Source organism: Arachis stenosperma, chromosome 10 (assembly GCF_014773155.1).
Source record: "Arachis stenosperma cultivar V10309 chromosome 10, arast.V10309.gnm1.PFL2, whole genome shotgun sequence".
In the NCBI taxonomy this organism is placed as follows: Eukaryota; Viridiplantae; Streptophyta; class Magnoliopsida; order Fabales; family Fabaceae; genus Arachis; species Arachis stenosperma.
The window spans coordinates 20,918,645-21,062,823 of record NC_080386.1 but is presented as its reverse complement, the minus strand read 5'-3'; the positions used below and the strand labels follow the sequence as shown (position 1 = coordinate 21,062,823).

The window sequence follows — 144,179 nt, the reverse complement described above, 5'->3', positions numbered from 1 at the left end:
AAATAGGGCCAAAATCGCCCCCAGCGGAATCTGCAGATTCTGCAGATCGCGCACGTCACGCGATCGCCTCGTCCATGCGGACGCGTCGTTCGCGTTTTTCCATGCCACGCGTTCGCGTCGTCCACGCCTCCGCGTCACTTGCGCTTTTCCGTTCCACGCGGTCGCGTGAGCCATGCGGCCGCGTCACTATGATTTCTCCTCTTTCACGTGAACGCGTGAGCCATTCGCCCGCGTCACTTCTCGCTGGTTATCTCCTCACTTTCTTGTGTTCCTTCCATTTTTGCTAGCTTCCTTTCCAATCTCCAACTCATCCATGCCCTATAAAGCCTGAAACACTTAACACAGAGATCACGGCATCGAATGGGATAAAGAAGAACTAGAATGCATAATAAAAAAGTCTCTAGGAAGCAGTTTTCACCCATGTAATAATTTCAGGAAGAAAATATAGATGCATGCTAAATTAATGAATAAATGGGTAAGGATCATGATAAAATCACATAATTAAACACAATATAAACCATAAAATAGTGGTTTATCAGTCACTGAAGATAGTAAGCTTTTGAGTTCCCACCTCCCTAGCCAGCATCAAACCAGCTAATAGTGCCTCATATTCTGATTGATTATTTGAGGCAGGAAATTCAAACTTTAATGAGAGTTTGATTTGGATTCCCTGATCACTTTCTATAATTACACCTGCGCCACTTCCGGCTTTGTTCAAAGAGCCATCCACGTAGAGATTCCACTCTATGGGGGTACCCAGGATGTTAGTGTACTCTGCAATGAAATCCGCCAGGTACTGTGATTTTATACCTGTACGAGCTTCGTATTTGAGGTCCTATTCCATTAACTCGACTGTCTATTGTAGGATTCTTTCAGCTAAATCTGTTTTCTGTAGGATACTTTTTATAGGCTGGTTGGTCCGTACTCTGATTGTGTGAGCTTGGAAATATGGGCGAAGTCGTCGAGAAGTGAGTACGAGGGCGTAGGTGAACGTCTCTATCTTTTGATAGTTTAGTTCTGCCCCTTGTAGTGCCTTATTGATGAAGTAAATGGGTTGTTGCCCACTTCCTTCCTCTCTGACTAGTGCTGAGGCTACTGCTCGACTTCCTATGGCGAGGTATAGTATGAGTTCTTCACCTTCTCTTGGTCGAGTAAGGATAGGTGGTTACCCTAGAAATTTCTTGAAATCTTGGAAGACTTGTTCACATTCTGGGATCCATTCAAACCTTTTTCCCTTCCTTAATGTTGCATAGAAGGGGAGAGTTAAGGCTGATCCAGCTAGAAATTTGGATAGGGCTGCTACTCCTCTGTTGAGCTGTTGTACCTCTTTGATGCAGGTCGGGCTTTTCATGTTGAGTATGGCTTGACATTTATCTGGGTTTGCTTTAATTCTTCTGTAGGTGAGCATGAAGTCCAAGAATTTTCCAGTTTCAACCGTAAAGGTGCATTTTGCGGGGTTAAGTCGCATCCCATGCTTTCTTATGGTGTCGAACACTTTGATGAGGTTGAATAACAATGATTCCTTGCTCTGTGTTTTTACCAGCATGTCATCTACATAAACCTCCATTAGCTTTCCAATGTGATCAGCGAAAACTTTGTTCATCAATCTTTGGTATGTGGCTCCTACGTTCTTGAGTCCGAAAGGCATGACTATGTAACAGTAGTTCGCTTTTGGTGTTATGAACAATGTCTTTTCTTGGTTGGGCGGATACATTTGGATTTGATTGTATCCTGAATAAGCGTCCATGAAAGAAAGGTACTTGTACCCCGAAGAGGCATCCACTAGAGTGTCTATATTTGGGAGTGGGTAGGGATCTTTTGGGCAGGCTTTATTGAGGTCGATGTAATCAGTACACATCCGCCATTTTCCAGTTGACTTTTTTTTACCAAAATGACGTTGGCTAGCCATAATGGGTACTGAACCTCCCTTATGAACCCTGCCTCCAGCAAGGCTTGTACCTGCTCTTCCACAGCTTGGGACCTTTCAGGGCCAAGCTTCCTACACTTTTGTTGCACTAGTCGAGATCCAGGATATACTATCAGTTTATGGCACATTAGCTTGGGATCTATACCGGGCATGTCTGCGGCCTTCCATGCAAAGAGGTCGGAATTATCCTTTAGGAACTGTATCAACAACTCCTTTAGGTCTCCTTTTAAGGTTGCCCCTATATTTGTTACTTTGTCTTGAGCATCCCCTATCTGAACTTCCTCAGTCTCACCTTCGGGTTGAGGACGAAGTTCCTCGCGAGCTCGGATTCCCCCGAGTTCGATAGTATTGGTTTTCTTTCCTCTGGGGTTGCCTTTAAGGTTTAGACTTTCGTTGTAACAACGTTGTGCTAGTTTTTGGTCTCCCTTTATGGTGGCGATCCCTTCTGGTATTGGGAATTTCATGCACAGGTGTGGAGTGAAGACTACTGCGGCGAGCTGGTTCAATGTTGTCCAACCTATTAGGCCATTGTACGTTGAGCTCACGTCGATTACAATGTAGTCTATACTTAATGTCCTAGACCGAGTTCCCTTTCCAAAGATTGTATGTAGTGGGATGTACCCTAGTGGCTGAATTGGGGCATCCCTAAGCCCGAATAGGCTATTTGGATATACTCTGAGTTCTTTTTCTTGTACTCTGAGCTTGTCGAAGGCGGATTTGAACAGTATATCTGTAGAGCTTCCTTGATCGACCAATGTTCGGTGAAGGTTGGCGTTGGCTAATATGATAGTAACCACCACAGGGTCATCATGTCCGGGGATGATGCCTGCGGTGTCCTCTTGGGTAAAGATGATAGTAGGGAGGTCTGATGATCTCTCCCCTTTTCCGACATAATACACTTCTTTGAGGTGTCTTTTGCGGGACGATTTAGAGATCCCTCCGCCTGCGAATCCAGCGTTAATCATATAAACATGTCTTTCAGGGGTACTAGGGGGACGTTCAGCTCGTTCACCCTCTTCATCCCTTATTCTCTTTTTTGGTTCGTCCTTATACTGGCAAGGAATTGATATAATCTTCCTTCAATGGCTAGCTGTTCTATGACGTTCTTCAGGTCGTAACATTCGTTGGTAGAGTGCCCGTAAATTCGATGGTATTCACAATACTCTGTTTGACTTCCTCTCCTTTTGTGTTTAATTGGATGAGGTGGCGAGATCTTCTCTGTGTTGCATATCTCTCGATAGACATCCACAAGAGACACCCGGAGAGGGGTGTAGTTATGGTACCTTCTAGGTTTCTCAATAGGTTGGTCCTCTTTTTTTTGGAGTCCTTATCCTTATCCCGAGATGGGTAGGAGAATCCGGATTTTGAGGCTTCCCCTAACCGGAAGTTCTCCTCCATATTGATGTATTTTTCTGCCCACTCTTGTACCTCATTTAGAGATGTGGGATGTTTTTTGGATATAGATGGCTAAAGGGTCCTTCCTGCAGGCCATTGATTAGTCCCATAATGGCTACTTCTGTAGAGAGATTCTGTATGTCGAGGCATGCTTCATTGAATCTTTCCATATAATTACGAAGGCTCTCCCGATCTCCTTGTTTGATCCCTAGCAGGCTTGGAGCATGCTTGGTTTTATCTTTTTGAATGGAGAACCTAGGTAGAAATTTCTTGGTGAGGTCATCGAAGCCTACAATTGACCTTGGTGGCAAGCTGTTGAACCACTTTATTGCTGTCTTGGTCAAGGTAGTCGGGAAAGCTTTGAAACAGGTTGCATCAGAGGCATCTGTGAGGTACATCCGGCTCTTGAAGTTGCTGAGATGATGGCTTGGATCGGACGTGCCATCATAGGGAGTCATGTAAGGAGCTTTAAAGTCTTTTGAGACTTTAGCTTTCATGATTTCCTTTGTAAATGGGTCTTGATCTTTGTGTGGGCTATCTTTGCGATTAGATCGGGTGGTCCTAGTTTTGAGGTCGGCTTCAAGCTTTAGGAGCTTGTCCTCCAGCTCTCAATGCCGTCTTGTCTCTCTCCGGAGATCTCTCGTGGCCTCTCGTTAACGTTTGGCCTCTTGTTTGAGCTGTTTGAGGCGATCCTGCTATTCACGGATGACATTTAATATTTTTGTGTTTTGGGGTTAATTGTCTCCCTTGGATTGAGGTGTATCCTTTGGTGTGGTATCCGTGTTCTTATGCGGCGTTCTGTCCTCCAATCCAGAGTCGTGATCGTCATCAAGGTTGTCTGCCATGATGATGGGATGACTTCTAGGTTCCCCGGCAACGGCGCCAATGTTTCGAGGGTTACCTGAAACTAAAGGTCGATCTCGGATGAGATCTTCTGATGGGGTCGGAGCTGTTGTGTCTGACTTGCTGGATCTAGTGGTGCTGCTGATCCTGGATCACCGGAGGGTGGTGGTATCTGCAAGAGATTCCGATGCTTAAGTTAGCACATGCTTTAGATAGGTTTTTATGTAGAATCAAAGTATGAGTTATACCTAGGGGCTCCAGTGTATTTATGGTAGTGTGGAGTGACCCTTCTTGAGATAAGTTAGTTATTTTATCTTATCTTGGGCGAGGTCACCTATCTTTTAGGCCAACCGCCTTTAGAGTGGGCCACGTGCTTCTGTTTAGGCCTGCATGGGCCTCTATAGCAATTCGGCCGAGCTCTTTAGGAAGAGGTCGGTGATGACCAACCTAGCAAGAAGTTGGTCGCTTTGTCTCCGTCCAACCTGGACCGTATAGCTCGGTCCAGGGTATGAACAGTATCGATATTTACTCATATCAGCAGATATCGAACTTGATAATAATATTATTAACAAAACTCTATTTTTAAATTAAAAATATCAATTTCTCAAGTTAAAATATACTTATAATTTTCATTACTTATAAATTACTAGAATTATAGTTTTAATTAAGTAAAATATTTCATCATAACAAAAATATATATAAGAATATGAATTTGATTGAATTCAAATAGTTATAAAATTAATTTAACTACTTATAATAAAATAATTTCTAAAAAATAAGGAACTCCAATTTATAAAATAATTATAACTTATTTATATTTAGATTTTCAAAAATATGGGTCGTTACATTCTAACCACCTTATAAAAAATTTTGCCCTTGAAAATTGATACAATAAAATAAGTTCGAATTCTAGAAAAAAGAAACTAGATTCATGAGAAAAATACAAGCAACGATAAGAATGAACACTTGAAAAAATTCAAGTGAACATATATGATCACAATCAGGCAAAGATATGCTTGAACGATAAGGTATGGTTGAAAGAAGTAATAAAATCACATTTTAAAGAGGAAATCCGAAACAAAGAATTCCAATAAAAACAATGAAAGAAGAGATGACACCAAGTAACATAGCACGAATAAAGAGATACGTCGAAACAAATCTTTAAAACATAACTTCTAACGTTCTCAAATCCCGTGATTCGCATAACCTATTATTTCTATTTTGTTTATGATAATCCATTAGTGTTTTCGTATACACAAATCATCAGTTTTAAGTTGGCCATACCTACTACCATGAGAGATGCAACGATCAACTAACAACATTAATCAATAGACATTCATGCATATGAAACTCACACTCTTGTCATTAGGATAAGTCCTAATGCATGACAGACACTCAGAGTATGCAGTGAAGCATACTCAGTCGATTCCCAAGGCTCTAATAGGAACGAACTACTCTGATACCATAATGTAACACCCTCACTATCAGAATGTCATGCTTTTGGCTGCGCCACTCTGATAGTAAGAAGTATTATGACTACTTTATATACTTAAAAATAAAATAGGAGCCTTTGACTCAACGTATTGCTGATTTTTTTGAAAATCGAAAAACAACTTTATCTTGAAAACAAACAAAAAACATATATTTATATACAAGATTTATTATATAAGTAGCTAATAAATATAATATACAACATTTTAATAATAAGGGCAAGGAATAAATCTATAACACGGGTAAACAAACAGAAACGACATATCTAAGTACTTAACTAAAACTCCGGAAGTTTCTTCGACCGTCTTGAAAACATAAAGCTGTAGGGGGATGAGAACATCGTCCTCACTGGTTCTCAGTAGATGATTTTGAAGAATTGTTATAAGAAGATACTTTAATAAGAAAACTGTTTTCAAACTCAGTGATTATCGTTGCCTTGTGAATATTTTGAAAATCGACGGTTTAACCACCCAAAAATCAAAATCTTTTTTTTTTTAAAGAAATCAGTTAATTATCCAAGAATGCAAAACTCACTTTTCTTATAAAAGAATCTTAAAAGTTTTCTAATAGTATAAATGACCAACCTATTCCAAACATAGGTTTATTAACTCTATGCTAAACTAGCTTGATATTTCGTACTTTACTAAATCTTTAATCAGGAACCAATCACGGCCTCCGGCCTAAGTAATTCAATCAACAATATCATTAATTCAGCATCAAAATACAATCTCAAAAGTACCAGACCAGAATAAACACAGGCAAAACAGACAAGAAAAATACAGGTATAGATAGCAATTACGGCAAGTAGCTCAGATAGCAGTTAATAATAGTTAAGTAATTAGGCAAACCAAAATAAATTCAAACCTAAACAAAGTATGAAAATGCATATGATTCATGTCTACCCCATGGCTAATGAGCTCATGTATCGGTTATATAGCCAAATCTGACATGTACGGTATCTAATCTGGACACTTTCTCTCTGTTGCACATTAATATCATTAGAGGGAATACGTGCCCTGTCACAATTAGAGGGATTATGTGCCCGTGCCCTATCACCATTAGAGGGATTATGTACCCTATCACCATTGGAGGGAATAGGTGTCCTGTCACTCTTACAACGAGAGAGAAAACATAGACATACTCATCATCAATCAACACAATCATGCCTCGTTTATCATATTCAATTTCATAATCAAACTCAGTTTTTCTCACTGTTTAACTCACTACCTTTGACCTCTCATTAGTTTTTCTTACAAACCTCACCATGTTTGCCTTTTACAATGAGACTCAGACAGATCAAAACTGAGAAAAAGAAAATACTTAATGAACTACATGAGGAGAAGAACTCTAACAGCTTGGGTAGCTATGAGAGTGAACTCTGTGCTTTTCACTTACTCTCCTTGCTTTCAACTTTTGGCTGTTCACTCTTAATATAGAAGAGTGAAGCTTCCAAGGTTGAAACACGTTCAACCCTGCTAACACTGTCTTCTTCTCCAACATCAGAGTAGCAGCGGCTTCATCAGAGAGAAGAGAGAGAACCGAGTCTGTTGCATGCATGCTCATCTTTTCTCTCTCATCTTTTTTCTTCAAGATTCTTCAATCTTGACCATTGAGTTTAACTGTGGCCCCAAGTTTTGATTTTGAGTGTTGATGAGCTTCTAAACCATGTTGACTTCACATTCTCCATGGTTGCTTCTTCTGTGCTTGAGACCTTGTGACTTTATTCTTCGTTCCTCTTCGTAGCACAAATGAGGAAATAAACTTTGTTGTGCTTTAACCGAGAGAGATTAGCTACTTAGTTGTAGCCCCTTTTCTTTGCTTGATTTGGCAATAATCTTATTGCCTTTCTTCAAAACCTTCCTTTTGTGCTTTCCATTTTTCTGCTTTCTTCTTCTTTGAATGAGTGATGTGACCAAAGCAAGAGAGAGAGGAAATAGAAGAGAGAAACTTTTGGTGGAAGTTTCAAGGGAATTAATTGAAATGAATTTCAAGTTCCAGTTACCAAGAGTGAGAGTAACCGAGAAGGCTTTGAAGGACTTGGGCCTTTTTGGTTTTCTTCCTTTTTCTAAGTTCAGCCACTAGATTTGAAACAAATTGATATAAGGCTAAACTTGTTTAGTGATCAAGATGGGCTTCTTAAATTGGTCCAATATGAAACTTAATTTTCTTTTCTGCACACTAAACCAAATACATCAAACAAACAATTTATAATATTTTAATAAATATTTAATTAATATATTAATAATATTTGATCATCATATTAGCTTTTCAAACTCAACAATCTCCTCCTTGATGAAAAACATTATTAAATGAATTTGAAAGATTAGGAGAGAAAACTTCCCTTTGATGATTCACGGATTACTCCAACTTTCTTTTGATCACCGTGCTCCCCCTTAATGTGTGCTTTGATTAACCTGATTAAAACACAGAAATAATACCTATATACAAGCAATGATGTGTTCTTTGATCAGGTAATAAGTGACCTCTTTGAAAATTTTCAAGGATTTAGGATCCTTCAAACAGAGCAAGTTTAAGCCAATCAAGATTAATAACAGGTTCCCAAATGTTTGTCAAAAACTGATCACAATATCAAATTAAAATCTAAAACAAATCATGCAAAATTTACAAGCTAATCATACAGGAGATAAATTATTGGCCAACCATGCAAAAAAATTATCAAAACAATTAGGGCTGAAACCGAGCTCATGAAACCGAGCACAAGCACATGAAACAAAGCACATGAAGCTGTTTCAATTCATTTTATGCTTTCTCCCCCTTTTGGCATCAAGGAGGGTGGTGCACAAAATTGTGATCACACTTTTCACAACTCTGCACAACTAATCAGCAAGTGCACTGGGTCATCCAAGTAATACCTTACGTGAGTAAGGGTCGATCCCACAAAGAATGTCGGCTTGAAGCAAGCTATGGTCATCTTGTAAATCTCAGTCAGGCAGATTTAAATGGTTATGAGATTTTGATAATTAACAGATAAATAAAACATAAAATAAATAGAGATACTTATGTAATTCATTGGTGAGAATTTCAGATAAGCGTTTGGAGATGCTTTGTTGCTTCTGAACCTCTGCTTCCCTATTGCTTCCATCCAATCATGCGCGCTCCCTTCCATGGCAAGCTATATGTTGGTGAATGACCGTTATCAATGGCTACCATCCGTCCTCTCAGTAAAAATGGTCTTACAGTTCTCACCGCAGGGCTAATCATCTGTCAGTTCTCACTTGTGTCGGAATAAGATCCATTGATCCTTTTGTGCACTGTCATTGCGCCCAACAGTCGCGAGTTTGAAGCTCGTCACAGTCATCCCCTCCCAGATCCTACTCGAAATACCAGAAACAAGGTTTAGACTTTCTGGATCTCAGGAATACTGTCAATTGTTTTTAGCCTATACCACGAAGGTTTTGATCTCACTAATTTGAATGCTCTATTGTCAGGAGATGCTAGTCAAACGCATGGATCAGATACCCAAGAGAATATACTCCAGCTGGCATCCAATGACTACGTTGAACATCATGTAGACCGCTTGTGGTTGTCAGACACGCTGATCTCGGCTAAGCGAGTACTGAAGATAGTGGGTGATTGTCACGGGTCACCCTTTCAGTCTGACTTAACTAAATTAAGTACAAGAGTATATCTTGGAGAAGAAGTAGGCATGAATTGAAGGAAAAATAATAGTTCTTGCATTAATTCATGAGAAACAGCAGAGCTCCTCACCTTTAATCTATGAGGTGTAGAAACTCCACCGTTGAAAATACATAAGAGAAAAAGGTCTAGGCATGGCCGAATGGCCAGCCTCCCAAATGGCATAATAGTTCAAAAATAGCGGGAGAAGACTTGATCAAAGGATCGAAAAGTCGTCCAAAGATATTAATAAAATAGTAAAAAGTGCTATTTATACTAAACTAGTAAACTAGGTTTATAGAAAATGAGTAACTAAGTGCAGAAATCCACTTCCGGGGCCCACTTGGTGTGTGCTTGAGCTGAGCATTGAAGCTTTCACGTGCATAGGCTCTTCTTGGAGTTAAACGCCAGCTTGGATGCCAATTTGGGCGTTTAACTCCAGTTCTGGTGCCAGTTCCAGCGTTTTACGCCAGAAAAGAGTCTCTGGTGGGCGTTTGGACGCCAGTTTGGGCCATCAAATCTCAGACAAAGTATTAACTATTATATATTGGTGGAAATCCCAAGATGTCTACTTTCCAACACAATTGAGAGCGTGCCAATTTGGCTTCTGTAGCTCCAGAAAATTCACTTCGAGTGCAGGGAGGTCAGAATCCAACAACATCTGCAGTCCTTTCTCAGCCTCTGAATCAGATTTTTGCTCAAGTCCCTCAATTTCAGCCAGAAAATACCTGAAATCCCAGAAAAACACACAAACTCATAGTAAAGTCCAGAAATGTGAATTTTGCATAAAAACTAATAAAAATATACTAAAAAGTAAATAAAACTTACTAAAAATTACCTAAAAATAATGCCAAAAAGTGTATAAATTATCCGCTCATCACAACACCAAACTTAAATTGTTGCTTGTCCCCAAGCAACCAAAAACAAAATAGGATAAAAAGAAGAGAATATACAATAAATTCCAAAACATCAATGAAGCTTAGTTCCAATTAGATGAGCGGGACTAGTAGCTTTTTGCTTCTGAACACTTTTGGCATCTCACTTTATCCCTTGAAATTCAGAATGATTGGCATCTATAGGAACTCAGAATTAAGATAGTGTTATTGATTCTCCTAGTTCAGTATGTTGATTCTTAAACACAGCTACTTATGAGTCTTGGTTGTGACTCTAAGCATCTTGTTTTCCAGTATTACCACCGGATACATAAATGCCACAGACACATAACATGGTGAACCTTTTCAGATTGTGACTCAGCTTTGCTAGAGTCCCCAATTAGAGGTGTCCAGAGTTCTTAAGCACACTCTTTTTCTTTGGATCACGACTTTAACCACTCAGTCACAAGCTTTTCACTTGGACCTTCATGACACAAGCACATGGTTAGGGACAACTTGATTTAGCCGCTTAGGCCAGAATTTTATTCCTTTGGGCCCTCCTATCACTGATGCTCAAACTCTTGGATCCTCTTTACCCTTGCCTTTTAGTTTAAAGGGTTACTGGCTTTTTGCTCTTGCCTTTTGGGTTTAAGAGCTATTGGCTTTTTCTGCTTGCTTTTTCTTTTTCTTTTTTTTTTCTTTATTTTTCGCCTCTCTCTTTTTTTTCGCAAGCTTTGTGTTTTTCACTGCTTTTTCTTGCTTCAAGAATCAATTTTATGATTTTTCAGATTATCAATAACATTTCTCTTTTTTCATTATTCTTTCAAGCATTCATTTAGAAAACAAAAAGTATTGCCACCACATCAAAATAATTAAACTAATTTCAAGATAGAATTCAAAATTCATGTACTTCTTGTTCTTTTGCAATTAGAAACATTTTTCATTTAAGAAAGGTGAAAGATTTATGGGACATTCATAGCTTCAAGGCATAGACACTAAACACTAATGATTATATAAGACACAAACATTGACAAAACATTAAGCATAGGAAACCAAAAAACAGAAAAATGAGAACAAGAAAATTAAAGAACGGGTCCACCTTAGTGATGGCGGCTAGTTCTTCCTCTTGAAGATCCTATGGAGTGCTTGAGCTCCTCAATATCTCTTCCTTGCCTTTGTTGCTCTTCCCTCATGGCTCTTTGGTCCTCTCTAATTTCATGGAGGATAATGGAATGCTCTTGGTGCTCCATGTTAGAACTCAAATCCCCTAAAGAGGTGTTGAGTTGTTCCCAATAGTTGTGTGAAGAAAAATGCATCCCTTGAGGCATCTCAGGGATTTCTTGATGAAGGACTTCCTCATGCTCTTGTTGAGGTCCATGAGTGGGCTCTCTTGTTTGCTCCATCCTCTTTTTAGTGATGGCCTTTTCCTCTTCAATAAGGATGTCTTCCTCTATGACAATTCCTGCTAAACTGCATAGGTGACAGATGAGATGAGGGAAGGCTAACATTGCCAAAGTGGAGGGCTTGTCAGTCATTTTATATAGTTCTAGAGGTATGATCTCATGAACTTCTACTTCCTCTCCAATCATGATGCTATGGATCATGATAGCCCGATCCACAGTTACCTCGGATTGGTTGCTAGTAGGAATGATAGAGCGTTGGATGAACTCTAACCATCCTCTAGCCATGGGTTTGAGGTCAAGCCTTCTCAGTTGAACCGGCTTGCCTTTGGAGTCTCTCTTCCATTGGGCTCCTTCCACATAGATGTCTATGAGGACTTGGTCCAACCTTTGATCAAAGTTGACCCTTCTTGTGAAAGGATGAAGATCTCCTTGCATCATTGGCAAGTTGAATGCCAACCTCACATTTTTCGGACTAAAATCTAAGTATTTTCCCCGAACCATTGTGAGCCAATTTTTTGGGTTCGGGTTCATACTTTGATCATAGTTCTTAGTGATCCATGCATTAGCATAGAACTCTTGAACCATCAAGATTCTCACTTTTTGGATAGGGTTGGTGAGAGCTTTCCAACCTCTTCTCTGAATCTCTTGTCAAATCTCCGGATGTTCGCCCTTTTTGAGCTTGAAGGGGACCTCGGAGATCACCTTCTTCTTGGCTACAACTTCATAGAAGTGGTCTTGATGGACCTTTGAGATGAACCTCTCCATCTCCCATGACTCGGAGGTGAAAGCTATTGTCTTCCCTTTCCTCTTTCTAGAGGTTTCTCCGGCCTTAGGTGCCATTAATGGTTATTAAAAACAAAAAGCAAAGATTTTTCCAATACCAAACTTAAAAAGTTTGCTCGTCCTCGAGCAAAAGAAGAAAGAAAGGAGTAGGAGAACAAGAAATGGAGGAGATGGAGGTGTGTGGTAAATTCGGCCAAGGGTGGTTAAGGTGTGTGTGATATGTGAAGTTGAAGGGTAAGGGAGAGAGGGTATCCGTGTGGAAGGGGTTGGGTTTGAGGGGAAATTGGTTTGAATTTGAGTGGGTGGGGGTAGGTGGGTTGTATAATGGGAAATAGTAGATGGATGTGAGTGGTGAAGAGGTTATGGGGAAGAGGGTAGGATTTGATAGGTGAATAGTGTTTGGGGAAGGGTGTTATGGAAAGGTGTGAAGGGGAGTGAGAATGAGTTGGGGTAGGTAGGGATCCTATGGGGTCCACAGATCCTGAGGTGTCAAGAATTTCTCATCCTTGCACCTTTCTGGCGTTTAAACGCTCTCTGTGTGGTATTTCTGGCATTAAACACGAGGCTGATACCCATTTTTGGCATTAAACGCCATTCTGGCTGCCAGTTTTGGCGTTTAACACCTAGAATGCTGCCAGACTGGGCATTGAACGCCCATTCTGCTACTCTTACTGGCGTTAAACGCCAGTCTGTGTGCCATTTCTGTCGTTTAACACCCAGAATGGTGACAGGCTGGGTGTTAAACGCCCACTTTGCTAGCCTTACTGGCGTTTAAACGCCAGTAAGCTCGCCCTCCAGGGTGTGCTATTTTTTTTGCTGTTTTTGATTCCTGCTTTAATTCTGCAGCTATTTTTGTGACTCCACATGAATATCAACCTAAAGAAGGCATATAATAACAACAAAAAATAAAATGAAAGAGTAATTAATATAGATAAATAAAATTGGGTTGCCTCCCAATAAGCGCTTCTTTAATGTCAATAGCTTGACAGGAAGCTTTTACAGAGCTTCACAGGTGCTCAGAGCATGGTTGTGCCCTCCCAACACCAAACTTAGAAATTGAGTTTGGGGGCTCTGTCTGACTCTGTATTGAGAGAAGCTTTTCATGCTTCTTCTCCATGTTTACAGAAGAAGATCTTTGAGTCTTAAACACAAGGTAGTCCTCATTCAGTTGAAGGACTAACTCTCTTCTGTCCACATCAATCACAGCCCTTGCTGTGGCTAGGAAAGGTCTTCCAAGGATGATGGATTCATCCTCATCCTTCCCAATGTCTAGGATTATAAAGTCAGAAGGGATGTAAAGACCTTCAACTTTCACTAAGACATCCTCTAAAAGTCCATAAGCCTTTTTCATTGATTTGTCTGCCATCTCTAGGGAGATTCTTGCACCTTGTACCTCAAAGATCCCTAGTTTCTCCATTACAGAGAGCGACATGAGGTTGATACCTGACCCCAGGTCACACAGAGCTTTTTCAAAGGTCATGGTGCCTATGGTGCAAGGTATTAAGAACTTTCCGGGATCCAGTTTCTTTTGAGGCAAGGTCTGCTGAATCCATGTATTCAGTTCATTGATGAGCAATGGAGGTTCATCCTCCCAAGTCTCATTACCAAATAACTTGGCATTCATCTTCATGATTGCTCCCAGATACTGAGCAACTTGCTCTTCAACAATGTCTTCACCCTCTTCGGAGGAAGAATATTCATCAGAGCTTATGAATGGCAACAGTAAGTTTAGTGGAATCTCTATTGTCTCTATATGAGCCTCAGATTCTTTTGGTTCCTTAATAGGTAACTCCTTAATGGTCAGTGGACGTCCCTTGAGGTCTTCCTTACTGGGAATCACTGCCTTTTCACTCTCTCCAGGTTCGGCCACTTTGGATGTGGTTATGGCCTTGCACTCTCTTTTGGGATTCTCTTCTGTATTGCTTGGGAGAGTACTAGGAGGAGTTTCAGTAACTCTTTTACTCAGCTGACCCACTTGTCCCTCCAAATTTCTAATGGAGGATATTGTTTCAGTCATAAAACTGAGAGTGGCCTTAGATAGATCAGAGACTATGTTTGCTAAACCAAAGAGGCTCTGCTTAGAATTCTCTGTCTGCTGCTGAGAAGATGATGGAAAAGGTTTGCTATTGCCAAACCTATTTCTCCCACCATTATTATTGTTGAAGCCTTGTTGAGGCTTCTGTTGATCCTTCCATGAGAAATTTGGATAATTCCTCCATGAAGGATTATAGGTGTTTTCATAGGATTCCTCATGTAATTCACCTCTTCCATTGCAGGATTTTCAGGGTCATAAGCTTCTCCTTCAAAGGAGGCTTCTTTAGCACTGCCAGATGCAGCTTGTAATCCAGTCAGATTCTGAGAAATCATATTGACTTGCTGAGTCAATATTTTGTTCTGAGTTAATATGGCATTCAGAGTATCAATCTCAAGAACTCCTTTCTTCTGAGTCATCCCATTATTTACAGGATTTCTTTCAGAAGTGTACATGAACTGGTTATTTGCAACCATCTCAATGAGTTCCTGGGCTTCTCCAGGGGTTTTCAGATGAAGAGATCCACCAGCAAAATAGTCCAATGACATCTTGGACAATTCAGACAGACCATCATAGAATATACATATGATGCTCCATTCTGAAAGCATGTCCGAAGAACACCTTTTGGTTAATTACTTGTATCTTTCCCAATCTTCATAGAGGGATTCACCTTCCTTCTGTTTGAAGGTTTGGACTTCCACTCTAAGCTTGCTCATCTTTTAAGGTGGAAAGAATTTGGTCAAGAAAGCATGACTAACTTGTCCCAAGAGTTTAGGCTTTCTCTAGGTTGTGAGTCCAACCATGTCCTAGCTCTGTCTCTTACAGCAAAGGAAAAAAGAATAAGTCTGTAGACCTCGGGATCAATCCCATTGGTCTTGACAGTATCACAGATTTGTAAGAATTCAACTAAGAACTGATGAGGATCTTCCGATGGAAGTCCATGAAACTTGCAATTTTGCTGCATTAGAGAAACTAATTGATGCTTCTTCCATAGAAATTGGAAGTTGGTGCAGTATAGTCACCAAGCATCTTCTTTGCATCTCTTGCATTGTTGTTGGGTTCGGCTGCCATGTCTACTTCTTTTTCGAAATTCTCTGAAAGGTCCTCTCCAGAGTGTTGTGCTTTAGCTTCTCTTAGCTTCTTCTTCAGAGTCCTTTCAGGTTCAGGATCAGCTTCAAAAAGAATATTTTTATCCCTATTTCTGCTCATATGAAAAAGAAGAGAACAAAAGGGAGTAGTGGAATCCTCTATGTCACAATTATAGAGATTTTTTGATGTGTTAGAGGAAAAGGAGTAGAAGAATGAGAAGAGTGAAGAGGTGAGTTTGAAATTTTAGATGAGTGGAGGAGGAATGTTAGCGATTAAATAAAATAGAAAGAGAGGAGAGAGAGAGTTTTCGAAAATTTAATAAAGGAATAAAACAAAATTAGAATTTAAAATAATTAGTTAATTAAAAAGATTTTTGAAAAAATGGTTAGTGATTTTCGAAAATTGGAAGTGAAAAAGTGGTTAGGTGGTTTTGAAAAAGATAAGAAATAGTAATTAGTTGAAAAAGATTTGAAAATAATTTTGAAAAGATAAGGAGTTAGAAAAAAATTTTGAAATCAAAATTTTAAAACAAGATATGATTGAAAAAGATTTGATTGAAAAAGATATAATTTGAAAAGATATGATTGAAAAAGAAATTAAAAAGATTTGATTTTAAAAAGATATGATTGAAAAGATATGATTGAAAAAGATTTAATTTTTAAAATTGATGACTTGACTAACAAGAAACAAAAAGATATGATTCTAAAATTCAAAGATTGATCCCTTCTTAACAAGAAAGTAACAAACTTGAAATTTTTGAATCAAAACATTAATTGTTAGCAAGGATTTTGGAAAATATGGAAAGATAAGATTTTAAAATTATGATTTAAAACATGAAAATTTGAAAAAAAATTGAATTTGAAAGGAAATTACCACCCCTGTGTCATCCTGGCGTTAAACGCCCAGGATACTATCCATTCTGGCGTTTAACGCCCAGAATGCTACCTCTTTGGGCGTTTAACACCCAGCCAGATACCCTGACTGGCGTTTAATGCCAGAATTCCTTCCTTACTGGGCGTTTTTCTAAACGCCCAGCTTTTCTCTGTGATTCCTCTGCTGTATGTTCTGAACCTTCATTTCTCTGTATTATTTACTTGAAAAGTGACATTTTTTATTTTGGAATTTTTAATGAAGAGAGAGAAAAATAACAAAATGAAATAAAACATAAAAATGCAAGATCAAAATAAGTAATGCATGCAAGGATACTTTGAATGTCAAGATGAACACCAAGAACACTTTGTAGATCATAATGAACATCAAGAACATATTTTTGAAAATTTTTAAGAAAAGAAATATATGTAAGACACCAAACTTAGAAATATTTAATGTTTAGACACTATGATTTTGAAAATGCTTTTGAAAAATAAGAAAAGACACAAAATAGGAGAATTTAAAGATCAGAACAAGAAAAATCATCAAGAACAACTCGAAGATCACAGAAGAACACAATGCATATACTTTTGAAAATTCAAGAAGAATTAGAAATATGCAACTGACACCAAACTTAGGATTTGACACTAGACTGAAACAAGAAACACAATATACATATATATATATATATATATATATATATATATATATATAAATTTTTTTGTATTTTTTTCGAAAATAAAAATAAAAGAGAGCTTAAACATAAAATAAAATTACCTAATCTAAGCAACAAGATGAACCGTCAGTTGTCCAAAATCGAACGATTCCCAGCAACGGCGCCAAAAACTTGGTGCACGATATTGTGATCACACTTTTCACAACTCCGCACAACTAACCAGCAAGTGCACTGGGTCGTCCAAGTAATACCTTACGTGAGTAAGGGTCGATCCCACGGAGATTGTCGGCTTGAAGCAAACTATGGTCATCTTGTAAATCTCAGTCAAGCGGATTCAAATGGTTATGAGATTTTGATAATTAACATATAAATAAAACATAAAATAAAATAGAGATACTTATGTCAGAATAAGATCCATTGATCCTTTTGCGCACTGTCACTGTGCCCAACAGTCGCGAGTTCGAAGCTCGTCACAGTCATCCCCTCCCAGATCCTACTCGGAATACCACAGACAAGATTTAGACTTTCCGGATCTCAGGAATGCTGCCAATATTTCTAGCCTATACCATGAAGGTTCTGATCTCATTGATTTGAATGCTCTGTTGTCAGGAGATGCTAGTCAAACGCATGGATTAGAGACCCAAGAAAATATACTTCAGCTGGCATCCAATGATTACGCTGAACATCATGTAGACCGCTTGTGGTTGTTAGGCACACGGATCTTGGCTAAGCGAGTACTGAAGATAGTGGGTGATTGTCACGGGTCACCCCTTCAGTCTGACTTAACTGAATTAAGTACAAGAGTATATCTTGGAGAAGAAATAGGCGTGAATTAAAGGAAAAACAATAGTACTTACATTAATTCATGAGGAACAGCAGAGCTCCTCACCTTAATCTATGAGGTGTAGAAACTCCACCGTTGAAAATACATAAGAGAAAAAGGTCTAGGCATGGCCGAATGGCCAGCCTCTCAAATAGCATAATAGTTTGAAAACAGGGGGAGACGACCTGATCAAAGGATCGAAATGTCGTCCAAAGATATGAATACAATAGTAAAAAGTGCTATTTATACTAAACTAGGTTTACAGAAAATGAGTAACTAAGTGTAAAAATCCACTTTCGGGGCCCACTTGGTGTGTTCTTGGGCTAAGAATTGAAGCTTTTACGTGAATAGGCTCTTCTTGGAGTTAAACACCAGCTTGGATGCCAGTTTGGGCGTTTACCTCCAGTTCTGGTGCCAGTTCCGGTGTTTTACGCCAGAAAAAGGTCTCTGGTGGGTGTTTGGACGCCAGTTTGGGCCATCAAATATCGGACAAAGTATGAACTATTATACATTGATGGAAAGCCCAAGATGTCTACTTTCCAACTCAATTGAGAGCGCGCCAATTGGGCTTCTGTAGCTCTAGAAAATCCACTTCGAGTGCAAGGAGATCAGAATCTAACAGCATCTGCAGTCCTTTCTCAGTCTCTGAATCAGATTGTTGCTCAGGTCCCTCAATTTCAGCCAGAAAATACCTGAAATCACAGAAAAACACACAAACTCAGTAAAGTCCAGAAATGTAAATTTTGCATAAAAACTAATAAAAATATACTAAAAAATAACTAAAACTTACTAAAAACTACCTAAAAATAATGCCAAAAAGCGTATAAATTATTCGCTCATCAGAGGGACACCTGCAAGCATAAAATATCAAGTAATGTAGCCAAAATGTTAAGTCATGCAAACCAAAGAAATTGTACCAAATAAAGTTAAGGTTATTACACTCATCCAATAGAAAATAAAATTCAAGATAATAGTATCAAAGTTCAAGAAAACAGAGTCAGAGTTCCATATCCAAAGCTAATAGAGAAGAGATCAGTCGGAAGTAGCAAGAAGCAAACTAGGCATTAGATTCCTCTTCTTCAGATTCTTGGGATTCATCCTCCTTTTCGGATGGTGTCATATCCTCATCAAATGAGTCCAGATGCTTGAGAAGCACAGCCACCCTGTCATGAGATTTTATCCATGATTTTTCATTTTCTATTGCAAGTTTTCGAGCTTCCTTACTTGATTTAACCATTTGCTTGGTCATTAAAGCAAATTTCAACAGGATATCTTTAACCATTCCAGAGAATAAGTACTTGTAGGAATCAGATGTACCAGCAACCGAAGAAGAAGGGAGGCTTTCATCCTCACTTTCAAACATGGCTGAAGCCTTAGTACCTTTGACATTTTTACCTTTTGTTTGCTGTGATACACCACCACCTTTGATAGTATACACTTTGTTTTCAACCGGCTCATTGCTCAAATCAATATTAAAGTATTCAAACAAGTAAGTTAAAAACATGCCATAGGGTAAAGAACTCTTTTTGTCACTTTTCACACAATCCCACATGTAGCGTATCATAAGATATGCAAAAGAGATGGAGATGGAGTTTAAAACAGCATAAAGCACAAGAGTGTCACAAACAGTTATCCTTTGATATAAACCACTTTGAAGCATGATAATATGAGTAATGATGCGATGTAACAGAGCCCTAACAGGTCCTATGGCCTTATGAATAGGAGTTGTGCCATCCAGAGAAGAAAAGTTTTCACAGACCCCAGTCAAGGCCTCTTGATGAGAGATGCAAACATTGTTATCCCATTTACCAGACATATACACCTTTACCCCTGTGTCCACATAACCCAGGGCAGCGCCAATGGTTTCGGCATTCAAGACAAACTGAGTGTTTTTAACAAAAGAGTGAAGTTCTCCATCATGAAAAAGTGAATTCGCATAAAACTTGTGCACTAAATTCAGGTAGACAGGTTTTCTGATTTTGAAAATGGGAGTCCATTTCAGATCATGAAAATTATTTTTAAAATCAATCCCTTTTTCAGATAAAACATTGAGGTCAACCACAAAGGAAGAAAAAAGAGTTTGGTTTGCAAGAATTTGATTATGAAACTCATAATCAGCACAAGATGTAAATCGGTGAGGATCATAGTGAGAGTGAGTTTTACCATACTTTTGTTTGAAGTCAAGAGAGTCAAGATTGAGGGGCTCTCTAGTGTTTTGAAGGACAGTTCGTTTTGTATCTCTCAAAGGACGGTTGCTTGGAGCAGAGTGACCAGTGGGGTGAGGAGTAGAACAGCGAGGAGGTGATGATGGATGGTCTTTCTCTTCACGCATAGGCCTCTTCCCCTTTTCTCCTTTACCACGAGAGAATTCAGACTCCTTTTGTGCAGAAGATGCTTTTGGATGAATAACCTTCCTTGCTATGGATTCGGATGAGTGAGATGAATGAGAAGAAGATGAATGGGAGTGAATGTGTATATGTGTGTGTGACTGGGGGTTGTTTGGAGTGAGAAGGATTTTTGGTTGGTATGAAGGCTCCTGTGCTTCTTCGGGTTGCAATCTTCTTTAATGCTGAGTGAAAACCGTCTCTTTTAAAGCAAAAATATTTAATGAACCAATTTTCAAGAATTTTAAAATTTAAAAACATGAAATATGAAAAGCCAAGTCATGAGTAATGGTAAAAGGATTAAGACTGACATGACTTGAAATAGAATGAAATGATAACACAATTTTTAAGAAATTGATGATTTAAAATAATGAACCCATATCATATGAACAAAGCTTGTCTTATATAGGCCCAAAGGTGGTGATAGAATGCTGAACTTTTGGGCATAGATTTCCATTTTTCAATCAAGAAATTTTCTGGGCTTAGCACAAGCTTTTCTTTTGAAGAGTTTATCACTTGTCCAGTTTTGTCTCCCTGCTACATACGAGACAAAACAACACAGAGACTAGAAAATCATTATTAAACAACAGAATTAATATCAAACATTCCCAGTACAGTTCTTAGCTTGCAAAATATTTCTTCACACAGTGACTTAGCGAAAATGTCACCCAATTGTTCTTCAAATTTTATAAATTAAATATCAATAGTTCTCTTTTGCACATGTTTTCTAATGAAATGATGTCTCACTTCAATGTGCTTAGTTCTTGAGTACAACACAGGATTATTTGAAATGTTTATTGCACTCATAGTATCACACAGTAAGGGAATACTATTAATTTTCAATTTGTAATCCTCAAGTTGAGTTTTAAGCCAAATTAGTTGTAAATAACAAGCAAATGCAGAGATGTATTTAGCTTTGGCTATGGATAAAGCAACAATGGTTTGCTTTTTGCTTGACCAAACATTCAGAGAATTTCCAAGAAAGTAACACATTCCCAAAGTGCTTCTTCTATCCACTCTATCACCCGCATAATCTGCATCACAATAACCCACTACACCAAATTCATTAGTTCTAGGATACCATAAGCCAAAATCAGATGTGCCTTTTATGTATCTAATAATTCTTTTAACGGCTGAAAGATGTGATTCCTTAGGGAGAGATTGAAATCTTGAGCACACACCCACATTTTGAACTATGTCCGGCCTAGAGGATGTAAGATACATAAGTAATTCTATCATTCCTCTATACCTAGTTTTATCAACATTTTTGCCATTCTCATCCTTGTCAAGTTTAGTATTTAGATGCATGGGAGTACCAATTGGTTTGGAGTTTTCTAAACCAAATTTCTTTATTAATTCCTTGGCATATTTTCCTTCGTGAATAAAAATGCCACTAGGAGTTTGCTTGATTTAAAGTCTAAGAAAGAATGTTAGTTCTCCCATTCAACTCATTTCAAACTCACTAGTCATTAGGTTTCCAAACTCTTTACACAAGGATTCATTTGCTGATCCAAACACAATATCATCCACATAAACTTGAACAAGCAAGAGATCATTATTAGATTCCTTAATGAATAAAATAGTATCGATAGTACCCCTTTGAAAATCATTTTGTAATAAGAAGGTGCTAAGCCTTTCATACCAAGCTCTATGAGCTTGCCTAAGGCCATAAAGAGCCTTGGATAGTTTAAAAATATGATTAGAAATTTTTTTTCCAAACTGGGGAATTGAGCAATAAATACTTCTCTATCAATAAATCCATTCAAAAAGGCACATTTGACATCCATTTAAAATATTTTAAAACTTTTGTGGGCAGCGTAGGCAAGTAGCAACCGAATTGCTTCTATTTTTGCTACCGGTGCAATAGATTCATCAAAATCAATACTCGCTTCTTGATCGTAACCTTGGGCCACTAATCTAGCCCTTAACAAACAACACTACCATCCTCACCTAATTTATTTCTAAAAATCCATTTTGTACCCGTTACCTTCTTATCATTTGGGTAAGGTACAAGAGACCAAACCTCATTCTTTTCAAATTGACTCAATTCTTCTTCCATGGCTTTTACCCATGAGGAATCTTCAAGAGTTTGCTTCACATTTTGAGGTTCTAGATGGGATAAGAAAGCAACATTGTTAGTTTTGGCTTTCTTTCTTGAGGATCTTGTGGTGACTCCATGAGATGGATCTCCAATGATAAACTTGTGAGGGTAGTTCTTCAAGAACTTCCATTCCGATCCCTTGGCTTTTGAGAAGAGGTTATAGCTTGGCTTTGACTTGGTTCTGCTTCATTCATTGTTTTGACTTCTCTGGCATCATTAGGAGACAAAACAAAAATGTCTCATTCATTCTGAGGAGCAAGTATAGAACTGACAGTTTTCATAGAGGGACCTGAATTGATATTTTCTTGATTCACTTGAGGACTTCCCTCAGCTTCATTTCTTGCATCATCATCTAAGACAACACTTGGTATAAAGTTAGTATCGCAAAAAGACACATGTATGGATTCCTCAATAGTTCTATGTTCTTTGAGATAGATTCTATAAGCTTTACTTGTAGTTGAGTATCCTACAAACATATCTTCATAAGACTTTGGATCAAAATTTTCAAGGTTATCTTTGTTATTTAATACAAAATATTTGCATCCAAATATGTGAAAGTATTTGAGATTTGGAGGGGTTCCTTTTCATAGTTCATAGGGGGTTTTCTTCAAATGCTTTCTAATTATGGTTCTATTTAAAATATGGCAAGCTGTATTTACAGCCTTTGCCCATAAGAATTCAGGAACCTCATTTTCAAAAAGCATTGCCCTAGTTATTTATTGGAGACTTCGATTTTTTCTTTCAACAACCCCATTTTGTTGGGATGTCCTAGGACATGAAAAGTTATGAAAAATTCCAAATTCATCATAAAAATTTTCAAAATCTTGATTCTCAAATTCTTTACCATGATCGCTTCTTATATGGGTAATGATGAGCGGATAATTTATACGCTTTTTGGCATTGTTTTTAGGTAGTTTTTAGTAAGTTCAAGCTACTTTAAGGGACGTTTCCATTAGTTTTTATGTTAAATTCACATTTCTGGACTTTACTATGAGTTTGTGTGTTTTTTTGTGATTTCAGGTAATTTCTGGCTAAAATTGAGGGACTTAAGCAAAACTCTGAAAAAGGCTAACAAAAGGACTGCTGATGCTGTTGGAATCTGACCTCCCTTCACTCAAAATGGATTTTCTGGAGTTATAGAACTCCATATGGCGCGCTCTTAACGTCGTTGAAAAGTAGACATCCAGATCTTTCCAGCAATATATAATAGTCCATACCTTATTCGGAAATTGACGACGTAACTTGGCGTTGAACGCCAAGTACACGCTGCTGTCTGGAGTTAAACGCCAGAAACACGTCATGATCCGGAGTTGAACGCCCAAAACACGTTATAACTTGGAGTTCAACTCCAAGAAAAGCCTCAGCTCGTGGATAGATCAAGCTCAGCCCAAGTATACACTAAGTGGGCCCCGGAAGTGGATTTATGCATCAATTGCTTACTCATGTAAACCCTAGTAGCTAGTCTAGCATAAATAGGATAAGTTACTATTGTATTAGACGTCTTATCTTTTGACAGTTTAATCTTGTGACTGTTTAGTCTTTGATCATTCGGTCTTTTGATCATTCAGGGGGCTGGCCATTCGGCCATGCCTGAACTTTTCACTTATGTATTTTCAATGGTGGAGTTTCTGCACACCATAGATTAAGGGTGTGGAGCTCTGCTGTACCTCAAGTTTCAATACAATCACTATTACTTTCTATTCAATTCTCTCTTATTCTTATTCCAAGATATACGTTGCACAACACTTTGATGAATGTGATGATCCGTGACACTCATCATCATTCTCACTTATGAACGCGCGTGACTGACAACCACTTCCGTTCTACCTTAGGCCGGGAGCATATCTCTTAGATTCCCCAACAGAATCTTCGTGGTATAAGCTAGATAGATGGAGGAATTCATGGGGATCCGGAAAGTCTAACCTTGTCTGTGGTATTCCGAGTAGGATTCCGGGAATCCGGAAAGTCTAACCTTGTCTGTGGTATTCCGAGTAGGATTCCGGTATTGAATGACTGTGACGAGCTTCAAACTCCTGAAGGCTGGGCGTGATGACAAATGCAAAAGAATCAATGGATTCTACTCCAACCTGATTGAGAATCGACAGATGATTAGCCGTGCCGTGACAGAGCATTTGGACCATTTTCACTGAGAGGATGGGATGTAGCTATCAACAAGGGTGATGCCTCCAGACGATTAGCCGTGCAATGACAGCGCATAGGACCATTTTCCCGAGAGGATTAAAAGTAGCCATTGATGATGGTGATGCCCTACATACAGCTTGCCATGGAAAGGAGTAAGAAGGATTGGATGAAAGCAATAAGAAAGTAGAGATTCGAAAGGATTCTAGCATCTCCACACGCCTATCTGAAATTCCCACGTTTGATTTACATAAGTATTTCTATCCCTTTTTATTTTCTATTTATTATTAATTTTCGAAACCCATAACCATTTAATCAGCCTAACTGAGATTTACAAGGTGATCATAGCTTGCTTCATACCAACAATCTCTGTGGGATCGACCCTTACTCACGTAAGGTATTACTTGGATGACCCAGTACACTTGCTGGTTAAGTTGAACGGAGTTGTGTCCACACATAGCCAAGAGCCATAATAATGATTCCATACAATAACAAAGAGTACTACATTGATGTGATCACAATTTCGTCCACCAAGTTTTTGGCGCCATTGCCGGGGATTGTTCGAGTATGGACAACTGACGGTTCATCTTGTTGCTCAGATTAGGTAATTTTCTTTTTAAAAATCTTTTTCAAAAATTTTCTTTTCTTTTTCGTTTTTCCTAACTTTATTTTCGAAAAAATTAATAAAAATCCAAAAAAATTAATAAAATCATAAAAATCAAAAATATTTTGTGTTTCTTGTTTGAGTCTTGAGTCAATTTTTGAGTTTGGTGTCAATTGCATGTTTTAAAAAAATTTTCTTGCATTTTTCGAAAATTCATGCATTCATGGTGTTCTTCATGATCTTCAAGTTGTTCTTGATAAGTCTTCTTGTTTGATCTTGATGTTTTCTTGTTTTGTGTTGTTTGTTGTTTTTCATGTGCATTTTTCGTTTGTTAGAGTCCATGCATTAAAGATTTCTAAGTTTGGTGTCTTGCATGTTTTCTTTGCATCAAAAATTTTTCAAAAATATGTTATTGATGTTCATCATGATCTTCAAAGTATTCTTGGTGTTCATCTTAACATTCATAGTGTTCTTGCATGCATTATGTGTTTGATCCAAAATTTTCATATTTTGGGTCATTTTTATGTTTTTCTCTCTCATCTTTAAAATTTCAAAAATCAAAAAAATATCTTTTCCTTATTTCCCTCCAAATTTTCGAAATTTTGGGTTGACTTGGTCAAAAATTTTTAAAAATTAGTTGTTTCTTACAAGTCAAGTCAAAATTTCAATTTTAAAAATCTTATCTTTTTAAAATCTTTTTCAAAAATCATATCTTTTTCATTTTTTTTCTAATTCTCAAAAATTTCAAAATTATTTTTCAAATTATTTTCAAAATCTTTTTCTTATCTTTATATCAAATTTTCGAAAATTAGCTAACAATTAATGTGATTGATTCAAAAATTTGAAGTTTGTTACTTGCTTGTTAAGAAAGGTTCAATCTTTAAGTTCTAGAATCTTATCTTTTAGTTTCTTGTTAGTAATTAATTTTATTTTAAAATTAAATCTTTTTCAAAATATCTTTTTCTTATCTTTTTATCTTATCCTTTTCAAAATTTTATCTTTTTCAAAATTTGATTTCAAAATATCTTATCTAACCTCTTATCTTCTTATCTTTTTAAAATTTGATTTCAAATCTTTTTCAATCAACTAACTAACTTTTTGTTTGTTTTCTATCTTTTTCAAAACCACCTAACTACTTTTCCCTCTCTAATTTTCGAAAATATCTCACCTCTTTTTTTTCAAAAATTCTTATTGTTTCATGTTTTAACTTTAATTACACCTTATCTCTAATTTTCGAAAATCACTAACCCTTTTTTAAAATTATTTTCGAATTCTCTTTCTCTTCTCTTCTTCTATTTAATTATTTAATTACTAACACTTCTCTTCACCTCTCTCCATCTAAATATCCGAATCCCCTCTTCTACATTCTTCTCCCCTTTCTTTTTCTACTAACATAAAAGAATCTCTATACTGTGACATAGAAGATTCCTCTTCTTTTCTTGTTTTCTTCTCTTTCATATGAGCAGGAACAGGAAAAAAGGCACTCTTGTTGAAATCGATCCTGAACCTAAAAGGACTCTGAAAAGGAAACTAAGAGAAACTAAATTACAACAATCCAGAAACAACCTTTCAGAAATTTTCGAACAAGAGAAGGAGATGGCAGCCGAAAATAATAATGCAAGGAGAATGCTTGGTGACTTCACAAAGCCAACGTCCAAATTTGATGGAAGAAGCATCTCCGTTCCTGCCATTGGAGCCAATAATTTTGAGCTGAAACCTCAGCTAGTTGCATTAATGCAACAAAACTGCAAGTTTTATGGACTTCCATCTAAAGATCCTTATCAGTTTTTAACTGAGTTCTTGCAGATCTGTGAGACTGTAAAGACGAATGGAGTTGATCCTGAAGTCTACAGACTCATGCTTTTTCCTTTTGCTGTAAGAGACAGAGCTAGAATATGGTTGGATTCATAACCTAAGGATAGCTTGGACTCCTGGGATAAGCTGGTCACAGCCTTCTTGGATAAACTATTTCCTCCTCAAAAGCTGAGCAAGCTGAGAGTGGATGTTCAAACCTTCAAACAAAAAGATGGTGAATCCCTCTATGAAGCTTGGGAAAGATACAAGCAGCTGACCAAAAGATGTCCATCTGACATGTTTTCAGAATGGACCATATTAGATATATTCTATTATGGTCTCTCTGAATTTTCGAAAATGTCATTGGACCATTCTGCAGATGGATCTATTCACCTAAAGAAAATGCCTGAAGAGGCTCAAGAACTCATTGATATGGTTGCAAACAACCAATTCATGTACACTTCTGAGAGGAATTCCGTGAATAATGGGATACCTCAGAAGAAAGGAGTTCTTGAAATTGATGCTCTGAATGCCATATTGGCTCAGAACAAAGTGTTGACTCAATAGGTCAACATGATCTCTCAAAATCTGAATGGATGGCAACATGCATCCAACAGTACTAAAGAGGCAGCTTCTGAAGAAGCTTATGATCCTGAGAACCCTGCCATGGCAGAGGTTAATTACATGGGTGAACCTTATAGAAACACCTATAACTCATCATGGAGAAATCATCCAAATTTCTCATGGAAGGATCAACAAAAGCCTCAACAAGGCTTTAACAATGGTGGACGCAATAGGCTGAGCAATAGCAAGCCTTTTCCATCATCTTCTCAGCAACAGACAGAGAATTCTGAACAAAACACTTCTAATTTAGCCAATCTAGTCTCTGATCTGTCAAAGGCCACTTTCAGTTTCATGAGTGAAACAAGATCCTCCATCAGAAATCTGGAGGCACAAGTAGGCCAGCTGAGTAAGAAAGTCATTGAAACCCCTCTCAGTATTCTCCCAAGCAATACAGAAGAGAATCCAAAAGGAGAGTGCAAGGCCATTGATGTGATCAATATGGACGAATGCACAAGGGAGGAGGAGGACGAAAATCCTAGTGAGGAAGACCTCCTGGGACGTCCCTCAAGCAAGAAGGAGTTTCCTATTAAGGATCCAAAGGAATCTGAGGCTCATATAGAGACCATAGAGATTCCATTAGATCTCCTTCTGCCATTCATGAGCTCTGAAAACTATTCTTCCTCTGAAGAGGATGAGGATGTGACTGGAGAGCAAGTTGCTCAATATTTAGGAGCTATCATGAAGCTGAATGCCAAGTTGTTTGGTAATGAGACTTGGGAAAGTAAACCTCCCTTGCTCATTAGTGAACTGGATACCTGGATTCAGCAAATTTTACCTCAAAAGAAACAAGATCCTGGCAAGTTTTTGATACCTTGTACCATAGGCACCATGACCTTTGCAAAAGCTCTGTGTGATCTGGGGTCAGGGATAAATCTTATGCCACTCTCTGTAATGGAGAAGCTGGGGATCATTGAGGTACAACCTGCCTTGTTCTCATTACAATTGGCAGACAAGTCATTGAGACAAGCTTATGGAATAGTGGAGGACGTGTTAGTAAAGGTTGAAGGCCTTTACATCCCTGTTGATTTTATAATCTTAGACACTAGGAAGGAAGAGGATGAATGCATCATCCTTGGAAGACCTTTCCTAGCCACAGCAGGAGCTGTGATAGATGTCAACAGAGGTGAATTAGTCCTTCAATTGAATGGGGACTACCTTGTGTTTAAGGCACATGGCCATCCCTCTGTGACAAAAGAGAGTAAGCATGAAGAGCTTCTCTCAGTTCAGAGTCAAGAAGAGCCCCCACAGTCAAACTCTAAGTTTGGTGTTGGGAGGCCACAACCAAACTCTAAGTTTGGTGTTAAGACCCCATATCCAAACTCTAAGTTTGGTGTTGGGACTATACAACATTGACCTGATCACCTTGTGGCTCCATGAGAGCCACTGTCAAGCTATTGACATTAAAGAAGCGCTTGTTGGGAGGCAACCCAATTTTATTTATCTAATTTTTATTTTATTTTATTTTATTGTTATTTTGTGTTTTATTAGGTACATGATCATGTGGAGTCACAAAAAAAAATATAAAAATTAAAAACAGAATCAAAAACAGCAGAAGAAAAATCACACCCTGGAGGAAGCACAGGCTGGCGTTCAACGCCAGTAAGGAGCATCTAGCTGGCGTTCAATGCCAGAACAGAGCATGAATCTGGCGCTGAACGCCAGAAACAAGCAACATTCTGGCGCTAAACGCCAGGAATCTGCCTAGAAGAAAAGCTGGCAGTGAACGCCAGTAACAAGCATGAAACTGGCGTTCAACGCCAGAAACATGCTTTACATGGGCGTTGAACGCCCAGAACGTGCATCACTCGGCGTTTAAACGCCAGAATGGTGTGCAAAGGCATTTTACATGCCTATTTGGTGCAGGGATGGAATTCCTTGACACCTCAGGATTTGTGGACCCCACAGGATCACCTCAGGATCTGTGGACCCCACAGGATCCCCACCTAACATATTCCCACCTTACCTCCTAATCCTAGTTTTACTCTTTCCCATATTACACTTCCCAAAAACCCTTCACCAATCACCTCAATCTCTCTTCCCAATCACTTATTCACCACTCACATCCATCCACTATTCCCCATAAACCCCACCTACCTTCAAAATTCAAAAACATTTTCCCACCCAATCCCACCCTAAATGGCCGAACCTACCCTCTCCCCTCTCCCTATATATACCCTTCCATTCTACTTCATTTTCACACAACACTACCCCCTCTACTATACCTTGGCCGAATCCATCTCCCCTCACTCTCCTCCATTTTCTTCTTCTTCTTCTTCTTCTCTTCTTTCTCCTCTTGCTCGAGGGCGAGCAATATTTTAAGTTTGGTGTGATAAAAGCATAAGCTTTTTGTTTTTCCATTACCATCAATGGCACCTAAGGCCAGAGAATCCTCTAGAAAAGGAAAAGGGAAGACAAAAGCTTCCACCTCCGAGTCATGGGAGATGGAAAGATTCATCTCCAAGAGCCATCAAGACCACTTCTATGATGTTGTGGCAAAGAAGAAGGTGATCCCTGAGGTCCCTTTCAAGCTCAAGAAAAATGAGTATCCGAAGATCCGACATGAAATCCGAAGAAGAGGTTGGGAAGTCCTAACCAACCCCATGCAACAAGTCGGAATCTTAATGATTCAAGAGTTCTATGCCAATGCATGGATCACTAGGAACCATGATCAAAGTATGAACCCGAGTCCAAAGAATTACCTCACAATGGTTCGGGGGAAATACTTAGATTTTAGTTCGGAGAATGTGAGGTTGGCATTCCACTTGCCCATGATGCAAGGAGATGAACGCCCCTACACTAGAAGGGTCAACTTTAATCAAAGGTTGGACCAAGTCCTTATGGACATATGTGTGGAAGGAGCTCAATGGAAGAGAGACTCCAAAGGCAAGCCAGTCCAACTAAGAAGACTGGACCTCAAGCCTGTAGCTAGAGGATGGTTGGAGTTCATTCAACGCTCCATCATTCCCACTAGCAACCGATCTGAAGTTACTGTGGATCAGGCCATCATGATTCATAGCATCATGATTAGAGAGGAAGTAGAAGTTCATGAGGTCATCTCCAATGAAATCTACAAAATAGCCGAAAAGCCCTCCACTATGGCAAGGCTAGCTTTTCCTCACCTTATTTGCCATCTATGTTACTCAGCTGGAGTTATCAAAGAAGGAGACATCTCCATTGAAGAGGATGGAGCAAGCAAGAGAGACCCTTCACGGTTCTCAAAAGATGCATGAGGAAGCTCATCATCAAGAAATCCCTGAGATGCCTCAAGGGATGCACTTTCCTCCCAATAACTATTGGGAACAACTCAACACTTCCTTAGAAGATTTGAGCCACAATGTGGAACAATTAAAGGTGGAACATCATGAGCACTCCATCATTCTCCAAGAAATAAGAGAAGATCAAAGAGCAATAAGGGAGGAGCAACAAAGGCAAGGAAGGGACATAGAAGAGCTTAAGAACATTGTTAGTCCTTCAAGAAGAAGACGCCACTAAGGTGGATTCATTCCTTGTTCTTATTTCTTTCTGCTTTTTGGTTTTTTTTTTATGTTGAGTTTATCTATGTTTTGTGTCTCTACTTCATGATCATTAGTATGTAGTAACTATGTCTTAAAGCTATGAATAAAATCCATTAATCCTTCACCTCTCTTAAATGAAATACGTTTTAATTCAAAAGAACAAGAAGTACATAAATTTCGAATTTATCCTTGAATTTAGTTTAATTATATTGATGTGGTGACAATACTTTTTGTTTTCTGAATGAATGCTTGAACAGTGCATAATTTTGATCTTGTTGTTTATGAATGTTAAAACTGTTGGCTCTTGAAAGAATGATGAACAAAGAAAAATGTTATTGATGATCTGAAAAATCATGAAATTGATTCTTGAAGCAAGAAAAAGCAGTGAAAAATCAAAAGCTTGCGAAAAAAAAAAGAGAAAGAGAAATTGGCGAAAAAAATAGAAAGAAAAAGAAAAAGCCAATAGCCCTTAAAACCAAAAGGCAAGGGTAAAAAAGATCCAAGGCTTTGAGCATCAATGGATAGGAGGGCCCAAGGAAATAAAATCCAAGCCTAAGCGGCTAAATCAAGCTGTCCCTAACCATGTGCTTGTATCATGAAGGTCCAAGTGAAAAGCTTGAGACTGAGTGGTTAAAGTCGTAATCCAAAGCAAAAAGAGTGTGCTTAAGAGCTCTGGACACCTCTAACTGGGGACTCTAGCAAAGCTGAGTCACAATCTGAAAAGGTTCACCCAGTCATGTGTCTATGGCATTTATGTATCCGGTGGTAATACTGGAAAACAAAATGCTTAGAGCCACGGCCAAGACTCATAAGTAGCTGTGTTCAAGAATCAACATGCTTAACTAGGAAAATCAATAACACTATCCAAAATTCTAAGTTCCTAGAGAAGCCAATCATTCTAAACTTCAAAGGAAAAAGTGAGATGCCAAAACTGTTCAGAAGCAAAAAGCTACAAGTCCCGCTCATCTAAGTAGAATTAATATTCATTGATATTTTGAAATTCACAGTATATTCTCTTCTTTTTATCCTAATTGATTTTCAGTTGCTTGGGGACAAGAAACAATTTAAGTTTGGTGTTGTGATGAGCGGATAATTTATACACTTTTTGGCATTGTTTTTAGGTAGTTTTTAGTAAGTTCAAGCTACTTTTAGGAACGTTTTCATTAGTTTTTATGTTAAATTCACATTTCTGGACTTTACTATGAGTTTGTGTGTTTTTCTGTGATTTCAGGTAATTTTTGGCTGAAATTGAGGGACTTGAGCAAAACTCTAAAAAAGGCTGACAAAAGGACTGCTGATGCTGTTGGAATCTGACCTCCCTGCACTCAAAATGGATTTTCTGGAGCTACAGAACTCCATATGGCGTGCTCTCAACATCGTTGGAAAGTAGACATCCAGAGCTTTCTAGCAATATATAATAGTTCATACCTTATTCGGAAATTGACGACGTAACTTGGCGTTGAACGCCAAGTACACGCTGCTGTCTGGAGTTAAACGCCAGAAACACGTCATGATCCGGAGTTGAACGCCCAAAACACGTTATAACTTGGAGTTCAACTCCAAGAAAAGCCTCAGCTCGTGGATAGATCAAGCTCAGCCCAAGTATACACTAAGTGGGCCCCGGAAGTGGATTTATGCATCAATTGCTTACTCATGTAAACCCTAGTAGCTAGTCTAGCATAAATAGGATAAGTTACTATTGTATTAGACATCTTATCTTTTGACAGTTTAATCTTGTGACTGTTTAGTCTTTGATCATTCGGTCTTTTGATCATTCAGGGGGCTGGCCATTCGGCCATGCCTGAACCTTTCACTTATGTATTTTCAACGGTGGAGTTTCTGCACACCATAGATTAAGGGTGTGGAGCTCTGCTGTACCTCAAGTTTCAATACAATCACTATTACTTTCTATTCAATTCTCTCTTATTCTTATTCCAAGATATACGTTGCACAACACTTTGATGAATGTGATGATCCGTGACACTCATCATCATTCTCACTTATGAACGTGCATGACTGACAACCACTTCCGTTCTACCTTAGGCCGGGCGCATATCTCTTAGATTCTCTAACAGAATCTTCGTGGTATAAGCTAGATAGATAGCGGCATTCATGGGGATCCGGAAAGTCTAACCTTGTCTGTGGTATTCCGAGTAGGATCCCAGGAATCCGGAAAGTCTAACCTTGTCTGTGGTATTCCGAGTAGGATTCCGGTATTGAATGACTGTGACAAGCTTCAAACTCCAGAAGGCTGGGCGTGATGACAAACGCAAAAGAATCAATGGATTCTACTCCAACCTGATTGAGAATCGACAGATGATTAGCCGTGCCGTGACAGAGCATTTGGACCATTTTCACTGAGAGGATGGGATGTAGCTATCAATAAGGGTGATGCCTCCAGACGATTAGCCGTGCAGTGACAGCGCATAGGACCATTTTTCCGAGAGGATTAAAAGTAGCCATTGATGATGGTGATGCCCTACATACAGCTTGCCATGGAAAGGAGTAAGAAGGATTGGATGAAAGCAATAAGAAAGTAGAGATTCGAAAGGATTCTAGCATCTCCACACGCCTATCTGAAATTCCCACATTTTATTTACATAAGTATTTCTATCCCTTTTTATTTTCTATTTATTATTAATTTTCGAAACCCATAACCATTTAATCTGCCTAACTGAGATTTACAAGGTGACCATAACTTGCTTCATACCAACAATCTCTGTGGGATCGACCCTTACTCACGTAAGGTATTACTTGGATGACCCAGTACACTTGCTGGTTAAGTTGAACGGAGTTGTGTCCACACATAGCCAAGAGTCATAATAATGATTCCATACAATAACAAAGAGTACTACATTGATGTGATCACAATTTCGTCCACCAGGTAATTTTCAAATCTTTTTCATTTTGAATTCTTTTACAAAGAGATGAAAAAGCATTGAAAGCATCATTTTTGTGAACTAAGAAGAGTACACATCCAAATCTAGAGTAGTCATCAACTACAACCAAGCCATAATGTTTACCTCCAAAACTTTGAGTTCTAGTGGGACCAAAAAGATCAATGTGTAACATTTCTAATAGCCTTTTAGTAGAGATTTCATCTTTGGGCTTGAAAAAAGATTTTATTTGTTTGTCCAATTGACAAGCATCACAAGTGAAACCCTTATCAAATTTTATTTTAGGAATTTCTCTAACCAAATTTTTTTTAAGTTTTGAAATTTGGTACATGCTAGCATTCCCAATTTCTTATGCCAAAGCCATTTTTTAGATTTTATGGAAGTAAAACAGGTTACATTCTGATCTTTTAAATCCTCTAACGTTATTCCATACATATTGTTGCACATTTTTGCTTCAAACAAAATTACACCTGATTTTTCACAAATGACTAAGCAATCCACTCTTCTAAAAACAACCAAATATCCAAGATCACATAATTGGCTAATGCTTAGCAAGTTGTGTTTCAAACCATCAACAAGAAAAACATCATTTATGAAGGATGAGAAATTCTTATCCACTTTACCTATGACCACTATCTTTCTTTTGCCATTGTCACCGAAGGTTACAAACCCTCCATCATACTTGTCTAGCTTGATGAAGAATGTAGACCTTCCAGTCATATGCCTAGAGCATCTGCTGTCCAAATACCACATGTTGTCCTTTCTTTTGGATGCTAGGCAAACCTACAAAAATTCTGAAGTGACCTTAGGCATCCGAATCTTTCTGGATCCTTTAATGTCAAACTATCTTTTTTGTCCAAGACCATTGTAGTTTCCAATTATTTTGTACACTTTATCTCTAATCATTCTTTCACTCATGAAACATTGAATAGAAAAATGCCCATTCCGATTGCATAGCCGACAAAATCTTTTTGGTTGCTATTTTTTAGATTTGTTGGATTTTAAAATTTTATGTCATTTGAAGTGGAAGCCATATTTGAAAAAGGAGATTTTTCAATGAATATTTCAGATTTCTTGTGAAAACACAAACCAACTTTATCATAGAGAGATTTTTGACTAGTCAAAAGTTGATTCAAGTTTTCAGAACTTTGAGCAAAGTTAGCTAGGTCCTCTTTTAGGATTTTTACCTTTTTGTGCAACCTTTCATTTTCTTCAAAATAATTTAAGTATGCAATCACAAAATGTTGTTTCTCATAGCCCTTAAGTTCAGCTTTTAGCCTCTTATTTTCTTCAATAAGATCAACAGCGGTTTTAGTTTCCTTTAATTTATCTTTGAGAAAACCATTTTCTGCCTTTAGAATGATATTTTGAGACTCTAGTTCATAATTTTCATTCAAGAAGCATCTAAGTTTTTCAGTGAGATGATCGATCATAAGATGAAGATCTTCAGTGGTAGGTTCAATGAAACGTACCTCATCAGTTTGATCGGCCATGAGACAGGTTTGGAATTTGCTGTCTGATTCTTCCTCATCTTCAAAATCATTTTCCAGATCTTCCCAAGAGGCCATCATCCCTTTCTTCTTTTCCTTCTTGGTCTTGTCTTCTTTTCTTAACTTCGGACAGTCAAACTTGTAATGTCCAGCTTCTTTGCAGTTGTGGCATATGATCTTGCTTAAGTCTCTCTTTAATTTTCTTGAGCTGCTTCCTTGCTTCGTTCTTTTTGCTTCATCATTTTCCTGAAATTCTTAGTAAATAAAACAAACTCATCGTTAGATACATTATCACTGGATTCATCATTTAGGGACTTAGTGAATGATTTGAGAGCAATTTCTTTCTTCTTTGAATCATTTTTCAAATAAGTTATTTTAAAAGCAAGTAAATTTCCTCTCAGATCATCATATGTCATTTGATCAATACACTACTCTCAGCTATAACTATAGCTTTTGTTTCACACTCTTTAGTGAGACTTCTTAGAACTTTCCTCACTAGCACAGGTTCATGGTGAGTGATTCCAAAGCATCCAGGCCATTAATTATGACATTGAATCGTTTAAAGACTTCATCAATCATCTCCCCTTCCTTCATGGAGAACATTTTATATTCTTTGCTCATCAGGTCTATTATGGTCCGCTTGACTAGTGTAGTGCCTTCATGAGTCACTTGAAGCTTGTCCCAGATTTTCTTTGCTGTTTTGCATCTAGATACCCTTTGGAACTCCTCGAAGCTAATAGCACAGTTAAGCAAGTTGACAGCTTTGGCATTGAGCTCTATTTTCTTTTTATCTTCCTCATTCCATTCGGCCTCAGTCTTAGGAGTGACCACGCCATCTGCTCTTGTTTTGGTTGGGACTTGGGAGCCATTCAAAATGATCTTTCAGATGTTGTAATCTATTGATTGAACAAAGATCTTCATTCTCTCTTTCCAGTAGCTGTAATTATTTCCATTGAAGAACGGAGGTTTGTTGCTGGATTGCCCTTTTGTCAGAGTGTAGGCCACCATATTAGAACCACTGTTGTTTGCTATCAGGACCTTTTCTCCAAGCTACAAAGCTTAATCTCTTTGAGACCAAGCTTTGATACCAATTGATGGTTATTAGTGGCTAAGAGAAGGGGGGTTGAATCTTAGCTTCTTTTTCTACTATATAGTAATTTTACTTTATCAAAAAAACTTAGGAGATATTTTTATTTTTGTCTCGTATCAAGTTAAGAGACATTTTCATTTTGTCTCCTAAGTAACAGAAATAGAATTGAAGTAGGGAAGAAGAAATAACACCAGATGTATCCTGGTTCAGCTACTTGGTGTAATGTAGCCTACATCCAGTCTCCATCACAATGATGATGGAATTTCACTATCTCTTTTTTAAGATTACAAACACCAATGCTTCCCTAAGATCTATCTAATCCTATCTGGGACAAATCTAAATTCTAAACCCAATCCAAATTTGACTAGACCTCAATCTAGCTTTCAATAGCAAAGTGCTAATCCAACTTGCAAGGAAATTTCTACAGGATCATGATACAAAACAGAAAGATGTACAAAGCAAACCTGAGACATCTTATGGCTTTTTTTCACTGTTTAACTCACTATCTTTTACCTCTCATTGGCTTTTTCTTACAAACCTCACCATGTTTGCTTTTTACAACGAGACTCAAACAGATCAAAACTAAGAAAAAGAAAATACTTAATGAACTACATGAAGGAGAAGAACTCTAACAGTTTGGGTAGCTATGAGAGTGAATTCTGTGCTTTTCACTTACTCCTCTAACATCAGAGTAGTAGCGGCTTCATCAGAGAGAGGAGAGAGAACCGAGTCTGTTGCATGCATGCTCACCATTTCTTTCTCATCTTTTTTCTTCAAGCTTCTTTAATCTTGACCATTAAGCTTGACTTTGGCCCCAAGTTTTGATTCTAAGCGTTGATAAGCTTCTGAACCATGTTGACTTCACATTATATTCTCCATGGTTACTTCTTCTGTGCTTAAGACCTTGTGACTTTCTTCTTCGTTCCTCGTCGTAGCAAAAATGAGGAAATAAACTTTTGTTGTACTTTGACCGAGAGAGACTAGCTACTTAGTTGTAGCCCCTTTTCTTTGCTTTGATTTGGCAAAAATCTTGTTGTCTTTCTTCAAAACCTTCCTTCTGTTCTTTCCATTTTTTTGCTTTCTTCTTCTTTGAATGAGTGACGTGACCGAAGCGAGAGAGAGAGAGAGGAAAGGGAAGAGTGAAGCTTTTGGTGGAAGTTTCAAGGGAATTAATTGAAATGAATTTCAAGTTCTAGTTACCAAGAGTGGGAGTAATCGAGGGGGCTTTGAAAGACTTGAGCCTTTTTGGTTTTCTTTCTTTTTCAAAGTTCAGCCACTAGATTTGAAACAAATTGGTATAAGGCTAAACTTGTTTAGTGATCAAGATGGGCTTGTTAAATTGGGCCAATATGAAACTTAATTTTCTTTCCTACACACTAAATCAAATACATCAAACAAACAATTTGTAATATTTTAATAATGTTTGATCATCATATTAGCTTTCTAAACTCAACAGCATAAATTATTGGTAGCTCCGATGAACCCAGAGCAGACTATCTGGTGAGAAAGGGTGAGGTTTGCTCTGACAGAACCAGAGCAAATTATCTGGTGAGAAGGAGGAACGTGTGGGGTAGGGACGCTTATCGGAAAAGTTGTTTCTCTTCTAGGCGCATACCTTTGAGTTGCATTACTGAATGAGTTGAGAAACCATATCCGAGCGTAACCTCGGGTAATGTCGGATGCGGATAGACAACCGACGTATGAGCTCATGGTCTGCACTAGGAATAGGCATGCATCATATTGTTTACACATTTGCATTTAATTGTGTTTGCTTATTTTATTTTATTGTAATTGTGTTGTTTGTCTCATTGCGACCTATTTATGTATTGATTTGAGTTTCTTACTTGTGCTGTTGGTCGTGAATGTATTGAGGTAATTGAGAATTGATTTATGTGTTTAAGGAATGGTTAGTATGGTTGAGAAATTTTTAGGAACGTAATTTAAAGGGATTTAAAATTGTGTAAGACTTAAGAAATTTTTAGGTTTGATAAAGAAATTTATTTTGGGGAATACGAGTTAACTATTTGCATTTAATCTAGAGAGGCTAAAGCATTTGCAAGACCAGATAGAGGTGGACAACAAGCAGATGCTCACTGGAGGCAACGGCGCTTCTGGTACCAGGGCGATGCTATTGGTGGGGCACTGACATCAGCACCTAGTCCGCCACCTCAATAAGGGAAAGACGACGACGACGACGATTATCGGGATTCGTAGGGTTTAGAGAATTTAATTTATTTTATGTCTATTTCATTATATTTTACTTCTTTGACTTTTTATTATATTCAAACCCTTGATATTTAATAAAATCATTAGTTGATTTCTAGTAATTTTGAATTTGTGCCCTAATTTTGTAAACAAAAATTTTAATCGAACTACTAATTGTGCACTAATTGTACAAAAAAAAAGCATTCCGGTGGAATAATTCGACAGTAATTGAGTGCCACAACATAATATAGCGTTAAAGTTACCGTAAAAAAATTTCGACGGTAACCAACCGCTTATTTTCGTCGTATTAATTGCAAAATCCGATGCAAAATCTGCCGGTAATTAGTGTCAAACGAAATAATCCGCCAATAAAATTTTTTTGGCACCATTTATACCATCAAATTCAATCCAATAATAAACTAATTACCGACAGATTTATTTGATAAAGCTGTCAATGAATCTAACAATACTTAACATTTTTTTATAATAATAATTAATATATGTATTATTCATAAATAAATTAAAAAATTAAATAATTTCCCACCAAGAATATCTAAATTTCATCCTGGACACCTTGTACTCTAAGACTTGAGCCAATCTTGTTGCTCTCTATCCTCCTTTACACATTTTTTTTTCGAAAAATTAACTTTCACATCTCTTCTATTTATAAGATGTAAAATTTCTTCCTTGTAAGATTAAAATAACATATACTTATTAGTGCATTTGACAAAAATCCATCAATATAATTATACTTATATATAGCTGTTAGTGATAATTATTTTATTGATTAAGATTATAATAATAATATAAAATATATATTTGTTATTGTAATACGTAATTACAAAAATATTTAATTATTTATATTTTATGATTAATGATAAAATATCAAAATCAAAATAAATAAAAATATTACATTAATAATCATGAAATATATAAAAATTAAATAAAGCATTTTTAAAACAAGTTAAAATATTAAAAATAAATAAAATTTATTACATTAATACATGAAATATATGAAAGTTTTAAATTAAATATTTTATAACAAGTTAAATTATTATTATATAAACTCAAAAGCACTTCTAATCGTGATTAATTAATTATTCAGAAGAATATTTAATGTTTTTCACAGTCAGTGATCATAAAGAAAAGCTTTCAAACATTCTTGTGTGTTTTGACTGTTATGTTAACTTATTTCTAACCATTTTGTCCATACATACAACAGGGACTGCCTGCTACACACGCCAACTTAATTTTCAGCTGTACCAAACTACCCAAGAGCTTATTATTAGGTCATATAAACTTTGCACCGTAACTAATTATTAAGTAGTTAATTGAGTAAACAACCATCGTACCTTTTTGGCTTTTTCCTATAAAAATTCAAAAGGCTTTTATATATATGTTACGGAGTTAAGAACATATTCACATATGATCATATTGAGTTTATGGAATACGTACGTACTTGGTGAATTGATTTGGCAGCTTATAATATTATAATAGCAGAATATATTAACATCATTAGTAGTAGTCATTAGTCAACAATGTGCAAAGATACACAATGCAAGAATATACGTCAACATGCTACATAGACATGACTACTTAGGAGTTCTTCTGGTTAATTTGTAATTAATTAAATGGGTAAAGTATTGTTTTTATTCTGAATATTTTGGCTAAATTTTAAAATTATTTTTAATATTTTAAATATTTTATTTAAATTATTAATATTTTAAAATTATTATAATATTATTTTATTATTAACTCTGTTAACAATTCTATAACTAACAAAGATTCACACATAGATATTATAATTTACTGTGATAAACTGATCTTATATTACTATTAGTAAAAAGAATAAAAGATTAAATAAATAAAGAAAATAACACTAACAATACAAAATTCTAATAATTATATTTCGTTCTCTCGTATGCAAGTGTAACCCTAATTATTAGATCCGGCAACACCACTTCATATATATTCCTTAGCTTGTTATCGATCTGAGTATAACTTTCTCACCCATAGATATTGCTATTTGCTATACATACACGTGCTTGGAAAATCTTGCACGTTATCCGAATTGAATGCACCTATTCTTTTTTCTTTTAAATAAAACATTTACTCATCTAAACTTAGAGCATGTTTTACGCATTGATTTAATTTGTTTGTCTGACAAATTCTCGTAATGGCAGAGAAGAACATTCGAATGAACGTTCTTTAGGATATGTTTTGAACTTTTGTCATTTTTCTCGGCTCTTTTTAGTTGAATGCACTTATTCTATATATCCTTTTTTGAATAAATTATTAAAACTTGATTATTTCTAAGAAAAATATTAGATGGCAAAATACTTTTTGTATTTAAATTATTCCTAACCAATTTTCTATTTTTCTTCTACTAAAAAATGGTAGTTCCTTAATATTCTCCTGTAATTTTCATTATTATATGAGGAGTGCTAGGGACAGTAGAAATTGTGATATATAACTATCAATTAGTTATCATAAGTGTGTTTAACGGTGAAAGATTATATCCAATAGTACATGATTACTTATTTTACTTTTGATGACTAATTAATGGCTATATATCACAATTTCTGCTGCCCCTAAACTTTCTCTTATTATATATGTGCATTTTTCTTATCAACACTCCAAAATAATTGCCCTTACAAACAAAATGAAAGACTTGATTAATATTGATAAACGTTTCTTTGTTGAGATCTATTGGTTTTATAAACACGCTATATATCAATTAAGAATTTGGTAGTGACGTGCGTAAAAATTGGTCTTGTATATATCTATATTTTATGATATGATATATGATTCGGATAATATAAGCAAGTTTAGTTTGATTGGTTAAATACACTTACCAGTTACCACTACAAGGATGTAGAATTGTTGGTTTTGACTGTCAGTTGGAATCAACTACAATAATCTATTGTACAGCAAATTCTAATTTTCGTAAGTATAGAAGTCTCTTCATGTAAAGAATTAGTTAATGTGTAACTGGTTTGTTGACAATATTAGTATCTCCAACAGTATCAGTATAAAGGAAATATATACGGTGAACCAAATAATAATTATAATATAGAAATGCTATTTAAAAATTTTTATTTTTTTATAAATAAGTGATATATATTTTTTGATTATTTATTCCTTTTATTATCTATTTTTTTAAGTGTTTGGAGTCATTAATATTTTTTTTAAAATGAATTTCAGTTTTTTTCAAATCAAATTCATAATTTTTTTTAATCACATTATTACTCATTAAAATATAATTTTTCTGCAAAAATTATGAAGATTAAATTAAAAAAAATTAATAACTTTTACTATACAACTCATATTTTACATATAGACTATTAGAAAATAAAATACAAAAAAATAAAATATAAACAAAAATTAAAAAATAAATTTTTAAAAATAATTAGTAACTCGTCATATTAAAATCAATAAATAAGCAAACATATGAATATTAAAAAAAATTAAAATAATTAAAATCATAACTTATTAGTGCACATATGAGATAATTTGAAGAATATAATAAGACACATAGTTCAAAATTTGGTAATATTAATTATAAAAATTTATTAATTATATATATTATATGTATGAAATTATGAATATTATGAGTATAAAATTATGGATGTTATTAATATAAAACTATGGATGTTATGTGTATGAATATATGGATGTTATGAGTAAATTTATCAATTGAATAAATTAATTTAAAAATTTGACATTTTTTCAAATTTAATTATGATAAAATTTAAAACATTTGTGTTAACTTGATAGTTACTTACGCAATAACTAAAAAGTAATATGTGTATAGATGTAATATCTAATAAATATGAATTTAATTTTTAGATGTTAATTGTATGTAATTATAGATGTTATATGGACTTATGAATGTTATGTGTATGAACTTAGTTAGTACACTATAATTATAAATGCACATAAAACACAAGAAAAAAAATAAATTAAATCAGTATATTACCATACCTCATCAAAGTTAGTGTGGGTTTTCATATTTTCGAAAATTGGTTGACTTACAACAATATTATTGGGTGAGTCTGTATGTTGTTCAAATTATTCTTCAACTCTCTTTGACATAGATACCGTGTTAAGATCGAATTCAAATATCATACTATTTGTAATGATAATAAAGGCGACTTCTTGTAAATTTTTTTAGCATATCCTAATTGTGCTTATAATTGAACTAGAATTGTGATTTTTGGACTCTGAGAAAGTACGAGACCTTCAAGATTCTTCTAACAATGAAAAACCTATTACACAATGCCTTCATGTTTGCTAACTCAATTGAATGATAAAAAATGAATTATAATTAAAGTCATTTAATGCATATTATTACCGTTATTTATTATTATTAGTCTTTATTATATTCTTAAATAAAAAATTCAAATTATAAAAAAAATATTAAGTAGTGATTACAATAAAGTCTAATAATTAGGGATATGATATTATAATTAATCTCATTAATAAATGAAGCTGATAAGAATATGATAAGTGGTTGGATTGAAAGGAGAGTAAGATAAAAAAAATTTAATTTGTTATTAAGTTATAGAGAAAATGATAAATCGGTCCCTAACTTTTTAGTCTGCAGATATTTAAGTCCCTGCAAATTTAAAAATACATTTAAATCATTGACCTCTTTAAAATCTGGACATATTATTGATCCCTAAATCTAATTTTTCCAATTTTAAAAACTCTCTCACGTGTGCATCTGTATCAATTATACCAGTACAACGAAAGTTATGTTTGATTTTTCTGTTGAGTCTGACAGACCCAAGTGAACATCGAGATCAATTTGTCTATATTTTAAAAAGGTTAGAGACTTAAATGCATAAAAACCTATTTGTTTTTTTTTTAAGTTATATATGTAAAGTAAATTATAGAAAATTTTGGCTAATTATGACTGAAAATTTTGTTACCAAACTTGTTCCTTATATATATTTATGCGTATTGTGTCATACAATTTTTTAATAAATGATCAATTATCAAAATAATTACTTTTTTTAATAAAATAATCAAATTTTTCATAAAAATAAAAGATTAATTATTACTGTATTTTTATATTTTTATCAATATTTTAATTTTAAATATAAATCTAATTATTATATTATTTATAAAAATGGACTATTACAAAATTTAACTATAAATATAAATATGTAATTATTTCGGATTTCAATATGTATTACTACACAAATATTTTTTTATTGATTTTTAGCTTCTATGTAGGTAGTTATTGATAGCATATCTAATATTAATATTTATAAGAAATAAGTTTTAACAATTTCTTAGTCTTACTTCGTACGATTATTTTTTATAATTTAATTATATATACAATCCATCCATCTGAGTTGTTATTTTTCCTTTTCAAAATTAGCTATTTGAAGGAATTTTACTCAATTTGTTAGCTATATCACACTATCATTGCCAATCGTTTTAGGAGGGCCGTCACTCTTTGTTGCCAATTTGTTAATGGATTAACATGTGAAATAAAAATGGTAAAAAATGGTGGCACATTAATTGTTAAGTAACGTACGAATTAGCATGCGGTAGCTAGTAGCTGCTAGCAATAACAAACATTCATCTCAACACGAAAATCTGCCTGTGTTTTCACACATATTACCTGTACCAAAATATAAATCGAACATTATCCTTTCAAAAACAATAAGTAGATATGTGTGCCATGCCATGTTATTAATTGCAAAAAGAAAAAGTATAGGTAGATAACATCAAAATTAAATAATAGTGAGGTGACGCTAAGATTTTTTTTTTTTTTTTTTTGGTCTTATCTCAAAGGTGATATTACATTAATTATTAAGAAAATTAAAGCATTTTTATTCAAATGCATAATAAGCGAACCGTTGTCTCTCTACTCATACAAATACAATTTCTTTTAATTTCGTTAATCAATAAATTATTACGGGCATAGAATAAAATTTAAATTATAATATTTATTAAAATATATAAATAAATTAATTATTCGACTAATTTAAATTAATTTTTACTCGAATAAATTTAAATATTCAATTAAGGAATTCATTTGATATAAAGAAGTAATTCTCCATTTTTAAATTAATTAAGAGATTGATTTTATCATTGTTACAATGTAGTATTTACACTACATTAATAATAAAAATATTTAATAATAAAAAAAATTAACTAAAAATAGTCCTTACTTATTTTGTTTAAAATTTATTAATGATTATAATAATTAATAAATACTAAATAAAATAAAATTTAATTATTTTTTTTAGTTTTGCTATTATGTGTTTTAAGGATATTGGTTAAATATACTATAAAAAATATTTTAATATTATTTATTACAAAAATAATTTTTTATGTTTTTAATGCATTAAATATATCAAAAACATTAAAACATTTTCTTCTATAATATGCTTAACTAATGCTATTAAAGTACAAAATAGCGAAACTCATTGTTTTCTAACATTACAATAATAGATATGCTACACATTCAAGCATTATTATTGCCATCCAAATTTAACCAAATAAACTCAACATCAACAAAAATCACTCTCATTAAAAGAACGTGATTATATGCGCGGGCTTTACGTTATCGTCGTCGTCGTCGTCGTCATCTTCTTCTTTGCGTTTCTCCTCCTCCTCCTTTTTCTCCTCCTTCTCCTTCTCCTTCTCCTTCTTCTTCTTCTTTTTCTTCGCGTTTCTTCTTCTTTGCGTGATTTTTCTTCATCGTCATTCTTTTGTTGCTGATATTGTTGTTGCCATTTTTTTCTTTCCTCCTCCTCTCCTTGGTGATTTCGCAGTAAAAGACGAATAGGAAGAATTTTGAATTGTATAGAACAACGAGACAAATTAAATGCACCTTAATTCCCTCAGAAATGAATCGAAGTAAATTACATCCAAAATGAACCAAAAATTAAATTTCGAATGAACCGAAATTGTTTAATGATGACGATACACAAACAAACTCGTTTCAAAACAAAGACATACCAAGTGCACCTTATTTAAATTCAGAATGAATTGAAATTACTCAATGATTGTGTTTGAAAACAAGCACATAAACAAAATTAAATGATTAAAAATTCACTCAGAAATGAACCAAAATTATACCTAGAATGAACTAAAAATTAAATTTTGAATTAACCGAAATTACTTAATGATGACGATACACAAACAAACTCGTTTCAAAACAAGCACAGACCAAGTGCACCTTATTTAAATCCAGAATGAACCGAAATTACTTAATGATTGTGTTTGAAAACAAGCACACAAACAAAATTGAATCATGAACAAAAATACATCCAAATCTATCAAGTGATTTTACAACATTATGCATTTCTTGTTCTTTGTTTGATTTTTTCATATTTTTATTGTTGTTAAGAGGGTAAAATAAGAAGAATTATGAGAAGAAAAAAGAAGAAGGAGAAGATGAATAAGACAAGAAGAAGAAACATATGATGAGGATTTTTGAGGAGTTTTTATTCTTGTTTCTTTTTTTTTGTTTAATTTTTCTTCTCTTTTTCTTGGTTTTATTCCTTTCAAGAGAGAATGTGAGGAGGAAGAATTTTGAATTGTGCAGAATAATAAGACTAAATCCACCTTAATTCACTCAGAAATAAATCAAAATTACATTAAGAATGAACTGAAAATTAAATTTTGAATCAATTGAAATTATTTAATGATGACGATACACAAACAAACTTGTTTCAAAATTAAGCACAGACCAAGTGCACCTTATTTAAATCCAGAATGAACCGAAATTACTTAATGATTGCGTTCAAAAACAAGCACACAAATAAAATTGAATGATTAGAAATTCACTCAGAAATAAACCGAAATTACATCCAGAACAAACTGAAAATTAAATTCTGAATGAACCGAAATTACTTAATGATAGTGATACATAAACAAGCTCGTTTCAAAACAAGCACAGACCAAGTCAATTTGAACAAAAACACATCTAAATCAATTTTTGAATCAAACAATGTTATCAATATGACAAAAATTTGATGATAACAATAACGACGATACGTATTAGAAGAAGACAATGACGATAACGATGATGGTCATGATGAAGATGATGGAGAAGAATGACGAAAAGAAAGGAGGAGAAGAAATTCTAATAAAAAAAGGAGGAGGAGGAGGAGGAGGAGGAGGAGGAGGAGGAGGAGATGAAGAAGAGATGCTATTGGTGAAGACACTAACAAAATTGAAAAATAATAAAAAAGAAGAAGAAGAAGAATACGTAGTATCACGGATAAAAAAGAACGTGCGTGTCTGAATTTAAAAAGTGAAAAAGAAGAAAAAAAAACTAATGCGTAAATATAAAAAACTTGATTAATTTTAGTTGGTTAAATTACTTAGACCTAGAATTTTATTGGATTAATAAATATATACATCTATTTTATACATAAAAGTTTAGATGAACCCAACGTTAAATAAATATACTATCTTTTACAATAAAATTAGAAAGATATAAAAGAAACTATTTAAATTTATTTTATTTAATATTTATTAATTTAGTAATAATTAATAAATATTAAATAAAATAAATTTTGATTATTTTTATATAATTTTTTTATTATAAAATATTTCTATATCTATTAAATTAAAAGATAATGTACGTTAACAAAAACCCAAAACCTACTCCACAAACATGCGAATTCGTTATTACATAACTTTTTATCTGAGAAGAAATAAGTAACAAGAATAAATGTAGCAGTAGTGCTCATTTACTTATTAGAGGCAAAAATATGTATTAGGCAACTAATTCGTAGAAGAGTTTTGTTTATTAAAAGTGAAAACACGTAAAATTGAAGTTGCTAATGGAAAATTATTAGATAATATTTTATCAAATATGTTAAATTATTTAATAATTTTTAACTAATAATATTACATAAAAATAACTACTGTATATGAATTTTTGTTTTATTATAATTACTCACCGCCATTTGATTGCTCATATTATAATTATTTTTTTCATAGCACCTATTCAATAAAAATATCAAAAATATTTAACAATAATGATATTTGTTTAGTCATACTTAAAAATATAATAATTTAAAAAGAATAGTAATATTTTTAGATAAAAATAACTATTTTATAACATTAATTCACCATTCAACGGTAAAAAATATATTTTTTATATAAAGATAATTATAAAATTTTTATTAAAATATCTATCTTTTTTATTATTTAGGTATCCTATATATCTCTATATCAACTATGCTAGTTTTACGTAAAAATTAATCAACAATATAAAATATAATTAAAATACAAAATTCAAATATGTTATAACTGTTTTAGTGGCTGATTTTTAATGTATAAATAGATTTTTTTTTTGTCATGTATATTGATTATATTCACATGGTCAAGTACTCATCAAATGTGACGGTAGTAATTAAATAAAGAATCTCGCTAGGGAGACAATAGATTATTTGTACAATGTGTACAATGGATTATTGAGTTATAAAATGAACATCCTGATTTTGAAATTCGCTTTAATACCATGTCATGATACCACTCATTCCAAAAATTTCAACTATTGAAAAAAGATAACATTAATAGTTATATCTTTAATACTCCATAAACCTTTATTATGCACATTGTATAAATATATTTTATTGGCTTCTGATACTTTCTCTTAAATTAAACTTCGTGATCGAAGAACATAAGACATTTTGGGCATTCTGCATGTGAATATATTTGGTATATATGATATCACTTTCTTGCAGAATTAGCCTTCTTCCTTCAATTCTTCCACACCTAGCACCAGAACTCATAGCATTCATTCTAATCATATTCACAAGCTAAGCAATTTTTTTCAACTTCTCTTCTTATTAATTCCCCTTGGCAGAGTAGTACTAATAATCCTTTCTCTCCATACAAACCATTATGAAATTATTATGATCTACAAATATGCATGTGAACCCCACATAATAATTGATTAAACCAACAATATCATTATTTCTTTCAATGGCTTGTGATAATAACAACTTCCCTGATGTGTTTTCTTGGATTCAGAACCTTAAACCAATATCTGAATGGGAAACAGATTCCATGTCCATAACCATATCTTCTTCTTCATTCCAAGAACCATATCTTAAGCTTACAATACCCAAAAACTATAATCATCATAACCAATCCTCACTCTCTTTTGCTATCATTGCAGATTTCAACAACATCCACGTCCCTCTTTGGAACTCAAAACCAATGAAACCTAACAACAATAACTTATTATTACTGGATCAAGAAACAATTTCAGATCTCTTCATCAATTTCATTCAGGCAATTCTCCACTACGGATCCAACAAGAACAGCCCTTTCATCAGGTTCCCCAAACTCGATTACATCCCAAACTTCTCCGAAATATTCAACGTATCCTTCTTCACTCTCTCCTTCCTCGTCTCCATCTACGAAGCGCCGGCGAATCTTCGCTCCGGATCGATCCAGACTCTGAAGGGTTACTTGACAAGCAATCAACAAAGCGAGGCCTCGAATTTGCTCATGAAACTGCTGGGATCAAACTTGGAAGAACAATGGATGCGGTCCGTGAACCTTGGGGTCACAAATTGGATTGGGGAGATGCAAGAAACGGTTAAAGAAAAGATTATGAGGATGCCGTGTTCTTTGTTCTCGCATTGGTTTTCGACGTATGGGTTATGGAAGGTGCAACTGTATTGTCCTGTTATAGTTATGGATATTGAGAGTTCATCAAAGAGTCATTTGCCGAATGAGAAGCTTCAATTCTCTCTCAAGTATCACCAGCTTCAAGGTGTTATTCAGTTCAATTACAGTGTCTCCATCAAGGACAAGTGGGTTGAAATTGTCGCCAACATTGATAACATAAGGTATTCAATATTTATGATGTAATAGGATTTGTTTCGATGAATTTTTAAAAAAATATTTGTTTTAGTTATTTTTTAGATTTTAAAAAAAATAAAAATAATTTTATATTTAGTTATTTTATACAAAAAAATTTTATATTTATTAATTATATTTGAGTATAATAATATAAAAAAATTTAATTTATTTATTATGTAAAAATATATTTTTTTAAAATTATCTTTTTAAAAAAGATTATAAATTTTAGGTTCTCAAATTTTTTTTAATATTTTATTTTTATTACTAAACACATTAAAAAATAAAAAATTATCTTTTTTATTAAATTTTTTTTATCAATTTAATAATATCTAAATAAACACAATATTGTTAGTTGTTTTAGTTAGCAACATTATATTTTTAATTTAATAATTTTTATATTAATTAAGGAACTTTGAATAAGTAATTGTTTTCTTCTTAACTGTATTTAATAAATTTATGAAACAAAAACATGTTTGATATAAATTATATCAAAATATGAACGTATATGATATATTTATGATAAAAATTATTAAATGATTAATATTTTTTCTTACATTTACTTTATATTCAAATCAACACTAACTAACTTTTTATATTTTCACTAAAAATATTAACTCTTAGTATTGTCATTTATAAACTGAAATATTTGGTAACTAAAAAATTTAATCAAAATTAACTAGAACTTATTTTATTTACTATTTATTAATTGTTACATAATGAATAAATATTAAATAAGATAAATTTTAATTTTTTGTGTGTCTTTCTAATATTACTTTTTATAAAAATGGGCGACATCAAACTTTATATTATTGTGGTTATATTATTGTGGTGGGGAAGGATAGGATTATATTTGCACTTAAATCAGAAACTTGGGTTTATATGCTTTTTTATATAACATAATAAATAATTAAATTGAATACTTTTGTGGTTATATATATATGTTCACTACACGTATATGCAAATTACATCTATAGTCTCCATCATCATTGTATAAGCTTTTTAGACTCGAATTAGAGAATATCGCTCCAAAGTCCAAATAGTAGGGTAGAGAGAGAGAGCGGTGAGAGCTTTAATCATGATTATCATATCAAAATCAACTCCGTTATGAGTATTACAAATTAACTATATCAAATCAATAATCATATATAATATATATTAAAATATAAAATATATATTAAAAATATATAAAATAATACTACATATAATATAAAGATACACAAATATATACAAATATATGACAACTATTTAGTAGTTGATTTTAAGTTTTACGTAGTATTTTTTGTTTTTTAATTTCAGATAGTCTTACACTTTACGTATATTATACACTTGACTTAGTTCCTGATGTGATCTTCCCGTTTCTATGAAGCAATAAGTTTCTATATAGAATCCTCTCTTTGGAATTGATGGGTTGTTTTTGCAATCTATTTCTTATCTTTTAAGATTCTTATCTAGCTCCTCGTCTAAATTTAAAATTTGTTAACTATTATTGTAGAGAATTTTTTTCATTCAAAATATAATATCAGTCCTTTCTTTTGAATATGTCACTATAGACTCATTATTTACCTTTTTTTTTCTTTTAGATTTTTAACTAATTAATTGAATATTTGACGTTCAAGTTGAATGAAATAGATGTTATTAACTTATTATACAAATATTTTATTTTCAAAAAAAAAATGCAAGACACATAATTTATTATTTTATGGATAGGTGTGATGTTATGAAATTGGTGAAGAACTCCCTTCTAAGGGAAAGAGGTGCGGGTGCAACTGAAAAACACTTCCCTTCAAGAATCTCTCTACAACTCACACCAACTCTACAAACCCAAGTATTAAGTGTCTCTGTTGGAAAATCCTCAGATAATCCAACAAGAGAAATTGGTACGGAAAAAAACATAGAAGCCTCATTTGACCCACCAAATCCCTTGGGGCTCAAGGTATCCGCCGGCGAATCCATGACCGTTAGTTTAAAGCCATGGAAATTCGAGGAATCCATTTACGGCTATAGCGCAAATTTAAATTGGTTCCTTCACGATAGCATGGATGGTAAAGAGGTTTTTTCGTCCAAGCCTTCGAAATTGGCTCTGATTAACCCTAAGTCATGGTTCAAGAACCGGTACTCTAGAGCTTATAGACCGTTCACTAGGCAAGGAGGTGTTATTTTTGCTGGTGATGAATATGGAGATAAAGTGTTATGGAAAGTGGAGAAAGATGCTATTGGGAAAACTATGGAGTGGGAGATAAGGGGTTGGATTTGGTTAACTTATTGGCCTAACAAGCACAAAACTTTCTACAATGAAACTAGGAGGTTTGAGTTTGGAGAAATAGTCCATCTCCATGTTGCTTAGCTTTAGCGTATATATGATTTCTTCAATTTAATTTGTATTGATATATAGAAACTAACTAGATTCACTAGTTTGGATGGGGACAGAGTGAAACAAGTGTATTATTATCATTATTTGAAAAATGTTGTAAAAGTATGATTCCTCTATTTCAATAAATGACAAACGTCACAATTATTAAGGGCTAATGTTCAAATTCGTCCCTAAAACATCACGCGATTTTTATTTTTGTTTTCGAATGATTTTTTTAATCAAATTAGTCCTTGAAAGATAAACTGTTAGTCAAATTAGTCATTTCGTCAATTGGATGATGATGTGTCACGTTAAATGCCACGTGGCATGATGACGTGACACGCCACGTGGCAGGTCAGTAACACGTGGCACGCCACGTGACAGGTCAGTGACACGTGGCATCACTTGACATATAAAAAAGTTTTCTATTAGTCAAAATAGTCCTTAAAAGTTCAGACGTAAATCATTTTCATCCCTCAAATTTTAAAAATTAGTCAAACTAATCCTTATATAATTTTTTTAATATTTTTTTATACTACTAATTTTAATATTATTTTTAAACCTTAATAAACAAAATTCTCTTTATATAAAATAATAAAAATAATTAAATTTTTATAAAGTTATTTTGTCATTTGTATTTTAAAATTTTACATTTTCAAATTATAATTTTTTATGTGAATTTTTTTATTTAAATGAGTTTATCAAATTATTGTTGATTATATATTTAAAATTTAATATTTTAAATTTTACTAAATAATATAGTAATTATTTTAAATTTTAAATTTTTTAAATTTTTTAAAATTATAACTTTTATTATTATTTAATTTATATAGTAAAACTCAATAATTGAAAAACTGGTTCATGGAATCATTTTTGAATCTTAATATTCTAATATAATTTTTTAAATATTTCATTTAAAACAAAAGGAATTTTATTTTAATACGAAGCATATCTATTTATATAATGTACTAGTGTGGAGTAGCCTATGTTATGCATAGGTATAATGTTTCCTATTTCATTTTATCTCATCAATTTGTGAAATTAAAAGAAAAATTATATAATCTATCTCAAACATATAAAACACACAAAAATTTATTATGATTTTTGCACGTATTACGCTTAAGAAGCACTTCATTTATAATAATAATAATAATAATAATAATAATTAACCAACAAATTTTTAATATTTATAAAGTTTGTAATTGAAGCAAAATTTGTGAATCTTCTTGAATTTTGACTCTAAGTATCACTACCATTACTTCCTATATATAAGTAATACCGTAATGGAAAAAAAAGATGTAGTAGAAAAAAAATAGTGGTATAACTTTGTTTAGGTTAACATACATAAATTTTGATTTTGAGCATATAACTTTGTTTAGATTAATAAATACATACATTTTAATTTTGAGTATATATATATATATATATATATATATATTCCAGCAAAATGTAGTAATGTAACAAAAAGGTTTTAGAATAGAAAAGAATAAGAGAGATTTTGAGAAGAATTAAAGGAGAGGGATAATTTTATGAAAAAAAAAATTATATAAGGACTAGTTTGACTAATTTTTAAAATTTGAGGGATGAAAATGACTTACGTCTGGACTTTCAAAGACTATTTTGACTAATTGAAAACTTTTTTATATGTCAAGTGACACGTGTTATTAACCTATCACGTGGCGTGCCACATGTTACTGGCCTGCCACGTGGCGTGTCACGTCATTATACCACATGGCACTTAACATGACACGTCATCATCCAATTGACGGAAAGACTAATTTGACTAACAGTTTATCTTTCAGGGACTGATTTGATTAAAAAAATCATTTGGAGATGAAAATGAAGATTGCGTGATCTTTCAGGGACAAATTTAAACATTAACCCCAATTATTAGTGTACGTGTTAGTGTGTCCCTGTTGCCTTGCAATGCATCTTTCAAACTAACAATTTTCAAGTCCATGGATTTCTTGACCAAAAACATGAAAGAATCCATGGGTTTGTTTGAGCTCTTGACTTACAAGAATTATTATTATTATTATTATTATTATTATGTCATACAACCAGTCTCACTTATATTTGAATTTTTTGCATCAATAAAGTAAAATATATAAAAACAAAAGGAAAAATATAGTAACCAAGTCTCTAATCAACCAATTTGAACAACTCAATTAATTATTATAATTTTAATTTATTTTATTAAATTATAAATTGAATAATTTATATTAATTATTGGTTTTGAAAAATTAGGATTTGTGTAATAACACTGTCAATGAATAACGTAAATCATGGTTCCCGTTACATCACCATCTTCCTCCACGCATTGAGTGCATTTTGGCACTACGCCAATGTTCTCCATTTACTTAACACGGCGTTGTTGTTCCTCAGTTCTCTGCTGTGTGTCGCCATTAGCGTTGCTATTCGTGAACGTGATGCAAGTATTGTTCACGATTCGATCACGTCGTCGTTTCACCGCAAAGACTATCACGCTGAGCTGTTTTACGCAAAGAAGTTATTGTTGTGGTGAAAGGCTTCTGGCAGAGAGCATCGTCCGTAGAGTTTTCAATTTTGGAAGGAGGATTAAATAACACATTGATTGATGTTCATGAAAATAATTCAACGAAAGACAATGAATAATTGAGTGTGAGTGATGTTGTTATTCAACAGGGGTCAAAGGTACGTTGGAGAGGGTGGTTGTTTCGTAAATTTTTTTTCTTTTGGATTTTGTATTGCATTATAATGAATTGTATGACAATGTGTTATGTGAATGTTTCTTATATATGCTAACTAGATGTTTTTTTAATCAATTTATTTGAAAAAAATATGGTACAATATTGTGGTTATCTAAGAGATTATTGAACAGATATTTCTTTTCTTGAACATATTACCTGTTTTGTTCATTACACAGTTGTATTGTTTCTTTGTCGTTGTTGATTAATAACTTTTTTTCCTTTAAAGCGAGTTAAACTCTTTTCAACGAGTGCGGTTTTTTGTTTTAATTTAGTTAACGCTAGTTCATATCTCGGTATGAGTGAATATCTCTTGGTATAAATGCTCGAATAACTATTTTGCTCGATCCCCATTTGTGTTTGCACTATTTTTTATTTTTTAATGAAGTAGTTCATTATATATTAATAATCATAAGTTGATAAAGGTTTTTTTTGGGTGTCTTTGATTGAAGGTCGACGAAGTTACGGATGTCATTGTGCTGGAAAATGATGAGTTGGAATTGAGACATGAGGTTTGAATTATTCTTTGTTGTTGTTACCACTGTATAATTAGTGAGTTTATGCTAGTTTTAATTGGTTGTGCCATTGAACCTTTGGTTTTATCAATTGCTTTACAGTTGCTAGATCATAGTGGGATCAGTCAAGAGAAAATTCCAAGCATAGGAATGCGTTTTAATTCATTGTCTCTGGCACAGAAATTTTATGCAAATTATGCAAAGAAATTTGGGTTCGTAACTAAAGTCGAGAATACGAATTTCGACAAGACAAAGAAGAAATTAAAGATACCCATTAATCAATCTATTCACTACAACTGAGAAGGTTATCGGAAGTCTCGGGTGAAGGTAGTAACTCGGCAAATAAAATAACAGCCACGAGAAGCAAAGCAAGGATGTATGTCATGTTAAATAGGGAGAAGAAAAGTTAGATTGTGTCAAGATTAGAATTGAGGCATTCCCACCCCTGTTCTGCTAAGAAATAAGTCCACTATCATGAGTACAGGGAGTTGACCATGCATGATAAGTACATGATTACGGATAACGATGAGGCTGTCATAAGACCTAACAAGACGTACGTTGCATTGGCTAATGAGGTTGGTGGGTCTTCGAACCTGAGTTTTTCAGAAAAGGATGTCAGAAATTACATCACGAGCAAACTCCGTTGTGCTAATGGGAATGCGGACTTTAGGGAGATGATAAATTATTTCGTGCGAATGAAAGATATCAATCCAAACTTCTTTTATGCGATAGATGTTGATGATGCTAACAAGTTCAGGAGCGTACTCTAGGTAGATGCAAGGTGCAGGGCTTCATATGAATATTATAGAAATGTGGTGTTGTTTGAAACCACGTATAGAAGAAACATGTATGTATACTTATGGGTCAATTGTAAAAGCCTTTATATTTTGATTTTGTTTTTGCGTTCATCATTGTTGTTGGTATTTTCGCAGGCATAGACTACCATTTGCATCCTTTGTCAGTGTCAACCACGATGGAAAGTCTACTCTTTTTGGTTGTGCTTTACTGGAGAATGAGGAGATCCCTAATTTTGAGTGGATGTTCATGCAATGGGTGAGATGCATGAGAACTACGCCAATGGGGATCATCACTGACTAGTGCAAGGTCATGTCCAATTCTATTAAGAAGGTCCTACCAAATACTATCCACTAATAGTGCATCTGGCACATACTGAAGAAGACATCTGCAAAGCTTGGGGTAATGCTAGGTACAAAGAATTGAATGTTAAAATGAGCCACATTATGTGAAATTCTCTTTCTGTGGACTCTTTCAATGTTGATTGGGCTGAATTCATCAAAGAATTCGACCTAGGTCACAATAGATGGTTATCAGGTCCATTACCGTTAACTTACTTCAGGTTTATTTGCTGTATATGGTTTATTTAGTTACTTATGGGAGGTTTTTCAGTTTATCTTGGATGTTGTTTTGTTTTAGGAGTGTAGTCATTGATTCTTTTTATCTGTTAGTGGATGTTCTTTTAAAAAAGAAATAGATGGTTTCTCTCATTAGAAAACTGGATTTTTTGGTTTTTTTTATCGTATCTTATTTTATTATAGGGTACTTTGGATGTGGTTATCTTGTTTTGTCTAAGAGAAACTCTTTTGCTGGTCTATTTTTATGTAGACCTTTATGACAATCGACAAAAGTGGATTCTAATATTCTTTAAGGGTGAATTTTGGGCCAGTATAAAGAGTACGTAGAGGAGTAAAAGTATGCACACATTTTATGGGGTTTCTACATTGCAAGAGTGGTTTCAGTTTGTCCATGAATACGACAATATGTTTGAAAACAAGGAGTAGAAGGAGCCGGAATATGATGTTGTGGACTTGAAAGGAGTCATCCCATGTGTATCAAGCACTACCATCGAGAGATAGTTTCAGCGGGAATATACCAGGAATATATTCAGGGATGTTCAACTGGAGTTAAGGAAAAAAGCTGATTGCGTTGTTCGGTCAATTGAACACTAGGGTGATTCTATTTATGTGAAAGTGGATGAGCAGAAGATAGTTTGGGAGAAGAATGTGTACCGTACTTTCATAGTAGATTTTGACCCGTTAACTCACGAGGTTCGATACAAGTGCAACATATTTGAATCCACCAGTATACTGTGTTGTCACACCCTTATTGTGTTGTCATACTACAGAGTTGACAGAGTACCAAGCTGCTATGTTCTTTCTCGATGGAGTAAGAACGTAATGCGCAAGGACACCTATATTAGGAGTAGCCATGATGTGGTTCGTTCCGATGAAAGTCATAACTTGTTTAGGTGTTTGTATTCAGAGTTCTATAATATTGCTTAGGAGTTCGTTACTTGTGATGTTGAAGCAGCCATATTGCAATCGGCTCTCTGGGACACAAAGTCCAAGCTGACTGATTACCGTGTCAGCAAGCATTCCAATACTATTACTGCATCTCAGAATAGCATGCTCACATAAAGCACAGATGATGTTATTGTACATGACATGCAGGGGCCTTCAAAAGTTGTAACTAAAGGACGGTCCAATTCTATTATAATTTAATTGATTAATATAATTATTTAATTAATTATTATTTTAATAATTATATTGAATTATGGTTAATATTATTAAAATAATTAAATTATAATTAATCATAATAAATAATTATATTATTATTTAATTAATAATTTATATTAATGATTTAAATCATAATTAAAATAATTATATTCAATTATAATTAATTAAATTTATTTACATAAAAAAGTAAATTTAATTTTTTATACATTATAAAATAATTTTTTTGTGAATTATTTATTTTTATTTATAAAATTTAAAGTGTTAACAACATTACAAAATAATAGAATTTAACTATATTTTTTTTATATTAAATAATTTTACAAATTAATATAATTTCGAATTATATTGTGTATTATTTTTATATATGAATTTATTTAATATTAATATCTTTTAAATGTGAATTTTTTTAAAATTTATAAATTTAAATTATATTATTAAAAAAATTAATTACATTAATTTTAAGTATTTTAATTAATTAATTAAGTGGGATCACAACAGAGACTAAAGTTAGTTCCTCCTAATAGAGAAGAGAGAGATGCTTTGACTTCTTATTTATTGTTTACGATGCAAAAGCTGATATGGAGTTACTTTTTATAATAGGTGAGTCATAATCAGGAATGAGTTTTCTAGTAGAGATGGTCTTAAGTGTTGTCCTTAAATATATATAAAGATGCATAAAAGGTGACGTGTCATTTTTAGAAGTTTTGTAGTTTACTTACAAATGCCATAAGAAGCTAATTGAACATTATTTTGTCATTAATTAAAGGCTTTCTAAGATAAATAATTTTTTCGTGGCTTTATTAGCTTTTTGTTCCTAAATAGACACGAGGTGTGTTTTGAGATATCTAAATTTATTTCTAAACCAGCTCAGTAACTTTTAAGGGGGTCATGTGTTAGAATTTGGTTGAATTAGTCCCAAATTACTTAGGATAGCAAATGGAGTGGGTGGCCTAGGCTATAAATATGAGGCTAAGTTTTCCATATTTTTTGCACCAGTCAGAAACACTTAAAGCTTGTATCTGACTTTTCTTTTCCTCTATACCTTTTGATTAGAGAGTGTTGTGAGGTGTAGTTAAATATTTGTTTTGAGAGTGTGGGTGTATTGGGGTGCCGGTGTTAGAGAGAAAGAAGTCTATGTGTTGTAACAATTTTCACATAGTGATATTCTCTGGTTGTCATTTGGCAACGGCTGTGGTTTTTTCTCCAGTAATTGGAGTTTCCACGTTAAATTCTTGTGTTGTAATTGTGTCTATTTTATTTCTTTGTAAAAGGTATTTTCTCAAGGGAAAATGGTGTATTATTCCCAACAAGTGGTATCAGAGCTTCGGTTCGATGAGATTTATTCTTAGTATGCTCTGTGGTTGTAGCCTAGTCTGACATTCCACATCAGAAAAGAATTTTGTCCTGTAGCTTGAGGTTGATCTTTGGTTGCTGTTGTTGTTGCTGGAAGGCAGTGTGACACTATGAGAGTGCAGTTTGGAAAGGTTCTGGCTAAGGAAAGACCTGGTATTTAAGTGTGTCTATTGTGATCCACCTCTCTTTCCTGGAGACCCTTCCTAGTGTACGGTCTACAATTGAGTTATACTATTCTAGTATACGGTTGCAACAATGTCAGGATATTCAAGTGCTGTGAAGTTTTAAATAGAAAAATTTGATGGAAGAATCAATTTTGTCTAGTGGCAAATACAAGTCAAGGATGTGTTGATACAATCAGGTTTGCACAAGGCGTTGAAGGAGAAGATCTCTGGTATGAAGGATGAAGAATGAGAGGAACTAGATTTGAGAGCTGCAAGTGCTATTCGCCTGTGTTTGGCTAAGAATGTTCTTGCAAATGTGTAAGGAATGAAAACAGCCAAAGAACTTTGGGATAAACTCGAAGGGTTGTATCAGGCAAATGGCATCTCAAATCGGTTGTTATTGAAGGAGCAGTTCCATAATTTACGCATGGATCACAATGTGAAAATTTCCGACCATCTTAGTGCTACTAATGGTATTGTCTCTGAATTAGAGGCAATTGGAGTGAAAATTGATGATGAAGATAAGGCACTGAGGCTCATATTGTCTCTCCCTTCTTCCTATGAGTATATCAAACTTGTTTTAATGTATGGGAAGGAAACTCTGAATTTTGAAGAAGTTGCCAGTAAGTTCATTACTGAAGAAAGAAGAATGAAAAATGAGGGTAGCACTTCATCAGATTTGGCGCTTGTAACTAGAAGTGACAATTATGGAAAAGAAAATCGTGGAAGGAGTGTAACATGCTGGAAATGTAAAAAGCCTGGGCATGTAAAGAGAAATTGTCTAGGTAATGCGATTTCAGAAAAAGGCTCTCAATCTGATACTTGCAATATTGCTCTCTCTATGAGAGAAGATGATGTTCTCTAGAAGACAAGAAGTATCTTCATGGTATTGCCGCACTGCCATGGATAAGGATAAGTTGTGGCAATCGGGTCCACAATTGCACACGGGCATTGGTTGGCGTTGAGATGCAAGGTGTGTGGCGGAGTTATGTCGATGGCTGAAGAACTTCCAGGAAAAGCCAATTTGGAAGTTGCACCATGAATTTTCAGCAAGGTTTCGATCTGTACCAAGGCGAAATGCTTGGAGTGCTCTAATTCCAAGTGAGTATACTTTCATGGTGGAGTATGATAGTTCTCTGAACTATGATTGTCGGTATAGACAATGGCAGCAAAGAATTGTCGGTGTTGACTATGGAAGCTAAAGATGTGTGACTATTTCAATCAAGGTGGAGATTGTTAGAATTTGGTTGAATTAGTCCCGCATTGCTTAGGATAGCAAATGGTGTAACACCCTACCATACAAAGTCTTATGCTTAAGTCATAATTCAGAGATGGCAAGGTATTACGACCTCTAAAATAAAAATTTAGTACGTATAGTAGTATGAATGATTGATTATAACTAGGAGCCTTTGTAGAAAAAGGGGTAAACAAAAACCGCAACTCAAAAGCGCAACACTCCGATCGATAACGTAACGAACAAGGATAAACCAACGCGAGATCGTATATATACAAAAGAGTGTCAAAAACAGGAATATCAAGACTCAAGATCCGGCTGCGAAGATAACCGGTCCGAGCATAGCAATATATACATATGATAAAATAAGGAAAACCCCAAGGAAACCCAAAGGGACACAAATACATAAAACCTATTCTCCAAAATCTCCCATAAGAGGAGTCATCACAGTTTGTATTATTTAATGGAGATAAAAGTATCTAAACAAAACATATAAACCAAGACATAGCCCCGAGAACAAAGGATCTTCGCAATATAGAAGTCTCCAGCATGCATCAGCGGGACACCTCACGTCCTGCATCTGAAAACCACAAAATCCGCATGGGTGAGAACCAGAGGTCCCCAGCATGGTAACAGCTTCCACATATATAATATATAATAATAGAGGAAAGCCAAAGGCAATCCTATAACTCCCTCCAGATAATATCAAAGCTTATAAACAAGCTAAACCATGTAAGGGCATCTGACTAAAGATTCTTCAGTCTAACTAATACTTCCCTTTCCAATTCCTTCAAACCTCCCAACCACCAGCAGGAGTATATTATAGCAAACACAGATATATCAAACCAAGAATATACAAATAGTAGCAGTTAAGACATTTAGACAATTAGCAAGTAATATGCAGTCATATAGGCAATCTCAAACAATTCACATAGTATGCATATGATGAATGCCTGTCCCTAGTGGCCGATGATATCATCTTGTCGGTTATAGAGCCAACCCGACAAGTCCTGGTCGCTAACCATTGGACTGTCCCTCTGTCGTGCATCCCCAAACTCGAGTTATACTCGTTATAAACGTGATCATAAACATGATCCATATCCTTCACCCTCACTGGTGAATATTTATGGGGGTTCGAGCTCATCCGGGCCTTTCACAGTGTCCGGCCACACTTACAACATAGGGTTAACAGAGCTTCGAGTCTCAACCTGGAGCACGTGGTGGCTAGCCACTGCTACTACCCAAGGAAACTCGTACTCAGATAGTGGAAGTGCAATTTCACAATTATCAATAATTCAGCATCAACATGCATGAATTCTCATCCATGGATCAACATCCATACCAGCCATTCCGGCTCACGGTTCAATCCAGAACCAGCCAATATTCATAGCATACACAGCTATTCCGGCTCATGGTTAAATCCATAACCAGCCATTTCATTAACAATTATAGCCTTTCGGCCCATGGCATAACAAACACTTCCACCACCATCCTCCGCATCTCACATAGTCATCTTGATCCTCATTGATCATACATTTTTCCCTTGCTTCACTCGCAAGTTATCACAGTCACTAGCCCCTTTCTAATAGCTAGGCATATTATGATGATTTAAGACATGAATGGTGAGATCGGAGGCTTAGAAGTATGAGATTTGGCTTTTAAAACTCAAAAATCAACTTTGGGATGAAAACAAGGCCACGCGTACGCGCACTCCACGCGCACGCGTGGATGGCCTCAAAAACTCATCGGCGCGCAAGCGTCGTGCACGCTAACGCGTGGATTCCAAACTTGCCCATCGACGCGCACGCGTCAACCACGCGTACGCGCGGGTGTTCTCGTGCCCCAGGCACAACACCGGCACAGTTCTGGCATAACTCTCGGGAACATGGCTGGGCATTGGGCGCAGCACAATCGGCGCGCCCGCGCACATCACGCGTACGCGTGGATGGCACTTTTCGGAAGATCGGCGCGTACGCGCCAGGTGCGCCCACGCGCAAGGGATCATTCTGCTAAAAATTTTCTAAGTTAAAAGCTGCAGAATTTCACAGATTTAGACCCCAATCTTCCAACGGACATAACTTCCTCATTTTAAATCGTTTTTCACCCGTTCTTCGAACGGCATGGACATCCCGGATCCAATTTCATTTCTAAACAGATTTGATACAAAACGGAGATCCGTAGTCCAAGTTATGTCCCGTCAAAGTATGCCCAAAAACCATATTTTCATACAAAACCACAATATGCCATTTTCAAAACAAACCATTTTCAACTCCTTTTAAAGTCAATCAAAACATGCCAATTTCATCCCTTTTCTTTGAAATCAATCAATTCAAAATGTATCAAATTCAACATCAAGCCTCCTCAACTCACACATTGACACATTACCACAGTATACACAATCACTATCTCATCATTTTAGCCCACTTCACCCAAGTGGCTCAAACTCAAACATATTGACATATCATATACTATTCCTCATGCCAATTTTCAACAACACCAATTCCAATAAATCATTAGTGTACACAATCAACATCATACTCACCATCAACATGGTCCAACCCTCAATTCAACCATAACCAATCATCAAGCATATATCACAACATGCATATTTCTCATACATCATACCACCAAGGCATCAATAATCATCATCACATATATGACCACATCATATATCTCAATCATTTAACAACATCAACCATTCAATGCCTATCTTAGGGCCTCTAGCCTAAGTATTTCCTACCACATTACATATTAGATACGGGAAACCGAAACCATACCTTAGCCGAATTTCCCAAGCTCCACCGGAGCACTTCTAAACCACTTATCCTCAAGCTCACAAGGCCTCAACACCTCCAAGAGCAGATTTTTCACCACCAAACCTTTTCCAAGCTTTTCAAAGTCACCAATCAAACTCCAATATTCACATATACACAACCTAAGCCACAATCATCATACCCATACACAACATCTCAAAACCCAAGCATCATAAAACAACAAAATACACTAGGGTTGAGAATCTTACCACACCCAAGGTCCAAGGAGACAAGATTAACCTTCTCCTTCAAGAGAGTTGGGTCCTATAACATCAAAGAACCCAAAATCTCAACATTTAACCCATGAAACTCGAAAATAAGGGCTGAGATGTCGAACAGCAACACGTGGCTTACCTCAAGATTGATTATATGGGTTTTGTAGAGCTCTCCGCGGTGAACGCGTGGCCGCAAACGGGGCGGCAATCGGAGCTCTAGATCAAAAGTTATGGTGGTTTGAAGATCAACCAAGGGAGAGAACTTGAGAGAGTGTTCTTCCTCCCTTTCTTTCTAATTTTCAGCTTGTGTGTAACAAATGAGGAGAGAGAGTGCTGAAAACTAGGGTTTTGGTTAAGTTATGTTGGGGCAAGGGCCCACTTTGGGTCCGGTTGGCCCGGTTTGGCCCGTTCGGTCCAATCTTGGTCCGAATTCTACAAAATTGGTACCAAAATTCTCGTCTCAGTCTCCTCTATCACATTTAGCCATAAAAATCACATTTTAGGCTTTCTAGAATAAATTCTCATTTATGGGTTAATTAGCCGTTAATTAACCGGGTTTTACAAATGGAGTGGGTGGCCTAGGCTATAAATATGAGGCTAAGTTCTCCATATTTTTTGCACCAGTCGGAAACACTTAAAGCTTGTATCTGACTTTTCTTTTCCTCTATACATTTTGATTAGAGAGTGTTGTGAGATGTAGTTAAATATTTGCTTTGAGAGTGTGGGTGTACTAGGGTGCCGGCATTAGAGAGAAAGAAGTTTATGTGTTGTAACAATTTTCACATAGTGATATTCTCTGGTTGTTATTTGGCAATGGCTGTGATTTTTTCTCCAGTAATTGGAGTTTCCACATTAAATTCTTGTGTTGTAATTGTGTCTATTTTATTTCTCTGTAAAAAATATTTTCTTAAGGGAGAATGATGTATTATTCCCAACATCATGTTATTCAGTTTAACTTCTAAGGTTGTTCTTATATATATTTTAACTTTTTCAAATTTATAAAATATCTAGTTTATTTATTATGTAAAGAGAGTTTCTTAGTACGTTAACATACTTGAATAAACATTAATTAGAACATGATTAAAATTATTAACTTATATTTAATTTTATTGAAAAATATTATTTGTACATTAAAATTTGTCACTAAAATTAGTCACTAATATATTTCTGTATAAATATAGGTGTAGTTTAATTTATTTTTAATGTATATTTTATATTCTAACATATATTTTATAGTAGTAGTTCACTTTAATAGCTGATTTTGGTATACATGCAGCATAATTTTTTTTATTAATTATCAAAATTTAATTTAAAATATTTTGGAGTTAACAAATTCTAATAGTAGGGGTGTTATTATTGTTAGGGGAAAAAAAGGGGGCGAATGATAGTATTGAATTTCGATTTTGTAGATAATTTTATGAATATTCGAATGGCAGCATATTCCCCCACGTAGCTTATTCTTATGCATTTCACGCATTTGATCCCAATATTCGAAATTTTGAGCCTTTTGCTTACATTTATGAAGAAAAAATTGATCAAGCACAGAAAATTGCGAGAACCTACCAGGCTACCACACGCCACAAGGAGCAGAGAAATCGAACGGCAGAGTGCAAGAGATGCGCGTAGGTTAATATTACAACCCGGCGCAGGTTAGCCTCGGGTAGGTCCGAAATTAGAACGGAGAAAGTAATGAGGGGGGCGGAAATCTCAAAGACATAGCAGCTACTAAGACTGATTTATCCACTCTCCTTTTCTCTTCTCTGCTCAACACCTCAACTACGCAGACTTTCTCACTTCTTTAAGACTCTAACCGTTTTCTCTTCTCCTTTCCTCACTCGTCACGCTTTTTCCATTGGTTTTCCCTCCCATTTCATTTCCTCTCTTTCACCCTGCGCGATTATTTCGATCTCTCTCGCTTTCTTCCATGGAGGCTTCCGCAGCTATTCGATCCTTGAACTGTATTCTCTCTCTCTCTCTCTCTCTCTCTCTCTCTCTCTTTCTCTTGCTCTTTGTATTTTTGATTCTGCTGTGTGCTTTGCTGAATGCGATATCTGTTACTGTGTTTACGATCTCTAATCTCGCTGTTGCTGTGTGTTGCGTTGCTTTTCTTTGTTTGCGTGAATGTGATATGTTAGCGAAATCGGAAATGTTTAAGAGTTTGTGTTCGATTTTTCGAGATTGTGCTGAGGCCAGGTTACGTGGAATCAGGGTTATAGAATTTGGATTAGGTCGTGATTTTCCGAACAAGTAACTAGGAGATGAATCTAAGGAGCTAATGGTTTTTAGTTTTGTAGCAATGTCTAGAGAGTAGAGGCACTTTGTGGATTTTCCGAAGCTTTTTAAAGTGTAAATTATAGTCAAATTAATTGTTGAACTTTAGGATGAAGCTTCTGGTTCTTGTGATTTAACTTTTATGAGAAATTAAATCATGCTTACTTACAAGGATAATACTGTATATACATCGCTCTTTTGGATTTTGATTAACCTTTGAAATTTCGTAGTTGAATCTTGCTTGACTAGTTGGTGACTTCTGTTAAATTAAGCTTTTATATATTTAGATTAGACTTTTGAAGAGGTAACTCTGGAAAGGTGTAAAGAACCAATCTAACACATATCTTAATTAAGGAAATTGAATTTAAATTTATTCCTTTTTGATGTTTCAAATCAAGCACATGGTTGAAGTTTGTTTTAATTGGATGGCCATAGTAAAATATAAAAAATTAGTGTAATCAGATATTCAGATGTCTAATGTTTACTGCTGGATTTCAGATCCCATAGGCTCTATGGCCCCTATGCGATGCTCACTTGAGAAGCCAGCTATAGTTCCCAGCCATAATATAAGGTGGAACTCCAAAAGTAGGCTTTTTGTTCAGCGGTTGGTGAATGGTGAGAAATACAAAGGGAATAAAACCTTAGTGTTGTGTGCAAAAACTGCTGACACCATCAACACAACCAAGTCTGAGGGTGAGTTATTAAGATTGTGAAATGAACTATGTAATTATGCTTTTTTCTTTTGGCTATTGTTTTACTTAAGCTTTTGAAAGACTATTCACTTGCAAACATTTTATAAATAGGTTTATAGTATTTTTGTAGATGTAATCCCAAATTTATTTCCAAAACCTTCTATATGTATTAGAAAGAAGAAGGTCCAAGAGACCTATGCTCCCAAACAAAATCTGTGCCATCTTGTTAATGTGCTTAATTTTCAACTATTATGTTGTTTACATGGATATGTAATAGTAAGAACCAGGAATCATTTACTTCTGTTGCTGTTATTATGATGGTATTTTTGAAACTCGATGTGGAGGTTAAAAGCATTACCTAATGTTCTTATTGATTTAAATTATTATTTATGATGCAGCTTCTTCAGATACCACTTCACAGGATTCATTGGAGAAAAAGCCTTTGCAAAATGCCACTTTTCCTAATGGGTTCGAGGTTTATAGCTATCCTTTTTCTTTTTGTCGCTTGCAATCTCTACTCCATCTTTATCTTGTTGGGAATTAGCAATAGTATCCAGTGATTCTGAAAATTCACCTAGCTATTATAGTATAATCATAGTTGTTAGTATCGTATGATTTGCGATTGATCATCCCAGCAATACAAAAGCAAGACTGAATTGAACATGGCTATGAATCGCAAACGAATCATTAGAATCAATCCGATTCTGTATCAGTGATATGAATAGCTGATATGAGCGATACAAAAAACAAGACATTTTTTCCCGTGTTCTACCCCCAAGAACCATGATAACAGCCACGTCTCATTGCTGTTGGTGGACACAACTGCTTCTGTTAGCCTTTGTGATCTCTTCTCTTCTTTGTCGTGGTTGGAATGATGGAGAAAGGAAGATAAACAGAGGCTGTGCAACTAGTTGATGCGTCTTCACTTCATTTTTGTTAAGTGCAGCACTGCAACTAGTTGTCTTGTTCATTAGGAGTTTCTGTTTGTTTTTTCTTTATGGGTTATCGGTGAAATGTATTTTTGGGCTAATTGAATGAGTTCTAGGTTTTTCCTCCCATTTCTTAGTTGGGCTTCCTCCTTTGTCAAAAATATATAACGGGTCTATATCAATGGATATTTAGTAGCTTAAATTTTCTCGGGGCCTGGTGGCGTATTTGTTTTTTACCCCTTATGACTTTTTCTTAAATGTTAAACCTTATTCAATTTTTTATAGCATTTTCTTTATGTTTAAGGTATGACATTTTGTAGCTTTTTTTTAACATGTTTCTGTATTGTACAATTGGAAACGATTCTCAATTCCCGATTCTAAAATTGGGCAAGTGATTCACGCAACTATTTATGATTTGTTAACTATGAGTTAATTAGAAGAGATAGACAATTATGGCCATGTTTTTGAATGTGAATTGATTAACTCCTACTTGTGTCTGGTTTCCTTGTCCTCAGGCTTTGGTATTAGAAGTCTGTGATGAGACTGAAATTGCTGAACTGAAAGTAAAGGTGATTTCTCTAGTCTCTTCTTTGTTACTTTTGCAAAATTTGTGTTACTTGAAAGGTGAAATATAACAGCAAGGATGCAAAGAAACTTCAAGTATATGCTTTAAAACAATAGGTTCACAGTTCACAGTTTGCACACACAAACACACATCAAATAGTTTAGCTGTATGTGTCCATAGCACTGTGATATAATATGCTGTGTGAATCTTTAGTCAAAGCAATGAATTTGATTATTCAAGATATGTCTTAGGCTTATCTTTATATTCGATCATAAAGATTTCTACCAATTTAGTTTTTAGTGATACAACAATGTAGACTGTACCAATAATTTTAATATAACCACATTTAATTTCTGTTGTGACCTTCATAAAAACACTCGTACAGGTTGGAGAGTTTGAGATGCATCTTAAGAGAAACATTGGAGCAACAAAAGCTCCTCTCTCTAACATTTCACCAACTACACCACCACCTATTCCAAGTGAACCCATGGTTGAATTGGCAGCTGGTACACCACCACCATCACCACCAAAGTCATCTCCAGAAAAGACCAACCCATTTGTAAATGTTTCTTTAGAGAAGTCATCAAAGTTGGCAGCATTGGAGGCTTCTGGTAACAATACCTATGTGTTGGTATCATCTCCCACGGTATTTCACCCCTCAATATATTTAATAAGCTCTGTTTTCACTAATTATCTACGACAATAGCTATGTGACATTTTTGATAGCTTCTGTCTTTTCTTCTCTCTTTTTTCAGGTTGGCTTATTCCGAAGGGGTAGAACAGTGAAAGGGAAGAAGCAGCCTCCCATATGTAAAGAGGTATATATGACATGCTTGTCATTATCCTTCATCAACAATGGTTTCTTTGAGTCACATGCTTGCTTTAACCAAGATCTATAATTGCTTCCATTTACATACCATGTGATCTAGGTTATGACCACCAAAACAACGGATAAATTTCTTTTTATTTGAACTTTACATATTATTTTTCAGTTTTATGCTAATTTTCCGTCTCTTCCTGATATCTGAGTCTTCTGTAGTAATATAAAACAGATCATTGTAATATTAGTTTCTCAAACTTTTGCACAAAATTTGTACAGTGTCAATAAGTTTCTAACAAAATGAATATTTTACATCTCGAGATGTGAAAGATTCAAATTTATATGCTTTGGTTTCATCAAGCTATTTGACTCAGTCTTGCTGAACTCATTTTCAATATCTTTGCTATTTCAAACCTAGCATTTCTGCTTAAATTCACTTTTCTGTTTTTAATTAACATCTGCAGGGTGATTTCATCAAAGAAGGGCAAGTCATAGGGTATTTAGATCAGTTTGGCACTGGACTTCCTGTTAAGGTAATGTGTCTCACTTTCTTTCAGGTGGCTCTTTGCTAAATATCTGAATATGCTGAATGGTTTTATTTTTAAAATCTTGCAGTCCGATGTTGCTGGAGAAGTGCTAAAGCTTCTTGTTGAGGATGGAGGTATAATGCATGTCTAAGTCGGTTTAAATATTGAGAGAATGTTCAGTTTGGCACCCGAAAATTGGTCAGAAAAGTCAGTTTAATCTGTGACATTTTAAACTGACCAAGCCCCCCCACTTTTAAAAACATAGTTCCTGTTAGGGGCTCTGCAAAATTTCATCTCACAGTTGTAAGTTAGTGCTTATGTGGACTGTTAAATGCTATCTTCGCACTAAGATGACTAATTGATGTCAACACTTTTTTAATTATGGTCGATATAGTATCCAAAGTTGTTTCACAAGTTTTAATTAAATAAAATATGGTAGATACCAATTAAGTCACATGAACCAATTTCGGACACTATATTGACCACAATTAAAAGTGTTGACATCAAGTATCAAAGTGAGCATTTAACTGTCCACATCAACACTATACTAGGGTTTGTGAAACGGAAATTTGCCAAGGGACTACAGGGAATCACATTTCTTAAAGTGGGATATTTAGTTGGTCATTTTGAAAAGTCATGAATCAAATTGACTTATCGGTTCAATTTTAAGGATCAAAATGGACATTTAAAGGCATAAACTCTGTTTAAGTTTCTTACCGTTTTTCAATTGTTTCTAATTTACAGAGCCCGTTGGTTACGGAGACCCCCTTATTGCTGTCTTGCCGTCTTTCCATGACATCAAGTGAGCAAAGCCTAATGCTATTGTTCCTGGTTAGTCATGCTGCATTTATTTTTTGGGAAATATCGGCGAAAGTTTTAATTAATTTGAGAAACAATTATTAGTGCCTTTTTATTGGGAAAAGGCGTTCTTGTGAAAATTATGCTTTGTATACCAATTGCTTATATTATATTGGTTAGCTATTTCAAGACCATAAGTAAAGGTGAGCAAGCCAAAGGAGTTTGATTGCTTTCTTTCTTTTTGTCCCAAAACTGTGTGTAGGTGTTGCTTTTAATGTCTGAACCAGAACGATTCGTTTCATTGTTTGCATATTCGTCACTGATATGATCTAAATGAAAATCTTATAAAGAGAAAGTTAGCATTGAAGAATGTTTACAATTTTACTCTGATCAAGTCTTGCATTGTGATTCGTATCACAATCTGCCGCTTTAACCCAACACCTTCATCAATTTGATAACTACGATACATGGCATATTTTTGGATGTATTTAGATTCATTTTCATGCGGAGTATGTTGGACAACTCATTCGAGGGTAGTGTCAGTGTGGTGGAAACTTGGGTGAAGTCGACTTCACGTGAAGTTGATACCTGAGAGCCGTTGGATGAAAATTTAGTCAAATCAGTCAAATCATTTATCGGCTCTCAGGTATCAATCATTTATCGGCTCTTAGGTATCAACTTCACGTGAAATCGACTTCACCTGAGTTTTCACCAATTTCTTACTACATCAAAACAATGGCTAAGCAAACACCGTTACATTTATCCCTTATATCTTACTTGGTCAACCAAACACGACTTATTGTTTAAAAGGGTAATTTAACAAAAGAGTAAATAGTCATTTCTGGTTATGAAAGATTTTGATGCTGACATTTCTATTCATGAAAGATGGAAATTAAAGTTATACTCATGAAAGATAGGTTTTTATAGACAAAATGATCCAAATCTTAAAATTAAATAAAATTCTCCAACTACACTCTAATATAATCTAATTTTAACCTTTAATTTTACTCACATCATTTTCATCTTCAACAACTACCGTCACTATTGCCATCATCATCATCACCACTATTAGGAATGTACATTAAAAATTCAAAATATAGTTGATCGGTTAAAAAATTATAACTACATTTTGGTTAATTAATTTAACAAAATTTTTAAAAACTATATATTTTTTTAAAATTGGTTAATCAAAATCAAAATTAAAAAAAATTAATTTTTAACTGGTTAATCAAAATCAAAACAAAATTTTAAGTTTTAATTTCAATGTTTTAGATTAAAAATTCAATTTAAAAAATAGTTTTTTTAGAAAATCTGTTTTTTGGTTCAAAAATTGATTTTTTTAATCCAAAAATAGGTTTTTATCCAAAAACTGATTCTATTTTTTCAAAAACCAGCTTTTTTTATTCAAAAATTAGTTATTTTTTAAAATCGGTTTTTATTTTTATGATTGGTTTTTAAATTTTATAACCAATTAATAACAAGTTTTATCATATAAAACCAATTTGGTTAGTTAACCAAGATTAAATTTTTGTTTAACAAAAAAACAGGTTTAGTTTTTAGATTAACCAAACCATATATAATCCTAAGTCTACCATTGTCTTCACCACCTTTAAACACTTGCACCGGTACAGTGAGTCACCATACTTCAACAACTTCACATAGTCTTTTGCAATCTTACCAATAAGATTTCTGGCGGCATTGATCTATCCAAGTGAAAGCTTGTAATGGTCTTTGTTGTAGAGCACGTGGAGGAGACCTCCGTAGAACGGGTGAATATCATTGAGGCAAAGAAACTCATCAATAATGGTAGAGAGCTTGTCATGGAAATTTTGTTAAGTGTACTTCACTTATTTTGTAGACGGAAAATTGCATATTCTTTGTGCACGACGGTTGGTGTCTAGCGCTGGTACGGGAGATGACGGTGGTGGTGATGGTGATAGCAACAGCGATGGTGGTAGTTGATGATGAAAGTAGTGGTAGGATTTAAGATTGGAGGAGTGGTAGTGTGGAGTAAAATTAGAAGTTAAAGTTAGATTATATTAGATTGTAGTTTGAAAATTTTATTTAATTCTTTAGGATTTGGATAATTTTATCTGCAAAAGTCTATTTTTTATGGGTATAACTTTAGTTTTCGTCTTTCATGGGTAGGAATGTCAGCTTCCGAATCTTTCATGGTCAAAAATGGCTATTTACTCTTTAATAAAATCATACTCGAAAATCGGGTAAACTATTATTTCCACCAATGAAAGTTCTAAACGCTGACAAATCTACCCATGAAACAACAAAATTAAAGTTGTACCTATGAAAGATCGACTCCGTATGACAAAACTATCCAAATCCTAAAAAAACTATCTAAAAACGAGTTAACACTTAAAATTGTCCCTGAAAGATCATGCGCTCTCCATTTTCGTCCCCGAATTATTTTCGTAATCAAATTAGCCCCCGAATGAATAATTTTAAATCACGTTCGTCCTTCCGTTAACTTCGCGACACTGCCGTTAAAAATCTGCTGACCTGGAACGTGAGCTGGCAGCCCATCCGACCAAACGTCGTCGTTTTGCACCTCAAGAGTATGCAAGTTGTGAAACACCACCGTTTTAAAAGTAGAGAGTGTAACAGTTTGCACTTTGTCTCCTAAACAAGTCCTCATTTGTTCTTCTTCATTCTCACCGTGACTCCCTGTTTCTCTGACCCATAAGCTACCATCACGAAGACGAAGAAGACCGCGCTGTCATCCGCAGCCATTAGAGTAGTTGTGGAGCATTGTTCGTGCGTCAGTTTTGGAGCTTGGTGGGAATCTTGAAGGCAACGACACAGCGTTGTTTCTGTGTTTGACGTGAGAGGCAAAATTTTTGTATCTTGTAAAAAAAATTGGTAATACTATGTAAACTCTTAGTTTTTCCATTATATGATTGAGTCATGGTGAAGAGTTTGTTAGTGCATAGGGTTTAGGGTTTCATCCCAGGGTTTAGTTTATGATATGAGTAACAATGGCAAGACTCTATTTTTGTGGCTTCGAAAAATAATACATGTTGTTTGTGCTAATGAAGTAATGGTTACCGGTTTAGTTGTTGTGTTGGTGATGAGTTAGTGTTATGCATGTTCTGTGTTAATTTTTGATAGGGTTTGGAGGCATTGATAGTCGTAGATGGCTTGCTACATTGACTTTTTTTCTTAATATCGTTGTTTGCTATTATGTAGATGGACGGTCCTCCGATGACATTCATATTTCATCATGGTGAAAATTTTAAAAATGATGAGAAAGGAAGTAGAATTTATGAACCAGGTAATACAGAAGTCTTGATGGGGGTTGATGGGGATACTCTTGATGTGTTTTTTATTAAAGGATACTATAAAAATTGAGATATGGTGGGCTGAGAAAGTTGGAGACTGATAAAGATCTGCTTAAAATGTGTAAGACTTGTAGAAGGAATTACAACGTCATGAACATATTCTTTGAGCATGGAGTTTCAGAGCCACACGTGGTGGAATGCATGAGTGAGGATGATGAAGTGATTCTGCCAAAGAATGCCTCTTTGTTGAAGCTGCCCAGCACACAGCCTGCAACCCAAGTTACCAAAAATACATCCCAGCCCACAAAGAGCCACTCACAGCCATCGAAGACTAACCTTCTCCACTCCCCTTCCAAAAATATAGCTAAAGCCAGTCCCACCTCTGCTGGACCCAATCCTCATTCCAAGAAAATGGACTATGTACAACCCAATACAAGGTCCTCCCAGCCCACACAGAAGCCCATTAACAAGCCCAGTTCTCAGTCCACCAAAACGTGCAGTTCTCAGCCCACACAAAAGCCCAAATCCCAGCCCAAGTTCCAACAAAAAAGTTTCTCTCAACCTGCAAAACCTTGCACTGATCCTTTGAAACCTGTTGTTAAACCAAGAAGTGGCCATCAACCTCCAAAGAAGTCACATGCTCAAAATAAGAACAAAGACCCTCTACAATTCATAAGGTCTGGTCGACCTGTTAAACCACCCCCAATTCAAGATGATAGTGACTCTCATGACTCATATGAGAGTACTGAGGACAGTCTGTATAAATTCACTAAAGTCTTGGGAGATCTCAGTGACACTGACAGTGGCAATGATGACTTCAACAGTAGAGGGCCAAGAAAAATTGGCTGTGACTCCTGGCACTCGGAAGATATGGATAAGGTGTTGGACTTTGATGAAAAGGAAGCTACTGTATATCCACCATACAATGAAAAGGCAAAGTTCGAAAACCTCAAACTTGAGGTAAGCATGATTTTTAAGTCAAAGCACCACTTTATGAATGCAACTAGGGATTACTGCATATAATGGGGGTAGAAATATTATTTTTACTAAAAATAACAACATCAGAGTCAAGGATGTATGCAAAACAGAGGGATGTCATTGGGTTGTGTATTGTGCATGTAACAAGCAAAATGGGGTTTGGCAGATTAAGACATTAGTTAATGAACACACATGTGCTAGGAAGAGAAAGAACATGGTTGCAACACAAGAGTGGACATTAGGTAAGCTGGTTCCTAAACTTAGGAAGCACCCAACTATGAAGCATAGAGAGGTTTATGACTGGTTTGTGAGGAAGTGCGACATTAAGCTAAACAGTACCTGCATTACTAGGGCCTTAAAATCAGCAAGAAAAGTAGTGAAAGGAGATGAAGTTGCACAATATGCACTTATCTGGGATTATGCTAACCAACTATGGACCACCAATCCAGGTTCAACAGTCCAAGTTGGTGTCATTCCCATGCCTGAAAGTCCTCCACAATTTCAAAGATTTTATGTATGTCTCGATGCGTGTAAGAAAGGATTCAAGGCTGGGTGTCAACCGTTGATTGGCCTGGACGGAGCCTTTCTAAAGACCTTGCATGGAGGACAGCTGCTGACTGCTTGTGGCCAAGATGCCAATAATCACGTGTTCGTGATTGCTTATGAAATTGTGGATGTCGAAAATAGATACAATTGTCAATGGTTTCTTGAACTGCTACACAATGACCTTGGTGACTACAAGAAAAATGGATGGACCTTTATCTCAGATATACAGAAGGTAAGGACCAATTTGATCCACAAAAAGATTTTAAAGGACCAATTTGATGTATTGAAATATCTTTTGAGGACTTATTTGATTTAATGAAATATCTTTTAAGGACTATTTTAATGTAACATCTTTTCGTTGTAAACTGTTTTTCCAGGGATTAATCCCAGCCATGCAGGAAGTAATGCCAAGAGTTCACCATCGATTTTGCGTGTGGCATCTCTGGAGGAATTTCTCGAAGCAGTGGGGGAGTATACAAATGAAGGAGTTGGTGTGGGAATGTGCTAGATCAAGGACTGTGAGTGACTTTGATAGAAACATGAAGAGAGTCAAGGTGATAAACGAAAGGGCATGGGCTAATTTGGATAAGTGGCCGAAGAAAGCATGGACTAAAGCTCATTTTTATGAGGGACTAAAAATGGACACTATTTGTAATAATGCTTGTGAGTCGTTTAATGCAAGGACAAAGCATGATAGGGCGAAGCCTATCCTCACATTGGTAGAGGAAGTTAGGAGGATCATAATGAAGACCATGATCGACAATAGGCAGAAACTGACAAACTACTAGGGAATTCTGCCTCCAATGCAACAAAGCAGGCTTGAGGCAATGACAAAGCTTTCTCAGCATTGGTCCCTCCAATGGAGTGGTGATCAGAATGAGGACTTATACGAGGTTCAAGGCTGGCCAAGTACAATGGTTGTTGACTTAGGAAAGCGTACTTGTACATGTAGATTCTAGCAACTGACAGGTATCTTTTCTCAATCTTTATGTAAATGTACTATATTAATAATGCAAATTGGTCTAAAAATATAACTGCATGCACAAGTATGCCTTGTATGCATGCCATATCATGTATACAAGATAAGAATGATAAGAGGGTTGAGGATTACTGCCATAAGTGATTAACCATGGAATCATACCGAAAAACATATGCTTTCCATGTTAACCCAATCAAAGGCCAAGACTTATGGAAAAAAATAGGTTCACCTGCACCAGTCTCCCCTCCAATTAATCCCAAATCAGATAGACCCACAAAGAACAGAAGAAAAGATAAAGATGAAGGAGGCTCTGGTTCCAACACAAGGATGAAGAGAAAATATAACCCATTCGATGCATATTTTGTGGTGGGTTTGGACACAACAAGAGAACATGCAAATTGAAGAAACAAGCTGATGCTGAAAAAGAAGCAAGGTTAATGCAACTGCAACTTGCAGTTTTGATCCTAACACAGATGCTCCAAATGAACTCCCAAATGATGCTGCTCATGTTGCCCCAGTTAACCCTATTCCAGTTTCTGTTTCTCCACCACCATTACGATCGACAGCAGCCTCACAGATAGTCCTGAACCAACCGAAAGGAATCCCAACAACCCAAGAAACACAACCGTCACCACCCACTGAAGCTATATCGGTTTGATTAATTAATTTATTTTCATTTTCATATACTTGAATTTGTGGTTGTCTATTCATATATTTACTTCATATGTCATGCAGGCTAAGGTGAGAGGAAGGCCACCCAAGCTTCATGTTTCCAAGGGAAAAGAAAAAAGGGCTATCTCTCCCCAACCTGCTACAACAACTGCAATAATTCCAATTTCTGCTGGAATAATCAAAGGATCTAGTGCCGTGACAACCAAGAAGCTTGCAAGTCTCATGACCTTTGTGCCGACTCCGGGGTTCAAACGGCCAAGGAAGAAAGATAACACTATCTGAAGACCATCATCAGAACATATTTTTTTTTTTTTTTTTTTGTATAAGGCTATAGATTAGAAAAGATATCATGGTGTAAAACACTATCAAATCTCACTGTTTTGTAAGGCCTTTATTTTGGATGTATGTTTTGCCTTGGTATGTAGAGTTTTTGAGAAATCACTTTTAGTTTTAGGAACTTTACTATCTTTTGTGGTGACAAACACAATGTTGGCAACTTTATATTAAGAAAGTTTAGGAACTTTATTATCTTTTTATGTCTCTGATTTGTCATTTACTTCTTTACATATGACAGTGTGACTGATGCATAAATATATTTCCTTCACAAGTGTACTCAAAATTCAAGTTGCCATTTATAAGCTTTGTTTTCAGGTTATAATAGTTTAGCCATGATAATTTGAAACAAAAAAAAATCAAAACCCTAAATCACACCACCATATCACATTCACTGTCTCCTACTTGTACATATGACACGCAAAGTAAAGCTCCTACTAAGATGACCATTATCAGACCAGTGAACATGAAACAAATTAACATTCTGAGTACTCTAACTTCTACTTCTAAACTACCTATTCTCCATGCTAATTTAACCTTCCAATCTTCATAATTAATCTCCAGTTCTCCATCAGTTTCTGGGACTCCCCTTGGACCTTCTACAATAGCTACATGTTCATTTTTTTCGACCCATTTAAAAAATTTGCAATGGCTCCCTTTTTGAAAACATTGAATAAAATTGTTAACCCCATATAAAGAGTGAAAGCCAAGATGATGCTATCATTCATACAAAATTAAACTCACCCAATATCTTGGACAAGTATGAAACAACCTATTTGAATTCTATGATGTCCCAGATTTCTTAATCAAAGTTTTTAAACCGCGAAAACAGGTTTTCTCATCGTTTTTCCTTTTTCTTCACATGGATGAGCTCGAAACATAGCTACCATGTGAGTGCGACGGCAACCCACCACCGGGACCTCCACTTTCGCTCCCCATCATGGCGCCGAAATCGACTTCCTCCTCCCTAACAGCTGCTGGATCTGCGACAACACTCAAGCAAGGCATTCATGTTCGTGGGAAGATGAGAATTAGGGTTTATTTATTTGAGACTTAGGGACTAAATTGATACATAACCCTAAACATATCTCGTCAGCAATACACACACCATGCCAGGTGTTATTCGTATTGCCAGCTCATGTTCCAGGTCAGTAGATTTTTAATGGCAGCGTCACGAGGTTAACGAAAGGACGAACGTGATTTAAAAATATTCATTCAGGGACTAATTTGATTAAAAAAATAATTACGCGTGATCTTTCAGGGACGATTTTGAGTATTAACCCTTATTAAAAACCCAAATTACCCTCCCCTTAAAGCATTGAAGCAAGAACTTCTCCCCTCCCCTCCCATGGCCGATACAAGTCCTCTTTGCAAGCCATACGATGGGATCATCAGCAGCCTACCAGACTCTATCCTCTGCCACATCCTCTCCTTCCTCCCAACAAGTACTTCTGTCAAAACTTGCATCTTGTCCCACAGGTGGTGCCACCTCTGGAAGGATCTCCAGATCTTCAACTTCTCCTTCATCCCTGATCTAAGGTAACGTGGTGGTGAAAGCCCAGAAAACAGCACAGCTGACTCTTAGATCTAGCGAATGCAATTCTGGTCCAGTAAAACCTACTCCAGATCCGAAACTTGAGCCTGGTTTATCGACTGTCCTACCATGACTTTAATAAAGACGCTGTTACAAGGTGAATTAAAGCTGCCATCGGATCCCATACCTAGAAGAACTTCAGCTCAGGGTGTGGAGCGGAAAAATTGGATTCAGGTTGGTGGTGCCACCCGGCGTGTTCAGCTACCATGCGCTGGTGAACCTCAACTTGCTTGGTGCGATTCTTGAGCTAACTCTGAAAGCATCGTCGTCGATTCACCTGCCATCGCTCAAGCTAAGGCCCTCCACTTATTTCTTGACTCTTCTAATAACATGGATTTCATTCTCTCCGGTTGTCCTCTTTTAAAAACCATGCACCTCAACATCCAGAGATTCCAGCACTGTGCCCCTAACATAAGCGCCCTCAAGATCCATGTGCCTTCCTTAAAACGTTTAGAGTTTATAAACTTGGAAGATTCTGGAATCGTGCTTTTTGAATTGGATACGCCATCTCTTAAATACCTTGTTATCCGCCTATGGTATTTGTTTTATTGCCGCTTCTCAGTCACCAATACACGTGATGAAGTTGATGGTTGGCGGTGAACGGCAGTGGTGTTGGTGAAGGTGGTGAAATCCAGAATAAATGGAGGGTTGAGATTTGGGGGAGGAAGGTTGAGATTAGGGTTATAGAAGGGCAATTTGGGATTGAATTTTAGTGTTTGGTTAATTTGTCGTACGAAACTCATTTTTTATAAGTACAACTTTAATTTTTTTTTCATGGGTAAATTTGTCAATGTTTAAAACTTTTGTGAATAAAAATTGTAGTTTATTCCTCGAAAATTTATATCTTGATAAAAATAATTTTTAAGATAAAATTAATTTTTAAAGATATAAATGACAAATAAATTTTTAAATAATTTAAAATATAATAAAAATAACCAAATATTATATTTTTTATAAATAACAAATAATTTGTACATCTTATTCAAATTTTTGTAACAATATTTAAATAATTATTAAGAAGTGCAAAAACATAAAAGCAAAATTCAATCTTTGGACTCTTCTTTTTTATTTTTTTAAAAAAAGTTTGAACATTCACGATAAAAAAAAATCAAATAAATTCTCTTGATATAAAAATCATTAAATTTTAAAAATTAAAATACTTAATTTTTCTTACGATATTTGTCAATTACATAAAAATTTTATAATCAAAATTATTTTAAAATATATATTTAATATCTACTTATTTTATTATATTTTTAAATTTTTTTATTTATCATTCATATCTTTTCAAATTATTTTAGTTAATAATATAAACTTTTAGATAAGTTTGCCTTTATTTAAAATCTTGGCATATTGCAGGTTTTTGGTTAACACAATCTTATAGGTTAAGAGGTCATTACATAATAACAAAGAAAAGAGAACTCCTAAAGCCACATTAATTATTTCGAACTATAATTTGGAGGATACTAACAAATTTTTTTTGTATAGATTCTTTGTAGGCAAAAAAATATACTTGACTTAAGTCAAATATATCACTTTAATACTAAAAATTTAAAAGTTAATTTTTCGACATTTAAGTTGTTCAGACAGTAATAGAGCATCTCAGTTCGCAGCTATTTCAGCCACAATCCAGTAACTTTAAAGTAAAGTGATAGTTATGGGAGATTTTAATTTCATTACGTTTCAAGCTAAAAAAGAGAGTGATAGGTTAAAATCAACTACAACTATCTCAAATTTCAATAATTTTATTAATGATAATGAATTGGTGAATATTAGAATGATTGGCTGGCCTTTCACTTAGTGAGAGGGATTGATTTGGTTAAGGAGAGGTTGAATCAAGTTCTAGTTAGGTTACACTGGAAGACACTCTATGAAACAACAAAGAATTTGGATTTGACTATGCACCCATACTCTTGGATATTAATCTGCAAACATGGAGAACTAAAAGAAAATTTAAATTCCAAGAATGATGGTCTGAAGAAGCAGAGGTTAGGAGGATTGTGAGTGAGGTTTAGAGCATGGAAGTTGTGGGATCAGCTATGTTTTCTTTGGCTCAAAAATTTAAAGAATGCCGACATAGGCTGGTTCATTGGCAAATGCACCATAAAACCAACTCGAAGAAGGAGATTGATGAACTCCAAGCAGCCCTTGAGGAGCGAAGAGCTTTCGGTGTTCATGGAGGAGAAGAAATTATTAGTTTAGAGAAAAAATTGGAAAGGGCTTATCTCAAAGAGGAGCGGTACTAGAGGAAAAAATCAAGGAGTAAATGGTTGAGAGAAGGGGATCAAAATATAAAATTTTTCATCAAAAATTTCAGCCTAGAGTGAGGAATAGAATTTGGAGATTAGTGGGTAGCAATAATGAGATAACTTCTTGTCCAAAAAAGATTGCTAAAGTGGCTAAGGAGTATTTTTGCGATATTTTCTCCTCCATTTGTCATGCTAATCCCAATCAATTTCTAGAGGAGTTGGAGCCTAAAGTTACAGCTAACATGAACCGAAGGCTTCAAAAACCAGTGTCTATAGAAAAACTGAAGAGAGCTACTTTTAGTGTGCATGCTCAAATTGCGGGGAGGATGGTTTCACGGCTAAATTTCTTCACTTCTCGAGACATTGTTGGTGGGGACGCATTTAGAGCAATTCAAAGTTTCTTTCATAGTAGCTGAATGCTTAGGAACTTCAATCATACCTAGATTTGCCTCATACCAAAGATCCCAGACGCTAATAACATAACTCAAGTGAGACCTATTTAGCTTGTCTTCAGTTATTTACAAGATTATTTCAAAAGTTATGGTGCATAGATTACAAGGAATAATGAATAAGATTATTAGTGCTAATCAGAATGTCTTTCTTAAAGGGCACCTCATTTCTAATAACCTTCTTATTGCACATGAATGTATGTACTATTTGAAAACCAAGAAGAGAAGCTCAAGAGTAAAGCGTATGATAGAGTTGAATAGCACTTCTTATGGTATATTATGGAAAAATTGGGTTTAGTTCAAAGTGGATTAACTGGACCAACGAATTGGTGACAACTGTTTCTTATTCTACTGTTGTGGAAGGTCAATCGTTTGATTTTTTTAGACCAAATAGGGGTATCCGTCAAGGTGATCCCTTATCTCCCTATCTTTTTCTATTCTGTGCTAAAGGTTTTTCCTTTTTGCTACACAAGACAGAGCAAAATAGACTCATTGAAGGGGTTCAAGTTAATAGGTGATATCCGACTATTAATCACCTCCTATTCACAGATGACTCGATCCTTTTCTGTAGGGGTTTAGCTGAAACTAGTCAAAGCATTATGGATCTTTTGGCAAACTATGAAAGTTTCAATGATCAAATGGTTAATTTGGGAAAGTCAGCTATATTTTTCGATCAAAACATGCCTCAACATATGAGATTGAAAATTGCAGAAACCCTCAATATCAACTACATCGGAGCCTAAGATAAGTACCTCGGGCTCCCTTCAGTTGTTCAGCGTTCCAAAAAAAAGACATTTAGAACAATTAACGATAAAATTTGCAAGAAGGTGCAAAGCTGGAAATGAAGTTTGCTTTCCTCAGGTGGTAAGTAGGTTCTGATCAAAGAAGTGTGTGTGAAGTTATACCTATATACACTCTATCATGTTTCGACTACCTGACACTCTACTAAATGAAATTCACAACATTCTCTCCCAATTTTGGTGGGGACAGCAAGGAATGTAAAATGGCATGGATCAAATGAGATACCATGACAAGAGCCAAGAAGAAAGGGAGATTAGGGATAAAGGACCTACGAGCTCAAAATTTGCCCTTACTAGGTAAACAATGTTGGCGAATCGCTAAACAATTTGATACTACTCTAACTCAGATGCTCAGAGGCAAGTATTTCTACCATAGTAACATTATGAATACTTAGATAGGCAACATACCTTCTTAGGACTGGAGAAGTATTCTGGAAGGTCGTAAAGTAATTGAGAAAGAACTGGCATGGAGAGTTAGTTCAGGTAAAAATATTCGAATTTTTTAGGATCCACGGCTCTTGCCACCGCACCCTTCAATATTCATGTGTCTGTAGTCCCAAATCTTCTAACACAGTTTGTGTTTTATGTTAAGGACACATTGAATGCTGACCAAAGTTGGAACCATGCCTTAATAACAGAAGCTTTTCTAACTGACATTAGCTCCCGCATCTTGTCAATTGAACCAACAGATGAAAAAGATAGTATTATACAGGTTTGTAACAAATCTAGTAGTTATGAGGTAGCCTTGGGCTACAAGATAGCTTATCCTTTCTACCATGCTCCAATTTCTCAAGTGCCCACAATACATGCATCAACACCAATTTCTCAAGTGCCCACAATACATGCATCAACACCGAATTTGGAAGAAGTTATGAGAGATGAAAATACCTCGTAAAATAAAAAATTTTCTCTAAAAGTGCCTACAATTGCTCGACTCCCACTTCCTAGAGACGTTGAGCATGTGGCCAAGATGCTCCTCTGATAAAGAATCAATCCTCCATAACTTGCTTTGATGCCCACTCTCAGCTGCGATTTGGACCAATAGAAGTATCGGCGTCCAGATTTGGAGATATGATTCAAGTTCCTTCTTCAAATGATGGGAGAGAGCTTTTTCCACTTTAGTGGCAGATATAGAAGGAAGGAGAAAACTTTCATTAATAGCTATCCTCCGTTGGAATGGTTGGAAAGCAAAACACCATTTTATCTTTGAGAAAAATGGTCTTGCATCAACTGTGGTGGCTGACTCTGTGAAGCTAGCTCAACAACTTCAGGGTGTTTCAACCAAATGAATAGAATTGAGCTCTGAATGTTATTTTTCTATCTTAATTTTCTTATTCTTTGCCTTTTTAGTGACTTTTGGGAGACTCCCACTTCTCATTCTAATCCTTAGTTCAATGACATTTGTTATTTCTCATAGTTATCTTTGGATAAAAAAAAGTTGCCCAGGTGTAAATTATTTTTAATAGATATTAGATTTAGACAATTTAAGTTGGCTTGTATAATAATTAATAAGCTAGTTTTCATTTGTTACTATCCTAAATTGATTTTTTTAACTTCAAATACTTCCATTTTCTCACCCACGTCACCGCGGTCACTTACAAAACATAACGATCCCTTTACAAATGGAAGTACGGGACACTTCTATATAGGTGCCCTTCTATATATTCACAAAAGCCTTTGCAGCCTTCTAGTGTTCAACCCAACACTCGTCCTGCAGTACACGATTGAACAGTGAAAAAGGTCATTTTATGTAAACAGAATTTTATTGAGTGAATACCCCACTCGGTCCCTAACAATTATTTCGAAAGGACGAGACCCCCAGAAAAAAAAAAACACCCAACCCGGCTCCTGATATTTTTTTAGGACTAATTAGCCCCTGTGCAAAAAAAAAAAGACATTGACTTTTTTTGGCACAGGGACTAATCTGTCCCATGTAAAGCTCAGGGACCGGGTTTGTATTTTTTTTTGTCAAGGGCCTCGTTGTCTTTTGACGTAATTGTCAGGGGCTGTTTTGGGTTTTTCTCAATTTTTTTATTTATGTTAAACTAATTTTCGTTCTCTAATGGACTTAACAAAGAACAGAGAAAATAAAGTTTAATAGAATGATTTTACATAATAGTATCCTTAATCTCTATAAGAAGACACTATAATTCTTATTATAAGTAGACAATAGAGTACCTCACAAGAGTATGGCAGATAAGTAGCATCTCCTTCCAAGAGCTTTCAGATTTGTTGATTCCCAGCCACGACCTTTTTTGTAACATTCAATCTGCCATCAAGATTAAATCTGTTAGAAAATAATGGTAAATTGAAGAGAAAAGAAATGTTGTATGAATTTAATGTAGAAATTGCATACCGTATCTAAAACTTCATTACTTTCACTCAAACCACCGATGGCAAAAATTGAATTTCCAATTACTACAGTTGCAAAATATCCCCTGGAAGTGTTCATGGGTTCGCTCATTATCCATGAACCAGTGCGAGGATCAAATATCTCAACTGTTGAGATCATCTGTTCTCCATTATATCCTCCAATTGCATATCTGTTTAGAACATTGTATCTAATTATTTAGCAAAATAAAAGTATTCTTCTAAAGCTTATTCTAGCTTAAAAACTGCTAATCTATAGTAAGAATCCACGAGTTAAAAGAGTAGTGATATATTTTATGAATTCAATTTGTCTATTACATTAGCAAAAGTAACTTTTCACACCTACTACTTGAGTGGTCATTTGAAAGAAGGATTTGATACCGATGATGGTGCATCACATTTAAACTCATTTCATTGATCTAACCATGATTGTATCCTTACATTTTCACTTTATATCAATCTTAGTTAGACCCAAACCCTCTTCCTATGGCTTGCTCTTTGAAACAATATATTGTTATCAAAATTAAAAAGCAAAAACAAAAAGTCATAAAATCAATATTCAATAGATCCTTTGACTTGTCTCAACAACTACTTTGGTTTCCCTCCCAAAGATGGCTAGAGCATCCTTTATCAGAATGATATTAGTCTACTAAGCACAAAAAGGGGCGGGCATAAAGTTCCTTACTTTTTCTGTAGGTATATGAACTTTTCTTCTAGCTCAATTAAGCATTCTAATATTATTAAATGGCCTTTGTTCCTCCTAAGTGCTATTACTGTTTGAATGTCCGATCCTGTTAGCCACTAACAGCAGCCAAGAAACACATGGGATATTAACTTACAGCTGTTCATTTAGGACAGATAAAGAATGGCAGCCTCTCATTGTTGACATGTTTTGAAGTCTAGCCCATGAATTCCCGCGAGGATCATATCTCTCCACTGACCTGAAAGAAAGAAGAGTTCAGAGAATCATTAGCTAGGACAATGGGGAAAACCAAAATGAAAGGAATCATAAAGCTAAATCTCTTTAAGGACAATTTCTAATCTTATGATTCATTTATTTTGCTTTAAAATATTATATCCTATCCTATTTAAATTAAACACCCTAGCCAGGCCATAGTAGAGTCAAATGTTAGAATAAAATTAATCTTTTTGCTTTCAGGGGATATAGGATGTATTATCAGATAAAAACACAAACTAATCAGTCTGCTAAGTAATCGAATCGAGTATAACAATTTAACCATGTGCTACAAAATATGAAGACAAAACTATTGTTGGAATTTATATACAGACGAACTTTACCATAATGAACGGAAACCACTGGATCAGGATGGAACAATCAAAGCTCAATGGTTCTTTGTTCTAAAATTATTCAAGATATGAAGGAGTTCGAAAAAGAGTTGGGATAAAAACAAAATACACTTTTCAAATAAAAATAAAATAGTAGTCAAAGAATATTTTAGGCATCAACAAATCAAAATGATGAATACTTTTGAAATTTATGGGAGGGTTCCAAGTTTCATTTCATTATCAATTCAATTCAACAATCATAAAGCTGGTGATCACAACCGTGTGAACCAAAATTAAATATCGTATCATTTTCATAGTTGCACTGTCAACACAACACAACACAACTGGTTTTGGTTTTAGTGCTGGAGAAAATTCTAAGATCAGAGTGGAACGTAGCATACTGGTGGCACTAGCAATTAGATAACAATCAATTATTGAAAGCAATTCAATAGATTTTTACCTCAAATAATTATCTCCATCAAATCCACCTACAACATATATGACGCCATTAATTTCTGCTGCAGCTGGAGTAAATCTCTGAAAGAAATTAAATGTTAATCAACAAGAATATTAGTTGAGATATCCATTCTTTGGTACAGATTGTCATAATGAAGCATAAAGTGTGCATCATCCAAGAGCATGGGAATTACAAAACAGAATCAGAAGTTCAGTATACTTGCAATAAGTTGGACATAATTACACAATTACCTTGAGTCTTGACATATAAAAACATCTAAACAAGCACGAGTACTAAAGATTAATAAAACTGAATTACTAAGTACTACAGAGGGAAAAGAAATTACTTTCATCATCATTGACCTTGTAGATATCCACTTTCCAATGTTTGGGTCAAATAATTCAACCTCAGAAAAGCATTGTACACCATTTCCACCACCTATAGCGAAAATCTTGCCATTCAATGAAATCCCAGCAAGACTTCCTTTCTTTTGATTTATGGAAGGACGAGTGAACCATTGATTTTCCACTAGGTTGTATGATTCAACTTTCAAAAATGACACTCAGATGTTAGTCAATATAAACAAGGTATCAAATCCTCTCAAAGAAGAAGAGAGACTGGAAAAGTCTTTGCAAAAGAAGGTAAATAGAAAGAATGAATGGAGCTAATACCTGTGTCACACCACAAATTATCTTGTAAGCCACCAATTACATAAACTTCACCACTTAACTTCACAGTAGAGTTATATGATCGAATCGAACTCATTGGACAAAGGGTCTCCAACAAATCATTAGTTGGACAGTAGCAATCCAAAGTTGACACGCATGTTAACCCATCGAAACCTCCCATTATTAAAATTGATTCCTTATAACTAGATTTAGATCGCATTACAAGATCCTCTTTAGGAAATGTGACACAATCTGATGTCTTCAATTGCTGCTTCAAGCTCACTATCTCTCTTCTTGATTCAGCCTGAACTTTTAGATGTGTTACTATTCTGAACAAAAATATCAAAATAAAAAAAAAAGGAAAAAAACAGCAACATGTGACATCACCCAGTCCCCGTCCACCCCTCTTCTTCGATGAAGAACTTTAAAATCTATTCCATGATATTAATGAAAGAACTCACTGATGCAGAATTAGGCAAGAGATTTCAATCTGAATAACAAGAAGATCCATACCAGCTCTTTCTCCAAGGAACAGATTTGCAGCTCCTGTTTGAACTGCTTTAACCGCAATTCATTGACTTCTTGTTGTATCTTAAAAGTCAACAATACACAAAATGATATTAAATTAGTTTGGTTATGACACGATGATTTTAAAATTTAATAGAAGAAAAGGAATCCCAATGACAAAAAGTTACCTTGTCAAAAATAAAACGAAGATCAGGTGATTTGGCATTCAAATGCAACTCTGCTTCAGGAAAGCAAGAATTTTCTATCTCAGACTTGTATGACCAAGAAGTATTACCCTCTGAAGCACTGCTCTGCAAGCAAGGAGTGGACATACTCTCACATGGTGTGGACTGAGGCAAACACCGATCAGCTGAAACAGATAAGTATAGGTCTTCCATATGCTGCTTCAAGTATTCAAATTGTTCATCACATTGGGTAGACTCATCAATAAATTCCTCTGAAGTGTTGCTCCCTCCATTCAAACTAGATCCAATACATGGCGAATCCCATGCATTATTCATCTGATCTTCAGTAGGCAGATTCAACATGGTTTGCTCCAATGCTCCCTTGTGGTCTATTTCATCCACAGACTCATTGTGACCATTCAAACCATGAGTAGTTTCCAAGGAGGTCTGTCCAGTTTGAGTATGTTTCAAATCACTGGTAGGATGGACATCATTTCTTAAAAGAGATGAGTAAGAGCGGCCATCATATTCCGAATTAGTGACTGAATTAGACAACGGAACAATCTGTCCGGTCTGAGAATTCTTCAAATCACCGGTCGAATGAACATCATTTCTTAAAAGAGACGAGTAAGAGCGGCCATCATATGCTGAACTAGACGAAGGAAGCTTTGGTATACTTCTCGGGATTATACTCTGTGCAGCTATTGGTGTAGATGCCGAAAAAAGGGATATTAGCTTCTTAGTTTGAACTTGATCCAGTTCAAACCAAAACAACTTTGGAAGGTAATAGTTGTCCTCGATAACCGGACTAAACTGAACTTCCGACAAGGGCTGGAACTGCATTCTAGTCTTGAACTTTACCTTAAATTATACAAACAAAAAGAGGGTGAAAAAAAAAAGTAAATCCTAAACTGAGTAGCCAAACTGATAGAACAATAAAAACATCATGCTCTAACCTGGGCTGCATATGGAGTGCAATCCGAGCTACCCTCAGTCCAGCCATAAGGATTAATATTCAATCTTCCACTACTTGCAGCTTCAAATATACCATGTAGCATCCTATCACTATAGTTGAATAGAAACAGAGGCAAACCAGGACCAATATTCTTCACATATGATATATGTCCAGATGGCAAGCCTGTTTCCAAGAATTAAAAATTTTAAGTTCTCACAGTAAATACATTTCATTTGTGCCTGCTAACTAAGTTGATTGAAAACTGCAAGTATATCAAAATGAAAAAGGAATATATTATTTATACTTTGTTTAAAGTGCTTAATGCAGTCACTCGTTGTACCAAAAGTCCAAAAACAAAAATGTGTACACAAATAATAATAATAATAATAATAATAATAATAATAATAATAATAATAATAATTAGTTAAAAAAACTATTTTAGAAAAAGAAAGCAAAAAAGTTGTGATTTTTTCAATGCATTCAATAAATTAAAAAAGAACTTAAAAAAAATTTTAACATTTAATTAACGTTTTCTATCATAAATTTTTGGTTTATAGTATATGCTTGACGAACCAAAACCCTTGAAATAAGGTGAAACTAACCAAATAACTGCATTTGAAAGCACTGGTTCATTGTATTATGCTTGCATCCGAAGATAACTCCCCCTAATTCAGACTTCCTCAGATTTCTTGCAGTTACGCTGCAATTTACCGATGAAGAAGATGATGAAGGTACTCGTGACCTTTCGCTCAATACATGAGTCTCTGTTCTCCTTCCCGCACCCATCTATTACCAAAATCACAAGTCTCAGTTATGCAGTAGAAATCGCCACATTCTGCACTACGAAACTAACCAAGAAATACTAATATAGATTACATGCATTTAAGATTTGATATTTAATTAATGATCTAAACATCATCAAATATAAAATTTAGTTGACTTATTTATTGTCTTAATTAAAATAATAATAATAAAAATAAAAGATCATACCAGAACAATGATTAAAAATATCAAGAGTTAAAGAACTTCAAATATTAAATACCAAACGATGAAACTGTAAATCGATTAACCGTAAATTAGTAATAAAATAAACTAAAATAAAATAAAATAGAAGTGGGTTGAGTCTCCTGGACTAACTCTGTATATATTTGAAACCTAAATAACACTACGGAACTGCATTCATGAGTAAGAGCATTTTGATCATTTTTGCCATCGTGAAAAAAGAAAAAATGAAGGAAGGAGAAAAAGGAAACCTTTGAGGCGGTGAATGTGTTTAATCGGCAAAGAGTAGCATAAGATGAACAAAAGAAGGAGGTTGAAAAAGTGGAGAAAGGAGAAGAAATGGAATATAGATCACGTGAGGAGGAGAGTAATCAAAGAGGCACAAGAAAGTCTGGTCTCTTGTCTTCTCTTGGAACTCAAATAGAAATTATATTCCTGAAGCTGCGAGAGAGAGAGAGAGAGAGAGAAGCAGAGTGGGAGAAGGTGTCACTTCATTTGCCTGGTATAGCGGGGCAGTAGTGTACTTGGCATGCACCCATGCATACTATTTGTATGTATGTATGTATGCATGTATATGGTTGTACTGCAATCCATATTTCATAATGAATGCATGAAGTGGGACCCATTCGCTAACACTCTGTTTTTTTCTTTTTTGGTGGAAGTTTTTGGTTGGAGACTTCCCCGGATCAAATGAATACAGTTTTTGGTCTGAAAAAAACATATAGAAACTGGGCTTTTTGTTTGTTTTGCTTCACCTTGCCCAATATCCCACAAATTGATTTGGCACCTGGGCTTCAGATATTCCATTCGTCAACACACTATTATTTGATTTTATTCAGCCCTGAGTCACATCCGAGTCAGCTCATCTCAATCGCACAGAGGAAATTCCGAAAACAAGGAAAATAAAAACGCACCACATTCATTATCACAAAATATAACAAAAAGTGTTTGCCACTTGGCACTTGAATCAATATCCTGTATGGACACAAATGCTTCACGTAGAACAATTAGAGCCCCCTCCAAACTTACGTACCAATATGTTTCATAACAATTTAAATTTATTGTGACCACAAAAACACCTCATCTTTATTCAGCAACAAAATTTTATGGTTACGGGTATTTTTCATTTTTCCCCCCAAGATTTTCTATGATAAGTGAGAACGTTAAACAAGAACACTCAGCTAATGGTTACAACAGCTAATCGAAGTATCATAGTTGGAGACTTGGAGTTAGTTGAAGTGAAAACCTGAGGTCACCAAGGAGATGAAGCCAAACACCCAGGCTTCTTCCTTCGCCACTACTAAACCGCCGCACGTGACCTCCTTTCGCCGCTCACGTGCTCCCGTTCAACGAAACGACGCCGTGTGGACGGTGAAATGTCATCGTATCAACTTGTCCCTTCGCCACTCCAAGACCATAACCATAACTGCAGCCGCGAAGCCCGAGAATGACGGCGTAGCTGAAAACTCGGTCGGTCCGACCCGGCGAGTCGTGTTGGCGGCGCCATTTCTTGCCGCCGGCGCGTCGTTTATGTTCTCGTCGGCAACGAAGGCGGATGATAAGGCTGTGACAGCGCCATCTCCTGTTTCGGCGCCTCCGCCTGCAGATTTGACGGCGGCGAAGGTTGAGGAACCGAAGAAGAAGCAGAAAGAGGAGGAGGCGATAACGTCGAGGATTTACGATGCGACGGCGATCGGGGAACCGTTGGCAATAGGGAAGGACAAGGGGAAAGTGTGGGAGAAGCTGATGAACGCGCGCGTGGTGTATTTGGGGGAAGCGGAGCAGGTTCCGGTTCGCGACGACAAGGAATTGGAGCTCGAGATCGTTAAGAATTTGCAAAAGCGGTGCCTAGAGAATGAGAAGCGTTTGTCTTTGGCTCTTGAAGCTTTCCCTTCGAATCTTCAGGAACCGCTCAATCAGTTCATGGATAACAAGTATGCATTTCAAATTTTGCTGAATGAATATAGCTTTTGGGTTCATATCTGATAACTGTTGAATTGAGAGTGTAGAACTGTAGATGAATGTTGGTTAACGATTATGAAATTGTAAATTGAAGGAAATTGATCATTAGACATTAGTCACTGCGAGCTTGAACAAGAATCTTCAAGTTGAAGTGAATAAGAATTAACAAGTTTCTGTGTCACTTGAGCCATGAAAATGACTAAGCTAGTTACTGTCCTATTTTTTTTTTTTTTTTGGTGACTTAGTTACTGTCCTATTTAATTTTTGTTCTGCGGATTGCCAAATTTAGAATTTAATAATCAATTAGGAAAATAGATCTTGTTATTTCACACACACACACATGGCGAGCAATTCCTTATGTTAAATTTTAATCTGCCCTCCGTTTACTAATTTAATTACTATTTTACTGTTAATCTCTGTCTGTCTCTTAAGAGTAATTCTTTCAATTCCACTGTTACTTATATTAAACTTTTGCTACAGGATAGATGGAGAAACCTTAAAGTCTTATACAATGCATTGGCCGCCTGAAAGATGGCAGGAGTATGAACCTCTTCTTAATTACTGTCGTGAAAATGGAATCCGCCTTGTTGCTTGTGGCACCCCACTATCGGTATGCTTGAGTTTTCATTCACAAACTTATGCAGATATGTCGATTGTGCATTAACCTATGGAATTTCTGGCGGAGTATTGTGCTTAACTAACTCACAATATAAGCTAATGGTGTGCACAATAATGAGTAGCCCCCAGGGACTTAATTGCATTGTGACAAGAATAGCCTACTCTGAATATCAATCCAAAATAATTTTTTTTAAAAAAGGGCAAACCCTGGATAGAATTGAATTTTTCATCCTCAAATGTCTCAAAAATAAGCAGAATGTTTAATAAAACATGCTTTTTCCCTAATTGGTAAGATGGCCTGTTAAAAGAATAGAGGAAAACCGAAGATAACTTTAGGAACACCAAAGGAACATTGAAAGCTTAACTGACTTAAGGTATCAATTGTTATGTTTAAATGACGACCATTCGCTCGTCTACAGATCTTAAGGACTGTACAAGCAGAAGGAATTCGTGGGCTTTCAAAGGCTGATCGTAAAGTATATGCACCTCCAGCTGGTTCAGGCTTCATATCAGGCTTCACTTCTATCTCACGTAAATCATCAGTTGATAGTATTCTAAATCCATCCGTTCCTTTTGGTCCAAGCTCATATCTTTCTGCACAAGCTAGAGTTGTAGAGGAGTATAATATGTCCCAAATCATCTTACAAAATGTGCTTGATGGAGGAGCATCGGGCATGTTAGTAGTTGTGACTGGTGCAAGCCATGTAACATATGGTTCTAGAGGAACTGGAGTGCCAGCAAGAATTTCAGGAAAAATACAAAAGAAAAACCAAGTTGTAATATTGCTTGACCCTGAAAGACAGTTCATTCGCGGAGAGGGAGAAGTTCCTGTTGCTGATTTTTTGTGGTATTCTGCTGCCAGACCCTGTAATAGAAATTGCTTTGACCGTGCTGAGATTGCTCGGGTTATGAATGCTGCTGGGCGCAGACGAGATGCCCTCCCACAGGTTAGCTAACCATTAAAGTTCAACATCCCACAGATTGCTATGTTTCTCATATCAATTCCTTTTGGAGTTTTTAGTTGTATTCATTATAGCTTTGGTATTCCACAATCATTTACAGTATATATCCTGCCAGCTGACACAAATTGTGCACCTCAGCAACCTAACAGTGTCAGGTTGTGTCCCTCAAAAATGTACCATTTCATAGTATTATGTCATGTCCCAGATCTTCCTTTTCTTTTAAACTCCTATTCCTTTATGGCTTTATCAGTTCAGGTTTAATGCAAAACACAATATATGATAATGGAGTTGAAAACTTTGGGATGGGGTAAATTGTGATCATGAAGTCCTTAGTCTGGGATTCTGATAATTTTTAAAATCAAGTTCCCTTAATTTGTAATTTATCATTCATGCATCCGAGAGTATTGGAGGTCTAATTAGCAACTGTTTGCATTTGATGATTTCATAGTGAATGTCTTTTCTGATTCTTTTTATCTATGTTATCATCCTTTAGACGGTAGTGTATGACAATGCTCGTTGTAAGTTGTAACATCATCATACAAAGGTATATTTTCCTTCCGGTTTCAGGATCTACAAAAGGGAATTGATCTTGGTTTGGTATCACCAGAGGTATTGCAGAACTTCTTTGACATAGAGAAGTATCCCTTAATTTCAGAACTCACTCACCGTTTCCAGGTAAATTTATATATGAAAATAAACACTTCTCTTTAACCATTTGAATGTTTCATATTTTTCTTCCTTTCATATTCATACCTCCTCATCAGGCTCTTCTTGGTGCAGGGTTTCAGGGAAAGATTGTTGGCAGACCCCAAATTCTTGCATAGATTAGCCATAGAAGAAGCTATATCGATAACAACTACTCTAATAGCACAGTATGAAAAGCGGAAAGAAAATTTTTTCCAGGAACTAGACTATGTTATCACAGACACTGTCAGAGGATCAATTGTTGATTTTTTTACAGTGTGGCTTCCTGCACCAACTCTCTCATTCCTTTCATATGCTGATGAGGCAAATGCACCTGAAAACATTAATTCACTAATAGGTCTTCTGGGCTCCATCCCAGACAATGCATTTCAAAAGAATCCAGCAGGGACAAACTGGAATCTCAACCATAGAATTGCATCAGTTGTATTTGGTGGTTTAAAACTTGCTGGTGTTGGATTTATTTCAAGCATAGGTGCTGTGGCTTCATCAAACTCTCTATATGCAATTCGTAAATTACTTAATCCGGCTGTCATTACTCAACAACAGATTGTGAGGTCACCAATACTCAAAACAGCGGTTGTTTATTCATTATTTCTTGGAATCTCATCAAATCTCCGATACCAGGTACATGGATAACCTGCCTTTTGCATTCAAATCTTTTGTTGTAGCTTGTAAATAATGTGTAACAGAGCGTTAAAGTAAGATTTGACCTAACTTCTGTGGGAAATAGATCTATATTATCATGATGGTTTTGTCTTTCTATAGTTGCTGTCATGAATTGAATTTTTCGCAATATACAATTATTGGAGCAAGGCAAAACACACTTGGAAGTTGGATTTACATCGTCATTTGAAAGCAGGGAGACATCAAATGTGTCATTGTTAATTACAATCTTTTTTTGGATTATTGTAACACTTTGATGTTAAAATTGTGAAAGATATGTTCAATTTCAATAATAACTACTTTGTCTTGTTCTATTTTTCTCTTTTTCACCTATTCTTCAGGATACTACTGGATAATTATTTAAGGACTTTTTCTTTCTGAAAATTATGAGTATATATTTATTTATTTGGTGTTATTGTACTATGAATTTGCATCCAGCTAAGGTCTGCAACTACTTTATTAATACTGAAATATTTTTTGTGCAGGTAATTGCTGGGTTAGTGGAGCATCGCCTTTCTGAACAGTTTGCATCCCAAACCTTGTTTGTAAATATGGTATCGTTTGTCGCACGGACAGTCAATTCTTATTGGGGAACCCAGGTCAGATCAACTTTTCTTGTTTTGCTTTCCATATTTTTTCGTCACTTGCACATTTCTCATTGCATACTATTGCACATATATGTTTATTGTTACACATATATTATTATTATTATTATTTGTGGTAAACTTTATCTACCTATCAACTTGATTATCTGAGTAGAATATTTCAACTTTGGTTTTCCCATATTCCTGCAGCAATGGATTGACATTGCCCGCGCTACTGGTCTGCAAGTTAGAAAGACAGAGTTACCTACATCAGATCCTCCAAATAATGCAGCAATTGTTTGCGGCGAAACAGAAGAAGCCAGCATTGATGAGATAAAAGAATAAATGAGATTCAATCTCCTTTCGTGATATATTCATAATTCTCATTTTTGTATTATTATTCTTAAAAATCTTGTATAATAGGCTCAAAAGTATAGGGTTTTTCGCTTTCATGATCTCTCTCTCTCTCTCTCTCTCGAACCTGTTGACAGTTCCTTTAACGGCTCAGTTGTACACATTTTGATAGGATCCCATTTCGGTGAATATAATTTTGATGTAAGTAATAAATGCAGGGATGTTTCAAGATGAGACCAACAATACATGACTGTAACTACTTTATGGTTAGGCAATCGCTCTTTTGTAAGACCTTTTAAACGGGTTGCGGGGTTAAAGAAAAGTTGAGGAGCACTTATACTGGAGTATAATGAAGTGATGAACCAGCCTTTGGATTTGCAGCAACTATATTGGTAAGAATTTAAAGTTAACACTAGATCTCGTGCTCAATGCGTGGATATCATGGGATATGTTATGTACACATCTGGAACCCATTTAGATTGAGTATATCTCATCTAATGATAGATAGACTGCAAGTTAGCATGATTTCCTACACAAAATATGTAGATATAATTTATTTCTTTATATGTTCGGCACACAAGGGGACATTGAGGTCTACATTTTTTCCCCTTAATTTTTGGGTGAAGTGATGCAACAAAACCTGAGTTATCTAAAACCAACTGGTGCTGGATTCTTCCAGGCATTGGGAATAAATGTATGCTTTACTAATTTGAAATTACTGAGCATGTATTGGGAATGGAACCTATTTATTACACGTGATTGAATGTATCTATTTCTTTTGTTTCTTTCTTTCCACTTCTTTTTTTTATATAATTTCTTTTGCTCAAGTACAAGTAATACATCAACTTTCAGTGTTTTCTTGACCCTGCTCCTCTTTCATCCTTTGAACCAGCATCTCTTTGACCTTGAACAAGGCATGCTCAAGGTTTTCCAGCTGCATATTGTCATGATATATGAGTATATCTTAAGATGCTTGGTTATGCACTTATGCTTCTAAACAGTGATAACCTAAAAACAAGCATTTCATATGCAGTTCCATACCTCTTGTATGGCAAATCTGTTATGCGTGAACAATCCACTGTACAGATCAAAACTACATTTCATGGTGGTCTCCTTCTGCAAGTAAAATTTGATATGTTACATTTAGCGATTGATGTGCCATAGCTAGTTGATAACAATATATATGAATTATGAATGACTACCAATTGAACAAGTGTCTCAAAGCCCTTAGTGTCAATAGATGTGGACCTTATATCCATTTCTCCCAATGTCCTGATTAGTGAGGATTGAAGAATCAGCAGAATTTTACATTTTTGTGAGCACATATATATATATATATATATATATATATATATATAGTGATTAGATATATGTCGAATACCATGTACCTGCCTATTGTGTGTGTGATAAATTGGCTCCTAGCAGCTGCTTTATCATGTTCCTCACAGGACATTTCTACCATCCTGCAACCCTGTGTAATACATACAATGTACATGCGAAAATAATAATTGACCTTGCTTGAATTCACCACCAGGTTTGGGTCATCATCATTTGATTTTTTAACTTTTATCTCATAACTAATCCTAGGAGTATGTAAAGAACATGTTACCTTATCCTTAAGCTTTGTCTTTCTTTCTTGAATTACATTGATTTGTTCGCTTTAGAATGTAACTAACTATGGATTAACGTACCTCAGCTTCAAAAATTTGGAGGAAACGAGAGCATTTGGCTTCATCTTGAATTCGAACTTTGTCATACATGAAAGTGAGATCTTTCCACCCATCCTTCCCACTGATTGGTCCAAACATTGGGTGCGTGCACAGTATGTCTAACTCCCCTGGCAACGTCTTTCCAACACAAACAAAAACAAATGGAGAAACTGATGAAACTAAGGTAACCATCCTCCAAATGAAACAAGTAAGAACCAAAGTTATGTAATGAATATAGGGTTACTGCAATTTCTCCTAAATTAAAAAATAATAGTAAGTCAGAAACACTTCTTTTTTATAATGACAACGCCCATAAATAAAATGGTATTTTACAACTGCTTACTCGGAGTAGAAGGTTTCTAGGATGTTCTTTGACCGAAAGGACATCAACAAAGAGCGTTGGTCGCTTCAGACAAGTGAGTGGCATTGACCTCATAACTTCCGCTAGTGATAAGATCGATGTGCATAACAGTATTACATCGTTCTCAGCATCAAGGAATGCACTCATATCGCTGCAAAATATATATATATGAAATTGATGTGCATCTATGTATCTACATACTATACTATATGACTTATTGTGTATGTGTGCATGCATGTAATTATTAATTACCTGAAAAAATGGATACCCATTTGGAGGCAGAGATGGGAGTAATCTGATCGAGAAGTTGCCGTTATAGTGTGGCCTTGTTTTATAATTGTCTTTGCAAGAAACTGTCCGAAGGTGCCGAAACCCACTATGCCTATTTTCATGTTTTGGGAATGGGAAGATGACATGGTTTAGTGAAAGTGTGGATAATGTCCCAAAGAACAATGGTGTGTTATTACTATCACACAAGTATCAACCACTCCTACTTGTGGCGGCTATTCGTTATGGTGATCTAGGGTGAATTGGCCCTTTATATAGTTAATTGAAAAGGTTAAAAAGAAAAAAAGTACTACCACCTAACCCATCTCTCCCTTAGTTTTTCATCAAGCTTAAATTGTTAACTAAAAGGCAAGTCTTTTTTCTTTTTTTTTTTTTTTAATGTTGCTTTGTATTGAAAAAATTGCAATGATTCATCAATTCACCTCAAAATTTTAGTGCATCCATTGGAAGTTAAGCATGAGCACAAAAATATTGTTTTGGGATAATTATAAATCTATTGGTAGTCCTACTAGGAGATCTCCTCCATGGAATAAATGCTTTTTATGTTCCAAATAAATGCCAACCACACATTATTGTAAAATCAAACAGAAGGTACAATAAAAATTGAATTTATGATTACAACCTTTCGTAGAATATGATTCTGTTGTTCCATAAGAGGGAATAGAATATCTCGTCTTAGCAGGGTGGAAGGATTAAATAAAAAAAAGTCAAGAACAAGAAGTTGATAGTTTTGTAAAATTCAAGGAATAATGGGAACAAAAAAAAAAACATCCAATAGAGCAAAGCAAGGAAAAAATGAAAATAAAGGTTAGAAAGGAGCAGAAATATAATACAAATGTGATTTTTTTTTTCCAGTGTGCAAAAATAATAAAATAATAAAATAAATTAATGATAACGAAAAACTTGTGATTCAATCTTTCTTCTCAAGTCCTCTAATATAGTCATTAACAAACTAAAAGAAAGGCATAAAGAAAAGACAAGTAAACTGCTACCTATAACTTCTTCAGTGTTTTTTTCTCAAATGGAATGTCTAACTTCTTTTTCTAACAACCATCTTGGTTGTGTAATTGTCCTATTATGGAGCTCCTGCACAGTAGCCAGCTACCGGTAGTTGCTGATTTTTTTTCTATTTTCTTCTGTTTTCTATTTGAAACTTTATGAGTGACCAATTTGGCAACATGGATTAACCATATCATGAATTTAATTTTTCCATTGATTTAAACGCAATGTTGCATCTAACTACCTTACTTTAATGGAAGTCCATTATTAATTGATTAGCATACAGAAAAATATCACTGTTTAAAAATTATTTACCAAATTGTAATTCTTTTGAAACATAATAAGAAACTGTCTTTTTTTTTTCTCTCTCAATGGGATGGGATTCGAAGAGAGACTTTGAGATAAAGAACGTCTTGGCTAATACTAGATCAGACTGCTTGTTACATATTATGTTTTCGGCCTCGTTCTCAAATTTTTTTTGGGCAACTAAATTAGTTTAAACTTAACAAAAATCAGTTTCATTCTGTGTAAACATGCTCCAATTCTTAGTGTCATTGTGCTTTCCTTTTTTTTTCGCGTTCTTTCTTCTTTTTCGTGTTTCGTCTTTTTCTCTGTATGCAGTTGTTGCGTTTTTCTTTTCTTTTCCTTTTTATCTTTTTGGTGATTTTTGCAGCATTATATATATCTTCTTTTTCTTTATTTAATTTTTTTTCTTTTTTTTGTTTTTATTCTTGTTAAGAGGGTGAAAAAGAAGAATTATGAAAATGTGAGATAAAAAAAGAAGAAGATGATAACGAAGAAGAAGAAGAGGATGAGTAGTTTTGACTTATGCAAAATTTATTGAAAAATAACACCGAAATATCTTAATAATAATACCGAAACTTCTTAATTTTGACACTGAAATTTAATTACAAAAATACAACTTCTTTAATGCTGCAATTTTTTTTATGATGATGATGATGATGAGTTTTGAATTGTTACTCTTACTTTTTTTATGAGTATTGTTTCTCATATTAGACTTGAATAAACATGTATTACAATCTTATTTAATTGAATGAATGTAAAAAGTAAATTACATAATAGAAGATCACAGGATAACACCAAAATTATTTAAATGAACATGTTTATACCATACTACAATTTTATTTAATTGAATGAATGTAACTTCACACTTATTAAAATGAATTCTTGTCAAAAACAAAAACTACCAAAATTTTTAATTTGTACACCAAAATATTGCTACAAAAAAAAATTTCTTAATTTTGACATCAAAATTTTACTACAAACATAGAAATGTCTTCTTAATGTCTTCTTATGCTTCAATGAGAGTTTCTTTTCTTTCTCTACTTACTTACTAAAAATAATGAGAAGACATATTCTAAATTGATGTTCTAATCTTGCTAAGTAATCATGATGATCAAGATAACAAAGAATAAGAGGAGGAGAGAAAGAGTTGTTGTTTTGAATTATTGTTCTTTTTTTCTTTTATAGCAGTATTGCTTCTCATATTAGATTTGAATGAATATGTATTACAATCTTATTTAATTGAATGAATGTAAAAAGTAAATTGCATACTAACAGATCACAAGATAACACCGAAATTATTTGAATAAATATGTTTGTGCTATATTAGAATCTTATTTAGTTGAATGAATGTAAGTTTACATTTATTGGATTGAATTCCTGCCAAAAATAAGAAAAAAATCAAAATTTCTTAATTTTGACACCGAAATATTGCTACAAAAATATAGAAATATTTTTCTTAATGCTACATTTTTGCTTCTTCTTTTTTTCTATTGCTCTTACTTCTTTTAAGAGCATTATTTTTCAACTATACTTGAATGCTTGCTTATTGGATTGAAATCTTATATGTGCAAAAATTTGAAAGAGAATGAAGGAGGAAAAGAAACAATGCAATTTACGTATAAGAAAAAATGATATTGACGACGATAACGATGATGATGATGATGGAGGAGGAGAAAAAAGAAGGAAGAAAATAAATTCAAATAAGAAAGAAAGGAGGAGGAGGTGGTGCTGGTGATGACGACGATGATAATGAAAGAGAAATACGAGAAAAAAGGAGGAGAATAAGAAGAGACAGCAGCAGCAGTGATGACGATGACGATAACGATGATGATGATGATGATGATGATGGAGGAAGAGGAGGATGAGAAGGAGAAAAGGAAAAGAGGAAAATAATTCAAATGAGAAAAGAAGGAGAAGAAAGAGGAGGCGAAGGAGGTGGTGGTAGTGGTGACGATGACATCGGCGATAACGAAAGAGAAAGATGAGAAAAAAGAAAAAAAAATAAGAAGATGCAGTAGCAGCAACGATATACAAGAAGAAGAAGCGCATGAATAAAAAATACATTATAACAATTTAGTTGAAATTTGTTAAATAAATGACTTGAATGTAGAACTTTTTTGTTATATTTTTTTTAAATATATTATTTTTTAATTAATATATAATTTAAAGCATTCATTAAATATTATTTTTATGCTTATTTAATTTTTATTTTATATTAACTCTTTCTTAAATTAACTATTGTTTTATTATACAAAATTATTAAAATAAATATTAAATTTTATTAAACACTTATAAATTAAAAAGGATAACAATTGGATAATATATTTTAAAAAGGTAACAATTTAACAAATAATTTTTAAAATAGTGACACTTCACTAAAATAGCCATTTAAATAACATCATCTGTTCTTTCTGAATCTCAAGGTTATGAAAATTGAATTAGGCATTGAATCAATAAGATTAGAGGTTCAAAAATTTAAAATTTTAATTGATATTGAACCAAATGTATAAAATATATTTAGAAAAATTAAATTTTTTTATTTTTATTATTTAAAATTAGTTAATAGATAAAAAATTAGACTGATTTCATTCGGCTTACTCATTTTTGACTGAGTATTAATTTATAGACAACTGAATTTAATTTTAAATTGTTGGTGATTCTTCAACTCAAGTGAGACCCACAGTTTAAAATAAAAGAAAAAAAGAGAAGTGGTTATAACCCACGTAAAAGAAAAAAAGAGAGAGAGAAAGTGAGTCTCTCATTTTTAAATAGAAAGAAAGAAAAGAAAAGAAACAGAGAAAGAGGAGAGGATGAGCGATGGGAAGAGAAGAAGACAAAGGCAAAAAAGGCATTGCCATTTTGATCTCATTAAACTGGTAAGCTTGTTCCATTTCTTATAAAATTTTAGTATGTTGTTTCTGTTGTAGAGATAAACATTAGAATATAACTTGCTAGTTGTATTGTGTTATCTTTTGTCTGATTTGAGATACCCACTTTGTAGAGAATTTATGTTAATTTCATCAATTTTAACGATGTAATTTATTGATTGTTGAGATCCCCTAGTGCTACTAGGAAGACTGATTGTGTACCCATTATTTTGATAGTAAAAGTTTTTACTGGATTAGATTTCGTGAATTTTTTGTCCCTCTTTTGGGAGTTTTTTCATGATAAAAAATTCTGGTGTCTGATATTTTTAATTTCTGCCATTGAATTTGTTGTTTGGAGTATCTTTGGTGTTGCCTATTTAATTGTATAGGTTGTGAAAAAATTATTTTTAGTACTTTCGCTATCAGACAGGTTCTTGTCTGAACTTCATTTTTTTCCAACATAGTGGTGTCCAAAGTTTTGGTTGTTTATTTTTATGCTGATTAAATGAAAAAAATATTTAAATTGAATTCTAAAAATTACTCAATTTGAAAGACCCTCATGGAAGATATGTTGTATAGTAAGAACTTGTATGATCCTATAATGGGGATTAAATCTAAAGGTACCAAATTTGATGCTGAATGGAAGAAGATGAATCGAAAAGCAGTTGCTTTGATTAGATAATAGCTCGATCTTAGTATGTATCCACATGTTGACACTGAAACTAATACCGAGAAGATATGAAAGAAATTGAATGAGTTATATAGGAGGAAGAATGTGCAAAACAAAACATTCTTGATTAGGAAGGTGGTCAATATGAAATATATCAAAGGTAGATCAATGTTAGAGCACTTGAGCATATTTCAAGAGAATGTGAACCAATTGACAAATAATGACATCACTTTAAATGATGAGGTGCAAGCCTTGTTATTGCTGAGTTCTTTACTTGATAGTTGGGAAGTTCTGGTTGTAACACTGACTAATTCAGCTTCAAAAGAAAAATTGACATTTGCAATGGTTAAAGAGAGCATGTTGAATGAAGAAGTCGGAACAAGAGAATGAAGTTTGATCAATACCTCCTCCCAGTTAGAAGCACTTATTTTAAAGTCACGGGAAAGAAGACAAAGTAGAAAATTTTACAATTCTGACAGGTTAGAGAGTCTAAACAAATCAAAAAGAAAGTACAAGCTAAGAAAGGAGTTCATTTGTCACCATTGTGGCAAGTCGAGGCATATCAAGAGGTATTGTAGGTTCTTGAAAAGAGATCCATTAAGGAAAAAATGAAGATAAAGGTAAAGATAGTGATAAAGAAACTACTGTGATTATTTATAAAGATGTTCTTATCACATATGATGAAACTATATTAATCTTGTTTGTGATGATTCCCTTTGGATTATGGATTCTGATATCTCATGTTATGTTACTCTGAGGCATGAATTTTTCACTTCTTGTACTGCTTTGTTGAGTCAAAAATTGATTTGGTATCTTATGAAGATAAACATAATTAACTATTTCTTATTATAATTAACCATTATGATTAGAATTGTAGGAATCAATTAAGGATGAATAAATCAAGTAAGCTTGAAGTATGCAAAGCATATACATTTATAAGAAAATCATTAAGAGGATCTCAAGCCAAGTTAAGAAAGATGTTGCAAATCAACTAGCTATAAATTCGTTTCAAGGATAAAAGATTGGACAATTGCTACACATTCAAATTGAATTAAAGAAGGAAAGAATTTCCCTCTCCATTATCAATGTATTGGAAATTATATTTCAAATGATTGAAGAGCTGCTGCACTAATGTTTAGAGAACAAAGAAAGAAAGCTTTCACATTTATAGCCATCGATTAAGAGCCTTAAAGAGTGCATCAGCTAGTCAACAAAAAAGAAAACTTCTCCATCTTGAAGAGAAGATATCAAGCTTTATAAAAAAAGATTTTATCTAAGGAAGAGATATCTATTTTCGTGCATAATTTCAAATCATACAAACAGCCCTTGTTTTTTTTTTTTTTTTTTTTGAGTGTGTTCATACTCTTTTGTTTAGATTCAAATTTACTTTGAGAGATGAAAAAGACAAAGAGGGTAGTGCATACAAAAGTTATTTTAACTTTTATTTGAGTGTTTGATTTTGAAAGTATGCTGAGTTAGAGTACACTAAGTTCTCCTTAACTAGGTTAGGTTAGCACCTAGGTGATATACTAAGCTTGGGATAGCTTAGGTGGTTTACAAGAGTGTGAGCCTCTTGGAATTGGTATTTGTAATCAATCTTGATTATAGTAGAAATTCTACCTTTGTAGTGGTAGAGAATAGACGGAGGTCACATTGCACTAAGTAGCCGAACTAGGATATATCGTGGTCTCACTCTTCTTCTTTTCCTGTCTCTGCCATTTCAATTATGTTCTGCTATGATGGGACAAAATTCAAAATAATCTCATAAAACCAAAATTTGCGTAACTTGTTTATTCAAGTCTAAAAAGTGATTCCTTGATTCAACCCCCCTTCTCAATTCACTTGGAAACCTTCATGCTGAAAATTTTGGTAAAATCAAGTTGGGAGATAAAAGGATGTGTGACATCATTGGTATGGGTGATGTGTGGCTTGAAACCAACATGGAATGCAAGTTGCAGTTGAAAAATATTATGCAAGCACCAAATATCAATCTAATTTTAGTAAACGCATTGGATCAATAGGATATTGCACTTCTTTTTAGTAGTAGAAAATACAAAATTACCAAAGGGGCTCTCATTGTTGTTAAAGAAAACAATAGTCTTACTACTCTCTACCAATTGCAAGCAAAGTTATGCAAAGAAGAGATAAATATAGCCGATGATTCCTCCTCTAATTTGTGGCATATGCGTCTTGGTCAATTGAGCGAAAAAGGACTTAGCGTTTTAGTCAAGAAGCACTCACTTCTAGTGAAAGGTACAACTTTAAATATTTGTACTCAATGTTTTGTTGAAAAGCATGCTGGAGTATCATTTCATAGTTCTGGACCTCATAGGAGATCACATGTTCTAGATTTAGTTCACACTGTTGTTTGCACTATGGATGCTAAAACACTAGGAGGTGCATCATATTTTGTTACTTTTATTGATGATTATTCTCAAAAAGTGTGAGCTTTTGTTTTGAAATCTAAAGACTAGGTGCTCGGTATCTTCAAACACTTTCATGCAAGTATTGAAAGAGAAACAAGAAGGAAGTTGAAATGTGTTCGAGTAGATAATAGTGGAGAATACATGAGTCCATGTGAAGAGTATTGCAAAAGAGATGGGATCAATCTTGAGAAGACAGTTACTAAGAGTTCTCAACATAATGAAGCTACAAAGAGAACGAATCACACTATCAATGATAGAGTCAAGTGTACGCTCTCCCATGCAAAGTTGCCAAAATTCTTTTGGGTTGAAGTAGTGAAGATTGTAGTAGATTTGATCAACCTTTCTCTTTCAGTTCTACTAAATGGTGATGTTCCAGAGAAGTTTGGAGAGGGAGAGATGTCTCCTATAGTCACTTACAAGTGTTCGACTGCAGAGCTTTTATTCACATTCCAAGAGATGAAAGGTCCAAACTTGACAAAAAGTCAAATCAGTGTATCTTCATTGGTTATGATCATGAAGACTTTGGTTACAAATTATGGGATCCGATGAGTAAGAAAATGATTAGAAGTTGAGATGTGACTTTTTTTAATACCAAACTATTGAAGACCTTGAGAATAAGGGTGTTCAAAACCAATCCGGACCGAACTAAACTGAGGAACCAAACCGAAAAAATCGAAAACCGAAATAACCGAAAAAAACTTGTTTTGCTGTTTTTTGTGCGGTTCGGTTCGGTTTTCGATTTTGACTTTGAAGACCCTAACTGAACCGAACCGAATCGGTTAGGGGAAAAAAAACCCTAAATGTCATTACTAACCGCACCCACCCCCCTAGACCCCCCACCCCCAAACGAAAATGTGCTCTGCGCGAGTACCCTAACCCCCAAATCCCCATTGCGCTCATCGCTCTCTCTTCTCCAAATCTTCACATACCCAAGACCCAACCATACCTACTTAGCATCTGCGGCACCCACTACCCAGCCACCCACCAGGCCACCACCATCGCACATAAGGCCAACCCGAAGCCACACCGTCGCACATCAGGCCAAGACGAAACCACGCCCGTCGCACATCAGGCCAACACGAAGCCACACCGTCGCACATCAGGCCAACACGAAGCCACCACCGACTGACTCGACACGGCAGCACAGCACCACACCGTCGCCGTTGAGATGCCACCACCCTAACCCATCAATTCAACCCAGCACGGCAGCACCTCCCAGTCTCCCACTCAACCTTCCTCCCAAGTCAATATGGAGCCCGAGCTACCGATTCAAGTAATGTTTAGTTGTTTATCATTTACTGTTTACCGGTAATTCTGTTCATTAGTGTTGATTTCTTGCTACTTGCTATTGATTTGTTGATTTGTTGCTAAGTTTTGTTGATTTATAGCCTTTTTTCTGGTAATGAGCCACCGATTCAGATAATGTTTTGTTGATTTATTGCTAAGTTTTGTTGATTTGTTGATTTGGAAATGTCCTGCTTACTGCCTTGCTGGTTGATGTTTAGTGGTTCATTTTATTGTTGTTTAATGCTTCAATATATTAGAAATGTCCTGCTTCTTGCGTTGCTATTTAATGGTTCATTTCATTGTTGTTTAATGGTTCATTATCTTGAAAATGTCCTGCTTGCTGCCTTGCTGGTTGCTGTTTAGTGGTTCATTTTTTGCTGGTTATTGATTAATGGTTCAATTAAGTTTTGATTAATGGTTCAATTAAGTTTTGGAAATGTCCTGCTTGTTGCCTTGCTTGCTGCCTTGCTAGATGCTGGTTATTGATTAATGGTTCAATTAAGTTTTGGAAATGTCCTGCTTGCTGCCTTGCTGGATGCTGGTTATTGATTAATGGTTCAATTAAGTTTTGCTGCTTGCTGCCTTGCTTAATGCCTTGTTGAATGTTGATAACTTGGTAATTGGTAATTGGTATTGTTGGATTGTTGGTTATTGATTTGTTGTGCAGTTTAATACTGGATATTAATTTATTTGTTGTTGTGTTTCTTGCTTTGATTTATTGTATTTATTTATGTAGTTTGACGTCAGTTCAAGTGAGAATATGAGCGATTCCAGATTTCCGCCAGTTTCTCTTCCAAATGAATCAACAAGCATAAGTTCTCCGACTGCATTGCCTCCTGTCCTAGCTCCACATCGAAACACAAGGAAGCTTGCTAGTAGAGGCCGAGGGAAAAGGCGGGCTGTTGAAGAAGCTCCCGTTGAAGTTGATGACTCTGCTGAAACTGAGGCCGATGAAGGTAAGAGAAAACCTTGTAGACCTAGGTCTTGGACATGGGATCACTTTACTAAAGATGAAACTAGTAATCCACAGTATCCTAGGGCAAAATGTAATTGGTGTGGGGCTAGTTATGCTTGTGATACACATAAAAATGGCACTAGTAACATGAAAAATCACTTGTTGTCGCAATGCAAAAAATTTCTGAAAGAAGCATTAGATCCTACCCAAAAGCTTCTTTGTTTTCAAGATGTGATAAAAGATGATAGAAAAGGGATAGGTAGTTCACTTTCTGCCGTGTCATTTGATGTTGATCGTTGTAGACAAGCGCTTGCTAGAATGATTATTATGGATGAATTGCCTTTTTCGCAGTTGAGGGGGAGGGTTTTCATTATTATACGAGTTGTTTGCAACCCAAGTTTCCAATTCCTGGAAGGCTCACAGTTGCTAGGGATTGTTAGAAGCTTTATTTGAATGAAAAAATTAAGTTGAAGTCTATTTTCTCTCAACCAAATCAAAATGTTTGTTTGCCAACTGATTGTTGGTCATCTGTGCAAAATTTGAACTATCTTTGCCTTACTGCTCATTATATTGATGCTAATTGGAAACTGCAAAAAAAATCTTGAATTTTTGTGCTATCAAGAATCACAAGGGAGAAAAATTGGTAGGAAGATTGAGAGATGTTTGTTGAGCTGGGGGATATCCCGGATTTTTTCTATCACTGTTGATAATGCTAGTTCAAATAATGTTGTACTTTCTTACTTGAAAAATAGAATGGAGGATTGGAACTCACAGCCATTAAGGGGAGAGTTTTTACATGTTAGATGTTGTGCTCATATTTTAAATCTTGTTGTGAATGATGGGTTGAGAGAAATGCATGAGTCAATTTTAAAGATTAGAAATGCAGTTCGGTATGTGCGTGTATCACCGGGTCGTACTGAGAGGTTTAAGACTATGATTAAGGAAGCTAGAATTCTGAAAAAAGGCACTGTCCATTTAGATGTTCCTACTAGGTGGAACTCTACCTTTTTAATGCTTGAAAGTGCTTTGAAGTTTCAAAAGGCATTTAAACGATTGGGGGAGAGAGATTCTGAATATGCTATGATGGCTGGTGGGATTCCTACATCTGAGGATTGGGAGAATGCAAGGCATTTTGTCAAGTTTTTAAAAATATTTTATGAGGTTACTAACAGTTTCTAGTTCAACGTTTGTGACATCTTCTCAACACTTTAATGACTTTTGTAAGATATTGTCTACACTTAAGCATTGGATGGGAAGCTTGGATACGGTACTTTCAGGCATGGCTGAGAAAATGAAGTCCAAGTATGATAAGTATTGGGGAAATATAAAGAACACAAACATGATGATTTTCATTGCAGTTGTTCTTGATCCTAGGTATAAGCTTCAATTGATTAAGTGGAGTTTTAAAAAATTGTATGAAAAAGAAGATGCTGAATTCTTAACTGCAAAGGTGAAGGAGACGCTTTTCAAGGTGTTTGATAGCTATAGGCTTTGGTGGTAACTATCAAAGATATACTCGACAAGATCCTCCAGAAATTAGCACACAAGAGCTTGAGGCACATGAAACTTCTTTTGCTATGGAATTTGAGAAGGAAATGCAATTCAATGAGAGTGTTAACAAGAATAAGGTGGAGTTATATCTCATGGAGGCATTAGAGAAGAGTGGCGTGCAATTCGACATTCTAAATTGGTGGAAAGTGAATTCCACTAAATATCCAATTCTTGGGCAGATTGCAAGAGACGTCTTAGCCATGCCAGTTTCCACAGTTGCTTCAGAATCGGCATTTAGTACTGGAGGAAGGGTGTTGAATAATTATAGGAGTTCTCTAACTCCGATGACAGCTGAAGCGTTAATTTGTACACAAAATTGGCTCCAAAACTCTCCAAAACTTGTCTTTGAGGAACTCATCGAGGAATTGGAGAAGTTGAAATTAGGTATGGTTAAGTTTCTACTTATAATTTTCTTTATTTTAATCTAGTTTTTATTAATATATATCATTTGTTATGATTGTTTCTTGTTTTATATATTGTGTAGAAGTTGCACCCACACGTGATCCCAATGAAGAAGATTCTGGTGTTGAGTCTGATTGAGTACATCTTGTTATGGTAGGAATTGTTCTCTTTATATTATTATTGTTGTTGTTGTTGTTGTTGTTGTTGTTGTTGTTGTTCTTATTACGTAACTATTTTTTTTTATTTTAGGTTGGTTTGCATTAAGAAGTTTAGCTACTTTTTTTGAGAAGACACCATAACTTTGCTATCAGTTTAATGACATTTTATTTTTATTTTCACCTGTGTTGACTGTTGAACTATTAAACTTCTTTAATTGTCGTATTTGAATTCTGTTGTCATTAAATTTCATTAGATCAAGACATTGTTAGCTATTGTGTATTTCGGTTTGTCAATTTCAATGTTATGACTTTGCATAATAGTATGGTAGAATTTTTTTTAATTTGATTGAAAAAATCGAACAAACCGAACCAAACCAAACCGATATTAATTGGTTTGGTTTGGTTCGGATGACCTTAACAAAAAAACCGAACCAAACTGAACCGCAGTTTAATTAAACGATCAGATTGGATGGCTTTTTCCTCAAAAACCGAATCAAACCGCACCGCGAACACCCCTACTTGAGAAGACAGATAAGCCAACAACAACTGTTAGAACGTTCTGCTAATGATAAATTTGCTCCTTCTATTAGACCTCTTGTTGATGAGAAAGATGTACAAGTTATAATAATGGTGATAATTTGCACGATGAACTTACACTTCAACCTGAGGTGCCAAATGTAGAAGCTCCACCAGATACTGAAGTTCTACCTGAACCACCAGTTGAGCCTGAATTGAGAAGATCTACTAGAGAGCGTCATCCTTCTCAGAGATACTCTCCTCATGAGTATGTGATGAACACTGAGACTGGAAAGCCAGAGAACTATGAGGAATCTATGTCTGATAAGCATAAAGAAGATTGTTTGAAGGCCATGCAAGAAGAAATGAAATACTTGCATGAGAATCATACGTTTGAATTGGTGAAGTTATCAAATGGTATGAGAGCATTCAAGAATAAATGGGTGTTAAAATTCAAAGCAGATGAAAATACTTCACAGCCAAGGTACAAAGTTTGGTTGGTTGTAAAAAGCTTTGAGCAGAAGAAAGGTATTGATTTTGAAGAGATGTTCTCTTCAGTTGTGAAGATGTCCTCTATTTGAGTTGTGCTTAGATTAGCGGCTAGCTTGAATTTAAAAGTTGAGCAACTTGATGTGAAGACTGCGTACCTTCATGATGACATAGACAAAGAAATTTATATGGAGCAACCAAATGATCGAAGTTAAAGGAAAGGAACATCTTGTGTACGAATTGAAGAAGAGCTTATATGGGTTGAATCAAGAGCCAAGACAATGGTACACGAAGCTTCATTCCTTCATGGAAGGTCATGGGTATAGTAAGAATTCTTCTGATCATTGTGTGTATGTCAAGAAATTCTTTGATGATGACTTTATAATTCTCTTGCTTTATGATGATGATATGTTGATTATTGGTCATGACACTAAGAAGATTGAAAATCTTAAGAAAGACTTGAACAAATCCTTTGCTATGAAAGATTTGAGTCCTGCAAATAAAATCATTGGCATGAGTATCACTCGTAACATGAATAATGAAAAATTGTAGTTGTCGCAATAGAAGTATACTGAGAAGGTTTTAGAGAGGTTTAGCATGAGTAGTTCCAAACCTGCTAATACTCCATCTGCTAGTCATTTCAAGCTGAATTTGCAGCAATGTCCTACAAGTAAAAAAGAAAAAGAAGAAATAAAGAAGATTCTATATGCATCTGCGGTTGATAGTTTGATGTATGCTATGGTTTACACTAGGCCAGATATTGCTCATATTGTTGGAGTTGTTATTTGATTTTCCTCTAATCTTGGCAAAGAAAACTGGCAAGCAATGAAATGAATTCTCATATATTTTAATGGTACTTTCAAAGTTTATTTATGCTCTGAGAATGGTCAACCTGTGTTGGATAGTTACACATATGCGGATATGGGGATCTTGATTCGAGAAAGTCTAATTCTGGTTATATGATGACTTTTGTAGGGGGAGCTGTAACACCCCATTATCCTAAGCCTTACCTCTAGCCGTAAAGTAAAGAATAACAAAGTGCAACGACAGTTCTAAAGTCTATAATATATAATATATATATGAAGGGGTAGTAATACTAAAACTCCGATGAAGGAATACAGCTTAAAGTCGCATAAAGCAGAATTACAATACGTGAAACATTCACACACGATACTAATGCGCGTAGTATGATATACAAAAGAGGACTAATCGCAGCTTGCGGAGTGTAGGCCGGCTAGTCAAACTGAATACAACAGAATTTTGAAGTTTAAAAAAGCAACAACATATTTCTCAAAGTGTTTAGAAATAAAGCCTCTAAGGCAACAAGGTTATATAAATACAAAGGATGAGAGAGAAAATACTACAATAAAATAAAACATAAATAAACAAGGGAGAAACCATACTCTGCTTTATCACCATATCTGCAATTTCATCGAGGTGAATTACGACCTGCATCTGAAAATCAACAACAATATATGGTATGAGAACCAGAGGTTCTCAGTATGATAACAGTGCCTAATATATAAGATGTAAGGTTCTGGGACACCAAAGACAATCCTAGAACTTCACACCGATAGAGATATTCAACCTTAACATAAATAAATAAATTAAACCATAAACCATAAGCAGGGTTATCTAAACTTAGGGGATTTCTAACTAGAACTAGTCACATCACTGTATCTCACAGCCTTCACCAACCTAACCTCAATGCGATCCCATCGCCACCACCTACCTAACCTCCTCAGCACCAGACAATCACAGATAATGCAAGCAAGTAATACACAGGTAATATTCATATATAGCAAGTAATTCAAAAAGCAAGTAGGAATATTATACAATTAGGCAAACTCAAGTAATCAAATCAAACAAGCACATAAGAGATGCATATGATGAATGCCTGTCCTATTGGCTCGTGATATCACTTATCGGTCCATAATTGCCAACCCGACACATCCTTCCGGATGTAGTCTTTTCTGCCACGCCAGAGATATAGTACCCTGCACACTCATACAACAGAAAAATCTGCTATGCCAGAGATATACTACCCTGCACACTCATGTAGCAGGGAGTCTACCATTCCAGGGATATAGGCCCCGCACACTTCATGCAGCAGAGAAGGAAACAACAACAACTACTCATGCAACAGAGGAATCTGCTACTCCAGGGATATAGGCCCCGCACACTCATGCAGCAGAAAAATCTGCCACTCCAGGGATATAGGCCCCACATACTCTCATATAATCTAATAATTTCATTATTCCTTTCTAAGTTCTCAACTCATCATAACCATCCCATCACCGGTTTCCAACTTTATCGGATTCTTCATAAGCATTCTCATTTCTCAGTAATCTCTTCAACCATAAACTACACAACTCAACATTCACCAATTCAAGCTAGAAATTTCACAAACCGTCCAAACCTGTGTCATCATCTCTAAACTCATTACTAAAATACCCCTTTTCATTCCTTTATTATTTTCTCCCTTGATTCAAGATCCTAAAATTGGCAAAAGGTTTTAAATAAGTATTACGAAAGTTTGTAAGCTTGCCGGGAAGGTATAACTGCTAAAAACAAGGTTTTTATTGAAAAACAAGAAAGTGTGCATATGCATAGGGTTGTGCGTACACACGCCCAGAAGAGTTTTTCCAACTTGTGTGTACGCATGATGTTATGCATACGCACAACTTGCAAAATTCGTAGGGTGTGTGTGCGCACCAGAGTGTGTAAACGCCCTCAACAGTAGGCATTTCTCTGTGTATGCGTGCGCACCAGAGTGTGCGTACGCGCGTGTTCTAAAAATCACATGGTGTGCGTGCGCACAAGGGTGTGCGTACGCACAAGTCAAAACATAGCCACTGTTCTGAGCAGGCGCACAGCAGTGTGCGTGTGCACACAAACCAAAAAACACAAATTCTGCAACATCGCAGAATTCAGATTTTTGTCACCAACTTCCATCGATCATATCTTTTTCTACAAAATTCCAATTTCTGTAAAATATATACCATTTCAAAGCTCTTTGAATTATCTTTGATTTGATACAAAAATCAATCGATTTCAAAAAGTGTAGCTCAAGATATGATCCGCCAAAGTTGGCCTAAAATCTATTTTTACTAAAACCACTAAAAACTCAATTTTTACCCCAACTCTCAATTTAAAACCAAATCAAAGCCCACTCAACCATCATAAAGCACCACCACACACAACAACTTACCATTTTATATTATTTCCATCAATTCCACACATAATTCACCCAACTATTACACCATAAATCACTACAAATCCATAATTTCTAATTCACTCATTAATCAACACTCATAATCATTATTCACAATTCTCACCAATCCATTCAATTCATCAAATCTCCTTACTCATTTACTTTCAACATGAACCACAATGATCAACAATAAAAAATCATGATCAATATCCATTTTCAAATCTCAACACTAACCAACATAACTCATCAATAATCATCATCTAAAAATATATATGTCATCACATTCAAACTCATTCAACCTCCATCTAAACCATCATCAAGAATAGCATTTATATACAATTAATCATACAATCACATCATTCAAACCTATCTTAAGGTCAACTAGTCTAAGCTTCTAGAAACATTACATATTACATAAAGAAAACCAAAACTATACCTTAGCCAATTTTCACGCAACTCAAAACACCAAGCAAAGCCACCAAGCTCGAAACCACCAAGCATCACTCCAACAAACTTTAAAATTCAATCTAACATCATACATATATCAAAATCAAAACCTAAGATTCACAAAACAACTAAAAATAAGGATTTAGTGAAATCTTACCTTATCCAACGACATTAGGGGAAAAGTCCAACAATATTCCAATGCTAGATCAACCCTAAACAAACAAAATCACAAAATCTACTCAAAAACCAAACCCAAAAACACAAAAAAGTTAGGAAAGGAAACTAGAGTGCGAGTATAGAGTTCTTTCCAGAAAAACTTAGATAGAAACAAAGAGCTCGATGAGAGCTTCACGTAGCCGCAAACGTCTCGTCAATTGGAGCTCTGTAACTCAAGTTTTGGATCACGGAAGGTGATGATGAATAGTGACAATGGGATTTTACTCTGCATCATTACCTATCCGAGCTCTCTCTCTCTCTCTTCCCATCAAAATAAGCTTAAAGCTCATTAAACACACATATATATGTTGGACCTTGGATCCGGTCTAACCCGTTAGCGATTTTAGCCCGTTTGGCTCACTTTAAGCCAAAACTGTTAAGATTAGTGCCCGATTTTCGATTCTAAATTATTTTTGTCCTTTCAAAATAATAAATATAATTTTTCAAAGTTTTATTTTTCAAAATACGCAGTATCAGGCAAACTAGAGCCGGTATTGTCGACTTAAGCTCCGGTATGTATTTTTACAAAAATTTTTCGCAAAAGATACATTTTCCAACTTCGAAAATTTTATTGAAATCAAATTTCATCTTTATATTTTAAAAATAATATTTTTATATTTTTGAACCTATTTCAGGCAATAAAAAATTATTATTTTATTAAAGCAGTTAAGCCGGTTCTTACAGGAGCTATATCGTGGCAATCTCGACTTCAGAAATATGTTGCTTTATCTATTATAGCGGCATAATATATTATTGTTGTTGAAGCTTCTAAGGGACTTTTGTGGATGAAGAAATTTCTACAAGAGTTAGGCATCAATCAAGAGAAGTTTGTGTTATTTTTGTGGCAGGCAAAGTGTTATCCATCTCAGTACAAATCTGATGTTTCATTCCAGATCGAAGCACATAAAGGTGAGGTATCATTGGATACTCCAAGTGCTTAAAATAAAATTGTAAGAACCGTAATTAATTAATTATTTAATTAAATAATTAAATTTCCCAAAATAGGATTTAAAAATTTAGAATGTGAATTAGAAATTTTAAATATGATTTTCGGACTCAGTAGATTTTTCTGAGTTGGAAAAATAGAATTTTCTGCGAAAAACCGCATAAAATGCGAACCGGTAAATGAGCCGGCAATACCGGCTTAAATTATTCCGGTACTGTGCGAGAATAATTAAAAATAGTAAAAAACCTTAGAAAAATATTTAGAATTAAAAACTAGGCATTAATTTTAAAGATTTGGCCCGAAATTAGGTCAAACGGGCCAAAAACGCTAACGGGTTAGATTTGGCCCAACTTAGACCCAAGCCCAACATATAAAAACACATTAATGACCCTATTCAGCCACCATAACCATTAGAGAGTGAGAGTTGCAGCTGAAGTGAGAAGAGAGGAAGGAGTTTCAAAAACATTATTCACTCCTCACTTCCGGTGGACATATCTCGAGCTACAGTGCTCTGATTCGCGTGCCGTCAGTGGCTACACAAAGTTCTCGTTGAGCCCGTCATTTTTAGCTAAGCCTTGTGGTAAGATTCTCGAAATTTTCTGCCCAGTTTTCAGCCCTAAGAATTTCGAATTTTGAAATTTTGTATTAAGTGAAATTTTGTGATTTTGAGTGTTTAGGTACACTCTAGCCTTTAGTTCCTATTGGATTTGACCCAAATCAATCTTGGATAAGGTGAGTTTATTCTCAACCCTTGTGAAATTATAATTTTGATGAAACCCTAGGTTGATTTAGTTATGAATTATGTATATATAGCTTGAATTGGTGTTGTATGGAGAATGTTGGTGACTTGAATAATTTGGAAGTGGATTTAGTGGCTCGAGAACTTGTGGAAGCTTGGTTGAGGACAATTTGGTGAATTGGTGCATATTGGGAATCGGCCAAGGTATGGTTTCGATTTTCTCTATGTAATATATAATATTTCTGGACATTTAAGCTAGTGACCCATAGGATAGGATTTGATTAAATTGGTTGTTGAATTTGTTGAATGATGATGTATGATAATTTGATGATTTTGGTTATTTTGATGGGTGTTGGTATTGATGTTGATAAATGATGTTGGATGTTGAAATTTAAATTGATTTCTCATGATTAGTCATAATGGAACAATGATTGATGAGTTTGTTATGTGAGAAATGGTTTAAGGTGAAATAATTGATAATTGGGTATGAGAATTTGATGATATGAGTGGTGGAATGCGATACATATGGTAAGAACTGATGTGAGCTGAAGTTGGTGTGGTTTTGGTTTGGTTTTGGTTGAAAATTTGGGTAAGTTGAGATTCTTGTGGTCTTTGGTAGAAATGAATTTTTAGTGAATTTTGACAGATTATACCTTGAGCTACAGTTTTTGAAATTGAATGAGTTTTATATCAAATTAAAGACAATTCAAAGAGCTTTAAAACCATATAAATTTTGTAGAAATCTAAATTTTGTAGAAAAAGATATGATCGTTGGAAGTTTGGGTCAAAAATCTGAATTGTGTAAAGTTGCAGAATTTGTGATTTTTGGTTTGTGTGCACATGCACACTGTTGTGCGCGTGCTCTAAGCAGTGGCAATTTTTGACTTGTGTGTAAGCACAGCCTTGTGCACACGCACACCCTGTGTATTTTTGAAAATGTGCGTAGGGGAATGCCTACTGTTGGGAGCACTAGCACACTCTGTGCGCACACACAATCTACGAAATTTTGCAAGTTGTGTGCACGCACAACCTTGTGTGCACGCACACGCTGAGAATGGCGGTCTGTTCAGGTCGATCGCACGCATCTGTGTGCACGTTTAAAATGAAAACTTTTACCTTATGTGCGTACGCACACTTCTATGCGTACGTACACTTCTTGGAAATCCGTCTGGGTGTGCGCACGCACAACTCTATGCGTACACATACTGCCCTATTTTTCAATAAAAATCTTTTTTTGTCTGTTTTACCTTTCCAGCAAGCTTGTAAACTTTCGTAACACCTATCTAAGATCCTTTAGTTTGTTTTTAGGTGTCAAAACATGGGGGATGCCTTGGGTAAGTTTAATTAGATATTTTCTTGTAAAAAGTTTAGAAAATGGTGACTTAAGTTTTTGGAGTACTGAGGACTGATTTGGTTGAGTGAGAAGGCAGAGTATTGTGTTGATGATCACTGACTATGAATTGTAGAAATTATGAATTGATGGTGGTTGAGATGAGTCTGGGACTCAGAATGTAATGTTGGATTATTGATATATTGAGGAATGATTTATGAAAATCACTGAATTATTGATTTATAATGTGATTGTTCAGACGCTATGCGCCTGGCAGGGACGGTAGGTTAATCTCGCCTGTCGAGGTCGCAGCGGCGGCGTAAGGACGGTAGCTTTATCCCGCTTACGTTGAGATGTGAGGTCGGTGGCAAGAGTATCCTGCTCGCATTCCTTCGGAATCACTATAGTGTGCAAGCACTGACATCTTGGACCGTGATCCGGGCACGATATCTCGGGGGTTCCCAATATGAGACCGCAGGGCGACATCTCCATGGAGATGTGTCGGGTTGGCAGTTGAATCGACAATGGGATATCACAGCCAATAGTACAATCATTCATCATGTGCATCTTCTATCTGTTTGTTTGCTTTGCCGACTTGAGATTGCTTGTCTAATTGTATAACATGATTAATTGCTACTTGAATTTCTTGATATACATGCTATACTTATGCTTTACTTGCATTGTTATTTATCTGTGTATTCTACTAGGATTGAGGAGGTTCGGAAGGCGATGGCGATGGAATCGCATGGAGGATAGGTTGGTGAAGGCTGTGGGACAGTGCTGAAACGAATAGATTAGAAACTCCACTTAGTTAGATTACCCTTTTATTATTATGATTTTAAGTTATGTTTTAAAGTTTTAGTTATGCTTTAAGTTGAATCTCATGATGGATATGAAGCTCTAAGATGGCCTCTGGCATCCAGGAGTCTTATATCTTACATCACTGGGCACCGTTACCATACTGAGAACCTCCAGTTCTCATTCTATACTCTATTGTTGTTTTTCAAATGCAGATCGCAACCTACCTATGTGAGTTGCTTTGATGGTGACAGAGCGGAGGATCCTGGCTATGTTTTGAAGCCTTTTTTATTATTTTGTTTAGCTACTCTCACTTTTGTATTTATTTTGCCTAGAGACTTACTTTGAGAGGAAGTTTGTATAAGCTGTTTTATCTTCAAAATTCTGTATGTTTGTATATAACTAGCCGGCTTAAACTCCGCGAGTCACGGCTAGAATCTTATCACTATTATACCCTTATATATCTATATATGCCTTGATGTCTGTATGTATATCTTGTGCCTCGTTTAGTATAGCTTCATGAGAACGTTTTGCGTTTTTTAAATTCTGTTTTTGAGCTTAAATCCTTATCGGGCTTCTAGAATATATATTATTTCTCTCTATACAATATGTGTAAGCTTTAGACTTGTCGTAACCTTTGCTTTACGACGCGAGATAAGGCTTAGGGTAATTAGGGTGTTACAGAAATCATGTGCACTTGAGAGGATTCATATTGATGATAATGGTTCAGATATGATGACTAAGAGTTTATCTACAGTGAAGTTTGATTTTGCAAAGAGAAAGCGGTCTTAGTAGAGCGGCCTAACCCCGCTTAAGTCTGTGAGGGAGAGATTTCTTGGTGAGTCCCCAACTCAAGTGAGGTCCACAGTGGTTTAAAATAAAAGAAAAAAATAGAAAGGAAGAGAAGTGGCTTGTAGCCTCGTAAAAGAAAAAAAAAGAGAGAGATAGAGGGAGAGATAGCAAGTTTTTCATTTTTAAAAAAAAGAAAGAAAAGAAAGAGAGAAAAGAGGATTGGCGACGGAAAGAGAAGAAGATAGAAAGGGAAAGGGCATAGCCATTTGGTTTCATTAAACCGGTAAACTTATTCCATTTTTTATGAAATTTTAGTATGTTATTCTTGGTGTAGAGATGAACATTAGGATATAACTTGCTAGTTGGTTTGCCTTATCTTTTATCTTATTTGAGATAACCACTTTGTGAAGTATTTATGTTGATTCTATCAATTTTGATAGTATATTTTGTTGATTGTTAAAATTTCTTAATGCTATTAGAAAGACTGATTGTGTCCTCATTATGTTGACCGTGAAAATTTTTACTGGATTAAATACCGTAGATTTTTTATTTTTCTTTTAGAGATTTTTTTACAATAAAAAAATTTTAATGTCTGATATTTTTAATTGTTGTCATTAAATTTACTGTTTAGAGTATTTTTAGTATTTTCTATTTAATAGTATAAATTATAAAAAAATTACTTTGTATTTCCATTGTGTGATAAATTCTTATCTGAACCTCAATGTTTCGCGACATGAATTAGACTGGTTCATTGGCGATTTCCGATTAACTCGGTGGAACTAGTAAGTTCGAATCCGGTTCTCACAACAATGCTTAATATATAAGTGGAAACCTCAACAAAGGAAGACGGAGAAAACGAGAGAAAAAAAAAGGTGGGAAGACTCAAATTTCTTTACACTATAATATACAAAGCAATATAATTTACAAAATTTGTTTGTTTTCTCATCTGTCCACTACTGAAATAGAACAAGAAGCTCTATTGACCTCATCATGAGGAAGAACAACATCAGGTACCATCATCATTTGATCCTTTTGAGGTGGCATAGGATTCACATTAGTGTTCTTAATAACCCTCCCTCTTACCCTCTGTTGTTGCACCACAAGCAACGAAGCCTTTGTCACAAAATCCTGTGAAGCTAACATGTCCCCAATTGTCCCTAACTCAGGACACTCACTCCATTGATCATGCCCTTGAAGCAGAACAGATTCAGGGTGTTCTCTTCCAACCATCACAAGGTCAAAATAGTCAATTATCCTTCTTATACAAGAACTCATCTCTATCCCATCTTTAACCACTTCATCCATCACTTCAAAGTGGCGGTTCCCTGCATTATAGTATCTGTACTCATCCACAAGGTCGCTGTCACGCTTCCTCTCCTTCGAATTCTCCTCTCCGAAGAGCAGGAATCGGACTAACGTCACGTGGACTATCTCGTGCCGGGCCATTCTTGAGCTGTAAGCAAGCGCCTCCGCGTCGTCCGCGCCGCCGATGAAGAACACGGCGACGTGGTATGTTGTCCTAGAGACTAAGAGTGATGAGGATCCGCACAAGATTCCCCTGTCAATGAGGATTCCAACTGAGCATGGCGCTTTTTCGAGGACTCGGTTGTTCATAATCTGCATTGCTCTGTTAATCACTTCAACTGTTCCATCTATCTCATAACGCTTGTGAAATGGCACGATTAGAATGTGGGCTCTTTTGTCAAGTGCTATTCTACAGACATCATCGTGCATTGTGTCCAAGTTGGAGATCGATGAGAAGGACTCAACTGTTGCATAACCTTCGTTCTGTTGTGCATATTGCTTCAATGCATTGTCTATTTGAGTTGAGCTGCACGGTTCTGACCTACGTTGTGTAAATCCAAATATAAATATTAAATATGCTTCGGTTATGCATCACATGTAACTATAATAATTTGGAGAATACTCACATGATCACATCTTCATATGAAGATGACATTGTGAACTCTTAGATGATTTTTCAAATATATTTAGTCAAACATATCAACTTATCTAATGGTTCACAATGTTATCTTCATGTAAAGATGTCATCATAGAAGTATCCACCTAATAATTTTATGGTAAAAGAATTTAACAAGTCTAATACAATAATTTGAAATGTTAAGTCACCAGTAAAATTTATTATTTTTTACTAATATTTTGACCAGTAAAAAACAAAAAAGAAAATACAAAATTGTATCCCAAATTCCGATCACATTTTAAAGAAACTTTTGTATAGAAACAAGTTTATTGGTGAATAGAAACAAGGTATTTATGTGTCATAAGTGCAGTGCTAACCTCAATGTTTCGTGTTCTTGGTGAGCAACAAGAAGAGGCCTTGATCTTCCAAGAAGTTCTATTAGGATTAATGCTATGACTCCAACCATGCTCTCTCCGCTTGCATAGGATGCTTCTAGAATGTTCATCAGTGTAGGGATGTTTTCGTTGTTGTGAATGCAGATCATGACTCGAAGCTCCGAATCTCGCCTTGTGTGCTGAATTGTGCATCTTCCTAAGGCATGGTATTGTTCTGAAGGATTATATAACATCTTTAGAAGCGGTGATATGATAGCATTTACAATCAAAATGAATACCACCATCAAAGAGAACTCTTGCTCCGTTAATAACTGTCATATAGAGAAGAGTTATATTATGTTAATGAATTAAAATTAAACAATCGCTGTACATTCAAGTGCTATTTTCTCTGAGAAACATTCTTTAAGTGATATGAGAATTTGTTCTGTGGAATTATGAGCATTCACCTATTTTGAGACTAAATGAAACAAAGGAAAATGTTATTTGTAAATTAAGGATTAAACCAACTCCAATAGAATATTTTTGGAGTTTTAAATATGTCATCTATAGAAAGTAGACCGTTTCTAAATTTCACTTTATATTGGAGATCATTAATAAAATAAGACCGATTTTAGTATAAAGATGCAATTTTATTTTAGTAGAAAATCAATTAAATTTTATTATTTGATATAAAATTTAAATTAAAATAGTACTACATTACTAGTAAATATTATTATTTTTTGTCCGTATTTAGCCAGTAATAATTTATATCCATATTTACAGAATTTTTATACACAAGAAACATATAATTTGTATTTATATTTACCAAAGTTTGTATATATGAATCAATACAGTTTGTATTCATATTTTTTAAAGTTTGCATATATGAATTAATAAAATTTATTTGTTAAAGACAATTTAGTGTTTGTACTAATTAAATAATGACAAAAAATACTAAAAATTACTTATCCCAATTTTTTTTTAAATTAAATTGAAACCAAACATTAGAATGACAAATTTTGTATTTAGTCTCAAATTATTTTTTATAACTGTTAGAATAATAGCATGACTTACATTGTAGTTTGTAGTTAGTAGTTAATAATTAATAGATAGTTGCTAGGTACTTATGATAGTAGTTGCCATATATATGTTGGATCTTGTATCATATCAAACACAATTTCAATACACACAAATGTCTTCTTTAGATCTCTACCTCTCTAACTTATTATTGTTTGATTTGTGTGTACTGAAATTATGTTTGATATGATACAAAATACAACATATATATAGTGATACTGACTACTATTAAAAATACCTACTAATCTATTACTACCAATTGCTAACTATAAAGTACATCAGACTATTATTCTAGTAATGATATTTAGTTCCATAAATATTAATGTAGCATTTTGAAGAACCCAAAATAAAATAGAATTAAAATCGAGTATGGAGAATGTTCTTAATGTTTTATGTGGAGATATCTAATCTATAACCATTTATTATACTATAGTTTCTACACATTTTTTATTTCTTCCAATTTCTATATTCTTGAACTCAATAAGCGTTTCAAATAGACACCAAATCAAGTGTGTAAAAAAGACAGAGTTGAAAAGAATGATTACATAAACAATATCCTGATCCAGAAAGAATGCACATACCTTGCTACCCTTCCACATATTGTAAAGGGTAAGTTCTGCTATGCCTCTTGCATTCAGAATAAGCCCAATCATACAACACTCTTTCATGCTCATATTACTACTATAATACCCTGGCAACATAACAGCAACGATCTTTGCAATGGAAGCCACTAAAACTACAACACCAACAATCCAAAAGGACTGGAAGCTGATCTTGAACACATTAGTTTTCAATCCACTAACAGCAAGGTAGATTGGATAAAAGAATCCAAGACATATAGTCTCCATTTTAGTTATCAAAGTGGTTCCCATGGGCGGCCCTTCGGGGATTGCCAAGCCGAAGAGTATAGGCCCCATGACGAAATGCTGGCCGATAAGTTCGCTGAGGAATCCGGCGATCAGAACAAAGATAAAGATACAAACAACGTACAATTCGTCGACCGGCTTCCCTTCTGATCGCCTTAGCATCCAGATGACAGCCGGCCTCATGACATAAATGATGAGAACTACCAATGCAGCTATGGACAGAATTATCCAAAGAAAGGACACAATGGTGCCACCCTTGTTCTGCATTATTGCAAACATTAGAACTGTCAATGAGAAGCCAACAATGTCGGCCGACATAGCCGAGGACATAGCTAGCCGGCCTATGTCCGTGTTAAGGATCTTGAGCTCTGTCAAGAGGACGGAGACCACTATGAAGACGGTCATGGCTTGTGACATGGCTATCACTGGTAGAGCTTCTGAGAGGCTTTTGTCCATAGAAATATAGTTCTTTAATAGAAATGATAATCCACCTGGGATTACCAATGTGATGAAGAATGTGGAGAGACCAATGGCTATGGCTTGTTTCTCTGTCCTTAACATTGTTGCAATGTCCATCTTCACCGTTACTATGAAGAAGAAGAACATTAGGCCAAAAGATGCAAGTGTTTCAAGCACCATGGCACCTTTCATTGGGAACAAAGCATTTGCTAGTGACTTCTTTTGTCCCAATACTGATGGCCCAAATATCACTCCACCCTGTTAATAACCATAATTATAGTCTCTATCCGAATCCATGATGAATAAGTAAAGAGTCAACATGGTGTTTCATACATAATATTTAATAAAGGATGATGGAACAAAGTTAATGAATGAAAGCTTACAAGAATCTGTGAAACAAGGGAGGATTGTCCTAAAGGCTTGAGACAAACCTCAATCACTTGTGATAGCATGGTGATTAAAGAAACCTGAACAAATAGAAGAGAAGTTGGAGAATCTAGAGGGTTGCCTAAGTGCCAAACATCCTTGTGACCATAGCTGTGTGGATTTTGACACACCATTATTGTCCTATTCACCTCCATGCATATATGTAATAATCCAAAGAGCAATTGGTGAATGTGGGAAGAACCTAAAAGAAAAGATTAGAAAAACAAAGTTTTTTCTTGTTGAAAGTATAATTTTTTTTTTGTCTTGTGAAGTGTTTGAAATGTAGAGGTGGGACTTAGAGGCTAGCCTTGTATTTTGGGGTTAACAAATTTTAACGGTTTGCCTTCAAGTGAGGTGGTTATAGCATCCATTCACTCAACCTATTTATATTTGCATAATATATTTGACACGAGTCCTTTTAGCAAATCCACAAAATTATGCGAAGTGGAGAAAATATATGAGCATGGAAATCCATCGTAGTCAATAATGTCAACGTTTTATTAAAATCAAATCTAATACTTATTATTGGTTATACAGAGCAAAAACAATAAAACATGATATGCTTACTTACTTGACTAGTGTTGAGTGTTGACGACGAAAGTGATGCATAATGACGTGTAACTATAACCTCAATTGCAGTATGGATGAGGATCCATAATCCGAGGCAGTTTCAAGATAAGGATGTGAATTTAGCTTTGCTAGGATCTGTTTCTATGTTCATGGTGCTGATAACTTTTTCCTTTGTTTTCTTTTTTTCTTCTTCTTTTAATATTTGTAGAAATATTAAGAGTTATCAAAATTTTATTGATTTTAGTTATTGTTTAATTATTAACTCATTTTTTTAATTTAATTTTTTTAATCTAATAGTTTAATAATATATCTTATTTTATATTTTTAAATATTAATGATCAATTAATAATAAAAAATAATAAATTTTAATGAGCTTCTAGTATTTTTTTAATATTTAAACTATTGTTGTTGTTGACATGTTGTTTTGCCGAATATCATTTTTAATAGTCAATCTTAATGTGTTTTAAGTACTCCTAATACAAACTCACATTAATTTCATCACATGAATTATTATTTTATTTTTAATATCACCATCAACAACTAAAGCAACCAGATATTTATCACTCTTCACAACTCACAAAAGATCTAAGTACCACTTTCTCTATTCTTGTTAATAAAAACTCAAAAAATACTCTGATCCCTACTCAACTGCTCAAGTAAACATTTCAAATTACTGCTTGAAAACTAATTATCCATCTCTTACGTACTTCCTTTCTCATTTCAAACCTAGCCCAACTCTAAAAGTCCTCTTTAATAGCTGGCACAATTGATAGAGAATAAACTCAAGTCCTACATATAAATCGGTGAAAAAAAATCTACCAGTGAAAAAAAAAATCGTAAAAGTACACTGGTAATATAAGCAAAGAAAGTTCAACAAAATACAAAACTGAAGTAGATATAACATTATATTCGTATATACGTTATATAATCTCACATCCGACATATATAATATAGCTACATATAGCGCAATAAGTTATAGCAGAAGTACTACTACTATTAATATATTTTGTGCAGAAAAGGAAAAAACTAAACTAGTTTGGTAGACTCAACTTCACTTGTTGGTTTGAGTATCATCTTCCCAAACAGCAGCATTCTTCCCAATCTTGTGAAGAACTCTGATCACTTCTTCTCTTGTAACGTTCCCTGTAACAGTTACCTTGTTCATCTCCGTGTCCACATTATACGTTTCAATATCTGCTAAGGATAATTAACGCCAAAGTATAGTTTTAGAACAAATGTCCTTTTCGATCTCTGATCATTTATCGAAAATTCTTAATTAGTTTCAACTATCCAAATACTTGGTCAAAGTAACTTCTGCTCTATTAAAGTATATCAATTAAATGATTAATATATAGTTTGGTCTATTTATAGTATGGAAAAATTAACAAACCTTCAATTTTCTTGATGGCCTTGAGAATCTTCTTGATGCACTCGTCACAGTGCAAACCAACTTTCAACTCCACCACCTGATTATGACAACAAACATTTTGATTAGTCGTTCAATTGATGAAGAAAAACGAAACAATAATAAATTATCGAATAGCTGTGGTTTTTGGCTCTTACATTTGCCATTTTGATTGAGGAAGAGTGTTAGAAAGCTGAATTGGTGTCTTAAAGCTTCAACAGAGAGGAAAGGTACGTAACTGAGAAAGAGGAAGGGAAAAAGAAAAGTAGGGTCGGTTTTGGAACCGCGTGAAATGGATCAAGTATTTATATATGCATAATAAGTCGAGGAAGATGGAATTGGATTCTTTTCGTCTTTCGTGAATTAAGGAAGCTTTTACTTTGTGCAAGAGAAAAAGGTGAAACTTTACTCTTAAATTTAGAAAAAATGCGCACATTTTAATTTTTTAAAATTTAAAAATATATTTAAGTTTATAATAATTTAAAAATTTAGATATATTAATTTTTTATATTTATTTAGATCGGTTAGATCTAATTAAAATATTAAATATATTTTTTGTCGTATTAATTTAATTAATATGAATATATACAAATTTTTAAAATAAAATAAAATAAAATTAATAATTAATGTGTCTAAATTTTAAAAAAATAAAAAATTTAAATATATTTTTAAATTCTCATATATTTAAACTAAAAAATTAGAGATCTTAATTTAAAAGATTAGTTGGCAAGCATGATATATCTGACACGCATTTGACCTCCAAACAGTATTTATTTCTTTTTTCAATTTGATATTGTTGGTTGAAAAGTTCGAGGCAGTGAGATGGATACCAATAATTGTTATATTAGAATTCATGATAAAATTGGATCTTCGAATCATCGAATGTGTTATTAGATATACAATAAAGATTATTTATTTGTAAACTAAAATCAAATGGTAAGGATGAAATTAATTTAATATCAAATTAATATAAGATATATTTAAATATTATATTAATTTATAACATTTTAAATATATTTTTTAACATACTCTCTCAAAATTCATGTGGCAATTTATTGGGAAAAAGAGTAGAAGAATAACAAAAGAATAAACTATAAAAATAATATGAAAATGAAATTCTTGAAAACTCAGAATAAATGCACAAGGTAAAATTGACTTAATGCGAAGTTGATATCTGAGAATCGTTAGATGAAAATTTAGTCAAATCAATTAAATCATCTAACGACTCACAGGTATCAATTTCACCTGAAATCGACTGTACCTGAGTTTTAAAATTCTCTCAATTTTTTTAATTAATGTATAAAGTGTAATTTTTTTTTCAAAGTTAAAAGTGAAATTCGAACCCACAATTTCTAGGTGAGTATAAAAAAATTGTGCTATTTAAGTTATATCTTATCAGTATATAAAGTGTGATCTCTTATAAAATTAAAAAAGCATATATATATATATATATATATATATATATATATATATATATATAAAATATTGAATGGTAAAAATTATACTTAAAAGAAAAATTGAAAAGTTTATTTTTAATAATAAAAGATAATCAGTAAAATAAAAATTTGTACTAATTAAATTTTATGTGTGTTTCTTGTCTTGAATGAAGAATATTTTTTATGGAATTTTTGGAGTCCAACACAACGAGACTTTTGAGTTTTGAGGTCCAAATCCACATTCACGTCAAAACGATACTATTTATCTTGGTATCAACTACAATCATGTGGAGGATTTAAAATAAAAATAAAAAGTTTAACTACCCGTATTAACCTTCATGGTTAAAAAAAAAAAAGGAAATTATTTAGCACCATATCTAAATAATGTCACATTTCTGCAACCTTCAACATTTTGTCTCATTGTTTTTCCTTTCCTCTCTTTTATTTACTTGCATTGTTTTATTTTTAAATTTTTTTTTAAGTCACTACAAATCATTTTTAAATATATTTTGTCTATGATGAAAATGAGATAAATGCATAACTATTTCATTTTTAGTGATGAGGATAAAATGCATAATAAAATTATCCAATTTTAATATTTATATCAAAAAAATTTTGTAGTTTGCCTCACCTAACAAATTATACTATTATGATACTTTATGTATTCGTTCCCAATATCTTTATAATCAAAAAATGTTTTTAATACAAATATGCTTGTTTTTTTTTTTTCATTTTTGCTCCACATACAGATATGAGTAGTGAGCATTTTAATTGATCAAAAATATTATTTATATATTAAAATTAGTTATTGTATATTTATTTAAAAATATATGTATTATTTAATTTATTTTTAATATATAATTTATATTATAATATGTATTTTATATTAATAACTAAAATTAGTTATTGTATATTTATTTAAAAATATATATATTATTTAATTTATTTTTAATATATAATTTATATTACAACATATATTTTATACTAATAATTAATTTTAGTGACTGATTTTAAATATGTGTGCGAAAGTTTGATGATTGAGTTGATATCAATAAAGTTTATATGAACAAAAATACATAATAATTTGATGTCTTTCAAACACACTAATAATGTGATCTTGGAAGAAATATACTATACTATTGTCTAAAAAATATGTATATAATTTTGACATATCATGAGTATTTAAAAGAAAAAAAATGCGCCCAACGAATTATAATTTAAATAGTATAGTCTCTTCATTCTTACCTAGAAATTTTGGGTTTGAATCTCACTCTTAATTTTAGAAAAAAAATACTATTCATCCTTTAAACAACCTTTAAATCTAATTATTTAATTATAATAATTTTTTAATCACTAATTTTTCGATTTTTTAAGATTTAGTTTAACTTTTATATTTCTTAATTTTCTCTCATTTTTGAACTTTCTAGGTCATTAAGTTCCTCTTAGTTATTTTATCCTAAAATGTTAAAAACACATTTTAAAAAAAAAATACTCCAAACTAATTAAATATATACCACTGTCTTCTTAAATGCAATTGGCTTTATAGAATTCTCTTTTTATTTATTTATTTTTTTCGTTAAATATTGTTAGATACACATCAAAAATAATAATTAAAGTATTTTTAAAATACATATGAAAATACATATAATATAATTTTTTTGGTAAAATTAAGTAAATACATCTAAAATAATAAATAACAAACTAAATATTTTATAAACACATCTAAAATTATAAAAAATCATAAAAAGATATACTATTTAGCATAAAGATAACAATTACTTTATTTATTTAGCTATAATAGTTTCAAAATCATTCTTACAAGAATGAAAATTTCTCCCTTAGATACAAACAAAAGCGTTATTTATAGTTTTTTAGTGGTGTCTTTCGAACAAAGTAATTTGATTTGTGGTATAAATTTTTTTTTGTGACTTAAAAGAAAATAAACAAAAACTAAGAACGAGAAAAAAAACAAGAAACTGTTTAAGAAAGGCAGTCCCGCTGAATACTACTCTCAAATTCTTTCCAAGGCAACGGAAGCTCCACTTGGGGAGAAAGGGTCCTCATTGCGGTCTTTGCCATGATGTCTGCTACTGTATTTGCATCTCTCAAGATCAATCGAAGATCAGCACGTCATTTCCAAGACATGATATCTCGAATTTTTAACACCAAAGGATCAATAAACCCAAAGCAATCTTGTAAATTATTGACAATAGTAAAAGCCTCCACACAATCTGTCTCACATATAATATCTCTTTGTCCCGAGTCCCATGCTAAAAGAAAGCCTCTCCAAATAGCAAACAACTCTCCTTGCAAAATGCTACGACTCTCAATTGTTCCCAGACAGCCTCGTTGCCACCTTCCCTTCCAATCTCTACTAACACAAGCAAAACCAACTCGAGCACCACTGCCAGGATAGCTAGCATCACAATTAATCTTAAAGGTACCCACTGAAGGGGGAATCCAAGAGCCACTAATGGCTGAGGGGATAGACAGTCGTTGCAACTCAAAAATATTTCGGAGCTCCTTTTCCAAGGACAAAGCCATACCAATCACCTTGTCTGTGGTCCAATGGTCGTGAGGATGAAAGATCTCGTTATTCCTCGAACGCCAAATCCACCAGAGACCAGAAAAGAATCTAAAGGGGCGTTGTTTGCTATTATGTAAGAACCAACTCATTAAATCCACTGGTTGATTGGAAATCCCTAAAGCTTGCCAAACAAGTTGGGCTTTTGGACAATCCCGAATACAATGTAATACCGATTCCTAACCTGAGAAACATCGTGGACAGCTATCCGTGTGCGAAATGCCCCTCCTAAAACGAAATGCAGCAGTAGGAAGAGCCTCCCGAAGACATAGCCAGGCCAAAAATTTGTGCTTTTCCGGAACATGTTGACGCCAAAGCCAAAGCCAATTACCCCTATCCTCCCAACTAAACATCTTCTTACTGAGCCATAAATAACCACTATGAGCATCATAAACCTTTGAAACCGCACCAGTCCAACACTAACCGACCTCTGAACCAGCTTGAACATCTGGGTTGTAAGAGTTAATGTTGCTCTGCAGAGACTGATTCAGAGGAGAATAGATATTCTCAAGGTTCCACTGTCCAGATGACCAAAGGTCCAAGATCCTGAGATCCGAATCAGAAATGTGAATATAATCCATCTCCTGACACAGTCGCCCCTCTTTTCTCCATTTAGAAAACCAAAAATTCTGTTCCAAATCCCCAATGTACCAAATAAAACCTTCCTTCAGGATATCCCAAGCTCGACATATACTCTTTCAAACATAAGATCCCCTTTCTCGAGACCGACTAAGACAATCATCCTTAGAAGAATGATATTTCTCCGTCAATAGTTGAACCCATAGCTTATCGTGATGGTGAAAAAGTTGCCAAACTAGTTTTCCAAGAAGAGCAATATTGGCACAAAAAGGATCTCTAATTCCCAGACCTCCAAACTTCTTAGGGGTGACCAACACTTTCCAGTTAACTAGATTCAGGCCTCTACCATCAGCTTGACCCTTCCATAGAAAGTTTCGCATCATGGATTCTATCTTATTAGTTACCCCTTTAGGGAAGAGAGATACTTGCATACGATAAGTAGGAATCGCAGTCACTACCGAGTTTAGCAAACAGAGTCTACCTGCCTTATTAAGCAATCTCCCTTTCCAGCTGGCTAGCCTTCCCCGAATCTTGTCCAGAACATCATTGAAAGTTGCGCGTGTCACCCGAGAGTGATTAAGGTTCACCCCTAAATACTTGCCCAAGTTCTGGACAAATCTGATGGAGGAGACTCCAGTAAAAATCTCTTTTCTTGTTGCTGAAACATTCCTAGAGCATAGCGCTTTAGATTTTTCCACATTAACCTTCATCCCAGAGGCTCTGCAGAAATTTTCCAAAGCTACCATTACAGTTTGAACTTGCTATTTTTCAGCTTTACAGAAAAGAAGCAAATCATCGGCAAACATCAAATGAGAAATTCTTGGACTCCCACTAGAAACCGCAACTGGCTTCCACAAGCCCTTATCAACTTGCTGATTAATAGAACAAGACAATCTCTCCATACACAATACAAACAGATACGGTGATATAGGATCTCCTTGCCTAAGACCCCTGCTCGGAGTGAAGCTATTTAATCTATCCCCATTCCAGAGGATAGACAGTGAGAAAGCAGTGACACAACGCATAATCAGATTGATTGTCGGAGGAGGAAAGCCAAAACTCACCAGGGTTTGTTTCAGGAATCCCCAATCCACTCTATCGTACGCTTTCTCCAGATCAATCTTAAAGGCCAAGGTGCCTTTCTTTGACTTTGTCTTCTTCATGAAATGGAGAACCTCTTGTGCTACAATGATGTTGTCTGGGGTTCCTCTCCCCGGGATAAACCCTCCTTGAAGGGGCCCAATAATCTCTTTGAGATGGGGATGAAGTCTATTGACCAGGACCTTCGTTATAACTTTGTAAACCACATTACAGAGACTAATTGGTCGGAAATCCTTTATGGAAACCGGGTTTTCTACCTTCGGAATAAGAACCACAAGAGTTTCCATCATCCTTGGATCCATATCCAAACCAGAGAACGCATGACGAACCATAGTCCAAACATCAAAACCAACAATCTCCCAGTATTCTTTAAAGAATAAAGCTTGAAACCCATCAGGGCCCCGCGCCTTAAAAGAATGCATACTGAAAACGGCCGACTTAACTTCTTCCAGAGTAACTGGCGCTGTGAGGCTACAACAGGCTTCATCATTCAGGGAAGGTAGCGGCACATCACCAAGACAACCTAAGTCTACATCCTCCGACTGGCAGAATAGGTGTTTATAAAAGGATTCAGCTTCTCTTCTAAGGACATCCGGGTCCGTTTCCCATACCCCATCTTGAAGAAAGAGACCATGAATCTTATTATGTTTTCTCCGCACAAGAGTCTGGACATGAAAGAATTTGGTATTTCTATCCCCAAATTTTACCCACTGCTCTCTGGATTTTTGAAACCATAGAAGTTCCTCCTGCACAAGCGTGTTATTAAATTCCTCAATCAGTTGTTTTTCTTTTTGCCGCATAGACAAATCCTCCATTACTTCAAGTCGCTTCTGAAGGAAATTAATTTGTCTCTCCAATTTGCATTTCCTAACGAAAATGTTGCCGAACACTTTAGAATTAAACTCCAAAGAGTTCTTCTGCACTTCTGAAAGCTTGCCATGCATCTCTCTGTAGCCAGCCTGCCATGACTGGTTCACAATATTTCTGTACTCCGGATGAGTTGCCCAAGCCGTAATAAACCGAAAAGGTCTATTCTTTTTCGGTTGGGGACGACCTGTGCAGCGCACTAGGATAGGACAATGATCAGACTGAAGCCTATTTAAAATTTCTGCATAAGCCTCTAGAAAGAGAGATAGCCAGCCACTATTGATACAGACCCGGTCAAGTTTTTTCACCACCTCAACACCATTTTTAACCCTTCTGTACCAAGAAAATCGTCTTCCAATAGTCTTCAAGTCAAACAAATTACTATCCCCTAGAGATGTAGCAAGCCGATCTGCATGACGACTCGAGAAGAGGCAACCCTTAGATTCATGAGAGAATAGTACTTCATTAAAATCACCAAGAACAATCCATGGCCCGCAGAAAGACGAAGACTGAGTAACAAGATAATCCCATAGCAGAACTCTGGTATTAAATTGAGGACTACCATAGATACCACTGCACCTCCAAATCACATTATTTACCTGAACCTCAACTGTAACATACTGATCGAAAGCATCAACCCATTTGCAGTGAACACCCTGCATTGCAGAAAGGAACCAGATACCCCCTTATGTCCTGACGCCTCCACTATACCAATAGGGTGATAACCAAGTCTTTCCCAGAACAGTTTCAAGTGTTGAAAAGGACAATGAGTTTCAACCACAATAAAAATTACAGGTTTAAATTTCCTAACCAGCTCTTTACAATTCACCCGGGCTAACTTATTAGAAGCACCCCTAATATTCCAAACTATTATATTTAAGCTATCCATAATATAAAATATAAAATTATAAAACAAGGAAATCAAAGTGCTTCACCAACCTCAAACCGAGGCTTGCCCAGCAGAAGTGACTCCCGTGACCTTCAGGTTTTCCGGATCTCCATGGAATGTCTCCTTATTCTCGCATACCGACGCAATAACAGCCGGCAACGCGCCTTCCTTCACCAATGGAACCACTACGGTAACATCTTCCTTCACGGTTGCAGGAAGACATGACGATGCTTCCACCACCGTGCCTCAATTCTTCTCAACTGGCGAGCTGATAAACTCCATTTTGAGGGTTTATCTTGTATCGATTTTAGGGGTTTTATCAATGATTCCACACGCTTTTCATATGAAAATACAAGACTTTGTGTTCCTTTCCTAATTTTGCCTCATGGATGAAAACATGCTTATTTTGCACTAAATTAGATACATTTCTAGTCTCCTCTTGGTGCCATTCGATGCCGTGACCTGTGTGTTAAGTGGTTTCAGAATATAGGGCAGGGATGAACCGGAAGAGAGAAGGAGAATTGGCGCAAAGGAAGGGAGCATGAGAAATTAAGCTTTGGAAACTTCAGCAAGGGCGCGTGCGCGTACCTGGCGCGCTCGCGTGGATTACGCAGCTAGAAGTCAAAGCTAGAAGCCAAGCCACGAGCCGGCTTGTGTAGCGGCTAGGCCATGATCTCCATGGGCGCGCACGCGTACATTACGCCTCCGCGCACATTACAAGATGCCCCAGTGGCGCGCATGCGTGCTTTGCGCGTGCGCGCCGATGCTCGAATATGATTTTTTAAAGAGTCACGTGACCTTGGCGTGGAGACAGTTGGGGATCTCATCTTGGGGAAGTGCCTTGGCGGGAAGAGCTTAAGAAGACCAAAGGTTGAACGGTTAAGGGATTTTTTGCTCATTTTGTGATTGTTCTAGATATTTTTGCTATAGTTAGTTGCACTCTTGGAGAAGGAAGTTCTCATTAGGGTTCATCTTCATCCATTTTCTGAATTTTCAATCACTCTTTGGTGAGATCTATTGCAATTCTCAATTTACTTTGTTCATGTCATAAATCTTCTTCTCCAATCTCAATTAGTGTTTGTAATTGCTCACTTTTCATAGATCCTAGATTCAACTTTGTAGTTTTGGATTTTATCAAGTTCTTGAGAGTTTCATTTCCATTGTTGTTTTTTGTTAATTGTTGTTAGTTTCTTGTGTTGAAGCAATTTTAATTCTACTTTTTTCTCATTCTTACTATGCCTTTCATTCTTGCTCATCAATTGTTTGATAAAATGCCAATACTAGTTATGGAGTAAAAGTTTCTTACTTGGCATAGGGTTTGGATCATTAGAAGGAGTTGAATAGTTTATGTCAATTGTTGATTTGGAATTAGAAATTGCTAGTTGATTTGGAGTACACTAAAGCTAGATTTCCCTAAGGTAAAACTAGAACTTGTGACTCAAGTTAGTTACTCTCATTTGACTTTCCTCTATACCTAGGGGTTAACTAAATGAAGCAAGGCCTAATTGTTGTCATCATTGAAGGAACTATAAGGATAGAAATTCTAATGCCAACCCTAGGCCAAGTCTTTTAAAGATTGATTGTTTGTCATCTATTTTGCTAAACCTTCAAAGAATCATAACAAGGCTTCCTAATCAATAATATGCATGCTTTAGCAATTCAAAGGGAGGACGACTCGGGAGACTAGTACTCTCGGTTATAGATTGTAGGATTGTTTGATGTGAAATTTAAGTGTCGGCTAGACTATACTCACGATCATATTCATCATTGAATTCTATATCGGCATGATAAATTTCGTTTATCACGAGCTCTGTAGGGACCCCGGCCTTGGTCGTTTCCGGAGAGAGGACCCGCAAGGCACTGGGGTGTGTCGGGTTGAGGAGATCGACGCCTCACCAACACGGAAAGCGCTGTGTCCGACCTTGACTCGTGACCCGACCCTGGCACGATAAGAACTGGATCCACTCGTGTGAGAGAAGTGGATGGTGGGCCTGATTACTCTATCCAAATCGGTTCTGGATTGAGTGCCTCTTTGGACCTTGTTAGATTGCTTCTGGCCCAGCTTGGTTTTACCTTTCCTCACAACTTGCTCCCAGCCTGGTTCATCATGCATGCAAGCCTCCTCAACATTATTTCCTTCCAAATTATTAGCCTCTAAATTCTTTTGTAAACTCGGTGCAGGATTCTCGCCAGTAACGCCATCTACCAGATCAGGTTCTACTTCATTTGAATTGTGAATTTTGGTCTCAGGATGTGGCATTGCCTTTGTACCGTCTCGTAACTTGGTGGCATCGGAATCAGCACTCTTTCCTTCCCTAGAGTCTCTACCCAAGCACTGTGCCATATCGTGACCATAACGTGCACAAGAGTTACAAATTAAATTTAAACTTTCATACTCCACTACATGAGTTACGCCTTCCACAATGATATGCTTGATCACTAGCAGTCCTAAATTTATTTGAACACATACTCGGGCATATCGTCCTCTCTCAGCCAACTTAGTGGCTAAGTCCACTTTGATGGGAACTCCTATTGCAGAAGCAATACGCATCATGGCTTGTTCCTGATAGCACCAGATTGGGAGCCCCGAAATCCGAACCCATACAAGTGTAGACCCGAAGGATTCCTCACATGGTCGAAAATCTATATCCCACGGTTTTACAGCAACATAGTGTCCCTCAATCAACCACGGGCCACCAAGCATAACCTTCTCACGATCTTCACCTGCATCGAATTTTACCATGAAGTACCCAAACCCCACATCAAGCAGATCAAAGCCACCTTTGATGCGCCAAACCATCCGAAGCTTGTATGTTAAATAATTTTTACATATAATATAAGTTTTTTTGGTAAGATTAAGTAAATACATCTAAAATAACAAATAACAAACTAAATATTTTGTAAACACATCTAAAATTATAAAGTTATTCTTACAAGAATAAAGATTTCTCGTTCAAATATAAACAAAAACATATATTAAAAAGAGAGAATCTTTTTACCAGAGAAAGTGGAACGCAGAAAGACAAAGAACACGTTATATATCCAAATTCTGGGAGGATCGGAGCACGGCACATATGGGAGGAGTACGGACAGAGAAAGAGCAAGCAATGTTTATGATCTGTTAAAGTTTAAAATTGAATGGTTGAATTTTATTTTTACTTAACTTTTTTTTTATTTATATTTTAAATTAAAAAATATTAATTCTACTTGGATGTGTTTGTTTTAATTTTTTAAATTAATATAATAAGATGTTGTTTAAAGTATAAATTTAAAAGATCTCTAATCGTATTGTTAAAAGAATGATTTTACACAGATTTTGTGTTGAGACTAAGTAGTATGACCACAATCCAATCAATCATGTATCAAATAATTTATTATTGTTATTATATTAAAATGTTAATATAAGAAAGTCCTTGATTAAATTTAGAGATTTATCATTGTAACAGTGATCAAAATATTAAGAGATGAATCTTTTATAATTTAATCTAAATTATTCTTGGTCATAAGATTATTAAAAAGGACATTAATAATTCAAAGAGATCAATATATATATAGTGCATATAGAGATATGACCATTGAACTGACTTAATTTGAGAATTTCTAATGGTTATAATTAGGGTTAAGTACGAAAATAGTCCCTAAGGTCTGGGGCGAAAATCAATTTCGTCCCTGACATTTTTTTGTTATTAAAATCATTTCGAACGCTCAGAAATACTTTAAAAGCATCCTCACCTCCTTAAAACAAAATTTTTGGACACTTTTACCCTTTTAGACGTTAATGTCTGTTGGAGCTTTTAATGAATAAAGTTAATTTATTTGTTTATTTATTTATTTTTATAAATTATTGGTTTGGGGAGGGTTGGGATTAAATTAGAGCACTCATCCCTAACCAACAAAGCAGAGCAGGAGTTAGGGCTTGCGAAGGTGAGTGGAGCCATGGCTGCCGAGAGTTCACGGTCGTGTCGGAGTCGATCGTCTGCACAGAAGAGGGAGCTTGTATGTGGACATGGGGAGAGACCGTGCTTAGAATTTTGGGAACGAGGAACAACCCTGGGTGACGATTTTGGGGGTATGTCTACTATGAGGTTAGGGTTTTAAATTTTTGTAGGTGGGTGATGGCAATGTATTATTTGTTCTGGACACTAACTCTGGTGGGTTACTACAGATCCAAGAGGAGTGTGATTTCTTCTGATGGGCAGACCCAGAAGCAAAGAGTGAGGATCCTCATGTTGCAAGGATGAAGAGGAAAGTTACGGCCCTGAAAGCAAAAATGAGGGACATTGAGTGAAAGTTCAAGGTTGCTGTAGTGTTGGGGACGGTTAGATGGGTTGTTTTATTTTGCTTCTGATCCCAGATTTGGTTCAATCAGAGGCAGGGGGTAGCATGTGTGATGCCATTGAAGTATGGTTGATGAAATTAGGGGAGAATTTAGGGTTCAGTTTGGATTTGTTTGAGTGTGTCTGAGTTTTGTAAATTGAGTTGTACTGGGTCTTGAATGAACATGTGGGTTTGGTTTAGGGATTTGGTGATTAATTATGTGAGTGAAATGCTGTTCTTGTAAATTGACAATTAATTGGAAAGGAAAATTTATCTGTTAGCCTGAAAATTGTGAATGAAGAGTCGTGTTAATCAACTTTACAACATATCAACTAAAAGGTGGAAATTCATTAAACAGAACCAGAATAATATTAGGCAGAACACAACTATGTGTAATTCATTAATAAGTATAGAAAAATAACACCAAAAGGTGAAAACTTCAGTCACCATCAATTCTATTACATGGACACAGAACAAAATATATTCTTTAGGCTTAGGGAAACAACAACAAAAGCTGGATACCTAGGACATCCAGAAACCTAGAGCAACTCTGTTGCTCACTAAGAAAGATGAATCATAAAACATGTTGTGTAAGTTTCAAACAAACCAAAAGAAGTGTCACAAACATTGTGTCTACTCAATCAACAGTACATTAATAACAGCACAAAACTCAAATTTTCACAATAGTCTAAAGTTTTTTCCAAAGTCTTGGTGAAAGTTTTTCCATGAGCCTCAGCTTTCTTGGAGAAGTGGAATTCTGTGACTGAAGGAGACAGTCCTGGCTGGTTGGCTCGAGCTGGATGCACCCTTCTGCTGAGGTGCTGGTGGTTGCTATGTGGTGATTCTGATGGGCTTTCTCTTGGGCCTTAGGTGGAGAGTACCTGCTGGTGGAGTGTTGGGCCTAGTTGAGGGTGATGTGGGCTTGGACTTGGAATGGGTTGAGTTGGGTTTAGATGAGGTGGTGGCTAGTTGGGGCTGAGATGATGCTTTAGACCTGGTGAACCTCCTCCTACCTCCACTTGCAGATTGCATAGCAGGCTGTGATGAAGCCTTAGAACTGGTTATGGGTCTGCTAGATGAAGGCTTCCTCCCTCCTTTGGTTCTCTTGATAGCAGCTTGCCTAGGTTGTTGGGCCTGAAACACATTAAAGAATGCAGTTGATGAAAAAATAAAATTGTAACCCTAACATGCATGATGTACATACACTTACATCCAGGGATGGCTTCTTGCATCCTTCCCTCTTGTGTCTGGATTTATCACAGTTTGAGCACCTCTGGATTTGTCCCCTCCTAGACAAGTGGGACTGGCTGCTGTCCGGAGCTTCATCTGGTCCTCTCTTCCTCTTCTTGACTGGTCTGTGGCTAGGCTTTCGATAAAGAGGGGGCATGACATCATCAAAGTTGGTCTTCTCCCACAAATCTGGGCCATTTAGAGGATTGATCACTAAATCATAGCACTTGACATATGCAGGCTTCTTGTAGCAGTCATCAACAAATGCATATATGTCAAGGCCCTTAAAATTGATGCAGCTTATGGTATGTGTGCAGGGAATACCACTAAGCTGCCACTTCCTACAAGAACACTCATGAGCAGAAAGATCAATAACAAATTTATTCAATCCATTAACAACCTCATATGTTTGTGCAGCAGACCAGTAAGGCCTCCACTCACCAGCTGATCTGCCTCTCCTCTCTAGCTTCATCCTAATGTGAGGTAAAACTGTACCATTAAAATTTTTAATTCTTTCTCTATTAACAGCCCATCTACTCATCAAATAAACCCTGATATCCTCCAATATTGTAACTATAGGCTTCTCCCTAGACTCTACAATTGCACCATTAAATCTTTCACACATGTTGTTTATAAGAGTGTCACATTTAGAATGAAAATTAAACTTGGACTTGCTCCAAAATCTTGGAGGAATAGCATTTAGATGTCTGTGCGCCTCCACATTGATCTGCTTGATGATTTACATCTCTTTCTCCTATTCCTTCCAGTGTGTAACCTTTGCACACCTTCACATCAGTTGCTTCAAGTGTAGTCCAGAAAATTTCTTCCTGAAGTTGCTGTAAAGATGGCGGACACAAAACCTATAGTCTACTCTTGGGATGACTTTATCGAAAGCAGGCAGTAGACCCTAATAGAGCAGGTAAAATTGTGTGACATAACAATAATCGTTTCAATAAAGGATAAAAGCTTCAACATCCAGAAATTAAATTTATCAACAAACATATTTTAATTGATTGGATGACCATTTACCTTCTGCTGATCAGACATGAATGTCGATTTCCCAATTATCTCAGCTCCAAAATCATCAATTAGCAGCCGGAGAAACCACTTCCAGGTGTCTTTAGTCTCTGCCTCCACAACGGCATACGCGATTGGAAACATTTGATCATTAGGATCCCACCCTATTGTTGTCAACAACTGCCCTCCTTGAGGTGTCTTTAGAAAACACCCATCCAACCCAACAAACTTTCTACACTGCAGGAAGCTCTTCTTGCAAGCAGCTAGACACACATATACCCTTTGAAATATGCAATAATTATTTAACCCCTGGTGCTGGTCCTTAACCTTAAAATCAGGGGACCTTTATACCTTGAGCGTCACTGATGACCCTGGATTAGCCCGTATCAGCTCCGAGCAGTAGTCAGCAATCCTCTTGTACTGCTTCCGGTAAGTTCTCTGAATCTCATCCAATGCATCTTGTCTAGACCTAGCTGCCATTGATGCTGTCACTGTCAAATTTCATTTCCTTTGTGCCTTGTTCACCTGGTCCTTTATCTTCACCTTTGGGTTACCTTTCACTTTCTTCTTAAATGCTTTACTCAACCAGTATGCAGTATCCTAACCCTATGTGACTGGCCACAAGTATGCTTAAGGTTCATTGACCTAAGCTGCCAAGTCTCTTCCTCACTCATTTTTGCTGCGTATAACCAAAACGGACAACCCTCTTGACAAACAGCCCTCACTCTAACCAAGTCAAGCTTGGCATACCTCAGTCCCCTTCTTGTTTGCACTGCATAAGCTGTTACAGTGTCCTTGAATTCCTCCCTTGAAGCATATACAGTTCCAACTTTCCATTTGTAACTTGTCATGTCTTTCACATCTTTATGTATCAGATATCGACTAGCTTCATTGTTATCATCATCCTCGCTGTCCTCTTTCTCTGAACCACCACCCACTTCATAATCCACATCCACTTCATCACTATTGAACCCTTCCTCATCACTAAAATCACCTCCTACAACCCCTTTTCCTTTATCAATCCGATCACCATCCGTCCCACCTCTTACTTCATCAAATCGGCTCTCATCATCGTACTCCTCTTCACTATCTGTAAACATCACATCATCTGCACTGTCAACCTCACCATCAGATGGAATAAAATCTTCATCATCGCTGTCATCTTCACTATTTGATTTAACCTGCTCCTCTGGGTTCAATTTATCTCCCTCATTAACCTTCTTTGCATTGTCCCTTTTCATATTCTGACCCTGTTCACCCGAAAAAATCACCAACTGATTCTGATTATGTACCTCTTCAGCATTGCCCCTCTCCACCTCCTGACCCTGTTCACCTTGTCCTCCAACATCAAGAAGCCCTACTTCGGGAAATTCTTCAGCATCTTCAACCTTATGGACCACATAGAGCTCAATATGACCCCTCCTTCCCGCTATTTTACACATCTCAATGGCATCTCTGTCTTCCTCAAATAACTTTAGATCCTTCTCTAACCATTCAGAACTTGGGTCCTTATACCAGAAAGCTGAAATCTTTTCCTTTGTGTATCCAAACTGTTCCACCTCAGCATATGCCTCAAAAATAGACCAGCAATCCATATCAACATCTTCGATCACTGTCCTTTGTCTCCCTATATACTTCAATGTACCATTGTCATATCCAAATCTACCACCATGGTAGACAGTCAGATTAAAGGTTCCCATCACCTAAAACATACAAACAAAAATCACACCCAACTCCCATTTGTAAACCAATAAATACCCATGACACATTATTAAGTTCAAACTCCAAAAAATTGAAACAAATGCTGCACATGTACCTGATTCGAGATGACTGCCACAAGAATGATCTCCTCTCCCACTCTTTCCCACGCAATACAAACGCAGTGACGCTACTTCTCAGGCCAACCCTCACTCTGTTAGGGCATCATTGAAGATGAATGATCAGTTTTCCCTTGTGTAATGTTACTCAGAGAATGAAGCCCTTTCGCGGGAATAAAACACGAAGCGTCAAAGGGTTCAGGGGTAAAATTACAATTAAAATATTTTTAATGCACTTGAGGATGATTTTAAAGTATTTCTGAGCGTTCGGAATAATTTTAATAGCAAAAAAAGATCGGGGACGAATTTGATTTTCGCCCCTTACCTTAGGAACGATTTTAGTACTTAACCCTATGCGTATCCACACCGAGACCAATCTTTGTTGTCAACAATATCTCTATATGCACCATAAATATATATTAACAATGTATTTATTATACTTTAATTTCGGACACCTAATACCTTAATGTGCTAGTTGAATGGACATTGGGTATGATTTAAATACTTGTAAAATTAATGAGTAGTCAATAAAAAATCTGTCAACTATCGGTAAAGAGTTTGATTTCTATGATTATAATGACTAAAATAAATAAAACATTGGCCAAAGGAATTGAATGAAGGAAGAAATGAGTTTCTTAGGTCATTCACAGTTCATTATAATAATGGTAACAAATTAAAGTTTGACAAATAAAACATACTTTAAGGGTTAACTAAAAGTTGAAAAGATGGAAGGAATTATACTTTGTTATTCTCAGCTTCTTCGTAAAAATATATTATTTCATTCTATCAGGTCGTTGAGGAGTGTTGCTATGCCAATCTTGATTAGTAAATTTAGTATGACTAAATTACTACTCGCTTAGTATTGAATCTATGAAGTCACACACTAATGAGTGTTCCAATCTTTACTGTAGAATTATTTAATTATTATTTTAATTTGATCAAATAAATAATTATATCAATTTAAATGAAATATTATTATATTTTTTGCTAATACCAAGAATATAATAATAGTATGATAATTGAGAATATTAAATGAGATTTGAGAATAATTAGTTATTATATTTCTAAATTTGAATTCTAAGTTTGGATGGGATCCTAACTGATTCTATTTTAAATTGTTATGATATGATTCATAAAATTTGAAGGATTCAAATTTGAAATTCGTAACAAATCTAATACTATATATATGTATGCCAAGAGTAATGGAAATAGATGAAACCAACACAAGAGTTTTATTCTTTTGCCTCTACACACAAATGTATGTGAGTCTAATTCTTGGAGGAGAATTTTATGGTGTGCAAAGAGTTGTAAAAAGGTTTCTCAATTTAGATCAGATATCCATTGGTAAAGGAGTTGACAGCAAAGATTGGTCTCGGTGTGGATACGCATAGAATTTTCGTACAATCGAAGAATAACGTTTTTACTAAAGCATGCAAAGGTATTTAGATCTAATCTATATATTATTCGAATAAAATTTAAGAACAAAATATATCTTTATGATTACTTTTTTTTCCTTCCGTTGCATATTATAAACACATGGTAATCCTTCATCTCGTCCTTACCATATAACTATACATGTATCTCGTTCTCATTAACGAGATACGCTTAAAAATAATTGTGTCTTATCTCGTTTGCGATTATATATGTAATTATATTTTCTTATGTATAATCCTCACGAAGGACGAGATACGTTTGTAAAAAAATTGTCTTATCTAAGAACGTGATAACTGATAAGTAATAAAATATGAAAATATAAATTTTTCAATGCGTGTCTATATAATTTTTATATTTATTTTATTTGTTTAAAATAAAAATCCTAGTTTTAACCTAATTTATTTTAAATTAATTTAAATTCAAATTCAAAACTTTGAAATAAATCTAGTAAAATACTAATATTGAGGGCTTGTTTGGAGTTATTTTTAAAAAAAATCTTATTTTTAATTTTTTTAAAAGATCTTTTACGAAAGTAAAAATAATTTTATGTTTGAATATTTTATGTAAAAAAATCTTTTTATCTATCAATTATATTTGGATAAAATAAAATAAAAATATTTTTAATTTATTTTTTATGTGAAAAATATTTTTTCTAAGAAAAAAAATATTTTAAAAAAATGTAAATTACAGTTTTTCAAAAAAATAATTTTTATTTTTTTAGTATTTTTATTTTTATTATTAGAATTTTTTTTTGTTAATTTAATAATGTCCTAACAAACATGAATCCTAATGTAATAATTAAATCCGGTCCATGTACAACCCTAGTACTAGTGGCCTAGTCCCAGTAAAAAGCAAAAGAAAGCAAAGGAAAGCAACCGAAGACCATCTCTTCCTTCATTATCTGATTCCTGTGCCTCAGGTTTTCACCTGCTTTTAAAAAATTGTGAGCTTCCCATAGTTCAAGCATGGAAAATGCTGGCGACTATGACTCACTTGAGTCTGCCACCACCTTAGATGTATCAGCACTTGCTCATGATCTCCTTCACTTTGGTGTTACCTCTCAGGTATATATGCTTATGCTTCCCTATTTCGATGATGCATTGATGATGCTTACAGAACAGAGAAGTAA

The 144,179-nt window shown here is 35.0% G+C and overlaps 9 protein-coding genes and 1 pseudogene across 11 annotated transcripts in view; 7 read left to right on the top strand and 3 right to left on the bottom strand.

Annotated features, from left to right (window-relative positions):
• The first annotated feature begins 48,649 nt into the window (after nucleotides 1-48,649).
• On the top strand, nucleotides 48,650-51,881 carry LOC130956854 (uncharacterized). The gene is made up of 2 exons (XM_057883812.1): nucleotides 48,650-49,524; nucleotides 51,245-51,881. The coding sequence occupies exons 1-2, from the start codon at nucleotides 48,650-48,652 to the stop codon at nucleotides 51,879-51,881; spliced, it is 1,512 nt and encodes a 503-aa protein (XP_057739795.1).
• Nucleotides 51,882-64,941: 13,060 nt separating this feature from the next.
• LOC130955765 (uncharacterized) lies at nucleotides 64,942-70,427 on the top strand. The gene is made up of 9 exons (XM_057882721.1): nucleotides 64,942-65,399; nucleotides 66,211-66,405; nucleotides 66,803-66,879; nucleotides 67,849-67,902; nucleotides 68,284-68,544; nucleotides 68,654-68,716; nucleotides 69,183-69,251; nucleotides 69,334-69,379; nucleotides 69,990-70,427. Exons 1-9 carry the CDS (start codon nucleotides 65,366-65,368, stop codon nucleotides 70,049-70,051), a joined length of 861 nt encoding a protein of 286 aa, XP_057738704.1. The 5' UTR covers nucleotides 64,942-65,365; the 3' UTR covers nucleotides 70,052-70,427.
• A 3,106-nt stretch (nucleotides 70,428-73,533) lies between these two features.
• LOC130958170 (uncharacterized) lies at nucleotides 73,534-76,971 on the top strand. The gene is made up of 2 exons (XM_057885125.1): nucleotides 73,534-74,296; nucleotides 76,575-76,971. Exons 1-2 carry the CDS (start codon nucleotides 73,538-73,540, stop codon nucleotides 76,791-76,793), a joined length of 978 nt encoding a protein of 325 aa, XP_057741108.1. The 5' UTR covers nucleotides 73,534-73,537; the 3' UTR covers nucleotides 76,794-76,971.
• On the top strand, nucleotides 74,503-76,218 carry LOC130958171 (uncharacterized). Its single transcript, XM_057885127.1, has 2 exons — nucleotides 74,503-75,092; nucleotides 75,238-76,218. Exons 1-2 carry the CDS (start codon nucleotides 74,529-74,531, stop codon nucleotides 75,646-75,648), a joined length of 975 nt encoding a protein of 324 aa, XP_057741110.1. The 5' UTR covers nucleotides 74,503-74,528; the 3' UTR covers nucleotides 75,649-76,218.
• A 5,859-nt stretch (nucleotides 76,972-82,830) lies between the features above and the next one.
• Nucleotides 82,831-89,769, bottom strand: LOC130956576 (uncharacterized). The gene is made up of 12 exons (XM_057883622.1): nucleotides 89,619-89,769; nucleotides 88,968-89,151; nucleotides 88,367-88,548; nucleotides 87,414-88,271; nucleotides 87,232-87,309; nucleotides 86,722-87,022; nucleotides 86,397-86,596; nucleotides 86,054-86,130; nucleotides 85,146-85,247; nucleotides 84,293-84,479; nucleotides 84,115-84,205; nucleotides 82,831-83,647 (listed from the first exon to the last, which is right to left on the bottom strand). The coding sequence occupies exons 2-11, from the start codon at nucleotides 89,149-89,151 to the stop codon at nucleotides 84,116-84,118; spliced, it is 2,259 nt and encodes a 752-aa protein (XP_057739605.1). The 5' UTR covers nucleotides 89,619-89,769; the 3' UTR covers nucleotides 82,831-83,647; nucleotide 84,115.
• A 666-nt stretch (nucleotides 89,770-90,435) lies between these two features.
• On the top strand, nucleotides 90,436-97,092 carry LOC130955684 (protein RETICULATA-RELATED 5, chloroplastic-like). The gene is made up of 8 exons (XM_057882606.1): nucleotides 90,436-91,301; nucleotides 91,810-91,939; nucleotides 92,367-92,894; nucleotides 93,477-93,584; nucleotides 93,690-94,238; nucleotides 94,763-94,876; nucleotides 95,072-95,607; nucleotides 96,912-97,092. The coding sequence occupies exons 1-7, from the start codon at nucleotides 90,631-90,633 to the stop codon at nucleotides 95,204-95,206; spliced, it is 2,235 nt and encodes a 744-aa protein (XP_057738589.1). The 5' UTR covers nucleotides 90,436-90,630; the 3' UTR covers nucleotides 95,207-95,607; nucleotides 96,912-97,092.
• Nucleotides 95,741-97,923, bottom strand: LOC130955685 (arogenate dehydrogenase 1, chloroplastic-like). The gene is made up of 7 exons (XM_057882607.1): nucleotides 97,538-97,923; nucleotides 97,268-97,436; nucleotides 96,907-97,062; nucleotides 96,604-96,686; nucleotides 96,418-96,487; nucleotides 96,257-96,331; nucleotides 95,741-96,149 (listed from the first exon to the last, which is right to left on the bottom strand). Exons 1-7 carry the CDS (start codon nucleotides 97,699-97,701, stop codon nucleotides 96,057-96,059), a joined length of 810 nt encoding a protein of 269 aa, XP_057738590.1. The 5' UTR covers nucleotides 97,702-97,923; the 3' UTR covers nucleotides 95,741-96,056.
• A 7,059-nt stretch (nucleotides 97,924-104,982) lies between these two features.
• On the top strand, nucleotides 104,983-110,291 carry LOC130956853 (zinc finger BED domain-containing protein RICESLEEPER 2-like; annotated as a pseudogene).
• Nucleotides 110,292-119,513: 9,222 nt separating this feature from the next.
• On the bottom strand, nucleotides 119,514-126,122 carry LOC130954781 (cation/H(+) antiporter 15-like). 3 transcript variants are annotated; one of them, XM_057881546.1, is made up of 6 exons: nucleotides 125,938-126,122; nucleotides 125,765-125,840; nucleotides 123,762-125,517; nucleotides 122,635-123,636; nucleotides 120,980-121,308; nucleotides 119,514-120,527 (listed from the first exon to the last, which is right to left on the bottom strand). In XM_057881546.1, exons 3-6 carry the CDS (start codon nucleotides 123,957-123,959, stop codon nucleotides 119,624-119,626), a joined length of 2,433 nt encoding a protein of 810 aa, XP_057737529.1. In that variant the 5' UTR covers nucleotides 123,960-125,517; nucleotides 125,765-125,840; nucleotides 125,938-126,122; the 3' UTR covers nucleotides 119,514-119,623. The 3 variants fall into 3 exon arrangements, 2 of the variants coding, with proteins under 2 accessions (XP_057737529.1, XP_057737530.1); XM_057881547.1 differs by having other exon boundaries at nucleotides 123,810-125,517; XR_009076416.1 differs by lacking the exons at nucleotides 119,514-120,527; nucleotides 120,980-121,308; nucleotides 122,635-123,636 and having other exon boundaries at nucleotides 125,409-125,625.
• Nucleotides 126,123-143,901: 17,779 nt separating this feature from the next.
• The window catches only part of LOC130956514 (staphylococcal-like nuclease CAN1), a 2,610-nt gene continuing 2,332 nt past the window's right edge, over nucleotides 143,902-144,179 (top strand). Inside the window, exon 1 of the mRNA XM_057883565.1 lies at nucleotides 143,902-144,114. Coding sequence (XP_057739548.1) covers nucleotides 144,016-144,114 — 99 coding nt within the window. The 5' untranslated portion in view covers nucleotides 143,902-144,015. The remainder of the gene's footprint in view (nucleotides 144,115-144,179) is intronic.

Coding starts and splice junctions, on each gene's coding strand:
- LOC130955684 (XM_057882606.1), top strand. CDS start 90,631: ATGAAGCCAAACACCCAGGCTTCTTCCTTCGCCACTACTAAACCGCCG. Junction 91,302..91,809: donor AATCAGTTCATGGATAACAA/GTATGCATTTCA, acceptor CTTTTGCTACAG/GATAGATGGAGAAACCTTAA. Junction 93,585..93,689: donor AACTCACTCACCGTTTCCAG/GTAAATTTATAT, acceptor TTCTTGGTGCAG/GGTTTCAGGGAAAGATTGTT.
- LOC130956854 (XM_057883812.1), top strand. CDS start 48,650: ATGGCTTGTGATAATAACAACTTCCCTGATGTGTTTTCTTGGATTCAG. Junction 49,525..51,244: donor GCCAACATTGATAACATAAG/GTATTCAATATT, acceptor TTTTATGGATAG/GTGTGATGTTATGAAATTGG.
- LOC130956576 (XM_057883622.1), bottom strand. CDS start 89,151: ATGGGTGCGGGAAGGAGAACAGAGACTCATGTATTGAGCGAAAGGTCA. Junction 88,549..88,967: donor CTTTCAAATGCAGTTATTTG/GTTAGTTTCACC, acceptor TCTTGGAAACAG/GCTTGCCATCTGGACATATA. Junction 87,023..87,231: donor GTTCCTTGGAGAAAGAGCTG/GTATGGATCTTC, acceptor CTAAAAGTTCAG/GCTGAATCAAGAAGAGAGAT.
- LOC130954781 (XM_057881546.1), bottom strand. CDS start 123,959: ATGGAGGTGAATAGGACAATAATGGTGTGTCAAAATCCACACAGCTAT. Junction 123,637..123,761: donor CCCTTGTTTCACAGATTCTT/GTAAGCTTTCAT, acceptor GGTTATTAACAG/GGTGGAGTGATATTTGGGCC. Junction 121,309..122,634: donor ATATGTGGAAGGGTAGCAAG/GTATGTGCATTC, acceptor TCTATATGACAG/TTATTAACGGAGCAAGAGTT.
- LOC130958170 (XM_057885125.1), top strand. CDS start 73,538: ATGAGTGAGGATGATGAAGTGATTCTGCCAAAGAATGCCTCTTTGTTG. Junction 74,297..76,574: donor TCGAAAACCTCAAACTTGAG/GTAAGCATGATT, acceptor TATGTCATGCAG/GCTAAGGTGAGAGGAAGGCC.
- LOC130955685 (XM_057882607.1), bottom strand. CDS start 97,701: ATGTCATCTTCCCATTCCCAAAACATGAAAATAGGCATAGTGGGTTTC. Junction 97,437..97,537: donor ATGGGTATCCATTTTTTCAG/GTAATTAATAAT, acceptor TATATTTTGCAG/CGATATGAGTGCATTCCTTG. Junction 97,063..97,267: donor CTAGAAACCTTCTACTCCGA/GTAAGCAGTTGT, acceptor TGTGTTGGAAAG/ACGTTGCCAGGGGAGTTAGA.
- LOC130958171 (XM_057885127.1), top strand. CDS start 74,529: ATGGTTGCAACACAAGAGTGGACATTAGGTAAGCTGGTTCCTAAACTT. Junction 75,093..75,237: donor TTATCTCAGATATACAGAAG/GTAAGGACCAAT, acceptor CTGTTTTTCCAG/GGATTAATCCCAGCCATGCA.
- LOC130955765 (XM_057882721.1), top strand. CDS start 65,366: ATGGAGGCTTCCGCAGCTATTCGATCCTTGAACT. Junction 65,400..66,210: donor AGCTATTCGATCCTTGAACT/GTATTCTCTCTC, acceptor GCTGGATTTCAG/ATCCCATAGGCTCTATGGCC. Junction 68,717..69,182: donor AGCCTCCCATATGTAAAGAG/GTATATATGACA, acceptor TAACATCTGCAG/GGTGATTTCATCAAAGAAGG.